We start from the raw sequence: 144,179 nt of genomic DNA, 5'->3' as shown, positions 1-144,179 counted from the left end.
CTAAATCTGATAAAAATCAAAAAAAAATATTCTGATTTGTTTTATTTAGTTCTATATACAAATTAAAATAAACTTAAATTTATTTTTTTTTTTTACAAGGGGAATAGGATCTCATATGGCTATTAAGAGTAATCTTTAAAAAATAACTGAATTAGTTAATTTATTTTAAATGTTCGTTTAGTAACAGTTCAGAAAAAATAAATTGTATATAATCATTAAACTTACCAATCATCCGGTTTAGATGCATCAGGATCTGCAATTGTTTCTCTTTCATCCCAATCCTCAGGTTTCTTATCCTTAACATCAACTATTTCTTTATCAGGGTTAACTGGTGGACTAAAAATGCAAAAATTATTTTCAGAAGTTAAAATAAAAAGTGTTTTACAGCAATGTTTTAAAAAATAATTGTGTTGCAAAAGGAATAGAAATATTAATTAAAGTTAATTATGTTTAATTTAGCAGATAAATTTTAAAATTACTAATTTTCAAATATTAAAACATTGTTTACCTAAAATCAGTTAGTAAACTTCCAGAATTGACTAAAATTTGATCTATAAAAATTTTAAAAGAATTATCGGGCTCTACAACCAAAGTGTATAGGTGTGTTGACTTGTCGGAAAAATATTTTTTGATATCAATCGAATTATCTATTTTCTTTGCATGTTTTTCTTCAAATTCTCCAGTAATTGGGTTTTTATGGCGGAAAATAAAGTGAACCTAAACAGAATTTTGTTGTTGTATAAGTTTATAACTAAATGAAATTGTTAATATTTTGTAGTTTGGATAGTTTTTTCTTTTTATGATATATAGCAAACTGTTGAATTTATTTATAAATTGTACCCTGTAATATATTAGGAATTATGACAAAAAAACAAGTCTTTGGTACCCATTTAACAAAGGGTACATTTTTACCTACAACATTTAAGCAGATTTAGGTTCAACTTAAAGTAATAGCCAAAAGTCATTTTAAAAAGTCTTTACAACAGTACTACATGCATTTAAAAAAGTTATAAACGCTATGAACTGTATTTTACATTTGTTAAATTATGAGTTTTTACTTAGATTGACAAAAAACTAGCACACTAAAGGTCACAAAATGTTTCAATTTAAAGTTTTAAAATGGGAAGAAATCACATTCAATTAAATATGATAAATCTTTTAAAAACAGATTCAGTTCAACTAAATTTTGGGTTTATGCCATTCATTAGCATTAGTAAATACTAAATACCAGTCAATAGCTCACTCTATGGTTTGGAATTTTTAATTCACATGATATGGTTGCAACTCTTAACAACATTCGCCCAAAATAATTCACCCACCACAACAGTTTTTTTTTTGTTTTTTTCATAGCTTTAAATTGAACATCATTTGATAAACAATAAACCTTTCACTAAATTTTATATTTTTTTAATTTACCTTATAATCTTCGCCACATTTATCAGGTCCAAACATTATTGTGTAAGGGGTTTTGTCATGAAATAATTTCTAAAAATTAAAAAATATTAAATAAAAAAATATTTAAAACTGGTTGAAACCAATTTATTGCCAATGCATTTATAATTAAAATATAATCACCAATTTTAAATCATCAGTTTGAGATAATAACTTGATGTAAGCACCACCACATTCTATTCCAGTCTGAAAATTAACTTCATATTGTAATACAAATGTTTTTCCATCAAATTTGTAAGGACGGTCCAGTGGAGCTGATATTGCATGGTGCCTAAAACACACAAAGTTTATAGTTTTCTATAAATATATTTAAAATCTTAAACAGTTGTAAGAAATATTTAAATAAAAACAAATTGTGCATTCTGTGAAGCATTATTTTACAGAATAGCCCTACAGTAAGACTTTTAAAAAGAAATTGAAAGTTAAAAATTAAAAAGATAGTTAGTTTGTAAAATGAAAGTTTAAGGCCATTTAACAGAGACTTTTCATATAAAAATATTAAAAATAGCATTTGTATTATAATGTACCCAACTGCTCTAGGAATTAAAAAGCATGATCTTAAATTTATAATAACACTAACTTAAAATAATGTATAGTCAATGGAGGTAATTATTGGACGATTTTGACAAACTTGGCAATAATTTTTTTATTTTAAACTTTAAATCAAATATTTTTGTTCCTAAGATAGTGTTATCATTCATTATTAAAAAGAAATACTATTTAAATCTCTATCTACACATGTTTGCCTAAATATCTAGATTAAAAATGTCTAATAATTACCTACACAAATGGGGTGATTACTGAACACCCTGGGGGTTACTATCGGACAGTGTTAACAATTGCCACATTTGAAATCATTTTTGCGATAAAGGGGATCTTTTGGATAATTTTAGGCTTCAGGCAGTCTAGACGCAAACTTTTTAAAGGACCATCAGAATCTTTAAGAAACTGCTTAGTTACTTTATCCTAGCAAAGATTTTCCTTTTTTAAAGAATTGTCTACATAGAGCTTAGTCTTTTTTTGGCGTCTTTTATTTCATTGTAGGCTATATACTTGCAAACTAAACTTCTAATATCCTTTAAATTTAAAGTAAATTTAGCGGACGCACAATCTTATATACACTCTTTTAATTGTTTGCAATCAATGGTGTTAAATACAGGCTTTACACCTAGGATCTGTACCTTCATTACTAAGATAATATTGAACTGTTGGTTTTGGTATGTTATATTCTTTGGGTAAGTTTCAAACACTTGTGCCTACAGCTTTGTATTCTTTTAATATTTTCTGCATTTTACCATTTTCTAAGCCTTTTGAGGGGGGTATGTATTTTCTTGGCATTTTTATTTTAAATTTATTTCTACTTTAAATTATGAATACACTTTATTGCAAAAAAGAAATTAAAATGTTTTTATAATAACTGTGACTAAATTGACTACAAGTTCTTTTTTCGGGCTTGGGCGCATTTTGTATAGACTGTGATAAAGATAAAGGTTTAAATTAGGGCCTTATAGAAAGATCAGTGTATTTTTAGTTAGTGTTGCCAATCTGAAAATTTAGTAATTTAAAAATTATGTCAATTTTAACCACTTACTCTTTGCCTTTATTTTCGAAAAAATCAATAATTTTTTTGGAAATTTTAAAAGCGCATATTTTTTTTAGGCAATTTAGATTTAAAAAAAGACATTTATTTAAACCTCATGATATAGACAATGTTAAGGCAAATTATAGCTAAAAAGAAGAAACCCTTAAAAATTTTAAAATGGTGTCCACTAATTACCTCCAAATTTTAACTGTCCAATAATTACCTCCATTGACTATATATAAATTTAATTTCTTTTCTTAAGTTGTAAACTTTTTTTGCTTTCATTTTCAACTTTTGAAGTGAAGTTTTAAGACAAGTTAATTTTTGACTTCAAAACTCTTTCCATAAAAGAATAAATTAACAATTATAGAATTAGGGTACAAATTGCTAACTTAGCCTAATGGACATGCATGTAAATTAAATTTTGTCGGTTGTAAGGTGTAGTGGTAGGAACAATGGGCTTCACAACATGGGAATATAGTTCGATTTCCACTGCCTTTATGTTGTTGAAACCTTAAGTAAGGTGTTATTAATGATCTTAACTCCTGCCAAGAAGTTTAAATTTGAATATATGTAACAAAATTTTTCAATACCTTCAAAAACCGCCAAAGTCTATAAAAAATATTACCTGGCCTTTTCTTCCAAAACAAGACCAGTATCACCATCGAGTGAGTTTTCTGCCAAAGCTTTTATGTTCCATTTTCCATCATATTTTGCTATCTCAGAATCAACACCTTCCTTCGTTGCTTTTGAATGTATCCAACTAAAATGATTAAGTATAATTAGCTTTGTGCACAAACAATATGTTAACTAGAACAAATAGAAATAAGGCAAATCCACATTTTTAGATTTATTACATCCAATTTGTCCGAATTCGATCAGCTTGAACTGTTTTTAAGTTTTTTAAACCATTAAAACATAGTTATACAGTGTATTTTGTATTTGTTTAGTCCGCAAAATAGCCTACAGACTATGTACTGTCTAAATTAATGCTGTTATTCGGGACAAGCATAAGTTCTTTAGTTGATGATTGCTTGATGTACCTATCAGTGCAAAACATTAAACTGTGCAATGTTTAAACTTCACTTTAACTGACAAGGTGTTATCACTGGTCATTTTAAAAAGTTATGCACAAATATTTTTAAAGTTAGCACGAGATCAAGCATAAAAATATGCCTTATCCCAAATCTATAAAAACATGAATCTGAATCCAAATCCCAACACGAATTTGTTCAATCCCCAATGTAATCAAGAAGGTTTTACATTCTACCTTGGTATTTTTAAGGATGCAATCTACTTTCAAAATAAATATGCTTATTTGAAATTAGGGATGGGCTGAAATTCAAATTACTCGGTTTCGACGAGCCCGAGTATTTTGTCGCGATACTCGGCCGAGTATTTTGTCACGATACTCGGCCGAGTATTTTGTCACGATACTCAGCCGAGTATTTTGTCGCGATACTCAGCCGAGTATTTTGTCGCGATACTCGACCGAGTCCGAGTACTCGGTTATGACGTCATTTAAACGTATATAACTGGTTACGAGAATCAAGTGTTTAACGTTGGCAAAACTACTTACCGCTGATAGCAATATCAATTTAAGTCCAAACGAAAATGTAAAAGTCTCAAATTTATTATGCGTAAAATTTTACTAAGTAAAAAGTGTATTTGTTGCGCAATCGTTGCTTAAATAACGTGATATAATTGAAAGTAGATTATAAATTATTAGAAAAAGGTAAACCTCATGATTTTTTATGTTTAGTAAATCGTATACGATCTTGAATGACAAATTATTACTCGACGTCCGAGTACTAAAAAATGCTCAACAAACACAAGTATTTTAATACTCGGGCCGAGTATTAGGACTCGATAGGCCTATCCCTAATTGAAATACCAATTTTATTTTTAATATATACTAGGGATGGGCCAATCGAATCCGAGTCCGAGTACTCGGCCCGAGTATTAGGAATATTTTAATACTCGTGCTCGTCGAGCATTTTTTAGTACTCGGACGCCGAGTAATAATTTGTTATTTAAGATCGTATACGATTTACTAAACATAAAAAATACGAGGTTTGCCTTTTTCTAATAAATTACGATCTACTCTCAATTATATCACCTTATTTAAGCAACGATTGCGCAACAAATACACTTTTTACTCAGTAAAATTTTACGCATAAGGAATTTAAGATTTTTTCATTTTTGTTTGGACTTAAAATGATATTGCTATCAGCGATAAGTAGTTTTGTCAACGTTAAACACTTTATAATCTATAAATACATGTTTTTTGGCAAATTTTGCAATTTTAAAATTATGCGGGAAAGATTCTCGTAACCAGTTATATACGTTTAAATGACGTCATAACCGAGTACTCGGACTCGGCCGAGTATCGCGACAAAGTACTCGGACTCGTCGAATCCGAGTAATTTGGATTTCAGCCCATCCCTAATATATACCTTCTTAAGCAAAAAAAAAATATATAAATAGCTGTTTTATCCCAATTTTTATAATTTTAACTCCTGCTAACAACCTTGTAAGCTTTCTATTTTGTCTTTGGTATTTAATGTCTATTGATTTGACTAACTCAGGGAAAATAGACAAAATTGATACTAAGAAAAAATGAATACTAAGACTATAGTTTTACTAACCTCTCTATTGCATCATCAGAGTCAAAAGGCTCAGCTAAATAAACATCCCCTTTAGGTAAAGGTGTAGAATATGCTGGTCCCTAAAACACATTTAAAAATAATTTTATGTAAATTTAAGGGATAAAGTTTTTTGTTTGATTATATTTATAAAAACAATTTAAACAAAAAAAAAACAAGCAGAATTTACCTTAGCAACTTCTTCCTGACAATAACATGTGATAAATAAAAATAGTAGAATAAAATAACTTTTCATATTTCTCTAGAGACAGACCACTAATTAAATGTTTAATAAGTCTAAAATAAACCTAAAAAATGTAAAACATAATTATTTATAGACTCTTTATATATGTATATACACATTAAATATAAAAGATCTTTATATAAATAAATTTAATTTTAAACACAAACTTTTAAAATGTGGCATATATGGATATTAATATATATATATAATATAAATTTAAATAACTTGTTGTTGATTTTATTTTCTGGTGCGAAGGAAATTCAAAAAAAGTTCGAGCATACTAGGGAATACCAATAAACGATGATTACCACCATTTTTGTAAGCACAATTTAATACAATTAAATTCATTAACTTATATTTTGTAATGTACTTTTTCGTATTATATCATCATTATTTCGCTACACTTACCACAACTTTAGTTTAACGGCTATATCTTGTATGAGTTATATATATAAGTTCTTGCATAAGATAAGATGTTCGAATGGTTTTTATATTGATTATTATATTATACTTGTTCGATTTTGTAAATAACGATTGTATTCAAATAAGGTTAACTGTAATTAAAAGTGATTATTAAAATTTAGCAGATCGAATTTTATAATACACTTCATCTGTTTATAATACTTTGTAGTAAATATTAAATTGCAAGTTTAGGAATCCAAAAAATTTTGAATCTTATTTTACTGACATAATGTCAAATTCCCCATAGTGCAATAAGTAAATTTTATTTACAATTTGTCTGATATACACATTAATAAAAAAAATACGCAAGCAATAAAGCAGACAAGGCATTCGGTATGTACACGCGAGTAGTACTAAAATACGGGAAGTTGAGGTTGCGGGGTGCGAAAAATACGAAGACTAAACAGCTAAATGTAAATGTTAACAAAAATTGCTTAATGTGAAAAAGGGCAGAATTATTATACCCTTTATTAATCTTCCCTTGGCTTTATAGTCGATTTCGCATCATCCCTTGGCTTTTAAAGTCTATTCGCATCATCCATCAGCCATTTAGGTAAATTTTGCATTAATCTGTTAATCCTGCAGTAAAGCACAGAAATGCCTTCCGTCCCTTATTCCGCGAATTTTTGTTAACATTTATTTTCGGTCCCGCACTACCCTGCATTTTAGGATTGTTCTTATCAACAAACTGCCAAAATCACCAAACTGTCAAATCGAAATCGGCCCAGCTTTTTTTAAGCGCTGTAAAACGCCTAAATAACAAAACGACATACTTGCTGTACTGACCTGCTGACTGACTACTAACTGACCATTTTGTAAAACGATAACAAATTTTACTTAAAATAAAATTTAGAATAACGCGTTTTCCGGTTAGCCTATATTAACAGATTAACATACTTTAGCTGTGTCAGTTTTTACCAGTTTTTCAATTCAGCGTGGTTCACTATGAATGGCTAATTACTGACTGATCATGCGTAACATTAGATTATTCCAGACTTTGTTGCCGTCGCCCATTTTACCGAAAACCATTTTACCGAATTGACAATTTTTAAAAAACTCAAATTTAGAAAACAAGTTTATACGAAAGTTTGGGTGATTTTTTTCACAAATGAAAAAACATTCTTCTACGACTGTTAACGCATAGTTTTTTTTTATTTTGAGTATATTGTATGTTTTACTTTTTTCAAAAGTGTATTGTATTCTTTACCTGTTTCAAAAAATATATATTTTGTTGTCTATTTTCCTTATTATTAAATTAAATTTTTTTTTTATTATGTAAAAGCAAATAATTAACATTTCAACTGAATAACGTTAAATAAGTTTTTGTATTGTGTTACGTACCTTCCCACAAAGTTACTGTTTCGGTCAACTTTGTCAAGCCATGCGCAAGGCCTTTTGGAAATTAATTACATAAACTAAACCATATATATCAAAAAAATATCTTATTGTTGGTTTTTGGTTATTTTGTAATATGAAAACATATCGACTGACAACCAACTTTTCACTTTTAAATATGTTTTCCAGTAGCCTAGGCACAATTGTTTCCACACCTAGCTCTTTATAAATTCACTTTTTCTCTATGAACAATAGATATCATCAGTTTTGTTTATAATTAAGATATAATAAATTAAATATGCCAGCACATATCCATCAGTAAATATTGTTTACAAAAAAAAATTGAGAAATGTTTTAAAATATTTATAAAATTAATACTTGAACAGTACATAAATAAAATCTTAACAATTAGTAAATAGGAAAAAGCAGGAATAGAAATTGATTTGTTATATTTATTACTTTATTATACAGGTACAAATACTTTAAAATTTGGGTTGAATATAGATGCAGGTGTTAGTGTTGATTGCTTTTAGTTGACTGAAATAAAATTTTAACAAAAAAAAGGAAAATAAAGACAAGCCAATGGAAATAAAATGTACAGGGTAGTTAATTATCCAAAACTAAAATATTCTTCCGTTGAAAACTATTTACAACTTTGCCATGTATACATATTAGCAGTAAGGAAAAAAATATCTTCAATATTCGAAAACTACAAATTAAAATACTTAAAAAAAAGTAAATTTAAATGCACAGCATAGCAGGACAAAGTTATTCGTATATTGCTAAAAACTAAAAAGGAATTAATATTGCTTTGGTACTATTAAAAAATAGGTAATTCATTTTTTTTAACAACTGATTTTGTAAAAGTGTGTGTGCAACATAAAATAATACCTGCATTTTATATTAGTAATACTACAAAGTCAATCTATATAAGCAAAACAATATTGTCTTAAAGTTCAACATTGGCAATGCAAAAACACTTTTTTATAAACATTTTTTTCTTTAGAATTAACAATTAGGCCCTTTTTCAATATTAAAACGAATAGCTTTTAAATTAAAATGCTATTGATTACAAAACATATTTACAACCACCTTTGTGCATGAATCGATTGCACTTACAAAAAAAGAAACAAATTTTGAATTAAAATTAAAGCTTATAATTTCTAAAAAAAAAATAAATAAAAATTTGACGAATTCACAAAATAAAATTATTGCCTTAGATAAAAATGGTGTTATAATTGGCTTAAATGTTATATTTGGCTTAAATACAATTAACTTTTCTTGTAACACTTTTTGTTTCAAAACTTTTTTTCAACTTCCCATTTAAGTTTCCAAATTTGGATTTGAACTTTGTTCCAAATTTTGTTTGTTCGAGGTTTTTTGTGCTGGGTTTTTCTTTCGCTTGCTAAACATTTTTTTCACCTTGTTCTTTTTTTTCTTTTTTATGTGTTCTGATTCATTCGGAACACTCCTGTTAAGTTTTTTCATCAAATCGTACGCTTGATCTTCTTCCTCTTCTCTGTAAACAAAAAAAATAAATACTTTAAAAAAACTAATAAATAACTTAACAAGAAATTATGAATTTTTGAAGAAAATTGTATTAAAAATGTATCAAATAAAATTTATGGTATTGAATTATTGAAAAACACAACAAATTAATTTTTTAACTACCTAAATTAAGATATGCTTTTTTTTAAACATTTGACAGCCATATGTAGTAGAATGTCCTAGTTTATTTTGAGATAATACACCCTTTAAAAACTTATTGTTTTATTTTATATTAAAATTATATTTACTTGACTCTTTCTTCTTCAATTGAGTTTATTATTGTGTTTCTTCTTTCAACAATTTTCACCAATTCCTCCAACAATTTACTTTCCTCCTCTTTCTCATCCGAACTCTTTTCTGCATCTTTTTAAAAATCAATCTTTATCATCCTATTTTACTTTCCTTTACACTTATATTAATGTTAATGCATATACTAAATTTTAAAGTTAAATTTTATTTAAATTAAATCATTTTTTTGTTACATTTTTTTAAACTTTTTTAACGAAAATTTCATGAACTTTAACTTTTAGTTTAATTTACCAGGTTTATTAAGAAGTTTTCTTATTTTAAATTCAACATCAGCATGTTTTTGTTCCAATTTTTGTTGTTGCATTCTACAAAATAAACACTTTTAAAAATTCGTTATATTAAAGACCTAATTTTATAAAAACATTGTACACAAAAATAAAATTGATGATAAAGTGATAACCCTGCAGCATGGTGTAGTAGTCAGGACATCTGCTACACTACACAAGGTCTTTGGTCCGATCACCACTTCTCTTATGTTGTAAGGCGCCCTTGAGTAAGGCGCTTCAAATGGTATAAACTCCTGCTGAGTCAGCACTTAAATCAGCAGTGTAATTATCAGGCAATTATATTCTATATTGTCCCAAACTGGCAAAGGCGACTCGAGATTGGATTGGGATAACTGATGTTACTCTATGTTTAGGCCGTGAAGTCGACCTTCCAAGATCGAGAATAAATATAAAAAAAATTCAACAAAATAATATTTGAAAGATTACTAACAAAAACACAAGTCCAGTTTCACGTCGAACAAGGATATTCTTGTCATGAACAAGCTCAAACCAATCTGCCAAAAGTTTGTCACTTTCATTCTTCCATTCTTTATCTTCCATGAAAAAATTAGAGATTAAATATTGACAAAAAAAACTTTTTTAAATTTTTATTAGAAGTTAAATATTGTTTAGCCCCCAAAAAACTTATTGTAGCCAACGAAATAAAAATCATACAAACGCAAAAAAAAAAAAAACTAATAATCTGTAACAAAATTTTTTTTAAATTTAATAGATTTCTGTAAAAAAATCCATAAATAAAAAGGTAATTAAGATTTATTTATAAAATGAAAAATTAAAATTATATATATTTCTGCATACAGATTGTCCACAAATTTTTATTAGGATAATTCACACTCTCATTTAAAACTTACCTGGCTGCATCTCTATCCTTAAAACTTCTTCTAATTTTACTCCTTTGTCCTCCAAATCTTTTAACTGGATGTCCACAATGGTCATCTCACTTTCAATTTCTTCTTCTGTCATTTCATATTTAATCTTAATATAGAACAAAAAAAATTATTAAAAAAGATTTTAATAAAATCGGTAGGCTGATACTTTGTACAGTAATTTTAGTATTTATTATCAGCTTGATTTACAGTTGCTGATCATTCTGAAAGAAATAATATCAGCTCATGTTTAGGACAACCATTTTACCGATTTGGGCATTTTCGAAAAAAAACATTTTTAAAAATGACATTTTATTGAATTTAGGTCAACAGTTTTTTGGGAAATTAAAGAGAACTTTCCAAAGAAGGCTTTGGGAAGCTTGGGGTAATAAAGACTGTAAGTAATTGCCAGTAAAATATATTTTTCGGGCAACTTGTTTCAATTGAATTGTTTGGTGATAAGACAATTCTCCAACAGAATTAACAGTTTTAAAAAGATTGCTAAAAACTAATATTAGTAAAAAAACAAATTATTTACCCTTCTTTTCACAAGTGGAAACCCAAAACTTGGAGCTAGACGCGAAGGTTTTGGTTTAGTATTAGCAATTGCAGGACTTGTTAAATCTTAAAAACAAATTTTTATTATTTAAAGTGAGGGTTTTTAATATCTTATTACATACAGTACCGACAAACATGCTTTAAAAAAAATAGTTGACTTTTCTGAACAGTTTTTTTTTTAATTTGAAGTTTAAATCTTATTCTAAAATATGTTGCTGCCCTTTTTTTATATATACAATAAAAGTAAAGCAAAGTTTGCACTTTGGGCTAAAAAAATGTGGAAACAGAAAATTGTTTAAAATCTGAAAATGATTATGTTTTGTATTAAGGTTTGATAACTGGTATTTAACGAATACAAATCAAAAATTCTATATTCTACTTATGTCAAGTATTTATTTAAGATTATTGAATAGCCTACTTACTTTTAGTATTCGAAGATTTGTTCTCTCTTGAATTTTCTATTGATTTTAATTTGGATTTGTCTATATACCTAACATAAAATACCTTTTTTTAATAACAAAAAAAATTTAACTGCACAAGTGAAGTTGGTATTTTTGAAAAAAATGGGAAACTTTGAAGAACTTTTTTTTGTATTTTTTTACCCTTGATGTCCAAAAGCTGACTTTACTGCCTGTACATTACCAACAGTGTGGTATAGTGGTCAAAACACTTGGCTTAACCATATGGGGTCCGGAGTTCGATCCCCGCTACTCTCATGATGTAGCGCTCTTGAGTAAGGCGCTATAAATGATATAAACTCCTGTTGAGCCAACACTTAATCAGCAGCGTAATTATAATGTAATTATATTCTATACAATCCCAAACTGCCAAAAGCAACTCGAGACTGGGTCAAGGTAATTGATGTTACTTTATGTTTAGGTCGTGAAATCAACCTTTTTCAACAGAATGTTGATTGATACTTTTAAAGGTGTGATAGACAGTAAAAAAATGTGCAATTAGTATTGACAATGCACTTACTTGGTATCAGCTTCATTGTTCGTATTCAAAACTTTCATTTTTAATTCTACGTCAGATTTCCAGTCTGGTGCTTTTTTGCGTGGCGAGACAATTTTATTATCATTTTCAGGGGGCACCAACGCTTTGAGGGGTTGTTTTTTCTTTTGGGGTGACATTTTTTCGGATAAATTTTCCTTATTTACAGGGGGTAGCGGTGCAGGTCCCTTGACCCGCCTTACAGGAGGTTTTGGGGCTTTTTCTTTTTTATCCTCATACTCGTCACTGAATGGATTGAGTCTGTCGTTGTTAACATTTACTTTTTCTGTTGCATCTTTTTGTTTTACAGAATTTTCAACAGTCCGTGTTTGTTTTATTTCATCGTTGTTCAATTCTTCCAAACTGTCAGACTCAGACCCAAATGGATTTAAACTGTCGTCATATTGTGTTGACCTACAACAAAACAAACAAAACAAAATTAAATTGAAATTCCTTTTTCAAATCATTGACAAATTTATGATGCTTAAACAAAATCAAACAAAAAAAAAATTATTTAAAAAAGGCTTTAATTCTAAATGTTACAAAACTAGGGTTTTGATAAAAATATAAATCCGCTTTTAACAAATTTTTTTAGGGTTTAGCCATATTTAAAAAAAGTCAAACCCCTTTTTAATTTCAGGAATCTCTTCTCCAAACGGGTTTAAAGATTTTTCATTTCTGTCATCTTCAATTACAATAGAATCAGTCGTCATATCAAGATCACAATCAAATGGATTTAAAGATTTGTTCAGGTCCTTTTCCTCTGTCAAGTCTTTATTAACTATAGATGGAAAATGTCTTGGGCTAAACAATAAAATAATAAAATCATGAAAAACAAAAAAAGGATTTAATTAAATAAAAAATAACTACTTTTTACTCTAAAAAAAGTGTTAATTATTTTAAATAAAAAAAAAATTGTTTTTTTTTTTAAATTTTTGTTTCTTTACTTGGTTTTAAGATAGCCTATTAGGTTATAATATTTATTTCTAATAAAGGCCTATAAAATATTAAAAAAATTGTCATGATATAGTTAATACTGGTAGAATGGACTTTGAATACAAACTGTAAGTTAGTTTGCAAATTTTGGTTAATATCATAATGTTAATTTTTTTGGAAATTGCAAATCGTAAAATTGAACAGGGCAGAATAATAAGGCACAATTTCACTTACACATAATTTTTTTTCTTAATTTGTTTTTATTAACATACTTTATATACTTTCTAAAAAGATCATAAATTTTGTGATGTAATACAACCAGTTTAAATTTAATCTATTACTTATTTTATTTAATTTGTTTTTTTTTGTATTAATTTGTAACATTTTAAAGGAACTGTTTAAATTGCATAGCCAATAAAAAACACTTAAAATAAATGCCATTTTCTAGACCCAGTTTTTCTTATGTTTGGTAAATAAATATCACTTCTGTAAATGTCAATTTTAAAATCCTTTTAGGTTACAAAAATAAAATGTCAAATATGCCTAATATTTTAAGGAAGTCTTTTTAATTTATATTAGTCATTTAGGTCAAAACTCATGTATCCATTTTGCATATTGTGTTAATTATAAATTACATTATACAATTATCAACTGATTGTAGTTGTCTTAATATTAAAAAACAGTCCAAAATTATTTGTTAGTCAAGAATAATTTTTAATTTTAATTTTTTTTTAGGTAAATATTTTTTTTTAATTTGCAATTGATTTTTAATTTTTTAAAACCGATTTTATTATAAAATCTAAAAATAATTTAAATGTGTTGTAATAAAACTTAAAAAAATATTAAAATTTTAATCAAATACCATACCTTGGCACTGGTTTTGGTGTTTGTTGTGTTTTTGGAAGTTCACTGATCAAGGGAGCAGTAGAAAGAGGAGAAAGTCCATTTTCGGAAGAAGGAAAACTAATTTCACTCTGTTGTTTGTCTTGCTTAGCTGCAGCAAGTGAATGGAGAAGAGATGGTAACATTTTTCGAGTGTCGTTATCAGATTCAGAGCTTGAAGAAAGGCCCTTGTTGGAAGCAATGTTCTTTAAAAATAAATGCTAATATTAATTTCAACAGGCAATAATAAGCCTGCAGCGTGGTGTAGTAGTCAGAACACTTGCTACACAACATGAGGTCGATGATTTAATCTCCACTGCTTTAATGCTGTAGCGTCCTTGAGTAAGGTGATACAAACGGTATAAACTTCTGCTGAGCCAGCACTTAATCAGCAGTGTAAGTATCAGGCAATTATATTCTATAATATCCCAAACTGATTGGGTCGGGGTAACTGATGTTACTCCATATTTAGGTCGTGAAGTCGACCTGCCCACATCAGAAATAAAGATATATAATATAAAAAAATCTAATGGCACCAATTAAATAGAAAATTAAACAATTTAACCTATAATACACATATATAATTTATAGATTAAGACTTTTATTTACCTCGGTAATGTTAGATTTTAAACTATTGTCTTCCATGTTTAAGGAATCATTGTTTTTCAAATCTGATTCTGTTTTACTTGCATCTTTGTGAAAATTACTGTCATCTAGTAATTCTTTGTTTTCGTTGGGTTCATCTTTGTCTTCATCAATTTGATTAGGTTGCACAACTTTGGTGTTTTCCAATTTTTTTGATGGTGATTTATCATTAGGTAAGCTTTGATTATTTTCATTTAAGTTATTTAATTTATTGTTAGTTGGTTTTACTGGCGAATCTTTTTTAATATTTTCACCCGATTCATTAGGTGTTTCAATCTTTTCTTTGTCACTCGGTAATATTTTTTTGGGTTTTTGATCACTTTTTGACACTTTTGAAACAGAATCAGTTTCAAAATCGTCCATTTTTTCAAGTGTTTTTTCAACTAAATTAGAAGATTTAATTTCAAATTTATTCACAGCTTTCGATCCACCCCTTCTGTACATTCCGCCTAAGGATTTTTGTCTATAAAAATACATAGAAAAGTAAGTTTGTTTTTTAGACAAAAATAAATTTAATGGGTGAAAATAATGCTATTTTAGTATGTTACGTGCACTATAAACTATTATGTTTATCACAATTAGTAAATTTTTTTATCACAATTAGTAAATTTGGTATTGGATAAGTTAAACATGAAGTTAGTAAAAACTGAATTTTCAAACTATTGTTAACATCATATTTCTATTTTGCATGTTGTGATACCCCTACCAATATGTTGTTAATTTCAAGTTTTTTTGTTTTATTAAAATTTTTTCGTGTTTTAATCTTTACATAATGGACCATAGTGGATATTATATATAAAATATGTATATATCTCCAATTTATAAATAGGCCTTTATAATAAAAAAAATGCTCATTGTGGTGTACAGGTAACTGACACATAATTTGACAATCAAAATGCAGCCTGTAGGGCAAACAATTGACTAGTGATACAAAACCTCATGATTTTTTAAGTAATTACCTGTGACATTGCCGATGGTAAATCTTACCATCATCAATATATCTTTCAACCAAATGAACTCTTTTTCCACATATCTCACATAAAATAAAAGCTGACGTCTTCTCGGACAACATACCTCTTGGTTTGGGTGTCACAATTTTCTAAAAAAACAAAAAAGTTAAAGTGTATATTAGAGTTTGGTCCACTTCATATATTAAGGTTGGCTAAAGCAATTAAAAAATTGGCCAGGTACTGGATCATTTTATTTTGTAACAAAAAACAATATAGCATGCCCAAATTACTAACAAAAATACGAAGCTTTTTGCATTAAGCTATTTATATTTAATGCTGATAACACCATGTGCATAAAAATATATTTTATTTGATTTTTTAATTTATGCTTTTTTTATAGATTAATTGAATTAATATTATTTTTAAAAGTTTCATAAACTGTTAACTTTTATGATTTGCCAAAAAAAATTTTTTACCATTTTTTCGTTGTTAACTTCAGTCTTCTGAATTTTGAAAACGTTTTTAGATTTATCCGGGACTGCCGGGCGCTTAACTGTTGTACTTTCTGCAAAATATTGTATATATCAAAAGTCAATAAATGTCCACAAAACACTACTATACCTATTACACAATATTTTTAAAGAATCTATAAAACTTACTTAAAATATTTTACAGGAAAAAATATTCAAATACTAAAAGTAAAAGAGTAAGCGTTAAATTGAACACCAAATTTTAAGTGGTAAAGCATATAATACTACCATAATCCCTGCGTTAAGCCTACTATACAATTAAAAAACATTTTTAAAATCCATTTTAAATTTAAGTAATAGAATTTTAGAGTTGAGAATTTAGATGCATATATTGTTATTTTTTTTAAATATTTTTATCTTCGATGTGGAAAGGTCGACTTCACGATATATAAAGTAACATTTGTTACCCCGACCAAATCTCCAGTTGCCTTTGGCAGTTTGGTAGATTATTAATTGCAATTGCCCAATAATTAAGCTGCTGATTAAGTGCTGGCTCAGTAGGAGTTCATATCAGTTATAACGCCTTACTTGAGGGCGCTACAGCATAAGAGCAGAGGAAACCAACCCATGACCTCACATATGGTAGCAAGTGTTCTGACTACTACACCACGCTGCCCCAAATTAAAATTACTTAACCTTACAAATGTAAGTATAATATATTATACCTGAAGGTTTAAGTTTATGAAGAGTGTTGTAATATTGAGAAACATAAGTCATTATACTAAGTTTATCTGGAACTTTCATGGCTACCATGTCTTCTGCATCAAGCAGAGCAGCAATTGATAACTCCTTTTCAGCAATGGAAAAAGCAAGTTGATTGTTATGGAGAATATCCTCTTTCGACAATGCATCAAAATCACTGAAAAGTTTATAAGTTTTTTTAAACACATTTTAATTTTTTTAATAAAATTATATTTAGGGTCATGATTTTATTAACAAGGTCAAGTTTACAATTGTCCTATGCTTACAAATAAATCAGTAATTCTAACAGTAGGTGTTCAAGATTAGGTATTATATAAAATTTATATATACTGTATACAATCTGATTTTTAAAAAATGATCAAAAACGTTACAGCAATAGCTGTAAGTTGTAAAGTGCGCCTAAACAAACTCGATGTTAAAACTTTAGCACTTGACCTATTCAAAAACTTAAGTTAAAAATGACATAAACATTTAAATTTTGCTTTAAATAAAAAATAATACATTTAAAAAATAATTACATAAGATCAGGACGAAATCTATGTAAAAGAGCACAAAATGCTAAACCATCTTTCCAAGAAGTTGTCATATTCGTTATGTTAACATCCTTGTATCCATCTGTATTTTGTTTACACCAAAGTTGTAACCCTTTCATACCCTTTGCAGCCATTTTAAAACAATGATAATTTCCTTTTTTATCTTCTATATTATGCTATTTAGCAGCCAAGTCTGTAAACGTTACCAAATTAAATACTACAAACACCAAGATTAACAATTTAAAAATGTAACTACCCAAGCTAACTAGTCTGTTTATGTAGCTATGCAGCTGTTTGTATAATAATGCTCTGACGGTTGTCAGAAGTTTTGGGCGTAATATAATAAACAAACAAACAAACTTGTCTATTTAGCAAATCCGCCAACGAATAATTAATCACTGTTAAGTGCTTACGTGAAAATAATAGAAATAATGCCATAATTTTTAAATGCAGTTATTTAACTGTATCTAATGTTACAAGTAACAAATATAAATTTTACAGACAAAACTATTTTCAACGTCTCTGTTTACTACGGCTATGTCTAGATGTAAAGGATGTCTAAAAACTGTCACCTTGCGACATACACATAAGTTTTATTATGTAGGTTTTTCACGCATCATCGATAATAAAAGAAAAACTTGTGCATGTAATAATATAAAAATCAGAAAATATTCTCCTAAGAATACCTCACAAAAAAATTTAAAAGATTACTATTAAAATAATGTGAACAAACCTAACCTAATGATTTTTTTAATGAAACAGGAAAAATGACAAAAATAAAAAACACTTTGAAAACGTGTTTTGCGTTACAATTTTTTAATAAAATTTAATCTTTAAAAGTTTAGCTAAATGAAATCTAAAAAAAGGTGCTGTTTGTGTCAAAAAACGTAATCATGTGGTAAATACTTAATGCTTGATGCAAATCAAGGGTGGTAGCACAAATAAAAATGCGAGAACAACTAAAAAGCAAATTGCAATTTTCGAAACAAAATTCAAAACGACCTTTTAACCATTCTACGTAAAACTTGCAACGGGTTGAAGCCGTTACCTAATGCTGTCGTAAAAATAAAAACATTTTTTGTTTAAAGTTGAAAAACTATAGTACGTTGCAGGATTAAAAACACGACGTATTTGTGTTTATGTTGTAACTTCGTAAAAAGACACCAGAGAGTAGAAAAACTTACGTACGACAACTATTTGGAAAAGATCTTTTAAACAATTGTATTTATTTACTTAATGGCAGACTTTTGTATACAGTTTAAAGTTTATATGATTGAAACTTGAAAAACGCGCAAAAAAACGTCGTATGACATGATACGGCGAATAGCCTTTTTTATGGTGCTTAAACGTTTTATTAAAATGTAAACAGTGTTTTTTTTAAAAAACAATAAATGCAGTATTCCTTTATAATATATAACGGTTTTAAAACATACATAAGCCTAGAATTTATAATAAATCATTATTAAGACAAATATAATTTATTAATTTTTTTTTACAAATTCTATTGGACCCCACGCTTTAAAACTAAAATAATTACAAAGAGGTATAATAGATCGAAGGCCGGTCCCTGGCACATTTCACCAATTTCCCAAAAAAGGGGCCCCCACTTTAGAGGGCCCTGCAGCCAGAAGCTGAAGTTTTTTTTTACCATATTATTAAGAGGAGGTTTTTTTAGTCTAACACCTGTATTATACACTCGTTTTACTATAGCGGGACCTCGGATAACGTGCGTATTTCACGCATGGCAAGTTTATAAATACGCAAAAATAATATTAAGCGTGTCAAATACGCGTCAAATTAATTGGGTAAGCAAAGTAATTTATTAAGTATTAAAAGTAAATGTATTTCAACGATGTCCATAAAATAATACAGCTTTAAAAAACTATCCATTGAAATCTAAAACATGCTACAAACATTTTATTACCTAAAGTTCCAGATCTACTCCAAGTTCCAGATCTACTCCAGGATCTTTTCTGTGTGGCCTACTGAAGCTTCTTAAATTGGGCGCCGCATTTTCTAGGGCCCGCCCTGAATAGAAAACATTTTAAATTAGGTGAAATGATTTTCTTGTCAATTAGTTTTAAACACAAATTTTAATGTATACTACGATAAGTAAATAGGATAATATTTTTTCTTACTTAGCACAAAAGCATTGTTCTCCAAATCTGTATTTTTACCAACCTATTGTTATATAAATTTAAATGTATTCTTTTTGTTTTGTTAAGTACTTTTTTAAAAATTAAAATAAACTTAAGAAACGCGCAACAAACAAACCAAATCTTTATTTTTAATTTTATTAACTTTGATTAAATAAATTTAGTTTTATATGTCGACTACGTTACAAAATCCAAATTAAAATTATTTTGGCCACAAACTTTTAAATTTATTCAAATTTGTATAAATAGTTGCAAAGTCCTGTATAGCTTAAAATTTATATTGTTATTGTCAGCATTTTTTTTATTATGGTTTGAAATCTTAGATTTCTAAACATATTGTTATTGTCAGTATTTTTATTATTATTTTCATTTTTATCATAGTTCGAAATCTTAGATTTCGTTATTGTCAAATTTTTTATTCTTACTCATCGGAATTTTGAAATAGAATTACTTTTGACCTTGTGTATATAAAGTTCTGAAGTTTTAGTATGTTGTTTATAATTTAATTGTGTTCCAATTCTCCTATTCTTAAAATTTAATTATCACTATTTACTAATTGCTTGTTTATTTATTAAAGTTTAAAGATCGTTATTAGGTTTTCAAACTTCGATCAGTTTTATATTATAATATTAATAACTCAAAAATAGCTTAAAAATTTAATTTTTGTTTGTTTATTATATTTAAATTTTTGTTTGTTCTATAAAGTTCGATATTAAGCATTCAATTTTAATAATATATTTTATAATACAAGTAATTAAAAAACATATATAAAAAATGATTTTTGTTTGTTTATTATATTTAAATGCTTGTTTATTTATTAAAAATCAAAAATCAATTTTAGAAATTCAAAATTTAGTTTATGTATAGCCTAATGTTGACAACTTAAAACTGTGTTAAAAATTAATTTTTATTTGTTTAATATAATTAAATGTTTGTTTGTTTATTAAAAAGTAAAGAATAATTTTAGTTATCAAAATGTTGGTCTAATGTATATGAATACTAATATTTTTTTTTAAAAACGTTTTTTTTTGTTTATTGCAATTAAATTCTTAATTGTTCACTTAAATTTAAAGAATAATATTTTAAATCTTTTAAATCAATTTTGTTTTGAAATTTTTAGTCTAATAAATAAAAAAAGTTCTAGTCTAAAAATTAAATACGTAGCATTCAATTAATTAGTTTAGTTAATATTTTTAATTAAGTAATGTTATTGCATAAATTTAATCACAATATAAAAATAATCAAATAACTTCAAACCATATTTTATTTATCAAATAAATCTAGTTTATCTTAAAATTTGAAAACTAATCTTTTTATTTACATGGAATCTGATTAATTTAAATAATAGATATAAGAAAAAAACATCGTTAAAATTATGGTGTTATTCCTTATTAAGAAATTCGTATCTTTAATATTTTAAAACAAGTAAGCTTTCGTTAAATCAAACTGTATAAAGTTATCAATTATTTTGTTGTTTTAAGTTAAGAACAGCTAATTTTATTTTTGAATAGTCATTGTAATAATAACACTAATCCAGAAAAGCTTAGTAATAGCAGGGTAAGGCCGTTAACACTTACAATAATAATTATTTTTTATTAGGCAATTAAATTTAGGTGATTTAATCTAATAGTTCGATATAATTTGCAAAGATATTGAAATTACAAGTATTTAGTTAACAGCGATAGAATTTGTTATGAATTAATAATAACTTACTGAATAATTTTGGTACCAGCGTTATAGTAGATAAAGAGATTAAACCCAAGAAAGACGTCAGTATACGTAAAAGTTATAAATTACCCTTAAATACCATTTGAAGACTGTAATTTTACCAATATTAGTGAAGAGCATCCTGTAAATTAAAAGTATCATGAAACTATTAAACTTAATTTATAATTGAACATAAACATATTTTAACTTGTCGTAAGAGATTATTAAGTTTCGTTTGTTATAGTTTCAGAAGAGTGTTAGCTAGCCTTTGCTTGTGTGTAGTAAGTAGTATGAAGTAAAGTTCTTTTAGTTTTAGACTACTTTGATTACAAAATATTTCAATTTTAAAAATAGTAAACAAATACGTTTTGTTACTAGTTAATGTTTTAAACTTTATTGTTGATATTTTTGGTAGGATATTTTAAATATTGCATACCATAATACCCAAGAATAGGCTTATTTTAAAATCAGCTACAACATAGTTAACTGGAAGCAAACTTTTTTATTATAAATTAATAGACTATTGATAAAGATTTTTTTTGTTCGTATATATCTATGTTTCATTTTTAATGCAGAAAAAATATCGTAAAATTTGAGCAGGTAATTTAAATGGAAATGGATTTGTTAACAACCGCGGCACCACAGCCCGTTCAAATTTCATTAGTTCGAGTACGGACACTCGGTTTTGTCACGGTGCTGTCTACTCTTATAGCTGCATACATATCCGTTTCACTTGTTATTTATGAGTGCAGACTTCATCGAAAAAGGGTTGGTGCTAGATCTCAAGTCGAAGAGAAATACGCTATACCAATGCGTATAAGCACAATAGCTTGCGCAGTGTTTGGCATGTTCACATTTTTATCCCAGTTCCTTGAAATATTTTTGGATTTGATTTCGGATATTTATTTTTGTGACGAATTGGTGAAAGTTGATTTCACGCTAACGAATTTTATTTTCATTTCGGTGTACACTGTTTTGTGGCTGAGACAAAGAACATTTTATGTCAGCCCAAATACAAGACATTTAACATCACAATGTACTAGAGTATTAAGTAGTGCGACCATAGTTATCATGGTCCTAATAGGATTAATTAACCCAGCAATACACGACTCAACACAGTGGTTTCACCGAACAAATTACGGATGTAAATTATACACCAGTGCTTTTCCAGCCGAGTATCATTGGGCTGCTCTTGGTATAGTAACTCTGAGTTTTCATATCGTTCTTTTGCTACTGTTTGTTTATCCATTGCTGAAACACAGAGCATCGTTGCGAGCAAACCGAGAAGGAACAAACAACGAAACTGCTATCAAATTAGTCCACGTTATTCGACGAGCATTTTACTTGGCGTTGGTTTGTGTTATTAGTGATTTATTGGTCGTGGTCATTAACGTTGCTGTCGTAAGTGAAATAAATATTGTTCCAAAAGTGATAACAAACATTAATCTTCTTCTGAACATTGTCTGTGTCGTTGTGGTTTTTCCTGATTGGCGGGATCGACTTTTTCCTTGTTACTCATCGAGAAATGCGGAGTGCGTTGCAACGGAAGAATCAAATTCCAACTAAAACAAATTTGTGCAAATCTTACGATTTTGTTTAACAGTGTCTTGTAATATTTATTTAAAACTGATCTTTTTTTTATTTAATAACATTTTTAGTTAATTACAGCTTACCAAGTATAATAATAGTTGTTACATTATGAAAATAAAACTAATAATTGCCTAAAGTTGAAGCTTAAAATTTACATACTTTAAATGTATCTTAAAAATAAAAATATGACTTGGTTGACAATATTTTAAACTTTTAAAATCTGTTTATATAAATATATATTTTTTTTTGTATATATATTTATCCTTGATGTGGAAAGGTCTTATGTGCGACCTAAACAAAGAGTAGCAATTGTTACCCCGACTCAGTCTCGAGCTGCCTGTCAAAAGATATTATAAAATATATTTGCTTGATAATTACGCTGCTGATTAAGAACTGGCTCAGCAGAAGTTCACATCGTTTATAGCGCCTTACTAAAGGTCGCATGAACGGCATGATAGCCCTAACTAACCGGGGTTAAATTGGACTGATATTAACAACCATTAAATAACAGTTCATACCAATGCAACTATAGCCTACAAACAGTTTTAAAATTTAATAATCAATATCGAAAAAAAAACAAAAAAGAAACAACTTTATTTTAGCCTGTCATAATTTGTAATAGATTTTTTAATAAAACATGTAATTTAAATATAAAGTAATAATAATGAATAATGATATAGCCAAACACTTCAGACAAATATAAGACGTTCAATTATATATTATCGATTTTATTAAAAAAATTCCGTTATTTTTTTCTTTTGTTTGTTTTATATTAATATTTATAAAATAGTTTATAAATATTTGGCACATTGTTTATGTTTAAGCTTTATAAAAAAATTTTTTTAATTAATATATTAAACACGACATTTAAAAATTAGAAATTTTAATTTATATTTTTCTGATTAAAGCTGAATTAGACAAGCCCCTCCACAATACTATTATTAAAAAAATCTATACAATAGATTAACGTAATTATTTTTTTCTTTTGTTAGAAATGCAATTTCAGGTAAAATATGCGCAAAAGAGATTTTTAAAGGAGTGGTGTTATAAAAATAAAAAAAAAAATAATAAATTTATTTAGTTTAAAACATTTTAAAACATGTTTTAAAATATAAAAGTAATAGCCTTTTCAGTTTTATATTTTTGATATATTATTTGAATTTTAAACAGTCAGAGAAATAAAACAATTGGAATGAAAAAATTAAATTTAACAATTCAAGTCGATGATTCTTTTCAAACTACTAAGTTTGGCATGGTTGTATTCTCTGGGATAGTTTGTAGTATTGAAATAATGTTACTTTAGTTTTAGTAATCTATCATTCAAAGCACGAGAACAACAATCCATCAACGTTTATTGGCTCAGTTCAACGAATTCCACCACTACAAAAGGTAAAATAAACTTAACAACATAATTTTAAAATGGTTTTATTGTATTAGTATTTATGTTACAAGTCATTTGGTATATGCTATTTTTATTTAAAATAAAATTAACGAAACTAGATTTGGCAGCCAAATAAAACTAATCTAAAATTATTTTAAATAATAATATTATATTATTTTAAATAATAATATTATTACAACTAAAACCATTTAAGCATAATAACAAATTTAGTAAATTGCAAACCTATTTTTTCTTGTTTTATATATCTTTAATTTACGCATAATTTAATTCAACTATTGCGTTATATTTTAAAATCAAAAATTTTAAGGTTTTGTTATTATAGTTTTGTTTTAAAATGTTTGTATGATAAAAATTATAAAAATAACTTTCTAAGTTGAAATAAGATAAAAAATATTCAAAAGAAATTTCTTACGTGAAAATTTTTTTTGTTATATTGTAATAAAAAAGCAAATTACATAAATAATGTTTTTATTCTCTTCTTTAAATAATTTGCATTTTAGTTTTATTTGGCTGCCAATGCAATCGCAATTATCGATTCTTTGGTGTTATTTGTTCGTGTTGTTCTTCCGCACTGGTCATCAGTGCACATATATTTATGGGCCCGACAGTACTACATTCATTCATCGCCAGTGCTGAGGGTAATGCCTTTTATTTTTTTAATTTTACAATTTTCTAACACTTTCAAATATTACACAAAATTTGTGTCAAAAATCCAGTTTAAATATATATATATATATATATATATATATATATATACTTTTAATATTAATTTATATTTTTGCAATTGCTTTTTAGACTTTCTGCCCAACATGGTTGATAACGTTAAGCAAAATAAGTTTGGGATTTGCTATAGTTGCATTTTTAACTCCGATTTTTACAACGTGGATGCCAATTAGTTCTTCAATGAAGATTGCAGCTGAGATTAAAAACGGAAATTGTTATCATAAAGGTAATATGAAGGATTTAAAAAATAACAGTTCTTTAGATTTTGTACCATTTTTATATTTCTTTACTCTTGATGAGGAAAAGTCGACTTCACGACCTAAACATAGAATAACGTTAGTTACCCCGACCCAATCTCAGCTTAAACATTAAGTAACGTTAGTTACCCCGACTCAGTCTTAATACTGTTTTTCTGTTTTATCCTAACTACAATTTATAAATAAATAATCGTTTTTTACTTTGAATGTTTAACAAAACTTTTGATTTTTAGACTCTTCACTTAATGTACAATCGGCAATATGTGCAGTCTTTACGATCACAGCTGAACTTTTATATGTTTCGGTATTTACTTTTACTTTAAATATATATAACTCAGAGGAAATCCGTGTAGTATCGGGTCAAAAGGGACACACAAAGTAAGTTAAAAATAAGTAAAAACAAAAATGCATAAGACGGATTTTAATAACTAAATCATAGTAACGGGTAATAAAATAAATTTTTTCAACAGTGGTTTTTAAGTAAGTGGGTTTTAAAATTTTTTTTTTTAAATAAACCATTTCTGTAAATCGTTTTAATTGGGTAGTAAAATATGTCGTAAGGTAATAGAGGTGTTGAATAATCAGTCTGAACGATTTATTAAATTCCCAAATAAGTCCATATTAAAAAAGAATGATGGCAATCTGGGTGTAAGGCTACCTGCAAAGTTAAGTAAATTAATAATCAGTGAAAAAGTCGAAATATAGCGAACTGTTTAATATTAACAACGTACACAAAAAATAATAAAACAATACAATGGTTTAAGATTAGAAAAAATGAATTTAAAGTGCTTTTTACACATCTGTTTCTTTATTAAGTTGATTTTTAAGAATATGTTAAGAAACTAAAATCGATTTCATTTTGGGCACCTGCATTTGTATATTTTTTCTTCAGATATTATATTTTTGGCTGTGCTTGACGTCACTTGTTTGAATTCATGTTTATTTATTTAAATAAAAAAGAAATTACCTACACTCTTTAAGCAACATCCAAAAATAATCATTAATTCAATCAAAATTGTTCTTAATTAATCAAAAACTTTGATATTTTTAGTATTCATGCCCTAGTTAAACGATGTTTCTTGGTGGCTATTGTCTGCATGGTTACGGATACCATGACAATGATTGGCATATATTTCATAGGCAAGCATGTCCCTGAGATATATATACACATATTACCAAAGATGAATGTACCTATTAATTTGATTTGTATGTTGATCGTCTTCAATCAAGTCCCTAAGTAAGTACGGCTATAACTAATACCACACTATTATCTCTAACGTATTTAGTAACAAAATATTCCATTTTAGGCTTTTGAAGAGAACGTTGTTGGCGTTTGGTCTCGGAAAATTAATTGGTGATGGATTGGACAGTACAATTATTTAGATTTTTTTGCTGTTAAAAGCATACATAGGCATATTTGTCATTTATTGAAAATATTCAAATCAATCAATGCTACACGACTCAGTTTACCGTAGAGAATCGAACTACTAACAGTAACAGTAACACCTTTAACATTGGCAATCCCCTTTTGACTTTCGGTCGTAGACAAAACTTGAACACAATTTTAAAATGCTTTAATTTAGGAATGACATTTATTTATATGGTGTTAAAAATGTAATATACATACGTTAAGTAAAAGATTTTGTATACAATGTAAAAATGCAAAAAGAAAGTATTTATTACTCCTAAATAATCAATCGAGTACGTAAAAAGTTAATCAAATAACCGAAACGTTGTTTATTGTTATTAATAATTACTCTATATTTAGCATTTAAAGAAACATACTGTCGGCGTAATAAATTAATTAGAACAATTTGCTTCACTACAAGAGGTAATACGATTTCTACTGCAAAAATTCGTCAGACTGAATATCAGTAAAATAATACCCTAACTAATTTAAAGAGATGGTTCGGTCGAAGAATTTCTTTTTTAATTATGTTAGAATCTATCCAATTTGCACGAGGATACGATTATTTTAAAAATTGGTCTAGTAGTTTTTGAGATATCGTAATTTAAAGGTAAATATTGTAAATAGGGAAAATCGCTCGCGAGTCACGTGATAGGAAAATAACCTTATTTTGCCCTCTCTGAGCCGTTTGTTGTACTTTTTTTTAAACTTTTTTGCAAAAAACAAACTTGGCATGAAAAGCAAAATTTATCCATATTATATAAGACAGTTGTTACTTTTTAAGTATTTTTTGTTGGGTGGGCCGTATTTAAAAAAATTTAACAAATTATGGCTATGCTGTTAATTTTAAAAATTTACCAGCCAAAAACGCTTACAAACTCTTGCAGGAAAAAGACAGGTAAACTAAGTCTTATTAAAGCAAAGTTTACCGTTAACACAGTCTTAGTTTTGTTTAAAATAAAATCACTTCATTGTTATCTTGTCATTGTTATATTGTCAAATTGTTCAAATTAGCGTTTTTAGCCTATACAGACGATATATACTTTTATTTTGGTTATACTATAACAATTACTTTAGTTATATTTTTACATATGAAAAGCACAAACTAAAGTTAAAAAAGGCAGCAAACACTGATATTTGTTGCCAGGGGTACAAGTACCTACGTATATTGTACGTTATATTAAAAATTGTTTGGAATTATTAATTAAAAAAATACATAAAAGATGTTAACCAGAATATTTAGTTTATAGTTTATTGATGTATTATATACTTTATGTGGTTAACCCATTTGACGTTTAGTGATTAGAACTATTTTTATATGATACCCAACAAAATTGTCGGATATATAAAGGATATATAAAGTAACAGGTTAACTTTGCTTCAGTAACACTTAGTTAACCTGTCTGTTTCTTGTAAGTGTTTGTCAGCCAATATCAACCGTTTCTGGCTTGTAAATTTCCAAAATTAACAACATAACCTTAACTTGTTAGAATTTTTCAAATACAGCCTACCTAATTAAAAATACTTTAAAAGTAAAAAATGTCTTATATAATATAGCTAAATATTGCTTTTTATGTTAAGTTTGCTTTCTGCAAAAAAAATTAAAAAAAGTACAACAAACGGCTCAGAGAGGACAAAATAAGGTCATTTTCCTATGTCTGCCAGCATATGATCTTACGACGATGACGTCATGCGTCACGTGACTCGCAAGCGTTGGGACTTTCCCTATTTACAATATTTACCTTCAAATCCCGATATCTCAAAAACTACTAAACCAATTTTTAAATAATGGTATTCTCGTGCAAGTTGGAAAAAATACAACATAATTAAAAAAGAAACTCTGCGACCGAACCATCTCTTTAAACATGTTTAGGCAGTCAAGGCCTTCTTTTACGGAGGATAAATAATATAAAAATAAAAACCTTTTATGTCATAAAAACACAGTCGTTGCAAAATCAAAAAAAATGTTAGACGCGTAGAAAGAAGTGTTGTCATATTGTATTAGCCTATAAGATAATAGCCTAGGTAACCAGTCGGTTAAACCAAAGTATATATATAAACACAAGTAGTTTAACACGTGACCGTAAATAAAATTAGAAGATCAAAATAGGTCTTAGAAATGCATTACAGGTATAGGAAAAAACACGAACATCCTGTTTTACAAGAATTCCTTACGTAGAAATCTAAAAATTTTACCGGAATTCCATTTTACTAATATTTTAACATTTTTCGCGCAGTTTTATTCGTGTAGTGTTGTTATTAAATAGAGATATAATTAAAATAAAAGTAAAAAAGAAATAAAATAATAAAAAAACGTCTAAAATGTTGTTTACTAAACATTATTACGTCATAAAACACATTGTTGTATGAATGGAAATTGGGGACAAACTTTAATAATACTCAAGGGATGCGACAAATTTTTTGAGAAAATACAATTTTGTATTTTTAATAAAATTTTTGCGTATAAAAGTGTCAAAATATTAGTATAATAGAATTCTGGTTAAATTTTTAGATTTTTACATTAAGAATTTTTGTAAATCAAAATATTCAGGTTTTTTCCTACCCATTTTGGGTTAAACCAAAGTATATATATAAACATAAGTAGTACAACTGATTCAACCGGATTGTTACGTCATTTTTCCAATTCATGAAGGCCAAAATGGGTCTTAGAAATGCATTACAGGTATAGGAAAAAACACGAATATTTTGATTTACAAAAATTTCTAAAATGGGCACCTAAAAATTTAATAAAAATTTAGCGTAAAAATGTTAAAATATTAGTATAATGAAATTTCGGTGAAATTTTTAGATTTCTACGTAAGTAATTCTTGTAAAACGGGATATTCGTGATTTTTCCTATACCTGTAATGTATTTCTAAGACCCATTCTGATCTTCTAATTTTATTTCCGGTCACGTGTTAAACTACTTTTGTTTATATATATACTTTGGGTTAAACCAATGACAAATTGATCCAATGCCATTTCAACTCTTAAACAATTAAAATATTTTTGGATGTGTTTACAATTACGAGTCACACTATTTGCCCTTGAGCCTGGCGTTTATAGATTAAAATCGGCCTAATAGCACAGCCTTTAGCCAAAAAATACAAATTCCAATAACTTAAGGTAATACAAAAAAGGAAATATTTGATATAAAACGATTTTGATTATTGGGGTGAAATAACTGCTGGCGCAAGTGTTAGTTGTTGTATTCTAACGTCAAGGCTACCTTTGTTTATCTGACCCCAGAAAGTTGTTTCGTTAATTGTCATAACAAGTAGACATGTTTTGCACCTTATTTTTAAATATACTTTTAAATCTAACTCTAATAACAACCAAACAGCTTAAAAATCACTTATTTTTCAATATATTACAAATTAAAAACAAATAAAAAGTAAGGCTTTTTAAATAATGAAAATTTTTTATATTTATTTATTAGTTTTTACATAATAAGGGAACATTGTTAAATAAACTATATTAATTTTGCAGCAAAGGGGTTAAAATAAATATTTTTTATAGTGAACGCTTTTTAAAATTTAAATAACACAAGAAAATGACAGCATCAGGCATTTAGTGATATATAATATAATGCATTTTTTTTATAACCAACTACACACTACTTGTTATTGCAAAATAAATAAACCCAACACCACCCAAAATAATGTTGTTTCAAAAAAAAAAAAAAAATTAAGTAAGGCATAAATATACAGGTTATTACAGAATAAAATTATGATTTTGCTTATACTAAATAAAGTGGTACAATATTATAGGTACCTATAAAAAGTAATACACAAAACTAAAGCAACATTTAATATTGGCACCTTGTTTAAACTTTGTTTTTTTTGCACTTGGTAGTTTTTATCAATTGCCTTTGAGAAAAAACTTTTTTAATTAGGTAACTTTATAAAAGTTACATGACTAAACAAGCTATGAGAACAAACAAACATTTATATGCGTAAATAATATCTAAGAATAGGAAAAATTTACTACTCTTACTCAACTAAAGCATCTATAGATACATGAAATAAAATTTTAATTTTCATTACAACAAGTTATTATATTTTTTTAATAAGTTTAAATAGCACCTTACATAGCAACTATTTTTAAACATAAAAACTAAATTAAGCATTTATCTATAGAAGTATGAAAGGTTTAAATTTTAAAAGATATTTATTTAAGTCTTTTTTATGACTATTTTTCCTTTGTTGTTTTTGTCAGCTAATCATATCTAGAAATTTTAGAAATTAGCAAGAAAGTAACCTTAATTACATCTTGTTAACTTAGCACATATTTGTTATTTGTTCTGGACTTTAAAAAACAAAAATACCAATTTAAAAAAAATGTTTGATCATGACCTTGGCCTAAGAATTTGTTTTTATTTATATTTTTCTAGGACTTTAAACATCTGTGGGTTGATCTTTTGGTTTGTTTTTTGGAGGAAATCCTTTGTTAGAATTGTGTCTAAAATTTGGTTTATTTGAAGAATAGGGCGGCCTGTTATCAAAGTTATTTACGTTGTTACTCCTACCCTGTCCCCCATAATTTTGATAATCCCCTTTCTGGTAGTTTCCTTGGTTGCGGCTAAAGCTTTTAGATGAATCCACTGAGTCCCTAACATAATCTTTTCTTGGGTAATTTCTAGGCCTGTTCCCAAAATTCGAATTTTGATCATGATAGTTGAAGTTCTGCCTGGGGTGTTGAAAGTTATTTTGTTGTTTGTCTGCGATCTTTGTCCCCTAATTATACAAAACAGATTAGGTTTAAAACTTAGGCAGCATAGAGTAACAGTAAAAACATTCCGCTTTACTAAAAAGGTCCTAAGATCTCTTCCACTACTTTCATTCTGCAGTGTCAGAACATTGAATTACCTGGAAAACTACATTCAAATTAAAAAATAGTAAAAAAATACAAATTGAACTTAATAAATGCCCAAAAAATCTGGATAACAAAAGTTTCATAATAAATATATAATGCATATATCTGGCATAAACTTTTTTTTACATGTTAATTTTACATGTTACTTATTTTTTTTTTTTTTTTTACATGTTAATTTTACATGTTACTTATTTTTTTTCGTTATAGTGCTGCATCAATTAAAAGCTTATAAGGAATTTTAAGTCTAACAAATATTGTCATCTATATTTTTGAGTTGATGCAACCTAAATGCCTGGTGTTTATCGTTTAATGATAAATGCCTAAATATTCAAATTAATTAAATGCCATAAATATATATTCTTATGTAAATAAAAATTTATTTTACCTGTTGATGTTGATTTGATGTTTTTTCTTTTGGTTTTTCTCTGTTATCTCCATACCGCCTTTGTTGCCTATAAAATATATTGTTGAATTGCATCAATAAATTGCACCAATTATAAAACAAAATATAAATATGTATGTACCTGTTTTCATTTTGCTTATTTGTAAATTTTTTAAAGTTTTTTTTTGGTTCAAAATTGTTCGTTTTTTCAGTTTCGTTTGCCCAAGAAGAAGGACTTAGCTGTAAAAAATTCAACTTTTTTTAACTATTTTTTCTGTAAGTGAGGTCCAAATTTATGGTCTAGGTCTAACAATTATCTTCAGCAGATCATTTTTATTATAATAGTATTATAACTGTCAATTGTTTTTTTTCGCTTGGCAAAAGAAAAAATTTCTTTACAGAATATAATTTAAAGGTGGGAGTATATAGACGCAATGGGAGTTACACCAAGGACTTTATGTGGTAAAGAAAATGTTTTATATACTATACCATGCTGGTGGTTTTAAACTTTAGTTTATAATTGCTACACAATTTAAAATTAAATTAAGTACTTAACCATTTTAAACAACTAATCAACTTTAAAAATGCACAATTAATTGTCTTACAGGAACTAAATGGTTCGATTCATCTGCCCAGTTTGATGCTACAGCCTCATTAGTGGTACTACTTTTACCTAAAAAAATTATTTTAATTAAAAGAATACTATATATTTATAGGAAATGTGTTTTTTAACTGTTCGTAAATAAACCAAGAGTTAATAAAGAGCAAATTACATCTAGAACTGTTATGGTATTAATAAAATAAACAGAAAAATATTTAGTACATTAATATTATATGGAAAGTAGAAAAAATTTAATGTCAAAAATAAAATGCAAAACCTAATAAGTGTTTTACTTCTTAACATACATGACAGTAGAAAAAAGTTTCTTCTACTGCTTAAAACAATGCAACAAAAAAACTTGCCAATTGGTTTCTTTAGATCGCCTTGAACATCTTTAACCTCTATTTTTTCCACTTTGTTGACTTTCGTTGTCACTTTTCTGTTTTTCTCTGGCCTCTGTTGCTTTGGCGGCTCCTTTTCTACAACAACAGGAACAGCAGGAGAGGATTCGGCAGCAAAAGAAGATGCTGATTCTGTTCGAATTCGACTTATCAAGGATGGTTGGTTCTTGACGTCACAAACTTAAATTTTTTTGTTCAAATTTTGAATAGAATTTTAACTATAGTTTGTACTTTAACACAATGGGCATAAAATGAATAATTTATTAATATTTATTTGTAAATATTAGCTCTATTTTATTGGAGATAAAATAACTTTTGTTTTGGGTTAACAACTACACTCCAAACATTTTGAAGATTTTACACAATTTAAATAAATATATAATACAAAAAATAATTTTAACTTACTTTTTCCAAAATCTGGAATAAGTTTTAAATGGAATTCTTTGTCGTACACAAAACGAGTTGTTCTTCCGATTTCTTCATCAAATTTTCTTTCAGCAACAAAGTGTTTTATATCGTTTCGAAGATCAGCTAACTGCTGGGGGTTCATATTTCCAACTTTTTCAGTTTGTTGCTTGAGCTGAGCAGCGCGAGCTTCTCTTTTCGAAAGCAGCAAAACTACAATAAGTAAAAGAGATCGTTATATCTAAAGTTGTGTTTACAGTAATGGGCTATTATTGTTAGTAGCAAGAATTTGCTTAGTTTATATAAATTAAGCAGGAAGTTAAGATGGTCTGTCTATAAAGACTGGTTCAAAATAACTTTAAATAATTTTTTAACAGCAAAAAACATCACTTATTAATTTAAATATAACAAAAAACAACACAGAAAAAATGTAAAAATCATACATGCTTCTTCTTTAATTTCGTCAAGATTTCTTAACAAAACAACCTCCCTGTCCATTATTGCATTAGACAATTCTTCAAAGGCCTAAATAAAAAAACAAAATATATTTATACATATGTTGCCTAAATTTAGAACAATTTAAAAAATTTAAAAAAAAGAAGTTACATAACAGGTCACAATATGAACAATATTAGTCACAACACCTCTTAAAAATGGTAACATATTTTATTAATCAATTTTCTAGGCCTATTACATTTTAACCTTTTTCACTCATCATTTATGATAGTTAAAAAATTAAAACCTATTTATGTTATTATGTATATCAATAAATGTTCTAAAATATCAATATGTATCAACACATTTAACACACTTATAATGCAAAAATATATTCAAGTATATATAAAAAGATAATTTTAATGTTTAGGACCAAAAAATAATAAAGTCATTTAACTTAACTGCTAAATTAAAAATTATAATTTACCTGTTTAATTCTTTTATAACTTTCAGTGATTTCATCATTAAGAAGGTTTCTATATCGGCCAAATGATACTGAGCATCTTTGTAAATCCTTCGCAGCCTTCTCAATAGCTGAAAAAAAACAAATCAGGATTATTGTTTGCAATGTTTAATTTCTACTACTTTTGAATAAAGTAACTTTCCGTGAAATACCAAGTAGAACAAAATGTTATCATTTTAAAGCAAAAAATAAATGGCCTTTTAAATTGTATTATTAAAAGTTTAAATTAAAAAGACTAACCATGTCAAAAATAATAAAACTAACATCACTTACATTTTTTGTTGTTATTACGATTCTGGAATAATATCTGTTGTTCATTTAAAATTAAAAAAAAGTTTATATTTTATGTTACAACTGATAACAAATATAACAAAGTTTAAATAACATAGCAATATTTATAAATAAAACAACATTGAGTGAATAGTTTCAATTGTTAAACTAAGGATATATTAAACATATACAATCAAACCATACTACAAAAAGAATAAGAAAAACATAACAGAATTTAATTAAATTTTCCAACATTGAAAAAACTTTATTTAATAAATAGTATCGAAAATAATATAAACCCTACCTGAGTGTGTGCTTGTTGGTTATGGCTATTATTCCCATCTAAAAATAATATTTAAAAAATTTATTAGAAACAGGAAAAAGTTGATTTTTTGTTTACTATGGCTATTTTAATCCCACTTTTTTTATTAATACATTAAAACCTTAACTCTAGTCTACAAGTCTCAAAAACTTATAAATCTTATAAAAAAATGTAATTATAACTTATAAATCTTAATTAGTCGAAATTAAAAATGCCTAAAAGCTTAAACTAATTAGAATAAAACGCAAAATAGTTTTATTAAGGTAAACATTATTTTGTGCTTAGTTTAATTGCAACAATTGAACTAACCATTATGTTTATGATGAGTTTTGTGCTTGTTCCGATTATAAGAAACGTGATGCGAATGTGAGCTTGATTCTGAGGTTGTTCTCCGATGCTTTTCTCCTTCCAGCAGTTTAGCTGTTTGCGACATATCATTGCCAGATCTTTTTTCCACTGGTTTCGTTACATGGTTCACCGATTTTTGAATAGGTTCAGTGTGTTTTTCGGTTTCACCAATGACATGATTTTCCTTGGTATTAGTTGGATTTATTGCATTCTCAGCAATAGATACAGCAATAGATGATGTAAGTACTGGTTCTGCAGCTAGGATATCTGATTCATTTGTCAACTCTTTTTTTTGTTCATCTCCATTAACTAGATTGTTATTATCTATGGTTGAATCTTCCACACTCTAACAAAATAGGTTGATTTTTAATACAATAGCCTTCCACAACTATTAGGGATGTGCAAATACTTTAACATTAAAATGCTTTAACGCTTTTACAAAAACATGTCATTTAAAACTGACAACCGAAAATTAAAAAAATTTTTTTTTAAATAGTGGAAAGTAAAAAAAAATAGCGCGAAGTAAAAAATATAGCCTATGTATTTGTAATCTTATTAAAAAGTCGAGTTTATTAAAAAATTAACAATTTACAAAGTTTTTTTTTAAATTTTAAACTGAAAAAAAAAATGTAAAGTGTAGTAAACAACTCAATACCACAATTTCCTTCATTGCATCATTATTGGTGCTTAACTCTTGTTTTAGTTTTTTCGCCTTCTTTTTCTTCTTTTTTTTGGGTTTGGTTGGCCCAGTACTTTGCCATTCTGTTAAGATTGCCTTAATTTTTTCTATGAAAAAATATTAATAAAATTTAAAAACAAGTTATTTTTTACAAATATATTTTGGTGTATTGTTATTTATGTGGTAAGTATAAATGTGATTGTAAGCTGTAAAATAAATAAAAAAAATAAAGCCCAGTCTAAATTATATAAGCTACATTATCCCACAGTCGAGAATAAAGTTTTTATGTACTTTAGTTAATAACAATACCATTTTTATTTGCGCGAATAAAATATTGACAATGCTTTTACTGCTATGAAAAAATGTATTTTAAAGATTTTTAATAAGATAACTATATATTTTTAATGTTATTTATCTATCTTTAAAGGAACAACATTTACTCAGAATATAATTTTTAAAAACTAAAAATTGATGTAAAAAAATACTTAACTACAGGTATATGCTTAAATTTATTAAAATAAGTAAAAATACACTTTTTTTCTTACTTATTTTTCACTAATTACAAGCATAAACTTGTGTTTACCTGGAACCATAAAATCAGCAATTGCCAATTCCAAATCTTCGTCATAATGTTGAAGAACTAAAACAATTTCATGGTTGCTATACCCTTTAACAACACTTTGAATCGCATTTACCTATAAAATTAAATTTATTAAATTATTTAACAAGTAAATTATATTTCAGATAACATACAATTTATTTACATTCTGATTTAAAAGTCAAAATTTTAAAGTTTAAGCTTGTTTTTAATATTTTTTAGTTATTTTAAAATTTAGTCTGTCAAAAATCTATATATTTGCCAAGAAGTTTTTAACAAATAAAAAATATAGGCTATATAAAACTTTTAATTTCTTACCTTTTCTTTAACTGAGGTCATTTCTTTCACAAATTTAACCAAAATTTCTCTTAAAATTTAAAAATAGTTGGTAATACCTAACTCCCCCTTTTAAAGGTTTTAAAAATAATAAAATTATAAATTTTGTCATTGGACAAAAATTGTTAGTTCAGGAAAAATTATGGACACCCTAAAACAGGATGTAACAATTTGAAGTAGCAATTGAACAAGATTAATACTTCAGACAAAAGTACTTCTGCACTGCGCAATAGTTTAAATGTTTGTTTAAAATATTGTGCTCAATTTTAACTTCAAACAAATACAAAACTAATTTAAATTGTAATGTTCGGTGAACTATTCTAAATTATTTAAATCAAATTTATAAAATACATTTTAACAATTTAAATTTATTTTTAGACAACATTTTATTATTAAAAAAATTTCCTTTTTGATACATATACCAAGAATTTTCTTGGTTCATAAATTTTTATAGTGCAAGGTCAAAATAAAATAGTCCTTATACCCTAAAATAACAAAGTTAATGTCTACTTAACAAATTCATAATTCTAAGCTGATGTACCCTGAACCTGTTATAAAACGTCAATAAAAACTTCATTTTAGACTTTGCACTTAAAATGACAAACAATGTCTACACACAAACAGTAGTTAATAAATTATTATAGAATACCGTGACAAGCACAACTGATCTGAATTTAATACCTTACATAATATTCCGAAATGTTCCAAGTTAATTTTTTCGCCAAATAAAAAAAAATTTTTGATAAATTACAACTTATATATACAATAAATTTATTAAAATTATTTAAAAACACTTTTAAATAATAATGGCTAAAAATGACATTGTATTGCATAAACACATATTGACATTGTACATATGCGTACAATAGAAAAAGGTGGTATGTACTTAAATTTATTGAATAGAAATAATGTGAAATATTGACCTTTGAAAAACAATAGTTAAAGACCTGATGTATCCTACTTACTTAATAAAAATAATTTTATTAACAGTAAGACTACTTAACAGGTAAATTAATAAAAAGTCCTTTCCACTGCCAGCCTAAACATAATGCATTTAAATCAATTTTTGCACAAAAATGCAAAGTTTATTTAAATTACTTTAGCACTGGGAGCACCAGCAAAAGTTTAAAATTACTGTCTTCATGTATATCTTAAATAAATATATTTTAGAATTTTGCCTTTATTTAAATTCTTTACACTTCTGCTAAAATAAGTCTAACCTGGCATTAATATGATTTGGAAAACACTGTATTAATCTAACAAAAAATGTAAAAATCACAAATTTAAGATACAAAACACATATACCTTCCACTATAAAAAGTAAGGCAGTGCACACACAAAATTTTTGTCATTTTAAAAAATGCACACCTAAAATTAGTAATTTGCACACCTGGTGTTTAAAAAACTCCCATAAATATGCAAATCACATTCACAGATAAAATCACATTCATGGATACGCTTGTAGCATGAGATCTGGTTGAAAACTGCGCAACTTTTTTTTAGGCAGGAGAAATGCCTTTTTTTTAAAGTGGGTGTAAAATTGGGTTTAATGACAGTTCATGCTGCAAAGAGATTGCAGGTTTAATACAAGTATTAAATGCAGAATAGTGTGAGACTGTATGTAAACGTTAAAATTTGCAGAATGTGGGACATGATGGAGTTTTGGTACCTTGCTACATGAAAAAAGGGGATACTTGGGGAATAATGGGAGATTGACTTTAAAGACTGAGAGATGATGTTGAATCAAATTTAAAAGAAAAGAAATGATTTAATTGAAATATAAAAATTGCGACTGTTTTCATCTTTTGCAAACTTCTGTTAACGTTTACATGTAGTCCCACTATTTTCCGCACCAGCCAAACTTCTTTTATCTCATGTGGCCCCCAACACCCAAAGGGTTAAATAAAAAACGAACAAAAGAATATTTATTTGTTTAATTTTTTATTTCCTTACTAATTTTTTAGCTTGAGAATAATTTTAAAGATTAACCAGTCTGCCAGTTAAAAGACATTCGTAACAAAAAACAACGGCAACAAAAACAATGCTAAAAATATAAATCCTCCCCAAGCACACCAACTTTCTCTGAACGAGCTGGCAGCAACATAAGACCACCACCTTTCTGTCAGAGAGCTGGCAGAGAGTAGCAGAGAATTTTGCTTGGGCGGATAATTATAAAAATAGTGATTCCAAATATTTTATAATCGTACAATACAAAAAAGAACGGGGTAAAATAGCCCCTTTAAAGGGAACAAATTCAAATCAAACCTTATATAGAATAAGTTGGCAAGGATCTTAACACTTTAAAATTAAAATAAAATTAAACAAAACATTGAAAAATTGTTAAAAGCAGGAGTAAACTTTTGTACTGCACTAAAATACGTATTATTACTGACGTTACAAATCGGGGGTTTTGACAACTTACCTATCATGTCGCTCCAATTTATTTTTGATATTTTGTAAAAAACAACGTACCCAACCACGACATATCTTCAAAAAAGTGAACAAAATATTAGAAAGTGGTTAAATGCAGGTGTAAACTTTGTATTTTCGTTATATACGCTATATAAGTGACGTCACAAATCGGGGGTTTTGACAACTTACCTATCATGTCGCTCCAATTTATTTTTGATATTTTGTGGAGGACAACGTACCCAACCACGACATATTTTCAAAAAAGTGAACAAAATATTATAAAGTGGTCAAGAACAGGTGTAAACTTTGTATTTTCGTAATATACGCTATATAAGTGACGTCACAAATTGGGGGTTTTGACAACTTACCTATCATGTCGCTCCAATTTATTTTTGATATTTTGTGGAGGACAACGTACCCAACCACGACATATCTTCAAAAAAGTGAACAAAATATTAGAAAGTGGTCAAATGCAGGTGTAAACTTTGTATTTTCGTAATATACGCTATATAAGTGACGTCACAAATTGGGGGTTTTGACAACTTACCTATCATGTCGCTCCAATTTATTTTTGATATTTTGTAAAGAACAACGTACCCAACCACGACATATCTTCAAAAAAGTGAACAAAATATTAGAAAGTGGTCAAATGCAGGTGTAAACTTTGCATTTTCGTAATACACGCTATATAAGTGACGTCACAAATCGGGGGTTTTGACAACTTACCTAGCATGTCGCTCTAATTCTTTTTTTATATTTGGTGGAGGACAACGTACCCAACCAGGACATATTTTAAAAAAAGTGAACAAAATATTAGAAAGTGGTCAAATACAGGTGTAAACTTTGTATTTTTGTAATATACGCTATATAAGTGACGTCACAAATTGGGGGTTTTGACAACTTACCTAGCATGTCGCTCCAATTTATTTTTGATATTTTGTGGAGGACAACGTACCCAACTACGACATATCTTTAAAAAAGTGAACAAAATATTAGAAAGTGGTCAAATGCAGGTGTAAACTTTGTATTTTCGTAATATACGCTATATAAGTGACGTCACGAATCGGGGGTTTTGACAACTTAACTAGCATGTCGCTCCAATTCTTTTTTTATATTTGGTGGAGGACACGTACCCAACCACGAAATATTTTTAAAAAAGTGAACAAAATATTAGAAAGTGGTCAAATACAGGTGTAAACTTTGTATTTTCGTAATATACGCTATATAAATGACGTCACAAATTGGGGGTTTTGACAACTTACCTATCATGTCGCTCCAATTTATTTTTGATATTTTGTGGAGGACAACGTACCCAACTACGACATCATTTTAAAAAAGTGAACAAAATATTAGAAAGTGGTCAAATGCAGGTGTAAACTTTGTATTTTCGTAATATACGCTATATAAGTGACGTCACAAATCGGGGGTTTTGACAACTTACCTAGCATGTCGCTCCAATTCTTTTTTTATATTTGGTGAAGGACAACGTACACAACCACGACATATTTTTAAAAAAATGAACAAAATATTAGAAAGTGGTCAAATACAGGTGTAAACTTTGTATTTTCGTAATATACGCTATAGAAGTGACGTCACAAATTGGGGTTTTGACAACTTAACTATCATGTCGCTCCAATTTATTTTTGATATTTTGTGGAGGACAACGTACACAACTACGACATATTTTTAAAAAAGTGAACAAAATATTAGAAAGTGGTCAAATGCAGGTGTAAACTTTGTATTTTCGTAATATACGCTATATAAGTGACGTCACAAATCGGGGGTTTTGACAACTTACCTAGCATGTCGCTCTAATTCTTTTTTTATATTTGGTGGAGGACAACGTACCCAACCACGACATATCTTTAAAAAAGTGAACAAAATATTAGAAAGTGGTAAAATACAGGTGTAAACTTTGTATTTTCGTAATATACGCTATATAAGTGACGTCAGAAATTGGGGGTTTTGATAACTTACCTATCATGTCGCTCCAATTTATTTTTGATATTTTGTGGAAGGCAACGTACCCAACTACAACATATCTTCAAAAAAGTGAACAAAATATTAGAAAGTGGTCAAATACAGGTGTAAACTTTGTATTTTCGTAATATACGCTATATAAGTGACGTCACAAATCGGGGGTTTTGACAACTTACCTATCATGTTGCTCCAATTTATTTTTGATATTTTGTAGAGGACAACGTACCCAACTACGACATATCTTTAGAAAAGTGAACAAAATATTAGAAAGTGGTCAAATGCAGGTGTAAACTTTGTATTTTCGTAATATACGCTATGTAAGTGACGTCACAAATCGGGGGTTTTGACAACTTACCTAGCATGTCGCTCCAATTCTTTTTTTATATTTGGTGAAGGACAACGTACTCAACCACGACATATCTTCAAAAAAGTGAACAAAATATTAGAAAGTGGTCAAATACAAATGTAAACTTTGTATTTTCGTAATATACGCTATATAAGTGACGTCACAAATTGGGGGTTTTGACAACTTACCTATCATGTCGCTCCAATTTATTTTTGATATTTTGTGGAGGACAGCGTACCCAACCACGACTTATTTTCAAAAAAGTGAACAAAATATTAGAAAGTGGTCAAGAACAGGTGTAAACTTTGTATTTTCGTAATATACGCTATATAAGTGACGTCACAAATTGGGGGTTTTGACAACTTACCTATCATGTCGCTCCAATTTATTTTTGATATTTTGTGGAGGACAACGTACCCAACCACGACATATCTTCAAAAAAGTGAACAAAATATTAGAAAGTGGTCAAATGCAGGTGTAAACTTTGTATTTTCGTAATATACGCTATATAAGTGACGTCACAAATTGGGGGTTTTGACAACTTACCTATCATGTCGCTCCAATTTATTTTTGATATTTTGTAAAGAACAACGTACCCAACCACGACATATCTTCAAAAAAGTGAACAAAATATTAGAAAGTGGTCAAATACAGGTGTAAACTTTGTATTTTTGTAATATACGCTATATAAGTGACGTCACAAATCGGGGGTTTTGACAACTTACCTAGCATGTCGCTCTAATTCTTTTTTTTTATTTGGTGGAGGACAACGTACCCAACCACGACATATTTTTAAAAAAGTGAACAAAATATTAGAAAGTGGTAAAATACAGGTGTAAACTTTGTATTTTTGTAATATACGCTATATAAGTGACGTCAGAAATTGGGGGTTTTGACAACTTACCTATCATGTCGCTCCAATTTATTTTTGATATTTTGTGGAGGACAACGTACCCAACTACAACATATCTTCAAAAAAGTAAACAAAATATTAGAAAGTGGTCAAATACAGGTGTAAACTTTGTATTTTCGTAATATACGCTATATAAGTGACGTCACAAATCGGGGGTTTTGACAACTTACCTAGCATGTCGCTCCAATTCTTTTTTATATTTTGTGGAGTACAACGTACCCAACCACAACATATCTTCAAAAAAGTGAACAAAATATTAGAAAGTGGTCAAATACAGGTGTAAACTTTGTATTTTTGTAATATACGCTATATAAGTGACGTCACAAATCGGGGGTTTTGACAAATTACCTGTCATGTCGCTCCAATTTATTTTTGATATTTTGTAAAAAACAACGCACTTAATTACGACATATTTTCAAAAAAGTGAACAAAATATTAGAAAGTGGTTAAATACAGGTGTAAACTTTGTATTTTCGTAATATACGCTATATAAGTGACGTCACAATTCGGGGGTTTTGACAACTTACCTATCATGTCGCTCCAATATATTTTTGATATTTTGTTAAGAACAACGCACTTAATTACGACATATCTTCAAAAAAATGAACAAAATATTAGAAAGTGGTCAAATACGGGTGTAAACTTTGTATTTTCGTAATATACGCTATATAAGTGACGTCACAAATCGGGGGTTTTGACAACTTTCCTATCATGTCGCTCCAATTTTGATAATCACACTTGTTAAAAGTGTGCTGGACTGTTCTTTACAATCGGTTTTAACCAACAACCTTACGCTAAGTATAATAGAACAAGATTTTAGGAAACTTAAATAAACATATCTTTATTGTAAACGTAGCTCCGGTTTGGACCATTTCGTAAAGCAATATCTTAAAGAAATTATTGAAACCGAAAACAGTTTTCAAGCGAATGCATTAATTTAAAAATGAGTAGGAAATTTGTTAAGGAAGATAAAACATTAGCAAAAACACAACCTTTAAAGCAAAAAAAAAAGGCGCCATTTAAAATGACGTCGTTGGTGGTTTCTTCATTTAAAAAGCAAAATCGCAGAAACAAGGGATTTTACACAAATCAGCGAAAAGGCTTAAATTTGAAAATACGTCATCAAATTCACCGCCTTTACCATTGGTAGATTAACAAAATTTATTACAAAAACACTCCATAAACTAACTAAAAATTAAAACAATTGATATGATAAATTCTGACATTTGGAATATTACGAATCTAATTGGTCTATACGAAAGTTACCAATTTTTGTGATATCGCTTTTAAAAATATTGATAACCATAGTATACGTTGGCTTGACTTGGCAACAATATTTTGTTATCACTCCAATGATATGCATAATAAAATAATGCAATATTACATTAATTACAACATATGTTGTTGGTTTTCAAAATACGTCGTCGATGCCTATTTAACTTCTTTAGTGCATGTGGTTAATTTTTCTTAAAATAATTTTTTTTTGGTATTTTGGAATGTGACTGTACCTTAACTATTTTAAATAGAACTAAATTAATCAAACACCCTTTAAAAATTGGGAAAATTATATTAGGATGACACTTTACAAAATTACAATTTAGGGTGACACTTTACAAAATTACAAATTTTTTTCCAAAATTGTGGAATAAACATTTTATGTTAATATATTTTGGAATGTCGTTGTTGGGTACGTTGTCCTCCACAAAATATTAAAAATAAATTGGAGCGACATGATAGTGAAGTTGTCAAAACCCCCGATTTGTGACGTCACTTATATAGCGTATATTACGAAAATACAAAGTTTACAACTGCATTTGACAACTTTCTAATATTTTGTTCACTTTTTTAAAGATATGTCGTAGTTGGGTACGTTGTCCTCCACAAAATATCAAAAATAAATTGGAGCGACATGATAGGTAAGTTGTCCAAACCCCCAATTTGTGACGTCACTTATATAGCGTATATTACAAAAATACAAAGTTTACACCTGTATTTGACCACTTTCTAATATTTTGTTCCCTTTTTTAAAAATATGTCGTTGTTGGGTACGTTGTTCTCCACCAAATATAAAAAAAGAATTAGAGCGACATGCTAGGTAAGTTGTCAAAACCCCCGATTTGTGACGTCATTTATATAGCGTATATTACGAAAATACAAAGTTTACACCTGCATTTGACCACTTTCTAATATTTTGTTCACTTTTTTGAAGATATGTCGTGGTTGGGTACGTTGTTCTTTACAAAATATCAAAAATAAATTGGAGCGACATGATAGGTAAGTTGTCAAAACCCCCAATTTGTGACGTCACTTATATAGCGTATATTACTAAAATACAAAGTTTACACTTGTATTTGACCACTTTCTAATATTTTGTTCACTTTTTTAAAAATATGTCGTGGTTGGGTACATTGTCCTTCACCAAATATAAAAAAAGAATTGCAGCGACATGCTAGGTAAGTTGTCAAAACCCCCGATTTGTGACGTCACTTATATAGCGTATATTACGAAAATACAAAGTTTACACCTGCATTTGACCACTTTTTAATGTTTTGTTCACTTTTTTAAAGATATGTCGTGGTTGGGTACGTTGTTCTCCACCAAATATAAAAAATAAATTGGAGCGACATGATAGGTTAGTTGTAAAAACCCCAAATTGTGACGTCACTTATATAGCGTATATTACGAAAATACAAAGTTTACACCTGTATTTGACCACTTTCTAATATTTTGTTCACTTTTTTAAAAATATGTCGTGGTTGGGTACGTTGTCCTTCACCAAATATAAAAAAAGAATTGGAGCGACATGCTAGGTAAGTTGTCAAAACCCCCGATTTGTGACGTCACTTATATAGCGTATATTACGAAAATACAAAGTTTACACCTGTATTTAACCCCTTTCTAATATTTTGTTCACTTTTTTGAAAATATGTCGTATAATTAAGTGCGTTGTTCTTTACAAAATATCAAAAATAAATTGGAGCGACATGATAGGTAAGTTGTCAAAACCCCCGATTTGTGACGTCACTTATATAGCGTATGTTACGAAAATACAAAGTTTACACCTGTATTTGACCACTTTCTAATATTTTGTTCACTTTTTTAAAGATATGTCGTGGTTGGGTACGTTTTCCTCCACAAAATATAAAAAAAGAATTGGAGCGACATGCTAGGTAATTTGTCAAAACCCCCGATTTGTGACGTCACTTATATAGCGTATATTACGAAAATACAAAGTTTACACCTGTATTTGACCACTTTCTAATATTTTGTTCACTTTTTTAAAGGTATGTCATGGTTGGGTACGTTGTCCTCCACAAAATATCAAAAATAAATTGGAGCGACATGATAGGTAAGTTGTCAAAACCCCCGATTTGTGACGTCACTTATATAGCGTATATTACGAAAATACAAAGTTTACACCTGTATTTGACCACTTTCTAATATTTTGTTTACTTTTTTGAAGATATGTCGTAATTAAGTGCGTTGTTATTTACAAAATATCAAAAATAAATTGGAGCGACATGATAGGTAAGTTGTCAAAACCCCCGATTTGTGACGTCACTTATATAGCGTATATTACGAAAATACAAAGTTTACACCTGCATTTGACCACTTTCTAATATTTTGTTCACTTTTTTAAAGATATGTCGTAGTTGGGTACGTTGTCCTCCACAAAATATCAAAAATAAATTGGAGCGACATGATAGGTAAGTTGTCAAAACCCCTAATTTGTGACGTCACTTATATAGTGTATATTACGAAAATACAAAGTTTACACCTGTATTTGACCACTTTCTAATATTTTGTTCACTTTTTTAAAGATATGCCGTAATTAAGTGCGTTGTTTTTTACAAAATATCAAAAATAAATTGGAGCGACATGCTAGGTAAGTTGTCAAAACCCCCGATTTGTGACGTCACTTATATAGCGTATTTTACGAAAATACAAAGTTTACACCTGTATTTAACCACTTTCTAATATTTTGTTCACTTTTTTGAAAATATGTCGTATAATTAAGTGCGTTGTTCTTTACAAAATATCAAAAATAAATTGGAGCGACATGATAGGTAAGTTGTCAAAACCCCCGATTTGTGACGTCACTTATATGGCGTATATTACTAAAATACAAAGTTTACACCTGTATTTGACCACTTTCTAATATTTTGTTTACTTTTTTAAAGATATGTCGTGGTTGGGTACGTTTTCCTCCACAAAATATAAAAAAAGAATTGGAGCAACATGATAGGTAAGTTGTCAAAACCCCCAATTTGTGACGTCACTTATATAGCGTATATTACGAAAATACAAAGTTTACACCTGTATTTGACCACTTTCTAATATTTTGTTCACTTTTTTAAAGGTATGTCATGGTTGGGTACGTTGTCCTCCACAAAATATCAAAAATAAATTGGAGCGACATGATAGGTAAGTTGTCAAAACCCCCGATTTGTGACGTCACTTATATAGCGTATATTACGAAAATACAAAGTTTACACCTGTATTTGACCACTTTCTAATATTTTGTTTACTTTTTTGAAGATATGTCGTAATTAAGTGCGTTGTTATTTACAAAATATCAAAAATAAATTGGAGCGACATGATAGGTAAGTTGTCAAAACCCCCGATTTGTGACGTCACTTATATAGCGTATATTACGAAAATACAAAGTTTACACCTGCATTTGACCACTTTCTAATATTTTGTTCACTTTTTTAAAGATATGTCGTAGTTGGGTACGTTGTCCTCCACAAAATATCAAAAATAAATTGGAGCGACATGATAGGTAAGTTGTCAAAACCCCTAATTTGTGACGTCACTTATATAGTGTATATTACAAAAATACAAAGTTTACACCTGTATTTGACCACTTTCTAATATTTTGTTCACTTTTTTAAAGATATGTCGTAATTAAGTGCGTTGTTCTTTACAAAATATCAAAAATAAATTGGAGCGACATGCTAGGTAAGTTGTCAAAACCCCCGATTTGTGACGTCACTTATATAGCGTATTTTACGAAAATACAAAGTTTACACCTGTATTTAACCACTTTCTAATATTTTGTTCACTTTTTTGAAAATATGTCGTATAATTAAGTGCGTTGTTCTTTACAAAATATCAAAAATAAATTGGAGCGACATGATAGGTAAGTTGTCAAAACCCCCGATTTGTGACGTCACTTATATGGCGTATATTACTAAAATACAAAGTTTACACCTGTATTTGACCATTTTCTAATATTTTGTTTACTTTTTTAAAGATATGTCGTGGTTGGGTACGTTTTCCTCCACAAAATATAAAAAAAGAATTGGAGCAACATGATAGGTAAGTTGTCAAAACCCCCAATTTGTGACGTCACTTATATAGCGTATATTACGAAAATACAAAGTTTACACCTGTATTTGACCACTTTCTAATATTTTGTTCACTTTTTTAAAAGTATATCATGGTTGGGTACGTTGTCCTCCACAAAATATCAAAAATAAATTGGAGCGACATGATAGGTAAGTTGTCAAAACCCCCAATTTGTGACGTCACTTATATAGCGTATATTACGAAAATACAAAGTTTACACCTGTATTTGACCACTTTCTAATGTTTTGTTCACTTTTTTGAAGATATGTTGTAGTTGGGTACGTTGTCCTCCACAAAATATCAAAAATAAATTGGAGCGACATGATAGGTAAGTTGTCAAAACCCTCAATTTCTGACGTCACTTAAATAGCGTATATTACAAAAATACAAAGTTTACACCTGTATTTTACCACTTTCTAATATTTTGTTCACTTTTTTAAAGATATGTCGTGGTTGGGTACGTTGTCCTCCACCAAATATAAAAAAAGAATTAGAGCGACATGCTAGGTAAGTTGTCAAACCCCCGATTTGTGACGTCACTTATATAGCGTATATTACGAAAATACAAAGTTTACACCTGCATTTGACCACTTTCTAATATTTTGTTCACTTTTTTGAAGATATGTCGTAGTTGGGTACGTTGTCCTCCACAAAATATCAAAAATAAATTGGAGCGACATGATAGGTAAGTTGTCAAAACCCCCAATTTGTGACGTCACTTATATAGCGTATATTACGAAAATACAAAGTTTACACTTGTATTTGACCACTTTCTAATATTTTGTTCACTTTTTTAAAAATATGTCGTGGTTGGGTACGTTGTCCTTCACCAAATATAAAAAAAGAATTGGAGCGACATGCTAGGTAAGTTGTCAAAACCCCCGATTTGTGACGTCACTTATATAGCGTATATTACGAAAATACAAAGTTTACACCTGCATTTGACCACTTTTTAATGTTTTGTTCACTTTTTTAAAGATATGTCGTGGTTGGGTACGTTGTTCTCCACCAAATATAAAAAATAAATTGGAGCGACATGATAGGTTAGTTGTAAAAACCCCAATTTGTGACGTCACTTATATAGCGTATATTACGAAAATACAAAGTTTACACCTGTATTTGACCACTTTCTAATATTTTGTTCACTTTTTTAAAAATATGTCGTGGTTGGGTACGTTGTCCTTCACCAAATATAAAAAAAGAATTGGAGCGACATGCTAGGTAAGTTGTCAAAACCCCCGATTTGTGACGTCACTTATATAGCGTATATTACGAAAATACAAAGTTTACACCTGTATTTAACCCCTTTCTAATATTTTGTTCACTTTTTTGAAAATATGTCGTATAATTAAGTGCGTTGTTCTTTACAAAATATCAAAAATAAATTGGAGCGACATGATAGGTAAGTTGTCAAAACCCCCGATTTGTGACGTCACTTATATAGCGTATGTTACGAAAATACAAAGTTTACACCTGTATTTGACCACTTTCTAATATTTTGTTCACTTTTTTAAAGATATGTCGTGGTTGGGTACGTTTTCCTCCACCAAATATAAAAAAAGAATTGGAGCGACATGCTAGGTAAGTTGTCAAAACCCCCGATTTGTGACGTCACTTATATAGTGTATATTACGAAAATACAAAGTTTACACCTGTATTTGACCACTTTCTAATATTTTGTTCACTTTTTTAAAGGTATGTCATGGTTGGGTACGTTGTCCTCCACAAAATATCAAAAATAAATTGGAGCGACATGATAGGTAAGTTGTCAAAACCCCCGATTTGTGACGTCACTTATATAGCGTATATTACGAAAATACAAAGTTTACACCTGTATTTGACCATTTTCTAATATTTTGTTTACTTTTTTGAAGATATGTCGTAATTAAGTGCGTTGTTATTTACAAAATATCAAAAATAAATTGGAGCGACATGATAGGTAAGTTGTCAAAACCCCCGATTTGTGACGTCACTTATATAGCGTATATTACGAAAATACAAAGTTTACACCTGCATTTGACCACTTTCTAATATTTTGTTCACTTTTTTAAAAATATGTCGTAGTTGGGTACGTTGTCCTCCACAAAATATCAAAAATAAATTGGAGCGACATGATAGGTAAGTTGTCAAAACCCCTAATTTGTGACGTCACTTATATAGTGTATATTACGAAAATACAAAGTTTACACCTGTATTTGACCACTTTTTAATATTTTGTTCACTTTTTTAAAGATATGTCGTAATTAAGTGCGTTGTTCTTTACAAAATATCAAAAATAAATTGGAGCGACATGCTAGGTAAGTTGTCAAAACCCCCGATTTGTGACGTCACTTATATAGCGTATTTTACGAAAATACAAAGTTTACACCTGTATTTAACCACTTTCTAATATTTTGTTCACTTTTTTGAAAATATGTCGTATAATTAAGTGCGTTGTTCTTTACAAAATATCAAAAATAAATTGGAGCGACATGATAGGTAAGTTGTCAAAACCCCCGATTTGTGACGTCACTTATATGGCGTATATTACGAAAATACAAAGTTTACACCTGTATTTGACCACTTTCTAATATTTTGTTTACTTTTTTAAAGATATGTCGTGGTTGGGTACGTTTTCCTCCACAAAATATAAAAAAAGAATTGGAGCAACATGATAGGTAAGTTGTCAAAACCCCCAATTTGTGACGTCACTTATATAGCGTATATTACGAAAATACAAAGTTTACACCTGTATTTGACCACTTTCTAATATTTTGTTCACTTTTTTAAAAGTATATCATGGTTGGGTACGTTGTCCTCCACAAAATATCAAAAATAAATTGGAGCGACATGATAGGTAAGTTGTCAAAACCCCCAATTTGTGACGTCACTTATATAGCGTATATTACGAAAATACAAAGTTTACACCTGTATTTGACCACTTTTTAATATTTTGTTCACTTTTTTGAAGATATGTTGTAGTTGGGTACGTTGTCCTCCACAAAATATCAAAAATGAATTGGAGCGACATGATAGGTAAGTTGTCAAAACCCCCAATTTCTGACGTCACTTAAATAGCGTATATTACAAAAATACAAAGTTTACACCTGTATTTTACCACTTTCTAATATTTTGTTCACTTTTTTAAAGATATGTCGTGGTTGGGTACGTTGTCCTCCACCAAATATAAAAAAAGAATTAGAGCGACATGCTAGGTAAGTTGTCAAAACCCACGATTTGTGACGTCACTTATATAGCGTATATTACGAAAATACAAAGTTTACACCTGCATTTGACCACTTTCTAATATTTTGTTCACTTTTTTGAAGATATGTCGTAGTTGGGTACGTTGTCCTCCACAAAATATCAAAAATAAATTGGAGCGACATGATAGGTAAGTTGTCAAAACCCCCAATTTGTGACGTCACTTATATAGCGTATATTACGAAAATACAAAGTTTACACTTGTATTTGACCACTTTCTAATATTTTGTTCACTTTTTTAAAAATATGTCGTGGTTGGGTACGTTGTCCTTCACCAAATATAAAAAAAGAATTGGAGCGACATGCTAGGTAAGTTGTCAAAACCCCCGATTTGTGACGTCACTTATATAGCGTATATTACGAAAATACAAAGTTTACACCTGCATTTGACCACTTTTTAATGTTTTGTTCACTTTTTTAAAGATATGTCGTGGTTGGGTACGTTGTTCTCCACCAAATATAAAAAATAAATTGGAGCGACATGATAGGTTAGTTGTAAAAACCCCAATTTGTGACGTCACTTATATAGCGTATATTACGAAAATACAAAGTTTACACCTGTATTTGACCACTTTCTAATATTTTGTTCACTTTTTTAAAAATATGTCGTGGTTGGGTACGTTGTCCTTCACCAAATATAAAAAAAGAATTGGAGCGACATGCTAGGTAAGTTGTCAAAACCCCCGATTTGTGACGTCACTTATATAGCGTATATTACGAAAATACAAAGTTTACACCTGTATTTAACCCCTTTCTAATATTTTGTTCACTTTTTTGAAAATATGTCGTATAATTAAGTGCGTTGTTCTTTACAAAATATCAAAAATAAATTGGAGCGACATGATAGGTAAGTTGTCAAAACCCCCGATTTGTGACGTCACTTATATAGCGTATGTTACGAAAATACAAAGTTTACACCTGTATTTGACCACTTTCTAATATTTTGTTCACTTTTTTAAAGATATGTCGTGGTTGGGTACGTTTTCCTCCACAAAATATAAAAAAAGAATTGGAGCGACATGCTAGGTAAGTTGTCAAAACCCCCGATTTGTGACGTCACTTATATAGCGTATATTACGAAAATACAAAGTTTACACCTGTATTTGACCACTTTCTAATATTTTGTTCACTTTTTTAAAGGTATGTCATGGTTGGGTACGTTGTCCTCCACAAAATATCAAAAATAAATTGGAGCGACATGATAGGTAAGTTGTCAAAACCCCCGATTTGTGACGTCACTTATATAGCGTATATTACGAAAATACAAAGTTTACACCTGTATTTGACCATTTTCTAATATTTTGTTTACTTTTTTGAAGATATGTCGTAATTAAGTGCGTTGTTATTTACAAAATATCAAAAATAAATTGGAGCGACATGATAGGTAAGTTGTCAAAACCCCCGATTTGTGACGTCACTTATATAGCGTATATTACGAAAATACAAAGTTTACACCTGCATTTGACCACTTTCTAATATTTTGTTCACTTTTTTAAAAATATGTCGTAGTTGGGTACGTTGTCCTCCACAAAATATCAAAAATAAATTGGAGCGACATGATAGGTAAGTTGTCAAAACCCCTAATTTGTGACGTCACTTATATAGTGTATATTACGAAAATACAAAGTTTACACCTGTATTTGACCACTTTTTAATATTTTGTTCACTTTTTTAAAGATATGTCGTAATTAAGTGCGTTGTTCTTTACAAAATATCAAAAATAAATTGGAGCGACATGCTAGGTAAGTTGTCAAAACCCCCGATTTGTGACGTCACTTATATAGCGTATTTTACGAAAATACAAAGTTTACACCTGTATTTAACCACTTTCTAATATTTTGTTCACTTTTTTGAAAATATGTCGTATAATTAAGTGCGTTGTTCTTTACAAAATATCAAAAATAAATTGGAGCGACATGATAGGTAAGTTGTCAAAACCCCCGATTTGTGACGTCACTTATATGGCGTATATTACGAAAATACAAAGTTTACACCTGTATTTGACCACTTTCTAATATTTTGTTTACTTTTTTAAAGATATGTCGTGGTTGGGTACGTTTTCCTCCACAAAATATAAAAAAAGAATTGGAGCAACATGATAGGTAAGTTGTCAAAACCCCCAATTTGTGACGTCACTTATATAGCGTATATTACGAAAATACAAAGTTTACACCTGTATTTGACCACTTTCTAATATTTTGTTCACTTTTTTAAAAGTATATCATGGTTGGGTACGTTGTCCTCCACAAAATATCAAAAATAAATTGGAGCGACATGATAGGTAAGTTGTCAAAACCCCCAATTTGTGACGTCACTTATATAGCGTATATTACGAAAATACAAAGTTTACACCTGTATTTGACCACTTTTTAATATTTTGTTCACTTTTTTGAAGATATGTTGTAGTTGGGTACGTTGTCCTCCACAAAATATCAAAAATGAATTGGAGCGACATGATAGGTAAGTTGTCAAAACCCCCAATTTGTGACGTCACTTATATAGCGTATATTACGAAAATACAAAGTTTACACTTGTATTTGACCACTTTCTAATATTTTGTTCCCTTTTTTAAAAATATGTCGTGGTTGGGTACGTTGTCCTTCACCAAATATAAAAAAAGAATTGGAGCGACATGCTAGGTAAGTTGTCAAAACTCCCGATTTGTGACGTCACTTACATAGCGTATATTACGAAAATACAAAGTTTACACCTGCATTTGACCACTTTCTAATATTTTGTTCACTTTTTTAAAGATATGTCGTAGTTGGGTACGTTGTCCTCCAAAAAATATCAAAAATAAATTGGAGCGACATGATAGGTAAGTTGTCAAAACCCCCAATTTGTGACGTCACTTATATAGCGTATATTACGAAAATACAAAGTTTACACCTGTATTTGACCACTTTCTAATATTTTGTTCACTTTTTTGAAAATATGTTGAAGTTGAGTACGTTGTCCTCCACAAAATATCAAAAATAAATTGGACCGACATGATAGGTAAGTTGTCAAAACCCTCAATTTCTGACGTCACTTAAATAGCGTATATTACAAAAATACAAAGTTTACACCTGTATTTTACCACTTTCTATTATTTTGTTCACTTTTTTAAAGATATGTCGTGGTTGGGTACGTTGTCCTCCACCAAATATAAAAAAAGAATTAGAGCGACATGCTAGGTAAGTTGTCAAAACCCCCGATTTGTGACGTCACTTATATAGCGTATATTACGAAAATACAAAGTTTACACCTGCATTTGACCACTTTCTAATATTTTGTTCACTTTTTTAAAGATATGTCGTAGTTGGGTACGTTGTCCTCCACAAAATATCAAAAATAAATTGGAACGACATGATAGGTAAGTTGTCAAAACCCCCAATTTGTGACGTCACTTATATAGCGTATATTACGAAAATACAAAGTTTACACTTGTATTTGACCACTTTCTAATATTTTGTTCACTTTTTTAAAAATATGTCGTGGTTGGGTACGTTGTCCTTCACCAAATATAAAAAAAGAATTGGAGCGACATGCTAGGTAAGTTGTCAAAACCCCCGATTTGTGACGTCACTTATATAGCGTATATTACGAAAATACAAAGTTTACACCTGCATTTGACCACTTTTTAATGTTTTGTTCACTTTTTTTAAGATATGTCGTGGTTGGGTACGTTGTTCTCCACCAAATATAAAAAATAAATTGGAGCGACATGATAGGTTAGTTGTAAAAACCCCAATTTGTGACGTCACTTATATAGCGTATATTACGAAAATACAAAGTTTACACCTGTATTTGACCACTTTCTAATATTTTGTTCACTTTTTTAAAAATATGTCGTGGTTGGGTACGTTGTCCTTCACCAAATATAAAAAAAGAATTGGAGCGACATGCTAGGTAAGTTGTCAAAACCCCCGATTTGTGACGTCACTTATATAGCGTATATTACGAAAATACAAAGTTTACACCTGCATTTGACCACTTTCTAATATTTTGTTCACTTTTTTAAAGATATGTCGTAGTTGGGTACGTTGTCCTCCACAAAATATCAAAAATAAATTGGAGCGACATGATAGGTAAGTTGTCAAAACCCCTAATTTGTGACGTCACTTATATAGTGTATATTACGAAAATACAAAGTTTACACCTGTATTTGACCACTTTTTAATATTTTGTTCACTTTTTTAAAAATATGTCGTAATTAAGTGCTTTGTTCTTTACAAAATATCAAAAATAAATTGGAGCGACATGCTAGGTAAGTTGTCAAAACCCCCGATTTTTGACGTCACTTATATGGCGTATATTACGAAAATACAAAGTTTACACCTGTATTTAACCACTTTCTAATATTTTGTTCACTTTTTTGAAAATATGTCGTATAATTAAGTGCGTTGTTCTTTACAAAATATCAAAAATAAATTGGAGCGACATGATAGGTAAGTTGTCAAAACCCCCGATTTGTGACGTCACTTATATAGCGTATATTACGAAAATACAAAGTTTACACCTGTATTTGACCACTTTCTAATATTTTGTTCACTTTTTTAAAAATATGTCGTGGTCGGGTACGTTTTCCTCCACAAAATATAAAAAAAGAATTGGAGCGACATGCTAGGTAAGTTGTCAAAACCCCCGATTTGTGACGTCACTTATATAGCGTATATTACGAAAATACAAAGTTTACACCTGTATTTGACCACTTTCTAATATTTAGTTCACTTTTTTAAAGGTATGTCATGGTTGGGTACGTTTTCCTCCACAAAATATCAAAAATAAATTGGAGCGACATGATAGGTAAGTTGTCAAAACCCCCGATTTGTGACGTCACTTATATAGCGTATATTACGAAAATACAAAGTTTACACCGGTATTTGACCACTTTCTAATATTTTGTTTACTATTTTGAAGATATGTCGTAATTAAGTGCGTTGTTATTTACAAAATATCAAAAATAAATTGGAGCGACATGATAGGTAAGTTGTCAAAATCCCCGATTTGTGACGTCACTTCTATAGCGTATATTACAAAAATACAAAGTTTACACCTGTATTTGACCACTTTTTAATATTTTGTTCACTTTTTTGAAGATATGTTGTAGTTGGGTACGTTGTCCTCCACAAAATATCAAAAATAAATTGGAGCGACATGATAGGTAAGTTGTCAAAACCCACGATTTGTGACGTCACTTCTATAGCGTATATTACAAAAATACAAAGTTTACACCTGTATTTGACCACTTTCTAATATTTTGTTCACTTTTTTGAAGATATCTTGTGGTTGGGTACGTTGTTCCTTACAAAATATCAAAATTAAATTGGAGCGACATGATAGGTAAGTTGTCAAAACCCCCGATTTGTGACGTCACTTATATAGCGTATATTACGAAAATACAAAGTTTACACCTGTATTTGACCCCTTTCTAATATTTTGTTCACTTTTTTGAAGATATGTCGTGGTTGGGTACGTTGTCCTCCACAAAATATAAAAAAATAATTGGAGCGACATGCTAAGTAAGTTGTCAAAACCCCCGATTTGTGACGTCACTTCTATAGCGTATATTACAAGAATACAAAGTTTACACTTGTATTTGACCACTTTCTATTATTTTGTTCACTTTTTTAAATGTATGTTGTGGTTGGGTACGTTGTCCTTCACCAAATATAAAAAAGATTTGGAGCGACATAATAGGTAAGTTGTCAAAACCCCCGATTTGTGACGTCAGTAAAAACACGTATTTAAGTTTAGTACAAAAGTTTACTCCTGTTTTTAACAGTTTTTTAATGTTTTGTTTAATATTATTTTATGTTTAAACTGTTAAGTACCTTGTTAACTTATTATACATTAGGTTTAATTTCATTTTGTTTTATTTAAAGGGGCTATTTTACCCCGTTCTTTTTTGTATTGTACGATCAAAAAATATTTGGAATCATTATTTTTTATAATTATCCGCCCAAGCAAAATTCTCTGCTACTCTCTGCCAGCTCTCTGGCAGAAAGGTGGTGGTAACATAAGTTGCAGAGAATTTTACCTACTCACCTAAGCGAATAATTATTAAAACAGTGATTCCAAATATTTTTATTCTAAAAAATACCTAAAATAAAAAAAAATTCCAAATAAATAGTTTAAAGTCTAACACTATACTAATAATATTTAGGTTTTAAACACTTTGGCATAAAAAAAATCACAAAACTTTGTAAAGTCCTCAAACACAGGTGTCAAAATTGCAATTTCGTAAAATAATCGTCGTTGGTGATGTCATAAACTTGGAGGTTTAACAACTTTCCGAGTGTGATTCTTTGATTACTAACATTTTTACAATAATGTCAATAAAAAAAGAAGTGGGCAAAGTATTAAAATGTAACAGGTAGAAAAATATGAATAACGAAAAATTGGAGTCACAAATTTTAGCAGTTTACCGTTTTTGTGCACCTATTTATTTTACATATTTTATGAAAACAACACAGAATAAAGGCAAATTATACCAATTACATTAACAATTTCTTTATCTTTTTTTTTGGCATGTTAAAATATTATCCATTTATTAGTATTGGCAACTTTTGCTGTTTACTAAAAATAACTGCAAAAGGTTTTTCTTCAACCACTTTTCATTATTTCACGATATCTTACAGTTTAGTTAGTGTTGACTTGGGTAGCACAGTTTTTTAACCGACAAATTGTTTTAAATTAATGCCAAGCGTAGATTTTTTAAAAGTATGTAAATTAGTTTTGGCAAAGCGTTGGGTTAAAGTCAAACATTTGTTGGAATAATTTGCTTACTGTTTGAACTTGTTTGACTGTTCTGTTGGCTGTTCCAATTTACAGATTTAGCCCATGTGGTGTATGTTAATTTTACGTTGCTCATCACACGCGTCTATTTTGATTTGTCTCTGAAAAATTTTAATGAAAAAAAATATTTTGAAATCATTTAGCAGGTTAATTATTAGAGAATATCATTAGGCAGTGAGGGCCTTAGTATTATATATTTAAATTTTTTCCCATATCACATATTGACTTACCAGCTTGGTCATAGTGAAATCGGCAGCGTGAGGTCATGGGTTTAATCCCCACAGCTCTCATGCTGTGGCACCCTTGAGTAAGGCGCTATAAACAGTATGAACTCCTGCTGAACCAGCACTTGAATAGCAGCATAATTATCGGGCAATTATAATCTATAATATCCCAAACTGTCACAGGCAACTCGAGACTGGGTCGGGTAATTGATGTTGATCTATGTTTAAGTCGCGCATTCGACTTTTCCACATCGAGGATAAAAAAAAATATTGACCGTATGGATGATATTATTTTACTCCAGAGCTTTAGGGCTGCCTTAAATATAAAACTGAACTTATGACAAAGCAAGACTTCATTTTAGCTTTTTTAATCTGTTTTAAAATAAATTTAATTTTTATCTTGAAATTTTTTTAAAAGAATAAAGAAATTATGATGTTTATTTTAAAATTACTTATAAACAAGTTGTTGTAAATCAATCCAAAGTTCTCTGCAATTACATCATTTCCAAAAAAAACAAGAAAGTATGAGTAGTAGTGAAGATATTTCGCCAACCAGAAATCGGATTTCGAAAATGCAGCGAGATCGTTCTAGATCAAGCTCAAGATTAAAGTGGAACAATGTTTCTCAAGACAATGGCCCTGTGTAAGTTTGTTTCCTTTTTGGCTGTAGATCAATTTTGTTTGTTATATGCTGTAATTTAAACACTAAAACTTAACACTTTAGTGGATCACCTATAAGTTCGGTGATAGTTTTGTCATAGTAAATATTTTTAAAATATTCAAATGGCCAACATATTGTTTAATTGCACATATTTTGTCAATTTCAAAAAACAATTACAATGTGACAATTTAAAATCCAAGCAAGGTTGTTTAACTAATTAGAATAAAAACGGTCGTTTCGCATAAGTACCTTTATATATATCTTATTCAAAGATGTGAAAAATTTCTTATTAGACAAACTCCAAGTCTAAAGGTGAGAGATTATGATCCCGGCTATGCACTGAGAAAAATTGCATTGTTGTACGAGAAAAACCAAAACGAAGAAGTTGCAAATTTAATCAACGAAGTTTCAAATTCAACTCTTAACAAAATTTATTCAGATTTTCCAATTGACATATTTATTGATGGCATTCCTCACACATTGTGCATTGTCAACTCACTGTATTCTAGAATATTTTTGGAGGTAAAAGTAAACCAAAACTTTATAAAATTGAAATTAAAACTATTCTTTAGTATTGTTAAGTTAATACCAAAAAAATATTTTTAGCGCCCAAAAAACTTTCCAATTGCTACTCTACCTTTTGGAGGGCTAGCAATGCAAATAGTAAAATTATATGCCCGAAGTTTATCTACGGATTTACCAAAAATTAAGGATTGGGATATACAAAAAGGCCAATGTAAAAACATTTTGAAGGTACTTTTCATTTTTGCAATTTTGTCTTTTTTCGTTAAATATATAAGTAACTGTTAATAACAACATTAATTTAAAATAAAATATGTTTATGTATAACAAATTTTTGGTGTGTAAACTGGGTTTTATACTTACTTGAAGTATTAAATGATAGTTAAATTTGAAATATTCTTATTAACTGTTATACACACAATAACCCATATTTCAAAACTGCAGAAATAGAAAGTTAAATTATTATGAAATTTTGTAGAAAACTTATAAGACTTTTTATACAATAACATCAATTAAAATTAAATTGTTTTTTTTTCTTCAGATAATAGGGTATGTTGATGGAATTGGTATTCTAAAGATGCTTCGACATCGACGAAGATGTTTAAACCGTGCACTAGAGGGCTTAGGAGAACATGGAATCATTGAAGTGGAAACATCCCCAATTGGAGAAGAAATTGTTAAGACCGAACTGATGTCTCTTCCTATTTCTCTTCGTATCGAATTAGAGCGCATGATTACAAACTGTAAGCTTTCGATTCAAAAACTACATCGCACTGCAAGAGCGTTGTCAGATTGTGATTTTGAAACTTCCCCGTCTTCCCCAGTCAGTCGACTATTTTCTTTGGACTCAAATAAAAGCCCGGATAAAAACGGTCTTGTAATGGAACAGCACTCACAATGTAACCACCAGAGAGTCATGCAATACACCTCATCAGATATCCAGGTTTTAAATATTTCTATATATACAATCTATCAAAGAATTTTAACTTTTTTTTTTTTTTTATCAAAAAGAATTTTAAATTTTTTATATAAATTTATTTTCACCACTGTAAAACTATCTTGTGAGCATTAAAATAAAACATTAAAACTTCCCCAACGATTGTAATATGACAGTTGGTCAATAATGTAGGTATACAATTTTTACAAAGGTTATGTTTTAGGATCGGTTATATAAGAATAAAGCGATTTTAAACATAATTGAACCTACAATGAATTATGCCCAACTACCAAGACTGGTTTCAATTTTACAAGTGAGTAGAGTTAAAAAAGTTGAAGTAAAAAACTTTTTTTTTTTAGAAATATAAATTTATATTCTTAGATTTAAATTTTAAAAAATTACAAAAAAATGTTTTCGTTTTTATTTTTAACCTATTGTTAGTTGACTTTGGCGGTTTAAAATTTTATTAAGTATATATATACAACTGTTTTATAGTTAATTGCTTTTTAATATGCTGATCAGTTTTTGACTTGACAAATGTTTAACCTGTTGGCCTACTTAAGGCCACTACAGCATGTAAGCAGTGAGAATCGAAATCAGAACCTCATGTAGTAAAGCCAAGTTCTAACCACTATTCCACCATTTGGATGTATGATGAAAACTTATCATTTTAATCTTACCTTTAGGATCGAATCGAGCGGGACAAGGATCTTTTATTAACATTTTCCCAACTTCGAAAGGAGATTATTTCAGTTCCTGTTGATGCAAAATTGGCCCCTTCTCTAAATCACTATTCTGTAGCATTTGATTCCGTAATTAATATCTTAAGGGTAAATATTGTATTTAAAAGAAATTTTTAAATAAATATTAGAAATGTGTACTTTTAGCTTTTAAATATTTCATGTATTATGGAGCTTATTTAATAATAAATTTCAAATTTAAAGGCCTTCATGATACAAAAAAACTGCTGCTTGTACTGCAAATTTGGACAAACTTTTGTTGCAGCATATTACTAGAAGCAATTTTATTAACTGACTAATTAAGTGAAAATGCAGCCTGAAAATTGGGCATTTAACAAGCAATATTAATTATATAACACATATAATTTACCCATAAAAATGTTTTAAATATTAGGAGTTTGTTGCTGATGATACTGGCACACCGGAAACTTTTTCTACTGGAGATTTGAGAAGTGATTCTGAGTCAAATATAAGTCCGAACAAATCAAAAAATTCCTCCCAGGCTTCCCCAAGCCACAATGGTTTGTTATTTATTTTTAATTTATGGTATTAATCTTGTTGAATTACAGAAGTCATTTTTTTATTGTTGTAGACGGGGCAATTTTTTTTTAACTATTATACTATACAAAATGTAGGAAATTATAAATGTGATGTTGTAATTTTTAAGATCGAAATTTTTAGTTTGGCAAAACCAATTGATGTTAATGTCTTGTTCTAGTTTTTTGTGTCACTATGTAACTTAGTTGCAATAAAGTTACTTTTTTATAAGTCAAGGTTGATAAAGTTAAACTGTATTAAAAAGGCAAACAATTTTATATTGGTATGGTGTTATAGATAAAGTAGAACAGTTTATTTTAGTAAGTTTTGCTTAAAATGCCACATAAAAAATTAAATTAAACTTAAAACCGCTCGTAACGGCAAAAATTCCTTAAAATTTTATGGAGTTTTTTGCACAAAAGAAGTGGTTTTGTTTTCCATCTGATAAAGGCAATTAAGTGAGTAATTCTTCGATCGAGTCATTAAGTCAACAGCTAAACATACACTTTTAATATGATTCAAGTGGAATTGACGTCACTTGAAAATATTCTAATAAACCATTTTTCATTTTTTAGAAATGAATTAAATTTTTAATTATGTTTTTAAGTGATTTTTTTAATAGGGCTAACTATATATTACACTTAGAAGTTATTACAAATTTTCTACAGTAATTCAGTATTTTGTATTGTAGGTATATATATAAATTACATTTTTAAAGATTTTTTGTCATAAAATATTAAGTTTTAAAAAATATTTATAAAAAATTAATAAATTTAAATGTTAAATTTTTTGTTTTTGCTTTATTTAAGTTTGTATATCAATAATAATCTTTTGTTTATTTTTTTATTAATCAGTTAATTAAAATTAATTAAATTCCAATTAAAATTCCTAATAGCGCGGCTTTTTTAAAACAGTTATTGTTATACTTTTGTTGAAAGGTCAAATAAAACTATTCATTTCAATTGTTGGTTATAGTAATAAGATTACATCTACTTTTTTACAAGATATTCCATAACAAAAAGAAATTGTTAAAATAGTTGAAATTTAATCTAAAGGCTTTTGTATTTTGTTGTTTTAATGGAGTTAAATTGGTTGCCTGAAATGTGGTTTCGGTTATTACGACGCTAGTTTTTGTAAAGGCAATCTGTTGTTTAATTTAATTGTGTTATAAATATAATAAGTGTTTTGTTTTTTTTCTACATTTAAACTTTAATAATTAAGATTGCGTAAATTGTTTTGTTAAAATACAAAACAAACTTGAATAAATAAAAAGCTATATAAACCAAAAATTAACTTTAAGAAAAAAAAAAACTATTAACTTTAATTTTCATAAATTTATTTATACGCCTAACCATTAAACATTAAGAAAAAAGCTTTTAAAAATATTCCTATATTTTAATAAATAAAATTTAACCCAGGTTTGAATTTCGCATTAAGTTATTGTTGTCTTTTAGATACTACTAATACAACATTTCATCTGTTAATCAAAACAAATCCAGATTGTAACTATTTACTTAAATCTTAATGGGCCTATCATAAGATAGGAATTTTTGTCTATTGTTGTTAAATATAACTTTGATGTTTTTTATGTGATTTTAGAGTTTGTTATTATAACAGCCCTAGTAATAATTTTTCTCAAATTGTTATTCTCATCTCATATGACGTGATGGGATTATTAGAAATTAACTTTATTATTACAGTTAATAAACAAAGTTATTTGTTAAATCACCAATAGATTTGTTTAACTGTTTGCTTTAAGGAATATGGTATAAAGAAACTTTTGTTTTTTGGAACTGACTACGTCATTTAGTGTGCAAATAAAATTTGATGTGTCTTGGCATGATAGAGACTACAATAAACTATGGTTAATACATTTAAACTCAGAATCATTTTTGTGGCATTAATTATATATATTTTTCCAATGTTACTTGCTATAACCACTGTTACCATCACATTCTGACAGATATTATTGCTATTTCTGTTTAATAGAAGTAATGTCATAATAGAAGCAGTGGTAATAGTGGATCATGCATTTTGGATGTGTTTTTTTAGTTTTCCTTTCCATTATCACATATAAGTAAAAAGAAATATTACGTTTTTGTTGCTATACAGTAATAAACTTTTATTATGTGTTTATTACACTACCATTGTTGAATTTGTAAAGAATTGCGTGATATACATGGGTATAATTATGAAGTTTATATTTTTATAGAACATGTTATTATATCTTATTCACAAAAAAGTGTGTTTTACATGTATTCATTCTTAATAACATATATTTTAAAGTATTGTTATATTGAATACATGTTTTATTTTCTAATGTTTTTTAAATAAAAAGTAAATTGTACAAGATTTTTTAATGTTTTTTTAGGATCTTCTGATGGTTTGGATCACAGTTTAAACTCAAGCTTTGAATTATCATTGGGTAACTATGTTTATTTTTTTTAATACTTATTTTGACACATATATACTAATTACCAACCTTTTTTTGAGAAAATAAATTGTTGTGTTATTTATTATATACTCCAATTTTTTTACAAGCTTATTCATATTCTATAGGATCAGCCCTAGTTATTAATTACACTATTCGATTGCCTGCTCTTTGGGCTGCATTTTAGTTTTTGTAATATAGTAACAACACTTGCAAATAATATATATGCTTGTAATAATTATACAAAAAACATATGTATACATAAGTATGTATAAACTATAATTATATATATATATTATTCCACACAAAATATATTATACATTGCATACTAAATTAAATGTATATGCATTAAGTTGTATATAACACATAATAAAAAAAATTACTGAGTTGGTTAAATTTTGTAATTGTGTTAATATATAATATTGTGAAATGTTTGTCTGTTAACGCATAACCTATTAAACTTTGTTGTGTTAAATTGCTTGGGTAATAAATCTTGAACTCTATTTTTACGATAACCAAATGTTAATTTTATGTTAAGCTAATAGAACAATCTTTGTTTAAAATATCATTGCCTTAATTTTTTTTTAGTTGCATTTATTAATACTAAAATCTTGAAAATAAATTAACGAATTTAGTATTATTGGTTGAATTTCATCAAAATCTTTTAAATTTGTAGAATCACCGACAAAATCGCTTAAACCATTAAAAAGTAATAATTTATCCTCACTGGGTGAAGTTGCTGGTTTACGAAAAGAGAGTGATCGACTAAGACATGAACTTCACAAAACTCAAAAGCTTGTTGAAAAATTAAAAACAAGAGAAAAGGAGTTAGTTGGAAGGTCAGTATTTTCAAATAATTTAAAAAAATTTTTGTAGTTAGTTATTTTTGATGTGGAAAGTGCAATTTACAACCTAAACTTGGAGTAACATACAAAATAACCCCGTCTCAAGTTGACTTGCAGTTTAGGATGTTATCATTTAGAATTGCTTTATAATTAGCCTTCTGATTAAATCTTGTCAGTGTAGGAGTTTATAACATTTTAAAGCACCTTAATCAAGAGCACTACAGCATAAAAGCAGTGGAAATTTGATACCTCCTGCATTATTATTAGCTTTTTTTTTGTTGGTTAAAAATAATCCAAAATTTATAATTTTTGCTAGGCAAAATTTTTTTTTCATAGGTTGTGGTAATTACTGTTATTCCTTATTGCAATTTTTTTCACAAAAACTGTTCTATTTTCTGTGTTTATGACAGGCTATCAAGACAAGCACAACGCTCATTTGATGGAGGAAGTGGGGCATTTGAAGACCTGAGCACTGGACAAATAAGGCCGAGTGAATTAGCGAAAAACTTTCAAAATTTGTACAGTGATGGAAGGTTGCAAGCACTCGATGCATTAAAAGACACCTGGGGTGGCCCAGAACACGAGATTGTTAAAGCTAAATTACTCTTTACTGTAACAGTGGTAAGTCTTGTAAGGTTTTCCCTGTAAATTTTATTAACCAGAAGCATCATGACTTGCTTATTCCATTTTTCTTGGTTAAAGAATAAAAAAATAAAAATAGTTATGTAAAATATCAGTATCCCCGACCCCATCTTGCTTCATTTTATTTGCTCTTTTTTAATGCCTGTATCAACTACATGTTATAGCTTTTTTTTTACATTTATTTATCTTCGATGTGGGAAAGTCGACTGCACAGTCTGCACATAGAGCAACATCAATAACACAGACTTAGTCTCAAGTTGCCATTGGCAGTTTGAAATATTATAAAATGCTCGAACTTATTAGCTGCTGATTAAGTGTTGGCTTAGCAAGAGTTTATACTGTTTATAGCCCCTAACTCGATGGGGTCCCGGGTTTAATTCCACTGCTCTTATGCACTACAACATACAGTGGGGATTGAACCCAGGACCTTATGTAGTGAAGCCAAATGTTCTGACCACTACACCCTGCTGCTGGTCAGCCTTATTAATAGTAATAAAACAATTGTGCAACATCCAATTATTTACAATATAACAAATTTTAAAATTTCAGCTTAGTTTTCGGTCTGCAACCGACACCTTGGATTCAATACAACACCAACTTCATGATCTTATGTGTGCATCTTGCATTGCTATACAATCCAACCAAGAGAATGTTGTACATGAGATGAAGAGAACTTTTGATGCTTACTTAAGGCGAACTGCAAGTAGTTATGATCTGAGCCAAAATATTAAGGTAATTACCATGGCTTTATTTTAATTGGTGTTTTTAGAAAAATCATTTTAATATTATTTTTAATGTTTAAAGGCTGACTTTACAGTCCAATCTTAAATTAACATTTGTTATTCCTACCCTAATAATATTTCTATTGCCTAAGACGAAAGTCATTGGTTGGTATTTGGCTTCACAGGAGTACTGCTTAAAGCATGCTTTCCAAGAAAGCTGTGATTGTGACATGGAACTAGTGGGAATCAAACTCCGGACCTCATGTTGTAAAGTCAAATGTTTTAACTACTTCACCATCTTCCTATTTACTAATAATTTACAGTTAACTTTTATACCATCTGTTTAACTGTAAAAATCATTATAAATGTAATATTTTTTTAAAACTTGATTACGATTTTATAACTTACAATTATTGCTGACATTTTAGGATGTGTTTTATCAAGTATGCCAAGCGCTGGATAATCAACCCAAACTAGCACAGTCTCAAGCCCTCCAAATGTACATCAAGGAATGTGTAAGTCTTTCATGGGCCATTGCTGTCCAAACCCCAGCTTTATTTTTGGAATACGATGCTAGCATATTTGATTCTGACAAACACGAACGTTTTCATACATCGGACAGGGCTTCTAACCAAATTGTGTCATATTTATGGCCATCTTTGTTAGAAAAACAGTCAGGAAAATGTGTTGCAAAAGGAATTGTGATTACAGGGGTATAAGTTCTTTGTTTACCCTGTTTTTTTATTCTATAACATATCATGTTCATTTTTAAATAATAAATTTTATAAATCTTATTCTCACAATACAGTATTGTAAAAACGCTTTTATTGTATTTTTGAATTGACACTTATTTATTTTAAATTTAAATGTTTTTAAAGCTTGATTTATGATTAATGTTATAACCCTTTATTGGTAATTTAGTAATGGTACTATTATTTAATGCTATTTTTAACAATAATACATTTAACTTAGTATATTTGTAACAAATTGACTTATTTTTGCTGACAAAAAAAAACTAAATAAAGATTTTTTTAAAATATTATATATTAATTTTAAAAGTACCGTTTAATGACAAAGTTTCTTAATTTTGCATTGCCAAATCTTAGTTCCTTAAATATTTTCATATAGCCTTGTACATTTCATCAAAAAAAAAATTGTTAATATATTTGTTTTCTCATGTAATATATAACTGTTCGAATCTTACTGTTACATTTTTGATCAAAACATTATATTTTTTTATCTAAAATTTAATATTATTTTTTTTTACTTGTTAATTAATCACTGTTAATTACAATTTGGTAAAATTACTGTTGTTTTTAAAATATTCACTGTGTTTTTTGTTAAACGATCTAATTTTAACTTCTTACTTTTTTAAACGTTCAAATTTTGTATTGTAATATTTTTTTATTATGGGTACTGACATCCTCGAAAACCATTTTACCTTATGGGTGTTTAACTGATAACAATTTGTCCGAAACAACATTTAAGCGACAATAAGACATTTTTAATTAACCCCTATCCCCCTTATCGTAACTCCTAAAAAAATTTCATTCCAAATTATTAAAATTTGTTAGTTTAAAATTATTTTTTTACGTCCATTTAGTAAAATGATTTTTGAAAACAAAAGTTGAATACCCTTAATTATAGTTCAAAATATTATTATCTAATTGTAGTAACTTTAATACCCATAACTATTTTAACAATTTTATTTTTCTAATGAAAGTAATCTTATCACTGTTAATTAAATAGATCACTGTATTTTTTGTATTTTTGCACTGCTTTAGAATGTAGCTTTAATAATTTCCATACGACTTTACTTATTAAAAACATTTTTTAGAAAAAAAATTGGTGTTGTTTTTTGGGGTCATCTAAGAAAAACAGAAGAATTTTTGTGGTTGCAGTTACTGGTAATTTATTCTAGTCCGATTTAAATTTGTTGTTAACTTTGTTTATTATCAGACAGAATTTTTTTTTAAATGTGGATTACTTGTTTAATTATTTATCGGTTGCACGTTTTCTCAATCAGAAGTTTAGTTCTACCGTTTTGTCCTCGTTAAATCAGTTGTTAAAAACATACTACTTCTATGACCTTTTGCTCCCTTTATGTACTAGAAAAAGTATTTTATCTTAAAGTGATGTTATCGTTGGATGACATTGCACGAAAGGTTTTCACATTTCTAAAACTAATTTTTATTTTTGTATATATCTTTATCCTCGATTTGGGAAAGTCGAATGCGCGACTTAAACATAAAGTAACATAAGTTACTCCGACCCAATCTCGAATTGCCTGTGGCAGTTTTGGATATTATAGATTATAATTGCTTGATAATTATACTGCTGATTAAGTGTTGGCTCAGCAGGAGTTCGTACCGTTTATAGCGCCTTACTCAAGGGCGCTACAGCATGAGATCAGTGGGGATTGAACCCACGACCTCATGTGTGGTGTAGCAAGTGTTCTTACCACTACACCACGCTGCCGGTGAAAAAAAAATAATTGGCCACTCTTCACGAATGAGAGAGTTTTTAAAGTTACATTTTTTTATATAGTTGTTTTATTGATTACAAATAATACATTCCAATGCATATATTTCAAAATAATTACACAAAAAATATATAAGATAGGAGCTTGTTCATTAAATACCATTTAACAAAATATAAGTATTTTACATATTTTTTAAAATAAACCGAATTATGCTTAATATTACAAAATTTTATTTTCTCGCACTTCCTTTTTGAACAACTTCCAACCCAAGAATATAATGCTTGTCAATCCCAACACAGACCCAAACACACAAATCAAAATTAGTTTTGTCACTTCAACATAAGAATAAGTGTCTACAAAATAAAGATAACTGTAAAACATTTATTTTAGATAGGAAAATTATGAATCAAAAGATATATGTAATATGGAAAAATAAAAAAAGAAGCTTAGGTAAAAAAAGTCATTTAAAATAAAATGCAAAGATTTATAGGCTATATTTAAAATGGTTAAGTTTAATTGTTGGCTAACAAACCTTTACAAGATTGTGAATCAAAATCAAATGTTTTTCCCTCATAACAAAAACAAACAACTTCTTTGTTGATCATTGAACATATCTCATCACAGCCACCATTATTCTAAACAAAATACTCCTTAAAACCTATGATGTTTATTCAATTCTTGCAATATTTGGGCAAATTATCAGTCAATTTCTCTTGTATAAAAGAGTTCTTGTTTATCAAATACATATTGTTATTTGAAAAAAAAAAACATTTAATTAACATTACTTGTAAACAGAGGTCTTCTAAATTTTCTTTAACTTGGATTGGACCAATATCAATCACATGACCTGCTTCCACTTCTCTACGTTGCCTTTGTTGTTGTTGTGAATTAGGACAACTCTACAAGTGTATATTGTTTATCTGTTAAATTTAACATATATGTAAAATATTTTTCAGTTTAATTTTGTAACTGCTTACAAGCTCTTTGCAGTCAGATTGTACATTCAAATCACAAATAGTAATAAGGCAATACACATAAATCTTTTGCTCCACCAAACTGACATTAGGCCAAAGAAACGATCGAAATTGAAATTCAACTTTGGTATCGTAATTACGAAAAACCTGAACCCCATTTTCGAAAGCATATGAATTTTGAGCCGAACAACTAAAAAGTAAAATCTTTGATTCTTATTAATAATTAACGAATTTATGAATATTACCTTTACTTTAAGTTTAAATTTTTATGAAACAGTTTGAAAAACTATTACATAAACAGAGTTTAATTAAAATGCTAATATTAAGAAAGAAATAATTTTACCTATTATCAATTATAGGATATACATTTCTTAAAACACCTGATGGAACATTTTTATAGTTAGTTTCTCTTGGTGTAGCCCAACATTTTGTTGCCTATATGTATTGAAAATAGAAATTACTATTTTTAGAATAACACAACAAATGCGGTTCTATAAAAATCCTGTGTTTTCATGTATGTGTATAAAAAAAGGCTCGAAATATTTTTGATTTTAATTATACGAAGATGAAGTCAGTTTTAGATTCAAACTAGTTAAGGATATGAATCTCAAGATTTTTGAATTATTATATATTTTTTAACCCTAGATTGTAAAGAAGTAAAGGCACAATTTAAATAATACGGTCACATTAAAAAACAAATTTACTTGTAAAATGATATTGGTATCATTAGTGTCAGAAGTTATTTGCCCTGCAATCACATCAGGGACTTCAACTTCTGGAAAAGCCCCTATAAATGGCTCAGAAAAGCTGCTGGAGCGAAAAAGTCCAAAGTTGATTATATATTTTCCCTCTTTATTAAATTCCCCTGCAGGTCCAGATATGGCAAAAGCCCTAAAGAGTAAAAATTTAAAGTTTTTTTTAAATTTATTTTTAATAAATGTAACATTACAAACAATATCATTTAAAATTTAGGTTTTATTTTGAGGGTAAACAATTCAGTTTCATTAAAACAAAAGCAAAACTTATACTTTAAATCTTTATAACCTAATAATAAGATAATAGTAATACCTAACTAAGGGAACCTGTTTTGCATTTACAATAACATTTGTATCCCAAGCACAAGTGACGGTTATATAATTAAATTTTAAGCTGGAGATTGGTTGAACTGAAATAGTTGATTTTAATGCCCAAACCGTGTAAGTATAAGTATTTTGTGACACTCTATCCTAAAATAATAAAAAAAAGGTTTAAACTCAAATTTTATTTATGGAGACTATTCTAAAACATTATACATTAAGGTGTGTATCCATGTAAAACATATACACAAAATAACCTCTTAAAAAACTGTTAAAATAATGTATTTGTCAACTTACAGGTAAGTCACTATATTTTTGCAAGAAAGTACCATTAGGGTAATTTCCTTTGAGAGTGACATAATCAATTCGAATTCTTCCATTACCCCCATCTCCCCCACATGCTGCATATGCCCCATATCCACCTGTTCCACCATTTGCTGATATTTTTTTATCTCCTAAAAAATAAATATATTGAAATATTTATAAAAAAATTTGACAAAATTATAATAATATTGTATATTATTTAATAAAACAGTTTATATTAACACAGACACATCTTTTTTTATTAAACAACTATAACTTAAAATACCAATTTTAACATTAGTTCCTCTTAAATAAAGTGAACCACCACTACCACCCCCACCAGTACCAGATACATCGTAACAAGCTGTTGTTGAAACACCACTACATGAAACTCCAGAACCTTGATTAGAACAAGCTTTCGGGCATACCACACAACTAATATAAAAATACAATAACTAAAAAAATACAATTGAATATATTTTATATATTTTTAATATATTCTGACTTGAATTATACCTGTCACTGATGTCACCTACTCCATTTTCACCGTTAACTAAAACTAAACCCGAAATTTCAAGATTATTTGAGGCAAATAATCGAAGACCACCACCACCATTTCCCCCTCTTAAAAATATTTTTAAATTTATGACAAAGAAAAGTTACACTGCAGCTTCGTGTTTGTAATTGTGATAAAAATTTCGACAACAAAAATTTTTTTTTGGCAAAAATAAAAATATACCTTGCTCCAGATGGGGAGTTTATTGTACGAGAAGTTTTTCCTCCGCTTCCACCGCCAGATCCCAGATGTAAAGTTGAGAGTTCTTTGTCTCCATAAATTAAACCTGAAGATCCACATTGAAGAAATTGTTGTTCACTAAGTATTCCAGCTGATCTTAACTTGCATCGAGTTCTGTTTCAACAACATACGTTTAAAACAATAAAACCAAAATATAGAAATTAATCTTTAAAATAAGAGATATTTCATAAGGTAAACATTTATGTGTGGTGTCATAAATAAAAAAGTTTAACAAACCCATTTGTTCCATAACTTCCTCCACCTCCGGGCAATCTTACTTCTGTATCATAATTAGCTCCTCCACCTCCACCCCCAAGGTTTGGAGCTAAACTTCTAAGCAGGTTAACTCTTTTAATAGATTCCCCTTGCTGTCCTATTTCTCCATGATTATTACTTTGATTTCCACCTCTATACCCCTTACCTATGGCTGTTAGAGTTCCATATATGTAAATGTTCTAAAAGAGAAAAAATTAATTTACCCAAATAAATAAAAATCTTTTGATAATAAGATTAAGCACACTTATAAAATGTCATAGGGATATTAAATTGTAATAAAATTGTGTTTAATTGATTTTTTTATATTTTAAAATGTAAGATGAAAAAACAAATCAAACATGAGCAAATATTTCTAATGTTCCACCACCAGTCCCATTCCAAGAAGCAATTTCAACAGTTGAGCTATTTTTAACTACAAAAGCGTTAATGTTGTAGTGAATTCCACTGATAACAGTTCTGTTTGTAAGAATCCAATTCTTTCCTTTGTGATCAGTTCCATTTTTTACCAGGACTGGTTTATTTCCCTACATAAAATTTTTATTAAAACATATTTCACTTACTATCTATTCGCATAATGCCAACATATTTATTGCACTACTATAGTAATTTGATTGTTATCTCACTTGGCATACATATAATTTAAACAAAAAGTTTAATTTTTATTAAAACAATTGACAAATAAAAAAAAATAATAAAGCCATATTTACCACTTTTCTGCGATCAGGAAAGCATCTATTAAACGCAAAAGAAAAAGATGCAGAAGAGTTTGTTATTTTGCTGGGCAAACAATCAACACTTGATATTTCTGAGACATGATTGACAACAACTTGATGATCCTTGAAACTGGCCAGATTAAAATCAGCTGGTTTGACTCTACATACAAATATTTTGTTTATTGAAAGCAATAACAATTTTTAAGGCAGAAGTTGCCAAGAAAGTATAGTAGAACACCTTGGTTTTTCAATTATGATAAACAGCCATGCAGTTAAATTCACAACAACTTAATACTATATACACATATTTATATTCTTAAAAACTACCTTTAATCATCATTTTTTTATATTTATCTTTATCCTCGATGTGGGAAGGTCGAATGCACGACCTAAACATAGAGTAACATCAGTTACCCCAACCCAGTCTCAAGTGGCCTGTGGCATTTTGGAATATTTAAAATTTATAATTGCCCTTTAATTAAGCTGCTGATTAAGTCCTGACTCAGCAGGAGTTCGTATCGTTCATAATGCCTTACCCAAAGGCGCTACAGCATGAGATCTCTGGGGATCAAACCCAGGGCCTCGTGTATGGTAGGAGAGTGTTCTGACCAGTACAGCACGCTGCCGCTGCATTTCAGCCCTTATCTTATTTAACTACATATACAAACATTGAAACAGATATAATTAATTGAAAAATAAAAAGAAAGAGTCCTTTACTAGAACAGGGGTTTCAACCTTTTTTTGCCCATGGCCCACTAAATTAGTGAGAAATGGCGTTGGCTTATTAACGTTTTATGAAAAACACCAAGTTTGAACAAATTAATCAGCTGAACATTCACACAAATTTAATGAGAAGGTTGTTGCTGTATTTTTTGCACAAGACTTTGTATTTTGGATGCAGTCAAAAGGACTGCGCAGTGTATGGCAGCTGCAACATAAAGTCTTTTGCGCATCTTGAATCAAAATATACGCAAGATTTTGTAAGCGGTATACTTTTTATAAAAATTTTTAAAAAAATCCCTAGAACTCGTGAAGTTACGTAATGCAACGCACCCCGTCATGTGAACTGGTCTTAACTGTCTTATGTGTCTATAATGACATGATTTATGATATTGCTTTCATGCCAAATTCTGTGGCCCACTGAAAACAGCGTCATGGCCCATAGGTTGAAAATCTCCGTACTAGAAGGTAAGATTAAAACAGGCAAGTAAAGGATTTATATTAAATTTAAATTTACACTGTCAATTTATTTTAACAATTTGTTATTTAACAAATAGTAAATAAAGTTAACCTAAAAGAGACTTTTCTTGAGCATTGAATGTTCTCAATTGCACCTAAACATACAAACATTAACAATTAAAAGTTTTCTTAATTTAATTTGTTATTAACGATATTGATAAAATATTTACTTTTATAAATAATTTGTTAACAGTAGTTTTTTTGAACTGCCCTTGGTAATGGGGTACATACCTTAAGCCATGTTTGTTTAAAAATGACATCCCATTGCCCCATACATAATTATTTAAATGGTTAAATTTTTATTGTCATAGATTTCTATTGTTAAGGTTTTTAAGTTTTAGAATGTGTTGATCATAAATTCGTTTTATCAATTTCTATTTGACCAGAAAAAACTTATGTAATTAATTTAGTTTCTTTAATTGTTAACCAGCATTCGCGTTGCTTCAATGTGACATATTGGGTCTGTTTATTTCATATTTGTTTCACATAAGCTTAGTATAATCAGCAAAATTAAAGTAAATATTTAACAGTAAAAATATAACGTGGCGTTAAGAATTTTTAAATGGCTTTATCGCAGTGTAGTGTGCCTGTAAATCGTTATAAAAGGTTTTGTTTGTGTGAATCAACAACAACACTTATTTTTTTAATATAACTTTACCAGTTATTGATATACAAAAATGTGAGAACAACTTACCAACAGCTTTAAATCCTAAAAAAATATAAAATTGTTAAAAAAGTAACTTTTTCAGGGAATTTCCCTGTTTTGATATAATTATAATATTTATATTTAAAAAAATGCAAACATTAATGTTTTTATTAAATTCCATATTAAATCTTTTATTTTTGTAATAAATAATTATTAAATAGTAATTCATACCTAAAAAAACTGCCAAAACAACATTTAAAAACATTTTGCGGAACTATGAAAAATAAGTGCTGAAGGTAATTTCTGTTGCCGCGAGTAAAGCCTTTTTTGATACGTGACAAACAAATGCAACACCGAGTTTAAGAAACCTATTTTTTTTAGTCTGATAAATAAATTGTTAAATAAAACGCCTGGGTTATTGTGAATTAGCCTTCAAAATGCATTTGAAAAAAATAAAAACTTTGAATAGCCAACAAAAAACATATACTTATTATTATCATTTCACATTAAGCTTGTAAATTTTTAAATAGTTATCCAAATTACAATAAAACCGTAATAATATTGAAAAGTAATGTAAGGGTTTTTTCAAAATATAAGAAATTAGGCTTTTGTTGTGTAACCGTCAGTTAGTCTAAGGTAAAATAATTAACAGCAATTTAAAAAGTTTTTACATTTACACACAACGTTTTTTCAATTGTTTTTGCTCTACAATATACATTTAGTCAACCTTAAATAATAAACCCTGGGTACCATTATTGGTTAAACATTATAAAACCGTAAGAATTACAACAAAATTTATTGATTTGTATAAAATGTTGCATCTTAATTAAATATTGCCTGTTCATATAGTTTTTTTTGCCTTAAACTAGATATATTATAATCTTAGGCCCTTATAACTATTTTACTTAACTGCAAGAATAAAAACGTTATTTATCGCCACATTTGTAAAATTGATATGCAGTCTTATGTACACTTGTCATAGTTTATAATAAGGTACATCAGAATGCCTACAACCAATTTACAACGGGAAATTTGCCCACTTATTCCGTTTCCAGGTATTAATGAGAATGCTCACTTATCCCGCTTCCATCCTTCCTAAAACGTACAGTTAGATCGAGTTTCTTGATTTCTTACCTCAGTAACTTGTACACGGCTTTTATCACAATAAAAAGTTTTACATGTTATGAACTAAACATTTAAAATGATGTGGTTATTTTTTAAACATCGTTCTATATAGGTATGTTTTGTTAAAAAACATGTAATATTAATGTTATTATCTAAGCCGTATCGTGTGCATTCAACGCACGCCACCTGCATTAATTAATGTATGGTTTCGCCTTAATATATCTTAATTAGTTCTACAAACCTAAATTCTTTTTTTTAAATATTTCTTTATCCGCGATGTCGGAAGATCGACTTTTTTGTTCAAACATAGAGTAACATCAGTCACTTCGCCCTATTTTCAAGGTTGCATTTGGCAGTTCAGGATATTATAAATTATAATTGCCCGATAGAAAAGCTGCTGTTTAAGTGTTGGCTTAGAATAAGTTTATACCGTTTATAGCAACTTACTCCAAGGCGACAGCACAAAAGCCATGGAGATTGAACCAAAAGCTTAAGTCTCATGTAGTAACCCCAAGTGTTCTGGCCACTACACCACGCCGTCCGTTTTCATGCAATTAATGCAAATTGTACTTAGCGCGGAGAGGTATAATTGTGTAATTTATCCAAAGTGTTAACACTATGGAAAGACTACAAAAAAATTTTTGTTAATTATTTTTATATTTATTAAACCTAAATTAAATTTTTGAAATTTTTTTTGTTAGCTTTCTTGCAAATAAGAGTTGGGCATAACGAATATAAAAATTGGGGATAAAGATTAAATTAACACACTTAAGGCAATGACGTCAACTTAACCAGAACGTTACAAGTCCTGTTACAAAGGAGGTCGTTTACGCAATTCTGGCTTGGCATTTTTAATGAATAATCTCTTGCTTGTTTTAGTGCCTGGTACGGTGTTTGTTTGTCTAATGTAAGCCGATTTTTATATGCTATTAAAAATAACGTAGCCATTTATAATTTTAATTAGTTTTTATGTTTTTATACAAAAAAATTCTACAGTTTTAAGGCATAAATCAGTTTAACAAAGACTAAAAAACAGCTAAAAAGCTTTACAATGTCTAAATGTAATAAAACGCCAGAACGAGATATGGGTCTAAGTTTAAACACGAACGTCTAAACGTCGGACTGTTTAACTCTTTAGCCATGTAGAGTTAAAATTAATTGTTTTAAACAAATAGACACTAATTATGCCTAAATAGTAAATATTATCAAAATATTATGCTTTTTTTTGCTTTTATACAGTTAGACTGTCTGTTTACAAGAGTATTAATAGTGTTTTGCGGTCATTTTTACTAAGCACCAATAATTGTTGTTGCAAAGTCTGAATAAGGTAGGGCACAATTTTTGCTGTGTACTAAAAATAAATACAAAAGAATTTAAAGCTCTATTAGCGTTGTCCACCAAGTTTTTGAATGCGGGGAAGAATTTTTATTACCTTACCCTAATCTTCTTTTGTGAATTTCGCCTTTTTGCATTAACTTTAGTACCACTCTTTTAAACTGGCAGATGACGCTAATAGAGCTTCAAGAATTTTTTGCTGCCTTTCTTTCCTTTAGCGCTTCCCAGTTACCTTTGGCCTTCACACAAAAGCTTACATGCGCTATACTTTATAAAAGGTGTTTTCCAGCTAATTTACCAAAATAATCTTCTAAAAAACGAAATAAACAACAAATCATAGTTTAGGACTAGACTAGATGGTTAGGTTTTCGTTCTGGTAATTTTGTTATTAAAAAAACTAAAAGTGGGTACTGTAACTTATTTACCTTATTTTATATTGTACAGCAATGTAAAGTAGGTGCATATTAGTTTAAAATATATGTAGCTTCTGGTAATGTTGTAGAGTTATACTTTTAAAATTTATGCTATTCATAATCAATGAAAGAAGCAATTTTTATTATTAAATAATTTTAGCATACTTTTTGTATAAATTGTCAATATTTAATCAACTTTTAAAAACCATGGATGCTATATTTGGAGATGATATTGTTCCTCAAACAGAACAAACTGAGCAAACGGAAGTCGATCCTGCAGCAGAATTTTTGGCGCAGCAACAAGATGAAATTGCTGGTAAAATATCACTTTTTACGCGTGGCTAGTCTGTTTAAATAAGTTCTTTAAATTTGCCCTGTATGTATATAGCCTATAAAAAAAATGTATACCCTTAATTTCATTGGGATTGGTTAACTGACAAAATTATTCATATTTATAAGTTAAAATCCGGGATTTTATAGATTTGAAGTTTGACATATTTATATAAATGCATTCATGTGAACTCATTAGTACATGAGTCAATATTGATTACATATTAAAAACAATAGCAATAATATCATGTTGTTTAGAATAGGCTAATTTGAGAAAGGGGTGCACTTTTAGAATATAGACAAATTGGACGAATCTTGTTTAAAAGATTTCGAATTTGGTTTTTGGTCAAATGCCTATTTATAAAAATAATTGTCAACGACTGTTATCCAATTTTATAAGTCTTTTTAGATCTTATCTTTAGGGTTAAAAAATTAATGTAATAGGATTGTTTTGCTATTGCAGTTAAAAAGATAAATATAATTAAAAGAGTTGCATATTAAATTTATTCAGGTCTTGAGAGTGATGTTTTGGGAAATTTTGAACCCCAACCAACAGAACCAGTCACTAACGGATATGGAAATGATGTTTTAGATATAGGAGAATCAACTTCAAATGGTTAGTCATTTGTCATTACAAGTTAATTGCCCATTCATAACCCGGAATTTTATTGTCATAAATTGGTCACAACTTGCAACTTATATGTACTCGTCAAGTGTAATTATTAAAACATGCGCTACAAAAATTAAAACAAGCCCCCTTTTTTTAAAAAAGGCTTTTAATTTGGACAAATACAGAAATTATTTATGTATATGTATTGTACACTAAGCATTATTTTATATTTATAAACGATACAGCTCTATTTTAATACAGTTCTATTTGGGTTAATACAGCTCTATTTTGATTTTAAAAAGATTTTAACATACTTTGATTTAAATTTAATTTATTGACAAAACTACAAAAAAAATTATGCTTCAAAAAGTATAGTTGCGATCTACGATGATAAAAAAGCATACTTAATTGTCTTAATTTAAATCAGTTTTTACAGTCTGGTTGATATTTTTAAACTTGTTTGAATTTTTTTTAAACCATTTTTAAAAAATATTTTTAAACCTCTGGTTGATATTTTAAAAACTGAAAATTATAGTTTTTTTTTACTATTGATTGATTTTTTTTTGTTTTCCTTTTAAGCGATTTTAATAAAAAATTTAAGATTTAGGTAGTTTTAAAGTTTTATAATATCAAATCTATTTAGATGATTATTTTAACCCTTCTTCTGGTGGTGAGCCTCTAACTAATGGTGGAGGAAACTACAACGGATTTGAGGAAGAGGCAGACGAGGATCGTTTGGATCCATCTCAAGCTTATGCAGCGATAGCAGCAGCTGATGCAAGGTTGGAGCAACTTCGTGCCGAGCCTGAAAAAATTCGTATTTGGAGAGAGGAAAATACAAAACTTTTAGCTGAAAAAGGTTAAAAAATATTTGATAAAAAACTAAAAATATTTGGTTGTACAAGTTTTAATTGATTTTGTTTTATATATTTCCGCGATTCAAAATTTTGCTAAGATGAATAGCTTATGCTTTTGTTAATGTTTTTTTTTTTTTTGTATGTTTGAAGTAGTTGTTCAAATATGTAAGGCGAAAGGGGTTTTCTTTTTGCTTAAGTACAAAACTTCTACTAACCTTAAAGTTAAATATTTATATTCTTGTTGTAAGGAGAAAATATGAGAATTTTTAAATCAATCTTTGACACCGAACCGGTTGTTTTTTTGTTAAAATTTTAAAAGTTTGTTTATTTTATTTTTTTTATGTTTAATAATTATAGATCGGGAATCGGAACGCAAACAGCAAGAATGGTTGGCACAAGCTCGAAAAGAAATGGAAGATTGGCAACGTAATCGACAAGAACAACTCGAAAAAACTAAAGTCAGCAATCGGTAAGTGAAATTATTTAGGATTTATTTTTTATACTTGCTTGTGAGTGGACAACACTAAATGCAGAATAAAGGATAACAGAAAAAAGGGGGTAAAAAAATCAAAAAAATACAAGAAAATGTGCATAACCACTAATTATACCCCACCCAAACTATTTTAGAGGGGTTTGGCTAAAGGGTTTATAATTAAATCCTTTTTGGTTTTGTGTTGTACGCCCGTTTTTCGGTTTTCCTTTTCTGGGTTTAGTACCCTCTTGAAGTGGGTATTTTAATCTTTTTTAAAGATTTAAATATCCATGTTTAAAATGTTTTAATTTTGATAATGTTGTTTTTTTTCTACGGTGCCCCAATATTACAAAACTCACTTTTAATTTCTCTTACCTCAAAAAAGTAATTTTGTAAAAAAATACTAGCATTTGTACTATTATTTATTTTTGATTCAAAAATGAGATTCTAAAAAAATTAATTTTAATTGATTTATTTGCCCTAAATATATACAGATTATTTTAAGCAAAAAAATGTATAATTTTTCATTTTGCATGTTTCTTCATTTTTTCTTTTTCTCAGATTGGCAAATGAAGCTTTCATCAAGGAAAGGTATATTTTGAGTAATTTTGTTTTTGGTGGTATGTAGTTTGTAGTAAAATATTTCTTGTTCAAAAAATAGCAAAGTCAAAAAATAATTTTATCATCCTTGTTAAACTACCTGAAAAAAATTTAAACTAAATTGTTATAAGCATGTTTTTTTTTTATTTATACCTTTTTAAAAAAGTTAAACAACCTTTTCTGTTATTCGAGTACGGATCACTCATACTTTACCATTTTTGCTAACTTTCTTCTAATTTCACGCCCCCCCCACTTGTTTTTCTCTTATACGGTTCTGGCTGTTTCTATCTCATACTATCTGTTACTCCTAATTTACTATTGTACATTAAAACTTTCACTAATTTTTCTTGTACTTTGTGTTTTTTTTTATTCTTTGTCATACTTTACGGCTTTCACTGATTATTTTCTTCTTTTTAGTCCTTATTATTTTAAAAAATGTAAGGTACAAGTAATTCAAAGTTACAAATTTTTTTTGCATGTTTGAATGAAATAAATTGGTGGTTTTTGTTTTCATGTGCATGGAATTAATTTTCAATTTAATTTTATTTTTATTATATACATTAAAACAAATTTGTAGAATAGCTTAAAAATTGTTTTTAAAAAATAGATATTTTGTATAAAAAAATAGAAATCGATATCTATCAGGATTAAGTATATTTTAATAAAAGTTTTTTATATTAGCAATCATTTAGTTTTAAATTTTGTTTTTTTCTTTTGTACCACCATTCTTTTTTATTGGTTTTAGTAAAAACTTGTAAGTAATAGTTGATGTTTTATTATTGCCAAGGGATTATTAGTAAATTAGTAAATTTTTGCTAAAATAGATATTGATTTTTTTAATCAATAAATCAAAACAGTTTATTGCATTTGACTTAATTAAAATAGATTTTTTGTAGAAACAAATCTGACATCTTTTTAAATAATTTTTGTTTTTATAATTTCGAAATTAATTTATTGCATGAATTGGGGTGAACATAATTAGTAACAGTGTTAAAATTTTAATTTAATTTTTTTTTAATAGATTTGTTTAATTTTTTGCACTTGGTCAATATCCAATTTAAATAATTTATACATCTTGTAAATAACATGTTAGTGAGTTTTTTGGATTGATTTTTTATTGTAAAATGACCAAAATTACAATAGTTTTTTGGTTAAATTTCTTTTTTTGTTTTTTATTAGGGAAGCTGAAGAGCAGTTTGTAAAAGAGCGCGATCAATCTAATCCTGGATCGGAGTGGGAGCGAGTCTCAAAGTTGTGTGATTTTAATCCAAAGGTTGCGAAAGGAAACAGGGATGTCTCGCGAATGCGATCAACTCTTCTTCATCTTAAGCAAAATCCTCGCCCTGTTCAGGTTCAGCTTGGAGCCGAATAGATTTAAAAAACTGCTCTTTTAGATATTTGGATTTTTTAAAACTAATCTAATTTCCTATTTTTAGTAATTACAATTGATAAAAGTTGTAATTTAATGTTGATATTTCTACCAACAAAACTTTTTAATCATATATGATCATTCTTTTTTGATTTAAACGGTCACAACTACATATTCCATAAATAAGAGAATCCCAATTTTCTTAAACATTTATCACTGTATTGGTTAATTATATTTAAAACCTTTACCATTTAAAAAATATCTTAACCTCATGTTATTATAGTGATTTTAATGGCCAAAAAATTTTCTCTTGAAATACTACATAACATGAACCAAATTAAATATTTTTTAATGCTGTCAGCCATATAAATACATTACCCTACTTGTAAGGATTATATTGGCAAAAACCATTTTATCAAATAAACGTTTCACTGAAAAGCATTATATAAAATTTATATTACCTTTACCCAAATTCTGGTGAAATGTTGTTTTTGAAATTTTTTTGGGGGGGAAAATGTTCATTTGTTTAAATGGTTTTTGGTAATATTGGCACATTTAAAACATGTCATCTTGTACTACACTGGACTCCTTACTAATTATTGCAGTTTGCATTAATATTGTGGTGATATTTAAATCAGTTTTGTTAAATTAACTTTTGCAAAATTAGGTAAATGTTTTTAGCCTGTCGTGCAATTTCTTATAAATGTAAAGAAGAAACTTTGTTAAGTAAAATATATATCACATTCTAATATTACTTTTTGTAAAAGGTAATTTAAAAAACTTTACCTTATTGGATTTAAAAGTTGGTTAAGATGACCCTCAAAATTTTGATTTTTTTTGTTCAAAATCTTGATTGTAAATGTTTAGAAGACATTAATAATAATAATTTTACTTATTAACGGGATCGTGTACTACTTAGTATTTATTTACCCCTGGTTATGTAGTTTTATTGTTACTAATAAAGTTATATAATTGTTAGTTAGCAATCCTAATTATACTATCTGTTAAATTAACAAATTTTGGCTAGTTAAATATAGAAAATGTATTAGATTTGAAGTGCAAAAACAGATTTTTATTTTGTATTTCATTTTATTTTCATTAATTCGTATGATAATGTTAAAATTGGTTTTAAATTTTGATTTGTTTGTGTAAATGTAATAGTTGTGTAGTGTAACAATACATATATAAATATAGCATTTCCAAAAGAAGAGTATTCTTATCTAGGGTTAACTGCCCTATGTTACCGAAAACTATAATGAAGTCAACATTTGGTTGAAAACTATTTCGGAATTATTTTTTATTTTTTGTAAATATCTTTATTCCCGATGGGAAGGGGTCAAATGCCCGACCTAAATATAGAGTAACAGCAGTTACTCCGACCCAGTCTCGAGTTGCCTGTGGCAATTTGGGATACTATAGAATATTATTGCCTAATAATTAAGCTGTTGATTAGGTGCTGGCTCAGCAGGAGTTTATACCATTTATAGCGCCTTACTCAAGGGTGCTACAGCATGAGATCACTGGGGATCGAACCCAGGACGTCATGTTGTGTAGAAAGTGTTCTGACCACTACACCACGCTGCCGGTTAACAATTTACCTAAATTTTGTTTAAGAATAAGGGATTTTTAAAGTGTAGCGAAGTGTTAATAGCAATTTAAAATTGATTAAATAGTTTTTAATTTTTTGTGATTAAAATTTTTTTAAATTACAAAATAGTAAAATAACAACACAGTTTGAACCACGCGACGTGTGACGTCACTGTCATATGCCTATTTTGTACATAGAAAGATAATTTTATTTTGCATTTTCTAAACTGTTTGTCGTATTTTGTAAATTTAATTAAAAATTTTTACTGCATCGATTTAGGATATTATTATTTATTTTTAATAAATATTTAATATGCTGATTTGTTTTGCGGCGGATTTACATAATGCCAATGCAACATAAAGGCGGTAGAGATCTAACCCAGGCACTTATGTGGTAAAGCTAATTATTCTAATCGCTTTACTATGTCGATTATTACTCTTTTGTTAAATTGCCAGAATATTGTGGCAAATTAAAACAACGTAGTTTTAAATTTAACGTGTTTTCGTTGATGTTTAAGCTAACAAGAATATCTTTAAATTAAAGCTAGTATTAAGTTAGGTTGATCTTACATGGTCTAAGCTGTAAAGTTGTAAAAGTATTAGTAACATTACTTCAACTTTTATTCTATTTTTTTAAATTTGACATTTTAGCCTTTTTTATTATTAATTTGTTAAGGTTTTAACTTTTACATGCTATATTTATTCAATATTTATACAGAGTTTTAAAATATATAATGATATTGTCTTTCAACTTTTAACTTTAATATTGGCTTTGGTTTTTTCGTTTTAATATTGGCATAACGGAATGTTTAAAAATGCATCATCAACATTTAAAAGTCCCTTTGCAGTGCCAGTTTGCGAAATCTCTTGTACTATAACAACAACGCGTGCCCAGTCTCGTCTTATATTAATCGAATTCCACCAGGAAGATGTAGAAATAGTAATCACGTTATTTCTTGTTGTTTTCAAAAGACCATCCTAAATTTATAACTAAAAGAGTTAAGACTGTAAAGTGACACATACGTCAAGAACCTACATAAAAGAGTTAAATCCACTAACTAATTACCTGATATAAGTTACCAATCCAATATGTTTTGGCTCCAAATTTTTCTAAATAAGTGTACAGCCGATCATACATTGCCTGACTTGTAACTTCAGCCAGACTACCACCATCTTTTTTGCAAAAACTTTTTGCATCTTCATACGTTAACCAATTAAAGGAAGTGATTTTGATGCAGTATCCGTTAGAGAAAAATTCATTACAAACTATGAGTTAAACAAAATAAAAATAGTCAATTATAGTTTAATAAGTGTCACCGACTGTCCCTTATGGTGGTTAGCACTCACAAAATTGTTTTATATTTTGCCTGTAAAGTCATTCTTCTCACATCAAAGATAAATAAATACGAAAAAAATCAATTAGTTACGATGAGGCTAGATCGAAAAAAACGCTACCTATTTTATAATTTAGTCGAGAAATCGTTTTTACCTTTTTTGCGTTGAGAAGAAGAAACTGTTGTTCTTGTTGAGTTGCAGTATTCTGTTACACAAATATACCTTTAAAGTTTGTCAATTTATTTTAAATCATAATTCCGTTATTTTTTACATTTTTTTACCAAAATTACATTTTAAGACGGGTATAACTAGCTGTTTTAGCTATCCGTAAACGCTGCAGTCACGGGCAAATATTGTGGATTTGGCGTAGATGGAACCGAAACCTCTTTGTTTGTCATCCGGTGTCAGTACACATATAAAAAGACTACCGTTTTCTTATTTGTGTTTGTGGCTCAGCGCTGTCAGGTGTTACTCCAATTATTTTTTTCTGTTTAAACTTGTGACAATAGTTCTTACCTTTTAACTTTTCAAATTCTTTGCGAAGTTCCATAAAACTTTCAACCCATAAATTATCACCGCCCGGTTCCCCTTTAACACCTTTCATTCCAGGCAATCCTTTAAATCCTACAATAATTATATGTAACAATATTATAGCGTTAACATTTTCATTAAATTACTTCGTTATATTTTTTATTTAAAAAACAGTGGTTTGGTTCTTTAAACAAACTCTGCCGACTTTAATTACCTCTTGGCCCAAATTCACCTTTCAACCCCCGCGGCCCCATTACACCTCGAGACCCTTTTGGACCCCGGGGTACGATGTTTTGTGTCGTCTGAGCGGGTCTAGGTTGATTTACTGAATTTAAATTGGGCGACGTGCCGCATTGTAAAGTTATTTTTTGCCGTGCACCAACTAAACAGTACGCCATAAGAATGTTTATTAACAACATGCGAATAAACATTATAACTGTTTTGTATATCTTCTGTTTATTCACCTAAATCTAAAAACATGACAAAAATTACATTTTTATTATCACGAATGCGATTTAACTTAATTGAAATACCTAAAAAACTTTTTATTTTACTTAAGCCATCTCTGTCGAAAAGCAGAAGTTGATTAAGAAATGTATCCTGTGATTTTTACGTAATAAACCTCTTTTACATTAAATTTTTACTGCCCTGGGCTACTATAATACCTTTATGCAAATACAAATTAAAATAGATAAACAAAAAATAATTCAATTTTTAAACGTTTGTATATAATTTAGTGAAAACGGTTATTTTTAATTTTTTTGAAACCTGTTTTTTTTGAGATATATCTTAATCCTCGATGTTGGATTTTTGACTTCACTATACCCAAACAGTAACATAAGTTACCCCGACCTAGTCTCGAGTTGCCTTTGGCAGCTTGGGAAATTATTGATTATAAATGCCGAATAATCAAGCTGCTGATTAAGTTTCAGCTTATTAATTTAATTTTTTGTTCTTTCAGCTATTATTATATTTTTATTTCATTTAAGACGAAAAGCTTAAATAAATGTGTTCTAAAATATTTTCAAGCAGTGGGCTTGATTGCGAAAAAGATATTATTTGCGAGGTATAAACTCAAAACCTTTGGGGTCTTACTTAGATGTTATGACCACACTGCCAGATTACTTTGCTAATTAGTTTTTCTTTTTGTGGCATTGGTGCGGCTTGAACCCGAAACCTTTCCGATCGTAGTCCGGCTAAAAAAAATTAAATTTATTAGTGATAAATTTATTAGTAAATTAAAATATAATTTATTGGCAATTATTTAAAACGAAAGTAAGATATATTTTTTTGAGTTGTCTTTGGCAGTTTGGGATATAATAGAATATAATTGTCCGATAATTATGCTGCTGATTCAGTACTGGCTCAGCAGAAGTTTATAGCGCATTACTTCAAGGCGCTACAGCATGAAAGCAGTGTGGTTCAAACCCACAACATTATGTAGTGTAGCAAGTGTTCTGACCAGTTACAAAATCCACAATTTGAATTTTTTTCTCAAATTTTTGTATACAAATGTAGTTTAATTCGATCTTAATATGTTAAAAAATTAGCATCCATTTTGTGCTAAACAAAATTAAATCATTTTACTGCTTAACTTATCCTGCACATTATGTTTTAAACATCTGAAGTGTATGATGAAATTGAAAACAAACCATACATTTTTTAAATTAGTTTACCCATCTTGGTTTAAATAATTATGATTGATTTAAAAAAACGTAAAAACTAGAAAAAATTATCATTTTTATAATCGGTGCTGTTTTATTTTTACAGATATTATATCAGAATCTAGTACATATTTTAATGTGCTGCAGTGATGTCAATTAGGCTTAGCTGTTTTAAATATAGCTCAAATAAAAGATAACGTCAAGATATAAAAAAATTACGTTGCTATCATTGTGTTATATTAGTCAAAAAAAACGCGGAGAATTCGACGTCAGCCTTAAATTATTAATCAGATCTCAGTAAAAAAGTTGATCCTTTTTCAGCGGTGCTATCGATTGTAATTGAGTTTTAGCACTACCACGAAATTAGATGCAATGAATTTTGAGCTGTGATTATTGATTTTGGGCGTTTTAGAGCTTTATAAATTCAATTAAAACTCCCACGTAAAAGGCCGGAAAAGATCCCTAACAAAATGGTGTATTGTGTTCGATTACGCAAAGTTTTGTTTCATGTAAATGCAAAAAAATATCTGCATATTTTTAAAACATAAAGTCACATATTTGGTAAAAATATATCCATTTTTTTAAATTAAAAAAAAGTTAAATACATAAATGTTTTACTTAAGCAATTCAAAATAATATAAAAAATTCCCAAAAACTTTGAAAAAAATGGTTTAGCAAAAACGTAATTAAAATGTGTTCAACTATTTCAGTTCAACCATTCATTTAAAGTTTTTATTTTCCATGTTTTTCAATTAATGTACAGCATTGATTTTTTTAACACGATAATCAGCTGGCCTTAGTTTGTATTGTTTTAGGATTAAATTAAATATACGGTGACACTTAAATTAATTAATCTGTCTTGTCCGTTTTAACTAAATAATCAAACGTATGGGGCAGTATTGAATTTTCTCGCCCTCTGGGGTATGTTACATGTGTACGCACGTCGCTAAGTACATTAAATGAACTTTCAATGTCAATGCGCTACATGGAATGAGATTTTTTCGTGGTGCATCGCGATTTTCAATCAAATTATGACAGTAATGCAAAAATCCTGTATACTAATCAAAGCCAGATGGTCGACTAAGCGCCGTCAATATCTTAACTATTTTTTGTTTAGATTTAGATCATCCAGAATAATATGAAACAGAATCTCCTTAATTTTGACAAATATATTAATATATTTGAAAGGTGTATTTATTTTTTAAATCAACTTTGCATTCTGTGTTAAAGTTTTCTTTTAATAAAAACTACATTTTTGATATATATAGTTTACCAGTTTTTAGTGTTTTTTTAATATATATAGTATACCTTAATATATATAGTTTTTTTAGTGTGCGGCAAATACAAAATATAAAATTAATATAAGCACTATAGGGTTAGTGTTTTGCTTTATTTTATACTAAATTACGTAAACGTGTCTGCAGTAATTAGCCATATAGATACTGAAAAGTGAGCTATCAATTAGAAGCAATCCGTCTGTCTCAAAAACAATCAATATCATTCTCAACGGGCCAACTTTTTGCGCTACTGAATCGGTAATAAAGAAAATCATGTTCAGATTCATTTAATAGAAAGTGACTCTCTAAGGTAAAACTAACTTTGTTTCGTTAACCGGTTATGGGCACAGTCTAATTAATTAAATTAGTTGTTTTAAAAATTTTAAATGCATTCGTAACGGACTATTTATTCAACATTCTACTTATCTTAATTAAACACATCAGACCTACAAAAATATGCTTAAAAACTAAAATAATTTTAATTAAAGCTTAATATATTTTTCTTTTCATATTTAATTATAAAAAAAAGCATTTTGTTGTTAGATGAAATATTTGATGGATATGATTTCGTCATGCAATTCACTAAGCCTTAATTTAATTTATTAACGTTATATTTGTGATTTTATTAATAATTTATAATCGTGTTCAATCTTAAACCGAAATTAGTAAATGTCGTTACAATGTCTTTTCGCTTAGTAAATAGTGAATAAACATAACAATAATCCTAGTGTTTTTTTTTATTATTTTTTAATCCATCGTTGATTTACTTTTTTTGTTACAATTTTATTAAAATTTATGTTAAATTATAAAAAAAATACTATACCGAATAGTAGTTACGAAATATTTTTTTTTGTAGCGGTCAATATATAATTAAATTAGATTAAAAAAGTAAGATTCGAAACTCTCTTTTCATCTAAAAAGGAAAAAGGCAACTTGAGCAGGTTTTGTATATAAATCGTACAAGTAACTTCCAGCATAAATACGCACATTTTGCATTATTAGATGTAATTAAAAACTACAACGAGTTATAAAATTATAGCAGTTAATAAAATTGTATAAATATGTAATATTGTATTACAAAACGGGGTAACGAAAAGATAAAAAATATCAGTTGGAATATAATTCTGAAAAACTAGTATATACGTAAACAAATTAATTACAAAATTTATTTTTTAACGATAACTTCTGTTATCAAAAGGGAACTGCAAAATATTAAAAAATTAAATTACCCTTATTTATAATAAGGGTTAAAAAAATTTATTTAAATTACTTCAATAATTAAAGGTAAATTTATTTTAAAGATAACACAATAAAAGAATATTTTTTAGCATGGTATAACTTTTTTAGGAAAATAAAAAATATAGATTTTTTGTTTCATTGACTGATAAGGTTATAGTTATCAGTTCTCACTTAACCAAGAAAAGAAGCATCTGTGAGGATATTGATTTTTAACAACATAAAAGTAAGTAAAGTACGCCCTAAAATAATATATAGTTACCCATGTATTTTAGAGTCTGTATTTAGCCATCATAGTGTTGTGGGTCCATTTTTTTGTATATAAATATAGCCTTAATTAATATTAATTTATTTTATTAATGTTTCAAAAAACATACGCAAGCGAACGGCGAGAAATTGTAAAAAAAAACTTAAAATTAATTAAAGTTAGGTTCCAAACCTCAGTAAAATATTGCATATATTCGCATTTTCGGTTTCTTGTTTTTGGTACAAAAAGTTTTAATTTAATTTGTAGAAAATAAATAACATGGACAGTTAGTGTGTAGATTTTATTTTTTTACGATAACAATTACCAGTATAAAATAAATACGTAAAGCTTATTTTAAGTTGTTTAAACAAATGGTTATCTGCAAAAGGCACAAACACAAATCTAACATTTAAAAAATATAATTTTTTAAAATTTTGTTTAAGCTTTTTCAAGCCGTTTCTAAGTTTGTGTTTTGCCTTTTGCAGGTCTCCATCAAGACTTTAAGTGCGAAGTGAAATTAGAAAATAATTAAAATTAAATAACCACAAACAAAATGGAAGCACTTCGATTGTACGGAAGCATTGGAATAAATCTTGTTCGAAATTTGATGTACGCCATGCGTTCATGTACTGCTCCAGTTCGAGATAAAATCAGCGATTCCAAATCTCAAAAACGACTAATTCTAGTTATCGTTTGCATTGCCTTGTTGTTGGATAACATGCTGTACATGGTTATTGTTCCTATCATAACTGAGTATTTTAAAACATCAAACGCTACCATTCCACACCTTTCTGGGTCGACTTTAGATTCCGGGATCACATCAGGCCACGGAAATTTAAAACTTAGTTCTTTGAATGTTTCAACAGTTAAATTTTTACCAACTGTTAAGCATCAAAAAGCATATCCTCTAACAATAGCTCCCCCGCACGAAGAGGCAAACGAAGACGCTTTGATTGGTATTCTATTTGCTTCAAAAGCTATCGTTCAACTCATGGCTAACCCTTTTACCGGTACTTTCATTGACAGAGTGGGTTATGTAACTCCCCTAACCTTGGGCCTTATTGTGATGTTTATGTCAACAACCCTATTTGCTCTTGCAGAAACATACTCGGTTTTATTTATAGCAAGAAGTTTACAGGGACTAGGTTCCGCATTGGCTGATACTGCTTCCTTAGGCTTGATTGCTGATCGTTTTCAAGACGAAGCAGAACGATCAAAAGCACTTGGCATTGCTCTTGCATTTATTTCATTTGGAAGTCTTGTTGCCCCGCCATTTGGAGGGGTTCTTTGTGAGTTTGCGGGAAGGGAATGGCCATTTCTTATTTTGGCATTTGTATGTTTAGTGGATGCGTTACTTCTTTTACTTGTACAAATTCCAGCCTCTGATGAAAACAAAGCCAAAGATGGAAATATTCCAGTTGGAACTCCAATTTACAAACTTTTTATCGACCCATACATAGCAATAATTGCCGTGTCGCTAACTGTGGCTAACTTTCCATTAGCTTTTCTGGAACCCACTATAGCCAAATGGATGGAAGACACTATGAATTCCACCAAATGGCAAATAGGTTTGGTTTGGTTACCGGCTTTTATACCGCACGTACTTGGTGTTTATATGACCGTCAAAGCTTCAGTAAAATACTTTAGATATCAATGGTTGTTGGGAGCAATTGGTTTGGTGATGATAGGCATATCTACCGCAACAGTTTCAATGTGCCATAGTTATGGAATTTTAATGATTCCGTTAGCTTTTTTGTGTTTTGGAATTGCACTTATAGACACAGCTCTTTTACCCACTCTTGCTTTTCTGGTAGATGTTCGACATACAAGTGTTTATGGAAGTGTTTATGCGATTGCTGATATATCATATTCGGTTGCTTACTCGCTTGGTCCAATATTAGCTGGGCAGGCAGTTCATGCTGTTGGTTACCTTAAAATGAATGTTGGCATAGGGCTGGCTAACATTTTATTTTCGCCTTTATTGTTTCTGCTAAAAGAAGTATACGATTGGAAAACGGATAAGAGTGAACGAACATGTTTAATGGATCAGACAACTCCCATTGGGCCTGGTTCGAACGTTTCAAACAACGTCAACAAAATAAAACGAAATGATTCTACCGATTCAAATTCAAGTGATAACAGTGAAAATTTTTCAAACCACGTTGAAAACACCAATACGAATCATAGTTCTTACACTGTGGAAACTAGCATTAATCCGATACCCAGACCAAGACCCAGAGTCAGCAGCCAAGTTACAAATGGTTCAACAAATGTCAAAGATCAAAAATTCAACACAACTACATTTTTGGGAGACGGCTCACAAACCAAAAAAATAAAGAGTCGAACCGTTTCAGAAAATTCGATTTCTAAAATTGAGTTTGAAGAAATGATGAGCGATGGAGTGGAATTACGAAATCCAATTTTTGAAAATGAGAATGAAACTATATTTGGTTATGATTAGAGATAAAAATAGTTATTATCCCTTACTGTTAAAAAAGTAGTCAAAACGTTTGTTATTATTGTTCTATAAAAATTGTTATGAAAAAACAATAACAATTTAACGCACTAAATTTCCTTTTAACCAAATACATTTTATTTAATCTAATATCTATTTATTGTAATAAGTGTTAATAAAATAAAAATAAAAATTAAATATTAAGATTTTTTTTTATATTTATTAATTGACATTATAAAAGTAGAATCAAAATTAAATATATCTAAACATACATGCATTACTATAAATAATTGATTTTTATGTAAAATATTTTTTAAGAGTGATATGCCTAATAGAAAAGTGGTGCACAAATCCATTTGCATACAAAGTGACAGCGTAAAATATTTTAAACAATTTTACTACTTTAGCCTTGGATTACTAACCTAATCAACTTTTTGTGTTTTTTATTTAAATAAAATAAACCCTTGAAATGATCACCGGGTTAAATTAAGGCTTAAATCAACTAAATAAATATATTTTATTACTTTAATAAGATGTTTTGTTTAATTTTATGTTAGTAAGTTTTTTTTTCTAAAATTGATATTTAAATTATTGCTAAGACATGTATAACAATTTTTTTGTAATATTTAAATTTAAATAATGGTTAACACTAACTTTAAGTTAAAAAATCTCTTATAAACTTTTTTTTAAATGATTGTTATTTCAATTTACGCAAAATATGTAATTAAATACTTTTTATTAATTTTAAAAGGATAAAAGGGGTTAAAGTTTTAAATCTTTGGATCAAATTCAACGGTCGCAATTTCATTGTTCACTTAGTAGAATTTATTTAATTTATACTCACAAAATATCCACTTACTCATTTGCTCGCAAAATTTGATGTCGGAATAAAATGACGATGTTAGTATTTTTAAAAGATAAAAAAATTTTATGTCTCGTGTCGCTTTAACTATACAATGAATAATTTATTTTACAATAAAAATTAATCTGATTCGATTTCAGTTTTTAGCTTTATTTTAATATTTATATATGCATGGAGGTGGACGCTTCACCAAATTATGCGTCCGAAATAAAATAAAGCTACAAAACAATATTCGTAACACGTAATTATAATATTAATAACCTTATAAAAAATAAAAGACGGATTATGTATAAGCATCGCCTGATCTGCGTAACACAAAAAAACAATATTCAGACTGACGTTAACTTTATCGACTTTTAATCGATTTGCCAAAATCAGTATCGGGTCGAAACGATATAAGTTAGAGCGAAAATTCACCTTTTTTTATTACGAATTTAAAAAAAAAATTAATTATTATGGTAAAATTTACATTTCAAAATTGTAAATTTCATTATTTTGATTTGAATTAATAGAATGCCAACCAGCTCGGAGAAAGAATCAAAGTTTTACTTAAGAGATAAAAAACATAGCAAATCAACTACAAGTCAACACCTGGATAAAACAGTTAAGTAACAATAAATATAAACAAATATTTCTTTACAATTTTTTTGGTCAGAGTTATTGTTTACTTTTACAAATACACTCCATAAACAATAAAATAGCATGTTCTTTACGTCATTTTCGTAAAGGTTATTAAGTCGTGAGGCCTAATTTTTTAATCACCGTTTGGAAAATTTACAATTTTAAATTTTGATATTTATTTTTTTAATTTTTAAAACACTTCGTAAGTCTCAGTTTAAACTTTGTTAGTTAAGTATATGTTTTAATTGCTTTAAAAAAATGTAAATATTTAGGCTGTGCATTCGAGTCAACAATTACCCACACTACCTGTGCCCGATTTACAAATTACGTTGGACAAGTATCTGCTATGTGTCAAACCGTTAGTTTCAGATACCCAGTTTGAAATCACTAAAAAAGTCGTTGAGGAATTTGGAAAACGTGATGGAATTGGGGAAAAGTTACAATGCCAGCTGCTGAAACGTGCAAAAACAAAAGAAAACTGGGTAGCCTTATTGTTTTTTTTAAATATTTTTGTTTTAAATGTGAGAAATAAAGTAACTACTGTCACCCCGACCCCTCGAGTTGCCTTTGGAAGTTTGGAATATTATTGATCATAAATGCCCAGTGGTTGAGCTGCTGATTAAGTGCTGGCTCAGCAGGGGTTTTTGCTGTTTATAGCACCTTACTTAAGAGCGCTAGAGCATGAGAGCAGTAAGGATCGAACCCACGGCCTTATTTGGTGTTTTGGTATTATAAGCCTGTTTGATGTTTAGAATCAAAAATACTTGAAAAAGTTTTTTGGTCTATGAGTTAGCGATTGAAATAACTCCAGACGTTACAGATGCCTTTAACAGTTTTTGATATCACTTGTGTTTTTAATTTTATCAAACGTTTTTTACAAACATTTTTAGGCCTATGATTGGTGGCTTAAGGATATGTATTTGTATAATAAAGCTGCACTACCTGTAAACTCAAATCCTGGAATGGTTTTACCGAAGCAACATTTTCCATGCGAAAATAGCTTTTTGCGGTAATATATTTTTTTTTGTTTGGTCATTCTGCGTTTTTCTTGTATTTAATTTTAAAATTTAATTAACTGACTACAGCAACTAATGTAGCATTTTTACAGTTTTGCAGCGAAACTGACAGCTGGAATTTTGGACTTTAAAGTAATTTTAGATGCGTAAGTTTTTTTGTATTTGTTGTTATAATATATGCATATCGACCAAAAATGAAAAAAGAACGTGTACACTGTGCGGTCAAGACCATAAATATGTTGGTTGTAAGCGTATACGAATATAAGATAATGTAACTATTCAGAGCTTAATCCCATACGCGTAAAGTAATATTTTAAATGGGATTAAAATGAAAGACAAGCTCAAACTTAGAAACATAAAATTTCCATTCAAGCGTTAAGAAAAGCCGCTCAACGAGCTTTGCTAAAATTAATTGCTTACATTGCCTTAAGAAACTATAAGTTACCAGTTGTACACAAGGCCAACTAATTACATAAGACCAACGGCAGAAACTGTTCCAAGGACAGACAATTTTAATCCATATAAGGATTCTTAACAAATGACCACGGTAAGTTAAAAGAAAATGTACTTGTTTGTTGTTATAGGCGAGCACTACCAGTTGATATAGCAAGAGGACAACTAGCCGGCCAGTCATTGTGCATGGAGCAGTATTACCGACTTTTAAACTCTTATAGGCTACCTGGCTACAATGAGGACGAATTAGTTTCTTTAAAATCTATTCCCAATGATGAATCTGAACATATCCTAGTATCATGTAATGATCAGGTATTATTATTTATAGTTATATAGTTATGTAATACTAGACCAAGTTGGGTTTTATTTAATATATTAAAATGTGGATTAACTATTTTGCGTTCGAATGTCAGCAATTTTTTAAGCATTTCAGTGACAAAAAATTTAAACAAAACACTAGCTTACTATGTGGGGTTTAAATGTAGAGGTTTCAATAAAAAGGGGTTAAAGTGTTAGAAGTTCAAATGTAGGGGGTTCAGATAAAGAGGTTCGAATGTAGGAGTTCAAAGTAGGGGTTCAAAAAATGAAAGAGGTTCAAATATAAGGGGTTCAAGTGAAAGGGGTCCAAATGTCTGGCTATCATTTTTTTTGAATTGTGGCTTAACCACAGGTCGTCGTTTTAATACGTGGCTTATTTTTGGGCGATTTTTTTGTGTTTACTGCAAAACCCCCCAATCTGTACGTTGCAGTGGATAAATTTGGCAAGATACAACACTAGGTTATTCTCGCTGGTGACAATCACTTTTTTTTTTACTTATGTTGTTTTTCACTAAAATATGCAACTTTATTGATTGGTAAATAATGCGTCACAAGACAAACGATTTGTTGACAAGAAAATTTTTAATGTAACCATGCACGAGCGTATTACGAAAAAAAATACCATGTCGGGCCATGGTTATTGGCCGAACTTTGCTACTAATATCAAATCCTTACAAATTTATTTGGGAATAGCTCGCTCTTTGGTTAGCGGTTTTCGAATCATCTTAATATGGTCGCAACTCTTAACTGATATTTTGTTGCGACAGTTTACCTGTGCACCACAAATGGCAGGTGTTTGTTTTTCAGGGCTTTAAATCATAACACTGGACATACATGTATATACTTAACTTCATGTTAACTAAATGTGTCAAAATATAATTTATAATATTTAATTTTATAATGTTTTGCTTAGTTTTTCACAGTCAACGTGAGCGTCGGGGATTATCGACTTACAGAAGCAGATTTTTGTGTTCAATTTGAAAGAATTATGGAAATGTCAAAAGATAAAAAATATGATGGAGTCGGGATACTGACGTCAATGGAACGTAACGAATGGGCAGAAGCTCGTGATCTCTTATTATTGGGTTTTCTAATTTGTTTATTTTATATTATTAGTAATTTAAAAATTCTTAAAAAAAATTTTTTTAAATAAATTTGGGTGTATCATTTTCTTTTATTAAATAGTCATTATTTTATTATCTCACAGCGACTTACCGAGTCCATTTTAACATTTTTTTAATAATGTCTTTGAATTGTAGATCCAGTGAACCGTGTTTCATTAGATGCAGTTGAACGATGTTCATTTGTTTTATGCTTGGACAAACCAAAAGTATCCGAATGTGAAGAAATGATGGCTCGACAAATGCTATACGGGAATAATCCCGAATTGAACAGTGGCAATAGGTAATATTACATTTTATAAATCCATAACTATTACTCAATTGTAAACACTTGGCTTAATTAACTCGGGTCTGCATTCATGCTTTACCGCTTATCAGTTGGGCTCTTAACGTTACAAACTATACTGCCAAACCAAAAACCAATTTGCTGATTTATTTTGGGCAATATAAACTATCCATTCTAAATTGCTAAATGCAATTTTAGACTAAGTTAATTTGTTTATATATCTTAATCCTCCATGTGAAGAGGTCGAATGCACAAAGATTGAGTAACATCGGTTAATTTAACTGCTGATTGATTATTGGCTCAGTAGGGGTTCATACCGTTTATGGCGCTTTTTCAACAAATTTTACCATTACTTCATTATTATAAAGAAAGATATTTGCATTTTTTTTAAATAATTCGTTTTGTAGGTGGTATGATAAAACTATACAGTTAATAGTTGGACTGGGAGGTGTAATAGGTTTATCTTATGAACACTCTGCTTCTGAGGGAATTGCTGTTACGGCTTTGATAGAACATTTACTAAAATACATGTATGTATTTTTCGATCTAAAAATTTAACTTAAAAACATGTACCATCTGATAAAGATTGTTATAAAATAAAAAAAAATTTTATTTTATATTTACATAGATATTTTAGGCTTTAAAATAGGTTTAATTAAATTTTAAATATTTTTGTTGAATAATGTTATCATTTTACTAATCAGTTCTACTTGACTTTTAAAATGCTTTTTATTTCATTTAAAGTTATGATTTCTTATTTCGTATGTCAATCTGTTTAATTTTGTAGATCCCTGCAAGAAAAAAAAGGTTTATATCAACTAAATTCTACCTTGAAGTTGTCTGCTCCACGACGCCTCGAGTGGAAGTTAAATGAAAAAGTTTTAAGGTCAGTCAAATCTTAACTTGTTATGTCGATTACATACCTTGTCTTTCCATTCTACTATAAGCCACTTGGTGTAATCGACAATAAACATTTTTTCGAAAAACAAAATTTAAAAAACATATTTTACTAAAATAAGCCAAAAAGCAAGCAAAAAATATTTTATTGGTTATAAAATGGCGTTTTGGGCCAAATGCTTAGATTAAATAATGATATCTTAATAATATACATTACATACACATAGGAATCTTACGAAGTTGCTATTTTTTGCCTTTTATTAATGCCTTAAAATATTTTGTTGTTTAAATATTTAATATATTGAAATCATTAATTTTTGTCTCATGTATATAATTGTATTATTTGAGCACAGTTTTATTGAGCGAGCGGAGTCAAATATCAGAGAATTAGACAAAACTTTGGATTTGGAAATTTTCCGATTTTCTGATCACGGAAAAGATTTCATTAAACGACAAAATATAAGTCCTGATGCTTACGTGCAAGTAGCTCTTCAGTTAACATACTATAAGTAAGTTTATGTTCAATTTTTGAATAAAGTTAAACAATTAAAAAAGTAGTTTGGTAAAAATATTAAAACAATTTGTTTTGACGTTATTGCAAACGATTGTGGTGTCACCATTCTGTTACAAAGGAAAACAAAAATGTTTATTTAAAATTTATAAAATGTAGTTTAGGTAAAAATTGATTTGTATAAACACTATGCTGTTTCATTTAATTTATCTGACCTTACAAAAAAAAATTAAATTTATTTAATGGAGCTAGGTTGTTAATATGTGTATGTCTATTTTATACGCCCACAAAATAATTAAAAACTGCCGTTTGTGGTGCGCGGGTAAAAGTATTTAACAATGCAGAATTAACACACGCTCTCTTTATTGTATTATTATATAAAACATTTAATCCAAGGTTGTACAAACGATTAGTAGCAACATACGAAAGCGGTTCGACCCGAAGATTTCGAGAAGGCCGAGTTGAAAATATAAGAGCAGCTTCTGTTGAGGCGTTGGATCTAGCTAAAAACTTAATGGATTCTGACTCTGAAGACTGCATTAGAACGGTAATAAAATTTAAAAAAGCCTACGTTTGAGAAAAATAAATATAAGTCATGAATAAAAATGTTTATTGATTAAAAATGTTCTTGTGAAAATTAAAGCTAAAAATTTGCTGACTAATTAAGTAATATCACTTAAACTTTAACACAATTAAATAAATAAAAAACACAATTAAATAAAATCAAAACAAACGAATAACTTAAAATAATGTAATCAAACAACAATCATAACCAATTTTAATTTGCATGCATTTAATTAATTAATATATTTTTAATGTATATTAGGATGCCAAAAATATGCTGCTTTTAAGACGCGCCATTAAAATGCAAACCGATACAGCTATTGCTGCCATAACCGGACAAGGGATCGATTGTCACTTGCTTGGACTAAAAAAGGTTACTAGCTCTTTCAATCAACATTTCTTTTAATTATTTTAAATTTTTTGTTGTATAGCAGCTTATATACAACTTAACAATAGTTATTACAACTAACAATGTAACCGGCAGTGTGTTGTAGTGGTAAGAACACTTGCTACACCACTTGCTACACCACACATGAGTACCTCGTGCTATGGCGCCCTTCAGTAAGGCGCCCTTCAGTAAGGCGCTATAAACGGTATGAACTCCTGCTGAGCCAGCACTTAATCAGCAGCATAATTATCGGGCAATTATAATATATATAAAATTCCAAATTGCCTCAGGCAACTCGAGACTGGGTCGGAATAACTGATGGGGCTCTATGTTTAAGTCGCGCATTCGACTTTCCCATATCGAGGATAAAGATATATACAAAAAAATATATATATATAAATTTCGACTAACAATATAATAAAAAAGGGCCTAAAATGTAACTTATAAACATTTTTGGTGCAAATTTAGATTACGAATAACTTAAAAGTATATTAAAGATAGTTTTTTAAATAATTTTGTTAGTTTATCTTGACACATATTTATTAACATGGTCATTTAAAATTTGTAAGATTGCCGAAGAAATGGGATTCCAAACTCCAGAAATATTTCAAGATTCAATTTTTGCAATTTCAAATTACTTTCAACTTTCAACAAGCCAGGTTTTTTATTGTTATTTGAAAATATAACTTTTATTAAAATAACAAAAAAATTAATAATTTAAGCGTTGTGCATTAGACCTTAAAGCAGTTAGGCTATAGGCAATGTATTTTGCTAACATTTTTTGTACACACTTATTTTGATGTGGGAAGGGTAACTTTACAACCTCAAAAATTTAACTGAAAATTAACCGACTCAGTTAATTTTGGCAGGTTGGAGTATTTTTGATTATAATTGCCCGATATTTGATTACCGAATAATTCCAACTCAGGAGGATTTTTACAATTTATGGCACTTTAATAAAGTTCGCTAAGCTTAAGGCTGTGGAAATCGAACCACATGCCCATGCTGGACCGGTAGTGTGGTGAACCGGTTTTGGCGTCAGACTACGAGATGTAAGGTTTCGGGTTCAAGTCGCACCAATGCCATGCCATTCACCCTTGAGCCCGGTGTTCACCGATAGCTCGAACACGTCCCAAACCGCATACCCTTACCCGATAAAAATATTAAAAATCTCTTCCTTAAAGGGGGTTATCGAAAAAAAGAGCCCTCTGTGGAAAAGCCAAATGTTTTTACCCTTTCAAATCTGCATTTTGACATTGAATCACAGTCAATTTTTCACAAATTATAGTGGAATTATTTGCTCACACACTTCTAAGTGAAAAATAATTGTTTCATTTTTTACAACAAAAATTATTTCCATTGTTATACCTTTGTTCAATATATCTTCTAAAAAGAGTTGTTGTCACGTTGTGTAATTGCTTTTAAATCCAATATTTCAGATACCGACCAGTACGGACTCGTTTATGTGTTACGGTGCAGTTGTACCTGATGGATACGGCGTTTCATATAACCCTCACAGCGATGAAATTATTTTTTGCGTCTCTTCATTTTCTTCTTGTTCGACCACGAATTCCGCCAAGTTCGTAAACGCGCTCCGCGAATCGCTAACAACCATGAAAAATATTTGTGGAAAATGGAATAAGAGAAGGTCGTCGAGTTTAGGTATTGAGTTTTTTTGGAAAAAATTGTCACAAATCTTCGTATGTGATGTTAATTTGGGTGGTAAAAAATGCTTAAATTATGTCGTAAAATCTAAATAAATGAAGGATACCATCTTTTAAAGTGGTAAAAGCAACTAAAAATCTGCTTGTGCTTTAAAAAACTCTTGTCGGGTTAATTTAATAACTAATTAACTTAAAAAGGGCGGTTTTTATTTTATTGCATTATTGATTATTTAACATTTATTTTTTTAACCGAAAACAACAATTATTTTTTTAATTAATCTAGACTATTTTTTAAAAGAACTTTTAGCGGCACCCAAAAAGTTTTCTATGCATCGTAGTTTTAATGTTAGTGCCTCGTCAATCGATGAAAGTCTAAGAGAAGAAGACGAAGTGATAGGCACAAACAAAAGTGTTCACCCTCACAAACAACTAAAAAAACAGAAAAGTCTCATTCTATTTTCTTGCAATTCGAAATCAAAAAGTAAGTTTTTTATTTATTTTGAATAATATATTGTAAAAAGGAAATCACGGATTTAATGACCCTTTTAATCATTTCGACTAAATACTTAAATACATGTGAAAGATTGTGCACATGTTGTTAAATAACAGCTTTCGTATCATTGAAAATCATTTCAATTAATAGACGTTAGACTAAAAACGCTTTTTTACCGACAATTAAATTTTTTTGTTATTTCTTAGTTACCTTAACTCTTCTTTTAAAAACTCCCCAATTCAAAAAATATATATTTCGACTTTAAAGTCGGTTAAATGGGGGTTTCTAAATTTTGATTTTTGGGAAAATGGCTTTTTGGTCAATTGGTTTTCCGAGAACGTCCCTTATATTCAAAAATTCTAACCCTATTGTCGTACTTGCAGATCCACATGTTCGACAATCTTCTGCTAGAGGTAGACGTGCGACCAAATTGGATCGAAGATCTAGTGACATATCAATCAACAGACCTTACGGTGACTTACACCCACCCTTGGGTGATATATCCCGTGTACCTCATGACTTGGTTGACTTACTGAGACAGCAAAGTATAGTTCAGTAAAATGCGACTGAACCCAATCGCTGTAATTTTTTTTCCTGTAAAGCGCCACGTGTTTAATATTTATTTCTTTTATTTGTGTGCATATATTACTATATATTTTTTTATGTGTTAACTTATAAATTAGAATTATTTAAATGATTGTATTATAAAGTGTATTATTATGTATTATTATGTATTATTACCGTATTGTTTGAATGCATTTTTCTGTAAATTTGTTGAAGAAGTGGTTTCATATAATTGAAATAACATTTATCTTAAAAAAACATGTATTATAATTCATTGTAAAAAGCTTGGTGATTTGGTAATTTTTAGATTTTTAATTTAATTCTATCGTATTAGAAATAAAATATATTTTTCAAATATTTTACAAAAAAAATACAAAACTACCTATAAAATTAGTATGTCTGTGTAAAAGACTAAATAAATGTTTATTAGTTGTTAAATTTAATACAAGATTGAAGTTTTTGCTTTAATAGAAATAAAACCTATTAAATTATACTCACATTCTTTCGTTTTTTTTTCTATCCCGTTTAGACTAATAATTTTGACTTTTTTACACCCTCTTTTTTAATTATCCAATTACATGGGGACGCCGAATCTATTGGAAAGAAATTGTTGGAACGGATATAAATGGAAAGGAAATAAATGGAAAGGAAACAAATGGAAACAAAACAAATGGAAACGAAACAAATGGAAACGAAACAAATGGAAACGAAACAATTGGAAAGGAAACAAATAAAAAGGAAACAAATGGAACGGAAACAATTGGAACGGAAACAGTTGGAACGGATTTCAAAAAAACGGATTTTGACGGATCAATTTTTAAGGCGGATTTTTAAAAAGTGGAAACAAATGAAACGGATTTTAAAAAACGGGTTTTGACGGATCAATTTTAAGGCGGATTTTTAGAAAGTGGAAACAAATAGAACGGATTTTAACGGATCAATTTTTAAGGCGGATTTTTAAAAGTGGAAACAAATGGAAAGAATTTTATAAAAGCGGATTTTAAACACAGTTAAGTTGTTTGGCAGACTAGTACGATAATAGAACAAGTTTATTTTAAAATTAGGGTAAGCAGGGTATAACTTAAATTAATAAAAATAATAGCTTAAATTATAATTGTTTTGGTTAATCCGTTCCATTAGCTTTTTACCATTTGCTTTCTTTTTTTTCCGTTAAACTATTATTCGTCGAAAAAATCTGCTTAATTAAGATCCGTTCCATTTGTTTCCGGTTCGTTGGTTTTTTTCATTTGTTTCCGTTAATTTTTTTCCGCCAAAAAGTTATCCGTTAAAAAGTTCCGCTTAATTATAATCCGTTCCATTTGTTTCCGGTTCGTTAGTTTTTTTCATTTGTTTTCGTTAATTTTTTTTTTCCGCCAAAAAGTTATCCGTCAAAGAAATCCGCTTCATTAAAATCCGTTCCATTTGTTTCCTTTCCATTTAATTCGGTTCCATTTGTTTCCTTTCCATTTGTTTCGTTTCCATTTATTTTGTTTCCATTTGTTTCCGCTCAAAAAAAAAAAATAAATTGGAACGACATGATAGGTAAGTTGTCAAAACCCCCGATTTGTGACGTCACTTATATGGCATATATTACGAAAATACAAAGTTTACACCTGTATTTTACAACTTTCTAATATTTTGTTCACTTTTTTAAAGATATGTCGTAAATGAGTGGGTTGTTCTTTACGAAATATCAAAAATTATTTTATTTTTTTTGTATATTGTTGCCCCTTTAAACTCATTTGCATATAAAATGCCAAGTTTTAAATAAAATAATTACAGGGTATTGCTTGGAATTGCCCGTAGTTGGTCTGTGGACGTGTAGTCGGATATTAATTTCTTTTGTCGACTTTCTGTTATATTGTTATTGTTTTAGATAAAATTTTAAGATCACATGACTGACTAACAGTCTTGACAGTAACACCCCTGGCAGCCTAATAATAAAATGGATTCTAAACTGAACTTAGGCTTAAATTTCTATTGGAATTATTGTATATTTTTAATTTCCTTACCTAATTAATATTATGTTAATTGGTTTTTAGCTTGGCATGCCATACTTACAGGCGGAAATAAATAAATAATTCGTGTTATAAATTTTACAATTAAAATGGAAAACCATAATCATGGATGTCAACCAACTGACTATATTATTGCTGATTCTGAGCCCGATACAGAAGTAAGTGACTGTTAGACAATTTTTACATAATAATTTTAAATATAATGAAGTTAAAAAATTTAATCTACCAAAAAATAAAATTCACTGTAAGCTAGTTGTATTGAGCTTATTGATATAGTATTTGCTTTATAAAAGTAAATAATTTTGCTATTCTGCTATAGAATTAATGAGTATTAGCAAAACTATGTAAATATACAGTTAGTCTATAGCCTGGGTATTTATATGCTTTCTTTATTTTGTTAAATATAATCTTAATTTTTATACAAATTTAATTGTTCTTGTAACAAACACCTAAAAAGACAAATAAAACGTTCTTATAGACCTATAATAACTAATAATTGTATAACGTTATTTAATTGCTCACACTACGGTTGGCATTTTATTTGCGTAAATCTGATTGCAACACAACTTTACCCACAAACAGCAGTTTTATTTAAATATATAATAATGCATTATTACTATAGGCCTAATATGGATGCTTAACAGGTATTTTATTCAAAGGTTAAATAAACATATTTTTTAACTTCTGTAGAGTTTATATGAACCAGATTGTTTTGAATTTGATTCAACCACCCCTAGTCAACCGAAAAGGAGGCCAACCCAACATGATAGTGGTACCCCAAACCCAGTTCAAGAGGTATACCTTCCTCCATATTGTACGGAGCCAAATGGATACAGTCAATCTAATTTAAATTATCAGAAATCAAATGATCCACCACAAAGTACCAAGAGTTCCTTTGTTTATAAAAAGTATGACTCTGCTGAGTTTGGAGAAAGGCACTTGAGTGGAAACAGAGTGCCCTCAAGATATCCCGGTAAACAATGTTTATTATTTATTCAAGTTAATTATGGTGTTTAAAAACGAGTTGTTTATTTGTATATTTTCTTTTTGGTTTATTTTAATTTTTTGAGAGGGCAATGTCAGCATTCTCAAAAATAACCCAAACTACCTAAGGGTACTTGAGACCGGGTAAAGGTTCCAGTGTAACTCTATGGTTAGGGCGCCTAGGTAATAAACTCAGTCTTTTACATTGAGAATAAATACATACATACAAAAAAAAGTTAATGGTATAATATTTATTTAGAAAAAAATTAAATAGAGTTGATTTTTTTATTGTTTAAAATAAGAACACATACATTCTAGGGCAAAGTGACCTTGGGCATCAAAATACATATTCTCATGAACAAATGTATACTACTTCTTATTCTTCTTCATCCCTTAATGGAATAACTCAACAGAATTACAATTCACAAGGGTAAGTTTTTAATTAAACAACAATAATAAGATAGAAAAATTAAACTTGTCAATATTTTATTGCTTTAGACATAAGCTTGACAACACGACAACAACTAACTAGCTATAATAATAATAATTTTTTTTGCACGTAATACATAAGCAAAAATGAAAGAGATTTTTTATATATTTTTAATGTGTAAAGGTTGACTTAACAACCTAAAGATAGAGGGATATCAGTTATTTCGACCCAGTCTCAAGTTGCCCTTGGCAGTTTGGAATATTATTATTTATATTTTTCTTATAATTAGGCTGCTGATAAAGTGTTAGCTCAGCAGAAGCTTATACCAATTTACAGCATGAGAGCAATCGGGATCAAACCAAGGACCTCATGTAGTGTAGCAAGTTTTCTGAACACTACACCACACTGCCGGTTCAGATTGTGATAAAACATTAGGCAAATTTTTATTTCAAAATGATTGTGAAAAAAATGTCACATCCATGTTATATTACAAAATAATAATGTATAAGATGCTCACTCAAATTTTTACAAAGATGCCAACAATATATATGCACTTTGAAAACAAAGCTCATTTTCCTTATTAATATACTTTTACAACTTTCAGGTGGATAAAATAAAAAATAGTCATTTTATTTAATTTAGTGTTAATACTGACAATGAATCACAAAACTCATCACCTAATATTAAAATTCCCCCAATTGAAAATTCAAGTCAATATGGATCAAAACAGTCACTTGGAAGCCAAGAATCAAGGTATAGTTGAGTTTTTAAAAAAGAATAGAACTTAAGTTTTAAACAATTATCACTTATAAATGCCCTAATTATTCGAATCTGCCCCTATTCCCTAGTCTGTCCCCCCTATTAGGGTAAGAGGACCTCAAAAAAGCATTTTATTGTCAGTTAAATGGCATTTTTGGGAATACATTTTTTGTTTAACTGTCTATTAAGTAAAAAAAATTACTAAAACTGAATTAAAATTTTGTTTTAATAATTTTAGTTTAAGCTTCCACACAGTTCATGCTTCATTTGGCTCACACAAGGATGAATACCAGCAACAATATGTCCCGGTATGATATTTTATGTGACAACTTGCTAGTTGCATTTAAAGATTAAATTTATGTAAAAAAAAATATATAAAAAAAATGTTTTAACCTGTATTGTGTAGGTATACACAAAAATAAAAAAATTTTGCGGTAATTCAAATGCGAAATCCCTGCTGTTTAAAAAAAAACTTTGGCCGAAGTGTCTTAGCTGGGGTGTCCGGGGCCGAAGTGTCTGGTTACCTATTGATTAATACTTGCGACAGTTATTAATAATTTCAAACTATGTACAGCTCTGTTGTTGTATTTAAATCTACGTAATTCATGCACATTATTAAGTGCAAAATTTTTAAAGAACCATAAGCAAAGGTAGTTACCTCTGCCGAGACCAAAAAACAGTGGCAAAATAAGCAAGGTGAATTCCTAAATTGGCAAAGGCTTCTCTAAACTTGCTGTGACAAAAGTTACCAAACAATTATACTATGAAGTTGGTGTTTTTACATGAATGTTTAATTAAAATAACATTTTAGACCTATGGTCTTATTTGAAAAAGTATATACCAAAATATGGGATCTAATTATTTGTAAACGTTAACAAAAAAATCGCTAAATGCAAAAGTGGCGAAATTTTTCTACCTTGTCCTAATTTCCTTCTAAGCTTTTCAGTCTATTTGCATTCTCTCTTGACCTTTAAAGTCAATCCCACATTCTTCCTCAGTCCTTTTAAGTAAATACCACATTCATCCAAGAGCAAAGTACACAAAAGCCGTTTTGTCCCGCATTTTCTGAGGTTTTGTTAACCTTTAGTATTGCTTTTTATTTGTTTTTAGTCATTTTTGTTGTCATATTTAAATTTTTTCTGATACAACATCTTTTTTTTTCAAGGCAACTTCTCCGCATTCCTCTATCCGCATGTCAAACCAAAGCGGTTCTACTCAGCCTTATACCAGACAACCATCTAAATCCAACTCATATGTAACTTCAGGTAACTATCAAACAGTGTAAATGGTCAAATCGACCCTTTTGAGTTTGGTTTATTGATTTAAACTAAAAAAGAAGTCTCCAGGGTCAAGTAGTTAAACATAAAACAACTTAAACTTAATATTTTTTTGTTCTTGTTTTTGAAGTATATAGGCCTATTTAAATAAGTAAGCTATAATAAACAACGGATAAAGTATATGTGATGTCTAGACTGCATTGCATGTGTTAGGCAACATACAAACAATAGGTAATAAACTTTTATTAATCCTTTTCGTATTCTAATTGCTAATGCACCAAAAACAAATTAGAAAAAAACAAAAAATTTATCAGTAATTTCGTAAGCTTAGTACCCTATTATTAAATTTTAGTAAATAATTTCCACTATTAATGTCAAATCGTAGTATGTTTAAAAGCATGTGCAAGCCCTACAATATGTTTATTTTTTGTATATCTTGTTGTATTCATTTGTAACCCAGACCCAGTCTCAAGTTTTTATAGACAGTTAGGAATATTATTAAGATTGTTGACCATTAATTAATCAACTGATTGGTTTTTGCTCTGCAGTAGTTTAAATAGTAAAGTATCCACTATACCACAAGTCTTGTAACTAGTCACTTCACCCTTTGAAAAATTTATATCATGAAAGAATTTCTGAGTACATTTTTTTTGTATATATGTATATAGCTTTCTCCTCAATATGGAAGGTAGAATGCGCGACCTAGAAATAGAAAAACAGCTGTTACCATGACCCAGTCTTAAGTTGCCTGTGGCAGTTAGGGATATTATACATTATAATTGCCCGAAAATTATTCGGCTGATTAAGCTTAAAAGCACTACATCATGAGAGCAGTAGGGATTGAACCCTGGACCTCATGTGGTGTAGCAAGTGTTTTCTACACCACACTGCCGGTACTTATACCTTTAGGCTAAAATAAAGGGAAGTTAATTTAATTTAAAACATTTTTTGTTGTTAGTGTTTATAACTTACGCACCAGAAGATGAAGCTCATTTAAGAAATGTTGTTCAATTGTCACAAACTTTGTACCAAAATTCTATTGCTGTGCAGGTTGACATATTAGACAAAAAGGGTCAATCTGAAAGTATATCTAAATGGCTAGATGACAACTTTACTAACGTATGTAAAAATTTGTTACTATTTTGTTTGAAGTGCTAAAAAGTAGATTATTTTCCCTAAACCAACTTGTCTTTATTATTATATATATATGGAAAGGTTAACTTCCCGATCTTAACATAGAGTTACAACTGTTACCCTGACCTAGTCTCAAGTTGTTTTTGGCATTTTGGAAATTATAGAAAATATTTGCTTAAAAAAGGGGTTTATACAGTTCATAGTGCTTAACTTCAAGGCGCTACAGCATAAGAGCAGTGGGGATCGAACCCACAACCTCATATAGTGTATCAAGTGTTCTGACTACTACACTATGCTGCCGGTAATATTATATTATGGTGATTGGTCAGTTTAATCTAAAGACAACTTAGCTTTTGACAACTCATTCTAACAATAACACAATCTTCAAGGGTTTATTTATTTATTTATATTTTTTATTATTGCTCACTTATAAAATAATACCAAACAAGATTGTGTTATAAAGTTGTTTTTTTTTAAACTAAGTTGTCATAGTGTTGAGTTGCCTTCAGGTTAAATTGCCCCAGAGTAAAAAGGATATGGAATCTCATTTAAAATAAAAACTACTTCAGGACCAGACTGTTCATACAAAATTTAAAAAAAAAATAACATTTGATGTTAATCTATATTAACCTTTATGATTTATATTTGTTTTAGAGTGACTTTATAATTATCTGTATAAGTCCAAAATACAATGAAAAGGTTAAAAGTGAAACTTCAGTGGAGAACAACATTGGGGGTCTGAAATACATTTATCGCCAACTCCATCGAGAGTATATAAACAACGGAGCAAAAAACTATCGCTTCATTCCTGTGCTTATAAGTGGTGGCCAAATGGTTAGTAGAAATTTTTTAATATTTTGTTAGTAAACGAAGCATAATATTTGTTACACCACTGAGTTTTATGTTAAATATAGCAGTTTTATTATTATTAAACTGAATGCCTATTTATTACTATTCTGATTGGTATTTTCTGTAGGAATTTGTACAGTCTACAGCACCATATCCATTTGCTTTACTAGGCTGAATATTTTTTAGTATATGTTTTATACAATCTACACTATCTTTTTTGTTATATTAGTAATTTGTAAAGCATTTTCCAAAACAAATTTACCCTAAATATCAGTAAAATGAGTTTTTTTTGCCAATATGGACTTTAAGTAAATCGAATATTGTAAACAACATTTATTACTTGCTTTAATTCTAATTTAGAACCACATTCCATCTTGGTTAAGAGATACAACAGTTTTTCGTTGGCCAAATGACTTTGAAGACATAATATATCGTCTACTATGTAAAGAGAAATATGTAAAACCCTCAAGAGGCCCGCCACCAGAGATAACTGTTGTACGATATGGATCAGTATCTAACAAGTAACCTTGATTTTTTTAAGCGAGTAAAATAAAATACATGATCGGAAAATTAAGTCTTATTATTGCAACTATCTTTTGTACTTAAATGAAATATTTTGCCTTCAAGTTTTACTTGCATTGTTTAATAATTTAAGAACCAACATACTGATGTATATAATATATGTATATTGTTCTCAAAAAAACATTATTTTTTTTGTTTGAAAGCAGAAAAATTACAACTAGTCATTTTAAATACATGTTCATTTTTATTTTGTAAATAAAATATGCACATTATATACCTAAAATTTTAAAATACTGTTTAAAGAACCAGGATTTAAACACAATACACTATTTATACATAAAACCATGATCCAAAGTTTAGAAGAATTTTAAATTCAAGATCAATTATTGACAAAAAGCACTAAAACTATTACTACATCGACAAAAATATACATAAAGACATAATTAAATAAAAGTGTTAGGTTTGAGGCCTTTCCTCGCTAGGAAAAAAATGGCAAAGTAAATTTTTGTTAAATTGGCTTGTAAAGCAAAGTTGTTACAAATTTTTTCTTGTATCGGTGAGTAGCACTTAACGCCATAACACCTTCCTTTATGGACAATGCATACATATGATTAAGCATTACATGCTGTGGCTCAGGAAGCAAGGAAGGCTCGAACTGCAAAAAATATTTGCAAATTATTTTTTTTTTTAAGCAAGGTATTTAAAAATTTTCATTTCAGGTAACATTATATTATATTTCTACAATATTTTAACAACAATATGAAATTATAATTAGGTCTCCTGCATAATATTTTAATACTTTTGTAAACTATTGTATTTAAGCAACAATTGTGGGTAATAAAATATAAAGCATACTGATAGGTCAATATCTTGATTCAGAAGAACTTTATTTAAAAGATGAGGGGGCAGGCCAGGGGGAAAGAGGTTGGGATCTTCAAAAAGAGCTTTCGGTATTTCCTGATTATATTCCTCATCGGGGGGAGTTGTAAAATCTAGTTTTTAAAAATAAAGAAAAATAGTTAATATGTATGACCATTTTCAATTAAATGAAAAATTTTTACCCTTTACTAAATGGCTTGATTGGCTAGGGGGTGCAAGGTCATAAGCTAAAGCCTCAAATACTTCAAAGTCGGATAATTTAACATCCAAAACGTTATTTAGAGTTCCCAATTCACTCTCTTTTGTTGGCTATAAAAAAACAAATTGTGTTTAAATAATTTAAATACACTTGAAACTGTCTCTAAAAGTGGTTTAATGTTTTTTTTTTATATTTAGCATCTATTTAACAAAATGCTATCTTAAATGTTTGTTTAGTATTAAAAAACACAAATACCTCTTATCTTATACCTGCAGTAAAACTATTTAAAATAAAGGGCTAGTTATGCGTCAATATAATGTTAGTACCTACTATTACGATTACCTAATTAGAGTGTGAAAAAAATATATTAACGCAATTAAATCAATTTAATTAACTAAACTGTGCCCAACATGGAACGAAAAAGCTTGTTGCTTGTATTATAAGTTATTTAAGATGTAAAAGAGAAATAATTCAAAAAATAAACAACAGTGTTTTGTAAGTGGCAATTTAACTTGATATTTTACTTAATTTTATATTTTTAAATTAACCAATTTTTTTTTGCCTTTAAGGAAACAAACATGTTTAGAATGTTTATTTAAGTTTAACCTTTGTTATGCATGTCATAAAATAATTATCTGATACCTCGCTTTGGTCGATTTTCCATTCCCCATCAATAAGAAACTTGTACTGATGCTCTCCTGGTGGTAACTCAACAATTGCTACAAAATCATCATGACTTCTGTTTAATCTAAGTTTGTTTTTCCAATTGTCATAAGATCCCGAAATATATACCTTTAATATGAAAAAGAATTTTATTTAAAAGTCTAAAGTGGGGCTACAAACAATTTTTTACTACCTTTGTTGTATTAATAAAACATAAGTTGGGTAAAAAAGTTTGTTGTAAAAAAAATAATTTTTTGTAAATAACTAAATTTTTACCTCCTTGCCACCTCCTTTCCATCGAATAACTGCAGGGACCTTTTTTTCCTTTTTTCTCGCTTCATTTGAGCCATGCAAATCTTCCTGTAAAATTCACAACATGTCACAAAATTTTTTTTAGCAAAAAGTATAAAAGACTTCAATAAACAACAGAAACATTTAACAGTAGTAAGTGAGGAAAAAATGAATCAATTTTGAGTCATTTGTAATAAATAGTCAGCGATAAAAATAATAAAATCAACATTACATGTAACAATTCCCCATGTCCTGGAAACACAAAACCCTCTTCCATGGGTGATTCAACAATAATGTCGTGGCCATCCCCCTGACTGTTTGCATCTTCCAACGTGTTTGGCCGCTTCGATACTACATTATTGTTTCCCATGATTTACTCTTGGTCAAAACTAAAGTTAATTAAACCCCAGAATTTTATTTACATCAATTTTACCTTGAGATAAAATGAATTTAACAGATGGTTAAGTTAACTTTAAAAACTTTTATCTCGTAAACGATTTAACAATGACTCACAAATTTACGTGAACGATATATTAACAGATAAACTAACAGGCAGACAGGTGAAAATCAATAAAATTAATATTATTTAACTATTTTTTATTAAAGTCTCATAAATCTATTCTTACCAAACTAACCCTTTTTACGTTAGTGCGATTTATGCAAACCAAATATTAATATTAGCGCAATTCGTGGTTTTGGAAAGGCTTTTGTCAGATTGCAGCTTAGAAAATTAACCTGGCAGCCTGGTGGGTAAATAGAAAAAGTGGACGAGTATTTGTTTCTTTATGACGTATGTTTTGTCACGCATGATCAGCAGTTTACATTCTCTTTTGTACAAAAGAGAAAGGGTTTTGTGATCGCTTTTTTACAAAAAAAGAAGTAAAACGTAAACAACTGACGTCACTTGTGCTGCTATTGCTGTTTAATCTGGTTTAACTTACTGTTTAACTTACCGCAAAAGGTAAAACAAATATGTTAAATGTGTGTTATATTAGTAAATATGTTAAATGTGTGTTATATTAGTAAATATGTTAAATGTGTGTTATATTAATTTTTAATTAATTTTTTATTGTATTTTTTATTATTTTTATTTATGAACTATAGGGGAAACAATATGGTTTTATTTAAAATTTCGAGATTTGGTGCTTTTGTACAATTGAATTAATTTGTCGCCATTGTAATATTATATATATTACAACAATTTGTCTTGTATCTTTTGAATAAGAAGCCGTACTATTTATTTAAGCGTTCACAAACTTACATCCCGAATACCAACGCAACAAACAATTTATTTAAACACAGGTAAACCAACAAATCACGTGTTTCAGAACACGTGATAGAAATATGCAGTGGCGGCTCGTGTATGGAGCTAATGGGGCTAAAACCCCCAACTTTTTTTAATGGTTTTATGTTTTAATTTATATATATTTTTTTTAATTAATATTTATTTTTTTAAATAATATTTATTTTTTTGCACTGTTTTTCGCTAAAATTATTTAAAATATTAAAAAATAGCGCCTATTTTGGCCACAAAATACGCAAAAATTTTCGAAAAACGTAGCGTAAACATGTGAGGGCTAAACCAAAATTGGCCCCACGGGCTGCCAAATACAAAATATCATAATGCCGTTTTTGCTGTCAGAATTCCGAAATTTGGAAAAATGTTGAGAACTTTGATCGAAATGTGGGGCTAAGACCACCATAAAGTTGCCAAATATTTTGGCAATTTCAAACGTTGTATATTAACAAATTTTATCGTTTTTGTTTAACTATTAAACAAAAATAAAATAAAATAGGTGTAAACTGGGTATTTTATTCTTGTTTAAGGTAGTTTTAAGGCCTTAAATAATATTTTTAAGTTAAAAAAATAGAAATACTAATCGTTCGATCGAGTATATTCTTACATTATATTTATGATAAAAAGGTCGCTCTTAAGCCTCGCTAAAGCTAAAACAGCAAGTTTAAATCAGTTTTTGCAATCTTTTTAAAAATTTGTATGTTAATTAATGCTTTTAATTTTGATTAAGGCAAGTTTTTAAAAATAATCATAATGGATTTACTGCCTAACAAGAAGACTCATGAGCAGCTTGCCTGTTTGCCTGCCTGTCAAAAGAGCATAAATAAAGTTTGCCAATGAAAAAAAAACATGCAATGTACATAGTTTACTAGTGACTGTAAATATTGAGTCATAGATTAGGATAACAGATAACTGTTGAAACTCACAATAAAAAAGTTGAAAGAAAAAGGGCACATTCTAAGTAACTTTATCAAACCGCTGACATTTTGTAATGTGCATATTTTGATATGTAAGAAGTTAATTAAACAGCAAACTTTTGTAATCAAGAAATATTTTGGTTATTTGCAGCTAAAAGCTTAGTTCGACATCATTTTACAGGAGCATTTTGTAAGTGCAACAGTCATTAAGTGCACTTCTCTGTCTGTCGGTTTACTATTAAAACTGTGTTGGTGGAATACACTAACAAAAGTAAGGTTGATTTTATTGCAGCTCAACCAGATAAATCGTCTAATATTAATACAATTTGCAATTCCTTTTAGATTTATCGTAAATGGTTATTCTGTTAAACAGTTTTTGTTATATCACAAGGCCAATGATCTTACATGATAAAACATGTGCAATGGGTGGAAAAATTGCTTTCAAAATTAAAGTAAGTTATGTAAAAATAAATACTTTTTGAATAGCACATTAGATAAATAGCCTTTTTTATTGCAAACATAGGCTATTTATGAATAGTTATGTACATTACACAAACACTTAAACAATAAGAGTAGGACAACAACATATACATAGGGTGATGTTGTAATTGTACAGAAAAGAAAATGAAAAGAGAAAGAATGACTAGGAAAAAAAGGAAGGAGAGGGGGTGGTGGAGATTTAAGTATGTGGAGAAGATAGGAGAGATTTGTGATATATGATATTATTTATGGTTTTATTAATACTATTTAAAAAAACTCTATAATTTTTTAATTTTAACTATAAGACTTACTTTCTAGGTAATTATTTAGCATACAGCTAAGTCTGATATACTTTTAAAATATATTTATTCAAAAGAAAAGAAAAAAATTAAATAGATTATTAACAAAAACTTAATTTGTTGTGTCTTTATTTCAATACTTAATAATATATCATGTTATTTTATAGAAGAGCTAACAAGATGAACAAGAAGTTCAATAAATTGTTTTTAATATTTTTTTTGAATGGATTGTCAGTTGTTACATAACTTGCACCATTATTTTTCCCACGTTTTTAGTTTTAAACTTAAAAAACGCTTTTAATAAAAGAAATCTGTTATGCTACTTTGCTTTTTATTGTGTCATCTCAAGCTCTATTAAAATCGAAATTTAAAAATATACAAAATACGTTTTATATTATAAAAAAAATAGACAATAATAAATTAAGATTAAAACATTGCTAACTCAATATTTATTAGAAATTTTTTTAATTGTTTTCAACACTGGGTAAGGGAAAATTTTTAACCTAACGCATGTTCACACGACAGGTAACGCTGCGTTGCGCTGCGTTAACTTTACAATTTTTAGGGATTTTTTTTTTAATTTTAATAAACAATATCTACTAAAAGTATACCGCTTACGAAATCTTGTGTAAATTTTGCTCCTAACACAAAACTTGCGTAACTTTCGTACGTGTGAACGACGTTACGAAGCGTACGCCGTGTAAAAGGGCCTATACTTTAAATAATTAACTAATAAATGTAAGAATAGCGTGTTTACAGCGAATAATTTACAATATTTCTGAGGGATCCAGACCCCCCTAGCGGTGTTGTGATTTTCTAAAATTAGCCCCCCTATTTATTTAACCCACGAGCCGCCACTGATTAAACCATGCTGACAATAATAATAAAAAATTTTGTAAACTCGTTTCCGGAGCCTTTTTTATCTTCTCCAACAGGCCGAAAGATTAATAAATTTTTTCAACAGGTCGAAAGATTAATAAGTTTTTGTTGTATTGGCATTGTATAATGGTGTAATTCACATATTTGGAGTATATATTCTTTTTGGTAAGGGGTGTATTGTAACAATTATAAACCGTTGTTATTCCTTATGGTCCCACCTTCTCATCTGAAATCTTTATTCTTAATTGTTATATATATATATGTGTTATGTCAATATATTTTTGTGTTTTTTTGATTCTATTCAAATAAGATTGCCGTTGTTAATAAATAATCATTAATCTTGAAATTATATATGTTACACTTATATAGATCGAGGCTTGTGCATTTCGGTACTATAGTAGACGACACAATAAGATTCTTTAAATATTTAAATTAAATAGTATTAAATAGTATTTGCAATTTTAACTATGTTAATCATTTGTTTAAGACAAAGGATTTTTAAATGTTTTTGTCAACTTGAAGAAGCAAATAACTTTTATTTATTACAACAATCAATTTTTATTTATTATTTACGCTACACACATTGCTAATGTTTTTATTTACATATTAAAACAAATTTAACAATGATGTTTTAATACAATGTAATTTTTTTTTAAATTTACATCGCATATTGGGCAAACACAACTAGTAGTGTCATAAACAGAATGTTGAGGCCATATTGAGTTGAGCCATTTTTATTTAAGTCATTTTTTGTCCCAACGTTGCAGTTGTCTAAATAAAAGTATACAAACTAAATAAAATACAAGTGCAAAAATAAGCCTCAAGTAAGGAAACCCGGGTTTGCTTACTCCAAAATAAAAAAAGGCGATCATTTTCTATTTTCCAGTTTGACGATTGGCATTATATCAAACTGGCTCAGTTAACTTAATATTGAAATACTTTTGTATCTGATAAAGGATCTGTATGCTTTATATGTATATAGTAGTCTATAGTTTATTTCGACACACTAATTATACGAACCTATGCTGCAGGCAGTTGTGCAAGTTGTCCCCAGCGAGCCATAATTAAAGCAATCTTCTTCGTTTGTTGAAGAACAGCCTCGAGTCACAGATGTAGAAGAATAACCTTTTTTTAAAAATAAATTTTCTTATAACCATTTTAAATATGTTACGCTAAACAGGTAATGCAGAATTTGATGACCATGCCGTACCACACATTTTATCTTTATGTAAACATTAATACTTGATTTGAATTATATAATTAACTTTGTTATTTTCATTTTTTTCATTAAAATTAACCTTTATTAGTGCGCGAAAAACCTAAATAAATAAAAAAAAACATACGCAACCTAGTATGGTTGCCGTGCTGATCGAAACGGTGCAGTATTTTTCACCGCTATCGCATGTAACAACATGTTCAGCTCCTACCACTGGCCCTTGACAAGTAGGAGAACTAGTAGCTGTGCTAGAACCCGGGGCATACTTGCATTTATAACAAGTCAATGCGGAGCCTGCAAAATATAAAAATATACTAAATTAAGTTAAATTTGGTTTTAGCAAGGATTTATTTGTTTAACTTAAGACTCTAAAAAGAGCGTAAATCTAAGGCTATTTATATATTTAGACTAAAATAATTACTCAGTTTAAAAAAATTTTAAAATAATTACTCAAACATTATAAATTTCTGGGCAATATTTAATTCCTCACTTAGTTAATTAACACCACAAAAATGCCTCACTGTCTCAGCACTGTTGAAAAAAATTATTTTCGACAATTTACACATAATTGGTTTACCTTTTGAAATGCAGACAATCATCAAAAACGCAAAGATGTACATCATGTTCATTTTGTTTCAAATTTTAAACAAGGAATTAAATGTTATTAAAAGGTTTTTTTAATAAAACTTTAAATAAGATTTCAGTAATAGCAAGGTTTTATAAATATGGAAAAATGTTAATTTCTACTACAAAACAAAACGCTTATGCTATATTTTACTTTTTTGCCAGTTCCAGGCGCTTTGCCGGCATGTAAAGTAGGCTTTCTAGTAGTATACCCGTCCAGTAGTGAAGTTTACTGGTTATGGCATCGGACTGCTACTCAAATTAAGGTTTCAGATTCGAATCATTGCCACACTATTCGCACTTAAGCCTGGCGTTTACAGATAACTTAAACACGTTACAATGTCACACCCCCTCCAATAAAATACAAAAAATTGTCTTCTTCAGGTAATATGAAAAAAGGCATCTGACTCTATCTAGTCTTCGGAAGTTATGTAAAAAATTTTAAGTTAAGAAACATTAATGTTACATGTTTTTTATAATTCTGTGTAAATAACTTCTGTTTATGTTATATGAACACTTCTTATAGTATTATTTTAGTAAAAAGAGGTTGTAATCTTATCTTCCAAATTAAATAAGCTTACAATACCACGCCACTCGTTTTATATCTTTATTTTGTATCAAAGAAAAATTTGAATAGCTTTAGAGCCAATTTTTTTGTTTGCTATTCATGACACAAATACGTTAATTATGTTCTGCAATTTTGTTATTCTTCAATTTTTAAACATCCTGCTATTTTATTTTCGAGGCATTATATTAAAATGTTTCCATTTTCCATTCCTTTTAACGATTATCCAGAATTTTTTTTGGCCTACTGTTAAACTAATCATTTGTGTTTATTGTTCTTGTTTGTTCAGAAGGTTTACCATATTAGGGTATGCTGGTAGAATCTTTAGCCTCTCCTGTTTCCGTGTTTTTCATAGCATCTATCTGCTTTGTGCTGTAGGACATTTAAATGCAGCTTACCCATCTTTAAGCAAGTTGGTTTTAAACAAAGATATGGTTATTAAACGTTACATTTATTACTACATTTCAACCAAAAAACGTTAAAAATAAACCTTAGTAATTACGTTATGATTTTTATTTGCATTTTTTATTATTTTAGCAATTAAATAAACCCAATTTTATTATTAAGCAATTAAATAAACCATGTTCAATGTGTTGCTAGGATGATGCTGTAACCAATCTAAACTTTTCTTTCAGTGCCTTATCTTATTAGCAATGTCGTAGATTTTGGGAAATTACGTTTAAGGACACATTTCTTAATATTCGTATCTCTTATTAGTCTTGGCACCTTAGCTTGTTTGTATTTTATGTAATTCTTTAGCGTTTAATAAAGATGTTTGTTTAAGGGTGTTTTATTATATTAGCTGCTGTCAGTAAATATCCTATATTTAAAGCTGTACTTTGTAAATAACTTGCATTTAACTTCTGATGCTATTTTTAAAAAAAAATGTTTCTGTTTGAATTATTTGTTTGTGCTCACAGTTCTAATACCTGCGAAAAATTAAAATAAAAAATAGGAAACTTTAAATATTTACTGACTTATCGGAAGTGTTTTAATCGTGTTATTAAAACAATATAACAAAAATGTATGTGTTTAAATATTTTTATTGTTCTGTTTGCAATTATCTATGGTCCAGGACATCCAATAAATTTTAACGCTAAACAAAATAGGTTTGCTAATTTTTGAAACAAAAAAATAATTTGTGGTTATTACAATAAATGCAATAAATTGCCAATTTAATACGCAAATGATAATATATATAGGCGTAAATTCCAATTGATATATAAAACCCAAAGCACTATTTTTTTTTTGTATACATATATTTATCCTCGATGTGGGAAAGTCGAATGCGCGACCTAAACATAGAGTGTCATCAGTTACTCCGACCCATGCAGTATCGAGTTGCCTATGGCAGTTTGGGATATTATAGATAATAATTGGCCAATAATTTTGCTGCTAATTAATTGCTGGCTTAGCAGGATTTCGTATTGTTTATATCGCCTTACTCAAGGGCCCTACAGCATAAGGGCAATGGGAATTGAACCCACAATCTCATCTGGTGTAGCAAGTGTTCTTAACCCCTACATCACGCTACCAGTACTACACCACGCTGCCGGTCTGTCCAACTGCGGGAAGTTTTCTTGATTTAAAACGAGGAAATGAGTCATGCTGTGTATGCAAAATTAAGCTCACTGTTAATTTCTTTAAATAACTTCCGAGAATTATATAAAAATAAATTACAACATTTTAAACAGTAACGAAGTTACAACTTAAAGCAGCATATCGTAGTAATTGTTGTTGGTTTAATAAAATAAAAATAATTTATCGCGTTAACAATTTGTCCTTAAAACATTATTCAGTAAAATATAGCCCACTTGGGTGCGACTTTTAACGTATAGGACCAAATAAGGCATTTTGAAACAAGAAATGGTGGAAATCATTGAACTGTGTTTCGGGAAAAAGGGCAATTGCCTTGTTTTATAAATCAAATAAACATCTTTAAGTTACGTTTTTTATTATAATATTTTTATTTGAATTGTACTATATGTCGCCTCAACGCCCTAAAAATCATTTTTTTATTAAAATATAGTAAAAAATGTTGATTTTTATTGCATATTTTTGCCATAGTATATCGCCACAGCTATTTGTGTATATGCAATTAAGCATTGGTTTTCAAACTCGCTTAATAGCTTAACACGTAACTTGTTAGGCTGGTAAACGCAAAGCTGAAGTTTATTCAAAAAACTTATTTTTTTGTACTCATTTAAGCAGAACTGATTGATTGGTCGCGTGGCCTACAAACTTTTAATTAAACAAATAAAACGTAATCAATATAAATGTTATTAACGTTTTGGTCACGCGAATAATTAGTTTTTTAGTCACGCGAATAATTACTTTCGCTCGAATGAACACGAAAGCAAAACTTGTCGAAATGTTAGATTTTTTCAAAGTATCGACTGGCCAGTTTTTTTTTTATATATCTGTATTCTCGATGTGGGAAGGTCGAAGGTTAATGCGCAACCTAAACGTAGAGTAACAACTTTTACCCCAGCCGCCCTTGGCAGTTTGGTATATTATTGACTAATTGCCCAATAAAAAAACTGCTGATTTGTTGCTGGCTCAGAAAAGTTCGTACCGTTCATATTGCTTTACTCAAGGGCGCCACAGTATAAGAGTAGTAGGAATTGAACATACGATATCATCAGTGGCGGCTCGTGGGTTAAATAAATAGGGGGGCTAATTTTAGAAAATCACAACACCGCTAGGGGGGTCAGGATCCCTCAGAAATATTGTAAATTATTCGCTGTAAACACGCTATTCTTACATTTATTAATTAATTATTTAAAGTATAGGCCCTTTTACACGGCGTACGCTTCGTAACGTCGTTCACACGTACGAAAGTTACGCAAGTTTTGTGTTAGGAGCAAAATTTACACAAGATTTCGTAAGCGGTATACTTTTAGTAGATATTGTTTATTAAAATTAAAAAAAAAATCCCTAAAAATTGTAAAGTTAACGCAGCGCAACGCAGCGTTACCTGTCGTGTGAACATGCGTTAGGTTAAAAATTTTCCCTTACCCAGTGTTGAAAACAATTAAAAAAATTTCTAATAAATATTGAGTTAGCAATGTTTTAATCTTAATTTATTATTGTCTATTTTTTTTATAATATAAAACGTATTTTGTATATTTTTTAATTTCGATTTTAATAGAGCTTGAGATGACACAATAAAAAGCAAAGTAGCATAACAGATTTCTTTTATTAAAAGCGTTTTTTAAGTTTAAAACTAAAAACGTGGGAAAAATAATGGTGCAAGTTATGTAACAACTGACAATCCATTCAAAAAAAATATTAAAAACAATTTATTGAACTTCTTGTTCATCTTGTTAGCTCTTCTATAAAATAACATGATATATTATTAAGTATTGAAATAAAGACACAACAAATTAAGTTTTTGTTAATAATCTATTTAATTTTTTTCTTTTCTTTTGAATAAATATATTTTAAAAGTATATCAGACTTAGCTGTATGCTAAATAATTACCTAGAAAGTAAGTCTTATAGTTAAAATTAAAAAATTATAGAGTTTTTTTAAATAGTATTAATAAAACCATAAATAATATCATATATCACAAATCTCTCCTATCTTCTCCACATACTTAAATCTCCACCACCCCCTCTCCTTCCTTTTTTTCCTAGTCATTCTTTCTCTTTTCATTTTCTTTTCTGTACAATTACAACATCACCCTATGTATATGTTGTTGTCCTACTCTTATTGTTTAAGTGTTTGTGTAATGTACATAACTATTCATAAATAGCCTATGTTTGCAATAAAAAAGGCTATTTATCTAATGTGCTATTCAAAAAGTATTTATTTTTACATAACTTACTTTAATTTTGAAAGCAATTTTTCCACCCATTGCACATGTTTTATCATGTAAGATCATTGGCCTTGTGATATAACAAAAACTGTTTAACAGAATAACCATTTACGATAAATCTAAAAGGAATTGCAAATTGTATTAATATTAGACGATTTATCTGGTTGAGCTGCAATAAAATCAACCTTACTTTTGTTAGTGTATTCCACCAACACAGTTTTAATAGTAAACCGACAGACAGAGAAGTGCACTTAATGACTGTTGCACTTACAAAATGCTCCTGTAAAATGATGTCGAACTAAGCTTTTAGCTGCAAATAACCAAAATATTTCTTGATTACAGAAGTTTGCTGTTTAATTAACTTCTTACATATCAAAATATGCACATTACAAAATGTCAGCGGTTTGATAAAGTTACTTAGAATGTGCCCTTTTTCTTTCAACTTTTTTATTGTGAGTTTCAACAGTTATCTGTTATCCTAATCTATGACTCAATATTTACAGTCACTAGTAAACTATGTACATTGCATGTTTTTTTTTCATTGGCAAACTTTATTTATGCTCTTTTGACAGGCAGGCAAACAGGCAAGCTGCTCATGAGTCTTCTTGTTAGGCAGTAAATCCATTATGATTATTTTTAAAAACTTGCCTTAATCAAAATTAAAAGCATTAATTAACATACAAATTTTTAAAAAGATTGCAAAAACTGATTTAAACTTGCTGTTTTAGCTTTAGCGAGGCTTAAGAGCGACCTTTTTATCATAAATATAATGTAAGAATATACTCGATCGAACGATTAGTATTTCTATTTTTTTAACTTAAAAATATTATTTAAGGCCTTAAAACTACCTTAAACAAGAATAAAATACCCAGTTTACACCTATTTTATTTTATTTTTGTTTAATAGTTAAACAAAAACGATAAAATTTGTTAATATACAACGTTTGAAATTGCCAAAATATTTGGCAACTTTATGGTGGTCTTAGCCCCACATTTCGATCAAAGTTCTCAACATTTTTCCAAATTTCGGAATTCTGACAGCAAAAACGGCATTATGATATTTTGTATTTGGCAGCCCGTGGGGCTAATTTTGGTTTAGCCCTCACATGTTTACGCTACGTTTTTCGAAAATTTTTGCGTATTTTGTGGCCAAAATAGGCGCTATTTTTTAATATTTTAAATAATTTTAGCGAAAAACAGTGCAAAAAAATAAATATTATTTAAAAAAATAAATATTAATTAAAAAAAATATATATAAATTAAAACATAAAACCATTAAAAAAAGTTGGGGGTTTTAGCCCCATTAGCTCCATACACGAGCCGCCACTGGGTTTAATATACTACAAGGGTCGTTTACATAGTTTAAATTCCACTCCATTTTACCATTGTATGACCACAGTTGATTTGTATTCACAGTAATTGGTTTATGATGTGGCAATAACCAAATGTGATATATTAAACCTTTAAGGCAATTTATGACGGAACAAGGACCACCATGACGAAGTTAATTTTGGAGAAATGTCCCTTTTGCACGTAGTGCAATGTAACCATACTTTACCTCTATCTTTAAGAGTTTTTTTTTTAATGTTGTTCTATTATAACTGATTCTTGTTTAAATGCCTTTAACTCGGAAATATGATGCATTTTCCCGGTCTTTCAAAAAAATTCAGTTGGCAAATTCAATTCTCGACCGAACTATAATATTGGAAGCATCAGTTCTTTTATTTACAGCCGTTATGCATGCCATTACAATACACGGCAAATAAAAAACAAATCGCGTTGCGATTTTCTTTGTACATAGCCAATTGTGCTTGTAGGGTGCGATTGAATTGTTTTAGCATGCCATCATTCTGTGGCCAAAAAGGTGTAGTTCACGTTTTAATAATGTTTAGTATTTTTAGCATTTCTTTGAATTGATTAATTTTAAAAATTTGGGTCATGTTTTGTAAAAATTCTCGATTTGCCAGTGGCAGTTTAAGATATTATTGGTTATAATTGCCTGATAACTAAGCTGCTGGCTAAACAGGAGTTTATACCGTTTATAGCGCATTGCTCAAGAGCGCTGCCTATAGGTAGGTTAGAGGCTTTTTTTGAAGAAGGCTATGTATATTCAATGCCATCCTTTAAAGTGAATAACCAACCAAATGTAATTTCATTGCACACTTCGTCTTTTTCATTTGGCCTTTGTCTAAAGAATTACAATAATTTGCCAGGTCTAAATAGCAACTTAACTAAAAAAATATCTTATAAATCGGGCACATGACGTTTTCCTTTTTGTAAGATAAAATCTATTTTATTTTAGGTTCTTTGAGTTGGGCATCTCTTATATCATTATCGTGGACTCCCAAAAAAATCGATAACAACTTTGCATTTATTACGTTGACTGATTCTTGCCTTTTCTTAACTCGACTACAGTGGTAACACTTTAAATCACACGGGCGACAAGACAGCGCATCAGCATTATTATGCTTAAAACCAGGACGGTAGCATCTCTATTCGACATTGCTTAGCCGTTTTAGAAAAGGCTTACATTGCAAAGGCTATATATAGCCTTAAGCAATCATATATATAAATACTTTCTATCTAAATAAAACTTAAGGTTTAGTAGAATTTTGGATTTAATAATAAAAAAACGATTTGGTTTTTTCCTCACCTTACTTCCGGCGGTCCTTTTAACTAATCAAGGTTGGAATAACATGTAAACAGCTGTAGAATATTTGTTTTGTTAACTTTTAATTACTTAATATATAAAATAAAGAAAAGTGTCTATAGTTACTAGCATTAAAAATTACCAAATAAACCGGCAGCGTGGTGTAGTGTTAAGAACACTTGCTACACCACCATGAGGGCGTGGGTTTAATTCACACTGCTCTCATGCTGTAGCGCCCTCGACTAAGGCGATATAAACGGTAAACTCCTGCTGGGCCAGCACTTAATTGGCAGCATAATTATCGGTCAACTATAATTTATATAATATCCCAAACTGTTAAAGGCAACTCGAGACTGGTAATTAATGTTACTCTATGTTTAAGTTGCGCATTCGACCTTCCCACATCGAGGATAAAGATCTATGTAAAAAAAAAACTCGAGTACACAATCTTACAAAATGAAAAAGAAAATTTAGACTAAAGCAGCTGCAAAAGTTTAAATAATTCAAAAATATAACACTAAGTTTTAAAAAATATATTTTTTTGTATTTTAACGACTCTTTAACTTCAAAGTTTTAGATATATCAAGATGCAAAACTGCTGCGTAATTTGGTTCTCAAAACTTTTATATCAGTTTCTGAAACATATGACATATTTCTTCGGTTTGGAGATGCCAAACTCTAAAAAATAATTTATTCAAAATTTATTCCGATACATTTTAAATTAGGTTAGAGTTTGGACGTTTGGTTAAAAAAAAACATATAGACTATATCATATTATTCTTATTTTAATATAAACCATTATTATTATACTTTTTAAAGAACTAGTAAACAATATTTCATGCTGCAGCGCCCTTGAGTAAGGCGATGTAAACGGTATAAGCTCCTGCTGAACCAGCACTCAGCAGCATAATTATCGGGCAACTATTAAATTTTTTATTTTTTTTTTTTGTATATATCTTTATCCTCGATGTGGGAAAGTCGAATGCGCGACTTAAACATAGAGTAACATAAGTTACTCCGACCCAGTCTCGAGTTGCCTGTGGCAGTTTGGGATATTATAGAGACTATAATTGCCCGGTAATTATGCTGCTGATTAAGTGCTGGCTCAGCAGGAGTTTATACCGTTTATAGCTCCTTACTCAAGGGCGCTACAGCATGAGATCAGTGGGGATTGAACCCACGACCTCATGTGTGGTGTAGCAAGTGTTCTTACCACTACACCACGCTGCCAATTCCATTGGTATGCTATGGATTCTAAGTCTTGATAGTTGACCTGTTAATGGGTTAGGCTTAAGTCTTACAAAAGATGTTTCAACATTTACCCCTTTCTGTGTTTGGGTCATTGGCTGTGATTCAGGTATTTTTTGTAATGACAAAAACTTCATGTAAATAACAATGAGAACTAATCCCATAAGAAATGAAACAGTCAAGCGAATAATAGTTCCAGTTGGAAAAGGTAATGGTGGATTCGTTGCATAGGCCTAAAACACAAGAAAAAATTAATGTTTGCTAACTAAAGAAGTGACTAGTTTAAGGCATTTAAAGGATAATACATATTTAATTTAGATAAAAAAAAACATTTTTAAGAAAAAACAAATTTGATTTAAAAAGAATTTCTAAAATTGACCTTTTTTAATAGTTTTTGCTAATAAATTAAAACCTTTTTTATTCTACTATTTATTATTATTGTACTAGGCTGGCAGCTTTTATCTAATAATTGAATTTTAATATCTTTATTCTCGATGTGAGTAGATTGACTTTACATTAAGTAACACCCCCCCCCCCCCCCCGACCAAGTCTCAAATTGACTTGGGCAGTTTGGGATATTATAGATTATATTTACCCGATATTTAAAATGCTGATTAAGTATTGGCTTAGCAAGACTTTATTTATAGCGCCTTACTCAAGGGCACTACAGCATTAAAGCAGTGGGAATTTAACCCACGACCTCACAGGGACGTAGCAAGTGTTCTTACCACTACAAGTGTTCTTTTGCCGTTTTTTTTGTCTAATAGTTTAATTTTAATTGTTTTTGGTAAACTATAATAAAAATATTTACTTGAAATTCATCTTGAAGAACACAGAAAGTAAAACCCTGAACCATTGTAACTCGAAAATGAAATAATCCAGAACCCTTTAAATTTAAAGTAGATCAGAGTTAAGTAACTTAAAATCATGTTTCAAATTTTTTTTTTATGTATATTTATCCTTGATGCAAAAGGTCAATTTTACAGCCTAAACTTATGGCTATGTTACACCAACTATGTCTTAAATTTCTCTTTAAATATAGAAGTTATGTAAAATACGAATTTTACTAAAGTTATATTTTCAAAAGAAGAAATTAATCTATTAGTTAGTTTAGCTAAATAGTCAAGTTTTTTTTTTTTATAAACATGTTTGTTCTTAGTTAAATTAAAATCAACTGCAAACTGGTAAAAGTATATTGGTTTGCTTATCAAACAATATAATTATAGAGTAATACTTACCAAAAATTTAATTGATAGCATGCTAGCATTGTAAATATTCTTGCTTTTGCCTCTTGTTAAGAAATTAAGAATAGATGAATTAGTGTTACCAGAATTTTGGGATAAATATGCCTTGCAAACCAATAGATTGGGAAATTTTAAACCTTCAACACATTCAAATTCTTTTTATTAACAACTTCGAATATATTATATTTTTATCAAAACTAATAAATTATTTAACCTGCTTTTATGCTGTACGGCCCTTACAAACGGTATAAACTCCTGCTAAGTCAGCAATAAATCAGCAGCTTAATTAAATGTATATAGAATTATAATTAACAATATCCAAAACTGCCAAAGGCAAATTAAGACCAAGTCGGGGTAACAGTTGTTACTCTTTGTTTAGGTCGTGAAGTCGACCTTCCCATATCAAGGTATTCGTACCAGCATTTTAAAATTTTTAATTGAGAATTAGCTATATTTATGGCATGTATAAAATCCAAAAATTGATTTGTACATTTTTTTGGTTCCAAAATTTTTAAAAATATAAAATAAAAAAGAAAATCAGAAAAATTGGGAAAAAATTTTTTTAAAACTTACAAAAATCATCGTAACTTTCACCATTACTTGCTGTATAGACGGTTTCATCTCTGCCATTTACTTCTTCAAGATAAACAAAATAATCCCTCATGTCAACAACAGGTTTTTTATCAGTGTTTTGTTGCAATGTAATATAGTTGTCAATAATGGAAAGTTCAATGTTGTAAGCATGGTTGCAAACAACTTTATAAACCTAAAATTTAATGATTTTATTCTATTTTTAAAACACATGCAGTACGGTGTTTTTTTGTGTCCTTAATGTGGGAAGGTTAAATAAGCAACCTAAACGTTACTCCGACCTAGTCTGGAGTAGCCTTTAGCAGTTTGGGATTTTATAGAGATAATAATTGCCCAATAATTATGCCGCTGAATAAGTGGTGGCTCAGCAGGAGTTAATACCGTTTATAGCACCTTACTTAAGGGAGCTGCAGCATGAAGGCAGTGAGGATTGAATCCACGACCTCATGGTGGTGTATCAAGTGGTCTTAGCACTACACCACGCTGTCGGTTAAAGCAGAGACACATGGCTTTACAATATAAGGTCCTAAATTTAATCTCTACTGCTTTCATGCTGTAACTCCCCGAGTAAGGCGCTTTTAAAAGATGATTCCAGATAAGTTAAAAAACAACTAGTAATTAAAGTCGACTGGAGACTTGCTTGAAGTATTAAAGTTAATCTATGTTTGGGCTGTAAAGTCGCCAATCTTACATCATGAATATTAATATTTAAAAAAAATCATAGATTATTTAAAAAAATTAGATCTTTAATATTTTTTTTTTGATAAAAATTTGGTATACTAGCATAACATAAACAACTATTAAATTAGATTACCCTTTTTCTACAATCCGTATAAGTTTCGAGAGAGGAAAATTCCTGAGCAGAAGAACAACTACATTTCTCTCCTGGATTATCAACCTTACAAATCTCTTTCAAACTATTTTATTAATGAAAACATTTATCTAGTTTAAAATATTTAAACAAATTTAATTAAGGCCTAACTATTAATGTAAAATGAAGGTTAGTAAGCGATAAATTTGTATACGTTTATGCATGTATGTCTAATTGATATATGTATTTGCAATTTCCAAGCTTTTAGTAAAAAAAAACTGCTGTTTGTGGTGCCTAAGTAAATTACCACAGCCAAATACTAGCTGCAAGTTGCAATTAATTAAGATAATATTAATGCAGTACATAGAGCAAGCTGTGTAGTGTGTTGAATTCCCAATGATCTCATGCTGTAGCGCACTTGAGTAAGGCGATATAAACGGTACGAACTTCTGCCGAGCCAGCACTTAATCAGCAGCATAATTTTTAGGCAATTATAAGCTATAATACTATAACCCAATTTAAAAAAAAACTTTCATACTTGTACATTTCTGCAAAACTGTATTTGCGTGAGTTGTTTAAAAGATTTGGTTGAATATTATAAATGTTTGATGATTGTGGAATAGCAACTGCTATAGATGAGGGTGGCTGATAATTGACCTAAAATTTAATATAATTTTACGTTTTTAAATTTTGGGTAAGTTTTAGATGAAAAACTAAGAAGGAAATATTTAGATTTTAAGTACAAAATTATAAACTAAACTAACTGCTGCCAAATTAAAAAAAAATTTGCCATATTTCTTTAAGAATATTTTTAATAATATACAAAACTATCAAAGATAACTGAACTCTGAGACATAAAGAAACAATAAATGTTTAAGCTGAAAAGTTCATATCAAATGACTTAATCACCTTTAATCTAAAAACTTATAACTTCACTTATGCTATATTTTATAATAAAACATTTAGTGCACCGGTAATTCTTGGAGTAAGTTATTTGTAGCGTTAACATCATTAGACACATAATCAACAATATCAAGTTTGCTGTTTTTAAGAAGCAATGAACTATAATCAAATGTTAGTCGTTTCTGTTCTTGACCGACTATAATTAAAAGCTCATAAGTGATTGTTCCGCAAAATTTGCTGGTAAAACTAACAGTAATTGAACTTATTCCCTGCAAAAGTGCGAATATAATAAACTTTGATTTATTTTATTTAACAGTTTTTCCAATTAATTTACTAGGCTATTAACACACTAATTTATACACTAAAAAAAAGTAGAAAATAAAATTTATAATTTAAAAATGCCAAAATAATTAATTTTTTTTTTGTATATAACTTTATTCTCGATGTGGGAAAGTCGAATGCGAGACTTACTCCAAACCCAGTTTCGAGTTGGCTGTGGGAGTTTGAAATATTATAGATTATAATTGCCCGATAGTTATGCTGCTGATTAAGTGCTGGCTCAGCAGGGGTTCATACAGTTTATAGCGCCTTACTCAAGGGCGCTACAGGTCAGTGGGGAATAAACCCACGACCTCATGTGCGGTGTACCAAGTGTTTCTACCACTACACCACACTGCCGATAAACACAAAAGATGTTAGCATTTCGTGCTACATAGCAACAAAAACAAAGAAAATGTGAAAAATGCGTAGTTAGACCAAAAAAAGTAAGGTTAAATACATACCTGTAACATAAATTGACTTTCAATTTCAATAAAAACGGTTGGGTTTGATAATTGATTTAAATTTTTCACTCTTGCCTTTAACAAACTTGGATTTCCAAACGCAACAGAAAAAAAGAAATTTTTTTCTTTATATGTAAAAAAAAAATAAGCAGTAAAATAAAAGTTGAAAACATTTTTACATTAACGAAATCTAGTAAATTAAGTTTTATTAGTGAAAAATAAAACCTTAGTATACCTGCTAACATTTTATGAAGAAAAACACTGAAATTAAATATCGACTTTAGCTGCAAAAACTGAACTGCATGTGGTAGTTGAGGTTTCATAGCCAAACTAAGTTAAAAAATCATAAAAAGTAGTTATACCAGTAGTGCTAAAAACACTTGCTACACCACCATGGGGTCGTGGGTTCAATTTCCACTGCTCTCATGCTGTAGCACCCTTGAGTAAGGCGTTATAAACGATACAAACTCCTGCTGAGCCAGCACTTAATCAGCAGCATGATTACAGGGCAACTATAATCTATATAATATCCCAAACTACCACAGGCAACTCGAGACTGGGTCAAGGTAACAAATGTTACTCTATGTTTAGGTGTTACTCTATGTAAAATTTTAAATAACATTGATTTTTGGAAAACAAAATTAAAAGATATACCTGCAAATTTCAGCATAATTATGTTTATTAAACCCAATAGCACCACCCCCACTGCTTGCAAATAGATTTCCAATATGGTCATAAAACAGTACAACAACATCAGATAAAGTCTACAAATTAAAATAACAGTAAAATAAAAATAAGCCTAAAAACATTGACTATTAGTTGTAATATTTAAAGCTAACATAAATAACGTATTTGTTACAATAACAGTTTTTTAAATATATACTGTAACAGATTTTGACTCCAATATAAGTTAGTTTTTTAGTTTTTTAACTTGAAAGTCTTATTCACCTAGAATCCAGGTTAAACATATATATATAACATCAATTAGCTAATACAGTTAGATATTTTTAATCTAAAAATAAACATTTAAAACTACGTAACTTAATATGATTAACCGAAGCTTACTCTGAAACAGTACCAACACCTAACAAATAGATAAGAAAAAGTACAAATAGATAAGAAAAAGTACAAACAGATAAGAAAAGTAAGTTTAACACTCTTGTTTTTAAGCTAAAATTACATTTTAACAACTTCATCAACTAACATTAAATATTTTGGGGACTTTAATAAGCCTGTCTTGTTAGTACATTACTTAAAGTCATAAAAATATAATAGAGGCAAAAATCAAGCATATGACCTAATGTAAGGTGATGTATAGCACTTTATGCCATGCTTAATTTAAGGTCCATGATGCAAACCATCTTTTTAATATAAAAACATTTTTCGTTTTACCAAGTTTATGTTTTTTCTCTCCTTGATAGCTTAATGTTATTACCTGTTTGGGTTGAAGTTCCACCATGTTTTTTGAGTTCTGATTATAAATCCAAACTTTATCGTTGGATGTCAAGCAAGCAACTGATTTAGTTGGTTCATACCCAGTTAGTTGCATCACATTTTCATTCGCAGAAAAAGTATAAATTCTTAATACCCATTTATCAGAAAAGAGTTAAATAAAAAAAAATGGTTTTAAATTTGAATAAACCATACAAAATATTGTTAAGCTAATAATAACAAGTTAATTATTAGGCAATATGAACAATAATATTTCAAACTGCTAACTTAAAAAAAAGCAACATAAGTCACTTTAAATTTAGGCAGTGTAAATAGGTATATATATATAAAAAGTTAGAATTAAAAAGTATAAAAAAGGTTTCTAAGTTTTGTTATACTTTAAAATCACCTGTTTAACAATGAAATTTAACCGGTAGCGTGGTGTAGTGGTCAGAACACTTCCTACACTACATGAGGTCCTGGGTTCGATTCCCAGTGATCTCATGTTGTAGCGCCTTAAGTAAGATGCTATAATCTCCTGCCAAGCCAGCACTTAATTAGCAGCGTAATTATTAAGCAAATATATTCTATTATATTTAAACTGCCACAGGCAACCCGAGTCTAGGTTGGGGTAACTGTTGTTACTCTATGTTTAGCATTCCATCTTCCCACATCGAGGATAAAAAGATATTTACCAAAAATTTAGTTTCTCATACATATCACGAAATATTTAAATTGAAACTAAAAGTTACCTCACAAATGTATTTCCACCATCAATAGATAACCAAATATCAGATAAAATTGCAACAAAGAAATAATGATTCGATAATAAAATTTGATGTACAGTGACATTTTCTTGAAAAATGGTTGAAAATAAAAATGAAGGATATTTAAGGGAACTTTTCCAAGAAGCGCTTATTGTTGATAGAAAATCATTTTTTGCTTTAAATTGACCCTGAAAAAAAAATTGAAAGCACACATTTTTTCATAAATATTAAAAAAAAATAATAATAATCAATAAGCTATAATATTTGTTGTTTAAGACAGATAAAAACTTTTTTTTTAAACTTAGTTCTACTCTATTTATCTTACATTATTGCCATACATTGTGATCAAACTTAATGTTTGTCGATCAAATGTAGTTGAAATAATGTTGTTTTCTGTGACATTTGTACTTTTCAATGTTATTTTCCAATATAGGTAAGGTTCAAAAGATTTAAAAACTAACTAATATAAAAAAATTAGGTTTTTGATAAAGTTTGTTAATATTAAAAAGTTTGATTTTTATTTATTCTTAATTTTTCATGCAAAAAATTTTATTATAAATTAATGTCAAATTCATAAAATAAAATATTCTAAAGTTATTAAAAATTTAAACAAAATTTTGCAGTTTAATATAGCATGATATATTTATCAAACCCAACAGGGCATTACAACCACCCCAAAACTAAATAAAAAACACATAAATTCTTATTTTATTCAAATTAGGTTATTTACCTTGTGTCTTTGCGTGTTTTCAACATTTAGCAACACTACATCTCCTAATAAAAAAATAAAGAATAATTAATAACAGTTTGTTTTTATGTAATTAAAAAGAAAAATAATGCTTAAATACCATTAACATTAATTACAGTATTTTAACATGAGTTATAACTATTTTGAGGTCTTGAGGTCATAGGTGCAATCCCCACTAATCTCATGCTGTAGTGCCCTTGAGTAAGATGCTATAAACGGTATAAACTCCTACAGAGCCAGCACTTAATCAGCAGCATAATTATCGGGCAACTATATTCTATATAATATCCTAAAATGCAACTCAAGGGTTGAAATAACAACTCGAGGGTTGAAATAACTCATGTTACTCTACGTTTAGTCGTGCATTTGACCTTCCCACATCGAAGATAAGAATATATCCGAAAAAATTACAAAAATAATAAGCACAGCAAACAAAAATATATAAAATATTTTTAGGTAAAAACAAGAATTAATATATTAACAAACATGGTATATCTACTTTATGTAGGAAACTTACAATATTTAATAAATTTAAAAGCAGATTTATAATTTAAATTTATAAAACAATTTTATATTTCAGTTTTAATTTTTATGCCAATAAAAAAAATTTACATAAAATTTTAAAACCATTGTTAACATTGTTTTTAACATAACATTGATAAAAAAACTAACAGTTTAAATAACAAAACACAAATATACTTTCAAAAAATTACACATTTTTATGTTATAAAATTTAATCATATCTAAAAGAAGCATAATATTCCAAAACATTCAACCAATAATACCTTTGTTTAGAATGTAATCTAACTTGGCACATATTGGTGAAAAAGAAAAACTTGCAGTCTTCCAATTTAAATCATGGTAAGTTATGTTAATTGAATAAAAATAAACCTGAAATAAAAAAAACTAATTTTAACAAGAGCAATACTTAAATTTTTTTAGTAAATGAAAAATAGTTTAATAATTTTTTTTTAATAAGAAATAAATATTATATTTACCAATGTTTATAGGTTTTACAATTTACAGAGAAAACAAATCTAGTTGGTTTTTAAATTTTGTGGTATTAAGTTTAGTAACAAAATCTTTAAAAAAATACTCTCTATATATATATATATATGCAAATTTGTAGTTTTAAAACTAGGTAACACCTGATCCTATTTAAACTTAATAGCAAATAATAAACTAAAAATTGATTATTTATATATATAAATGAATTTATTATATAACTAAATAAATTAGTAAAAGGTTAAACAGAATTATAAATACAGCCTTAACAAACTAAGTTTATTAACAAATTAAAATAACTTAAAATAAAAAAAAATAAAAACGAACCATGCATTTATGTTCAAAGCAGGGCAAACTAATTTGTTTTGAGCTCAGTAATCCTTTTGATGTCGCCAACAATAATTTTCTTCCAGTTAGAACAGCATCATATATCACCAAATTTACACACGAAGGAAGGTTGGTAAGGGAACAGTCAAATTTAAACCAAGTTTTAAACTGCGGAGCGTTCCAGAAAGCTAAAAAATCTTCGAAAGAAAATATGAATCAGTTATAGTTTATGGTCCTGTATATGATAGGTTAGTAATATTTTTTAACCGCAATAATTAATGAATATTGTCTTGTTGCCTTTATAGGGTCCTACATTTTTTTAGAGACCAAGAACTGTAGGTGATTCAAAAATAATTATCCAAATTGTAAAAAAAAATATAAAATTATACAACATTTGTTATTACATATAAATTACAAGATTACACATTCATCGCAAACATTAAATAATACAATACATATCAATTATTTTCTGATTTAATTATAATTAATATTTAGTTTAAACTTGCTGTATTTTGAAACATTTACGTTAAAATATATATTCTACTTGCTATGTTGGTTATCAATTTATATCTATTTATTAATTACGTTAACTTAAAGTGTATATACTGGAGGTCGTGGGTTCAACCCCCACTTCTCTCATGCTGTGGCGCCCTTGAGTAAGGCGCTATAAATGGTATGAACTCCTGCTGAGTCAGCACTTACTCAGCAGCAAAATTACCTGGCAATTGTAAACTATATAATATCCCAAACTGCTAAAGGCAACTCGAGACTGGGTCGTAATAACAGTTGTTACTCTATGTTTAGGTCGCGCATTCAACCTTTCCACATCAAGGATAAAAAAATATATATACTTAAAATTTTTTATGCAATTTGTAATTTATATTTTAAAGCAAGATTAATCAAAAATCTTGACTTACATATTTCATCATTGGGTTTAGAGTATATAGTAAGCATGCTACCAGGTTGACATGGTTGGTGAGTTGATATAATATTGGTTGATGATAATTGAAGATTTTTGACTTCCAGTTGTGACAAAATGGTTTGATTTCCCCATTTCGTGTTAAACAATATATCTGTAAAATTGTTGTAAAACCATAGACGATCTTTGCAAGTTAAACTACTAACCATAAATGTGTTAAGTAGCAGTTAGAACACTTACCTTAACCCAATGAAGTCCTAGATTCGATTGTTACTGCTTTTATGTCAAAGCATATTTGGGAAACATGCAATACCGGTAGCATGGTGTAGTGGTAAGAATACCATAAGGTTGTGGGTTTCAATTTCCACTGCTCTCATGCTGTAGCACCCTTGAGTAATATATCGGTATGAACTCTTGCTGAGCTATATCGGTATGAACTCTTGCTGATCCAGCGCTTAATCAGCAGCATAATTACCGGGCAATTTTAATCTTTAATATACCAAACTGCTAAAGGCAACTCGAGACTGGGTCAGAGTAACTGAAGTTACTCTATGTTTAGGTTGCGCATTTGACCTTCCCACATCAAGAATAAAGATATATATACAAAAAAAAATTAAAATAATCAAATACAGCCTATAGGCTGCAAGCCTTCACAAAAAATAGGTAATATATATTATGTTAAATAAAAAGTTTTGAAAATGTTTTTAACCTGTATTTTTGTGAACAAGGATCATTTTTTGATAAAGACATCTTGACAATAAGGGATGGCAAAATTCGACTTTTAAAAACCATTTTAAATTAATATCAGTGTAAAAGATAGAAGGCTTGGGAAATAGGTCAAAATCACTGACTTCTTTAAAAAAATCGCTTTCTAAAAGTAATACAGTCCAAGTGGTCTAAAAAAACAAAAAAATATTTGTTAGTGTTATTTTTAACTAAATCATAAGATAACTTAAATAAAAAATATAAAAAACTTTTTAACTTACAGCATCCTGAGAAGACATGAATGTGTATTTTTTCTCCCATGTTGAATTGTAGGCTGTCAATTTCAAAATTTTAGGAAATTTGTTTGTGAGAGTTTGACTTGAAACAATGTTCTTTTCGTTGTATAATGAACAAGTAAAATTCTAAAATAATATAAAAAAAAATGTTTATCAATACCAGTACAGACATAATATTTCTAAAATTTAAAAAAGATAAATAAGGCAATTTTTGTTTTTTTTTAAAACTAATAAAATTATAAATAATTTTTATTTTGTTTAAAGTCAAGTGCAAAGACCGACTTTATGCCCTACATAGAGTAACATATGTTACTAAGGCCAAGCCTAGATATGACTTTGGTAGTTTGGGATATTATTAATTATAATTGCCTAATTACTAATCTGCCAATTGTTCTGCATGAAAGAAGGTAAAATCAAACCCAATACATTATGTAGTTATGCCACATCAACAGATACAAAAAAGTTTAAGTGGGTGAAACCAAGAAAAGGTTAAACCATTTTTAGAAAACTATGCTTTTATATAAATCTGTTAATATTTTCCTGTTAGAAGCTAAGCCTTTAAACCTTTGCAAGAAACCCCCATCTTTGTATTAAGGCTGTACATTATATAAAACCAAAGATTTTAAATAACAAACCGGTTAATTTTTGTATATGTTCCAGTTAACTATGCTATCTAACCTAATGTAGAAAAAAGTTCTTACAGCAACATTTTGGAAAAGTTTAACTTCGATTTTATTCGTTTGACCGAATTCTTGACAGTGAATACTTGTATTTGTATAAATATAATCTGAATGAACGCCAGGGATAACGAAGAATAAAAATGCTATTGAAATCAACTTTATTTTTTCTGAAAAACTTGACATTTTAATCATTGGATAACAAAAACGTTTAAACGCATTTTAGATTTTTAAATTAACGATAAAACAATGCATTTAAAATGATGTCATAATATGACCTTATAATTACTATTTAATCATAACTTTGTTTTTTTAAGAAAATAAATCAATTATACAACGGTTTTACTTATTAAAATAAAAAGCAACGGTGTTCAATAAGGGATTCGTTCGCCTTAAGTGTAACCAACGCTATTCGTGACTTGATTCCACAACGTTCTAGATATGCTTTAGGCACAAAAAGCAATAAAGTTACCAAATATGAACATAAACTAATTACCTTAAATCCATGATAAAAATGCACGCATACTAAAAAAAAGTACAAAAACGTCATGCGTTATACATGGCCTATTCGTTATTACGCCAAAGGCTGCCTTAAAAAAGAACATTAAAACAATTAAGACCGTAAGGTAACAAGATTGTTCGCGGACTCTGTACATTTGATCTGAAAATTTTAACTTGTTTGTACTTTTTAAAGCCCCGTGATTTTTGTTAATTATGGTCCAGTATTTTGACAGCTAGACTGTGTGCAGAAATTGATCCACATTGTTTTCTGAATATCTTGTTGGAAAAAAACACACTTAATGATTGTTTAAAAAATGTATTATGCTGAAGACAATATAAAATATAAAAAATAATATACTGAATAGTAGAGGCAGTGGTAAAACAATAAATATTCACAATAAAAAAAAATTAAGGTATCAAAAAAAGAAAAACTTAGTTACTAAATAACAAATGTTATTATTTCACAATTTTTTAATAAACACAACATTTAAAATAAAATAATTGATTCTAAAAATTGACCTGAGAGTTCGTAACAGTTTAAAAAGTTAATTTAAAGTTTACGCACAATAAACAAACTATAAATGCTGAATACTTTTATAAAGCTTGCAACAATACAAATAGATCAATTTGAATGATATAGACCTACAAATAAAAATTTAAAAATAATTCAATGGGATTTATTAACAAATTGAAAAAAATTGTAGCTATTATTTGACTCCATAGTTATCTCCCCCAAAAAATGCCTAAAGAGTAACTACACAGAAACTTTACTAAGAATCACCTTATGATAAATTCAAATAACAAAAATACAGCATTTTCTATAACTTAGTATGTCAACAATTGCAAGATTTTACTTTTTCTTGATTTAGCGTTGGCGGATACAAGGTAATGATGACTGTCAGCGACAAAGTGTTCCCAATCTGCGCAAGGATGAGTTGATATTGAATGAACCGGTACAAAGTTTTCTAGTCCTTGCCACCTACAAAATAAGGCTATTGTTACTGAATTTCATTCTTATTTTGACAAAATAAAATATTATGAAAAGAACAACTTGGATAGCATCTTACTTAAGGATGCTATGGCATGGAAGCAATGGGAATTAAACCTATGACATGATGTGAAATTATGTTTTAAGCACTACAAAACGCTGCCAACTTTTTGCTGCCGAACACAAATAATATACTTATAGTTAATGTATTTGTTCGTTTTACCTGTAAATGGTACTGAATAATTTTTCATTTCCATCTGATGAGCTAGCAGCTAGAAGGTAGGAGTCGCGACCGATTGTAAAAAATTCAAAATCCAAAGCCCTACATATCAAATTTTAAATAGTAAAATAGGTTTAACAAATTATACAAGCCTAAAAATGTTCTTGTAAAAAAATATTAAGTTATTAAGTAAATAAAATTTAAAACTTTAGTAATATTCTAACATAGCCTACCCGTGAGTTTCTAAACTTTGAATTTTAACAAATTGATGAATCTTTGGTTTAAATTCAAATATAAAAGAATCAACGAGGTAGGTATTTCTTTCAGGATCGATGTCGTAATAGTTTGTTACAGCGAGAAAGTTACGATCGGATATTACAAAATGTTCCCAATCCGTAGCCCCGAAAGTCTAATAAACAAAAATAAACTTTAAGTTTGTCCAAGTCCTTTTAATAATTTTGTTAAAACATAAATTTTGTAATTCTATGAACTATTGCAAGTTTAACAGAAATTGGATTAATATCATATTACTGAAAACCATTTTACAAATTGACATTAGCCCAAAAACCCAATTTTATTGACATTGAGACATACTTAATAAACTCTTCTTGCCCCAACCCTTTATTGGAAAAATGCCTTTTTATTTCTATAAAAATCGTTGACTCAAATTTAAGTAACCTGTCGTTTCGAAATTTTTGTTTTTGGTGAAATGTCCGTTTGGTCAAATGGTTTTTCGGTAATGAGAACGGATGCCAGTAAAATTGTGATTGTATACCCAATATTTTTAAAATAAAGCTTAAATTTTTAAATAAAAGCTTTTTACATATTTATAAAAATGATTTTTTGCATTTTAAAACGAATTTTTTAGTCTAAAACGAATATTAGCAATTTTATAATAAGTTCCCTATTTCAGATTGCTCAGTTAAATTGGGTTCGAAAATAAATTTACGTTTCACGTATTTAAAATACCTCAACATATTGCAGTGGGACAAAACTTGATTGTCTCCATTGATAAATAACACTATCTAATTTGGTTTTTACTCCGTCAAATGAATTCGCTACAGCAAGAAAATGTTCATCTTCTGCTTTAAAATACTCAAAGTCGTAAGCACCAATTGTTTCTATAGCCTAAACTCAGTGTTAATGTTATAACATTAGTCTAAAAGTCTTACTAAATTTTATTTAGTATTTTTTAGCGTTAAAAATATATATAACGGAAATAGATAAAGAAATAGATAAAAAAAATTACGCCTTTTTTTAAAAAAATTTACGTTTTTTCTTTTTACATCAAAACTTCGAAATTTATGTTTTACACTTTGATCTTACTTGATATTTGACAAATGCCCTGTGATCTGCATCCCAAGAATATATCCAACTTTTTTCTTTATGACCTTTAGCTGTAATGGTTAAAATAAATAAATTATTTTACCGATTTAAATATAATTGTAATAAAATAAAACTTCTTTATCATTTTTTTTTACGGTCCACCCAAACAATTAGGACCGTGAAGTACAAAACAAAATAACGTTAGTTAAAATGTTTATAATTTTTATCTTGGGTAAATTTATTAGCTATTTAAAATCCTATTTGGTTATATGAATAAGCAAACTAATTATAAGGGTGAACAAACGTTTAAACCCTTTTAATTTAGGCGTTATTTATCTGAACCACAAACATTTAAACCCCTCACATTTAAACTGCTTTATCTAAACCCCTTTAATTTGAACTTCTTTATTTTAACACTTCACATTTAAACCTTTATCTAACTTCCTTATATTTTAACCCTTTAATTTAAACCCCTCACACTGAAACCCCATTATTCAAACCCATTTTAATTAAAACCTTTTATCGGAACCTATTATATTTTAGCTACTTAGTCAGGAAATTGTTTTTACTGCAAATATATTTTATTTACTATTTACTGCACTAATTATTTTTTGTAATAAAAATATACCTCCAGCGTAGTTAGAAACCGCTAAGTAATGTTTGCCATCAATTTTAAAACTTTCCCAGCTGCGAGCAGAAAAGGTTCGAATTAGTTGATGAAGTAAAAACTTTTTTCGGTTATGATTCCAACGGTAGATGGCGCTTTGAGCTGCCGGAGATCGTTCGTCAGATCCTTGATTTGCAACAGCAAGAAAATGCTAAATCAAAAAACAAATTGCATTTTTTACCTTTAAATAGAATAAAGCAGTAAAAGAATTAGTTGTAATTTGGCGGGGACCGTAAAGTAAAAGAGTTCGTTTTCGAACCGCAAAGTCCGAATAATCTTTAAATAACTTTTGTTAACTCTGCAAAAAACACATAAAACAAAATGCGACTTTAAAATTGTTTCAGCGTACTTCGCTGCCTATAGAAAAGTATTTCCAATTTCTAGCAGTATCAGTGCTTATATTTTGATACGATTCAAATTTCTTTTTTTCATCATTCCATTTGTAAATCGTCGAGTCCATGTTTCTATCTCGGCCCTGATTAGCTGCGGCTAAAAATAAACCCTCGCCAGGTATTCGAAAAATTTCGATATCCAGAGTTTTGCTTTTTGTCATTAAATCTCCAAAATCCACAACGTAGTCTAATCTAGGGAATGCTAAAAAAAAACCTTAATAGTTTTTTTATTGTGACAAAATTAATATATCTGCCTTTTAAAATTCGTTTAAGCAGCTAAATTTATTTTTTAATTTATATTTAAACAAAAATATGCTACCTATTTTAAACAACTGCAAATTCATTGCAAAATATTTTAGTTTTTGTTATTTTCAACAAAATTTCAAGTTGTTTAATTTGAATTAATAACAATTAATAAAGCCCTATAAATGTAGCAATAAAATTTATATACATTTAAAACTATTTTAATAAGAGGAAGATGCTATTTCAAAACAGCATAATTTAAATAACAACTCACAAGTTTTTAATTTCATCCAAGCATTACCGTCACACATCTCCAATTTTTTATCACTTTTTCGATACATAAGTTGTCCTGTTGTTTCGTCGTTGCAAGTTAACGTTTGGTCATCATCAACATTGTCAAAATGAACATTTTGGTTGCTTTCAGTTTCTAACAGTTTTCAAACATAAAAAATTGTAATGTTGCTAAAATGCATGTTAAGTGACTGCCTAAAACGCAAATGTAAACTTGGCTGTTACTGCTTTGTTACTGTAAGTGCCAAAAGAAAAAGTTCCCGATTTTATTACATCAATCAATTATATAAACAGCTAATATTTATTTCAACTGTGTAAAAAGTCTAGATAAATAGCACTAAATTCGAACATAAATAAGGACACGACTCTATTGACCAAACCGTCACATAGCCAAGCCTTAATAGCGCCACCTCGTGAAAACATTCGACCCTCATTGCTTTTATATTGCGGCGCGCTTGAGTGAAGCGCTCTAAACGGTATAAATTTCTGTCGAGTCAAAAACCAAAAGCAAAATAACCGATCATTATTTTAATTATCGGAAAAATGTAATATATAATATCCAAAACTGCCATTAGCAACTTTAGAATAGGTAGGCCGATCTTCTCACATCAAGAATAAACAAAGGCAAATAAAATGTTAAAGGACCTACAACGCGTAAGTCATCACGCGTTAGAACACATATGTTATATATTAAAAGTTGATGATACTTAATCACGATATTAAAATTCCTACTTTTTGTCATAAAAAGATTTGTTCCACGCCAGGAGGGAAATTTTGATGACGAATCACGACAAAGATGAATCGCTGCGTCTGCGCCAGGAATTAATTTTACTTGCCTTAGAAGTCCCTACACCAAATCATTTAAATAAATATATTACTAATCATTAACAACAACGTAGAAAAATTAAAAATTCTGTAAAAATACAACTTTTTTAAAAATATTCATTTATCATCGATGTGGGAAGGTCGACCTCGTGACCTGAACATAGAAAATCCAGTTGCCCCGACCCAGTTTTTAGTTGCCCTTGGCAGTTTTGAATATTATAGATTGGAATTGCTTAATAATTAAGCTGCTGATTTAGGGTTGACCTAGCAGGAGTTTAAACCGTTTTTATCACCTGTAGCATGAGAGCAGTGGTGATCGAACCAAAGGTCTCATGTTATTAAATGTTATGTCTACTACACCATGCTGCCGGTAACTCTGTTATCAATTTAAAGAGTAACAATATACTTACCATAAATCTATTTCTTTTTTTCCGACGACTTGCGATATAAAATTTTGATGATAAAATATTTAATTTTGAAGGCAGAAAATGTTGCAATTTACTGTAAAATATAATTTTGAAAATAAAAAAATATTACTAGTCAAAAGAAATATCAATGCGACAAATATTAAAAAGTAAAAATTGTAACTAAAATCTGCTTTGGAAAAAAAAATTTACATGGTAAAATTGAAAAAAAAAAAAAAAAATTTTACATGGTAAAAAAAAATTTTACATGGTAAAATTTTTTTGTTTGTATCAACGTTTTTTATTTAAACGTGAGTTTGGTAACCATGTTATAGCAATTATATTGAAAAAATCACGCGTAATTTTTTAATAATTTTAGCATGTTTTAAATCATGAAATTGATTTAGTTTTTTCTGCACCGAATCACTTTATTATAATTGTAATAATTATTACGCTAAAAAATTTTGGATTTCAATACGTCATTGGTGCGTGAAACCTAAATAAAAAATAATATGTCTTCAGTTTATTAAATTTCTCGCCAAAGTAATGGGAGATTATTTAGTCATATAAGAGATATACAAGATTACCTATCGTTAAATATTTTATATGACTAAAAATCAGCGTAACTAAATAATCACCATTACTAATTTTTGTTTGGGTACATCATTTACAAAATCATATGCTTTTAAGTAAAGCACTAATATGTTAACTTTGGATTTTAATACATATTAGCAACTTTATATTCAATTTTTTTTATGTGTAATTTAAATGAATGTAAAGAATGATCAAAGGGACCAAAGTAAATTTAGCCCAGCGGGAAAAACAATTTACGGCCCGTAAAAGTTAACTTGTCACAGCGGGAGATGAACGCCTAAAAATTCCGCGAAATTTATAAAATATTTCACGTAATGAAATCAAAAATTTGAAAACAGAATTTAATCACTTTTGATATGGTGCAAAAATTATCCACCAACAACTTCAATGTAATTTTTTTAATTAAGTAAACATTTTTATTAAATAACTTAACGATTATTATAGAATTTTAAAATATCATTTATTTTTAACATGTTGGCTTTAATTTTAGTAATTTTTGTTTTATATTTTAAAAATTAAAAATTAATTTGTTAATTGTGATTATGCACTTGTTTGTTTAATGAAATTAAAAGAATAAAATTTATATTCAAAGCATACAATTAGTTTTTTAAACAACTTTTAATTGGTCAAATAAAACTAAACATTAAATAACT

At 28.9% G+C, this 144,179-nt stretch overlaps 13 protein-coding genes and 2 long non-coding RNA genes across 17 annotated transcripts in view; 7 read left to right on the top strand and 8 right to left on the bottom strand.

Moving 5' to 3' along the window:
- LOC145743909 (calnexin-like) overlaps positions 1-7,010 on the bottom strand; it is an 11,811-nt gene extending 4,801 nt beyond the window's left edge. The window contains exons 1-8 of the mRNA XM_082561973.1: positions 6,332-7,010; positions 5,870-5,987; positions 5,683-5,762; positions 3,663-3,797; positions 1,576-1,723; positions 1,417-1,485; positions 509-717; positions 226-336 (exon numbers count right to left, since the gene is read on the bottom strand). Of these exons, the coding sequence (XP_082418099.1) occupies positions 226-336; positions 509-717; positions 1,417-1,485; positions 1,576-1,723; positions 3,663-3,797; positions 5,683-5,762; positions 5,870-5,935 (818 nt within the window). The 5' untranslated portion in view covers positions 5,936-5,987; positions 6,332-7,010. The remainder of the gene's footprint in view (positions 1-225; positions 337-508; positions 718-1,416; positions 1,486-1,575; positions 1,724-3,662; positions 3,798-5,682; positions 5,763-5,869; positions 5,988-6,331) is intronic.
- Positions 7,011-8,044: 1,034 nt separating this feature from the next.
- LOC145741907 (uncharacterized) lies at positions 8,045-17,648 on the bottom strand. The gene is made up of 15 exons (XM_082559589.1): positions 17,445-17,648; positions 16,890-17,083; positions 16,171-16,259; positions 15,704-15,843; positions 14,709-15,207; positions 14,085-14,305; positions 12,906-13,085; positions 12,267-12,695; positions 11,711-11,778; positions 11,269-11,354; positions 10,716-10,839; positions 10,295-10,397; positions 9,809-9,882; positions 9,517-9,631; positions 8,045-9,239 (listed from the first exon to the last, which is right to left on the bottom strand). The coding sequence occupies exons 1-15, from the start codon at positions 17,591-17,593 to the stop codon at positions 9,044-9,046; spliced, it is 2,667 nt and encodes an 888-aa protein (XP_082415715.1). The 5' UTR covers positions 17,594-17,648; the 3' UTR covers positions 8,045-9,043.
- A 4,289-nt stretch (positions 17,649-21,937) lies between these two features.
- Positions 21,938-22,888, top strand: LOC145742497 (uncharacterized). Its single transcript, XM_082560271.1, has one exon. The coding sequence runs from the start codon at positions 21,938-21,940 to the stop codon at positions 22,886-22,888; it is 951 nt and encodes a 316-aa protein (XP_082416397.1).
- Positions 22,889-30,135: 7,247 nt separating this feature from the next.
- Positions 30,136-37,001, bottom strand: LOC145742697 (spermatogenesis-associated serine-rich protein 2-like). Its single transcript, XM_082560476.1, has 14 exons — positions 36,860-37,001; positions 36,527-36,638; positions 35,920-36,050; positions 35,226-35,610; positions 34,899-34,936; positions 34,598-34,631; positions 34,289-34,395; positions 33,810-33,891; positions 33,367-33,579; positions 32,923-33,141; positions 32,565-32,632; positions 32,102-32,199; positions 31,963-32,029; positions 30,136-31,438 (listed from the first exon to the last, which is right to left on the bottom strand). Exons 1-14 carry the CDS (start codon positions 36,878-36,880, stop codon positions 31,100-31,102), a joined length of 1,914 nt encoding a protein of 637 aa, XP_082416602.1. The 5' UTR covers positions 36,881-37,001; the 3' UTR covers positions 30,136-31,099.
- Positions 37,002-58,557: 21,556 nt separating this feature from the next.
- On the top strand, positions 58,558-67,160 carry LOC145742694 (uncharacterized). Its single transcript, XM_082560472.1, has 12 exons — positions 58,558-58,770; positions 59,082-59,310; positions 59,395-59,541; positions 59,852-60,253; positions 60,471-60,560; positions 60,934-61,077; positions 61,382-61,508; positions 63,896-63,949; positions 64,632-64,794; positions 65,211-65,421; positions 65,992-66,174; positions 66,593-67,160. The coding sequence occupies exons 1-12, from the start codon at positions 58,652-58,654 to the stop codon at positions 66,881-66,883; spliced, it is 2,160 nt and encodes a 719-aa protein (XP_082416598.1). The 5' UTR covers positions 58,558-58,651; the 3' UTR covers positions 66,884-67,160.
- Positions 67,161-68,767: 1,607 nt separating this feature from the next.
- Positions 68,768-74,715, bottom strand: LOC145743164 (uncharacterized). 2 transcript variants are annotated; one of them, XM_082561071.1, is made up of 15 exons: positions 74,076-74,715; positions 72,779-72,944; positions 72,410-72,595; positions 72,033-72,250; positions 71,739-71,909; positions 71,516-71,623; positions 71,286-71,434; positions 70,994-71,151; positions 70,689-70,846; positions 70,325-70,511; positions 69,964-70,055; positions 69,624-69,810; positions 69,432-69,545; positions 69,179-69,281; positions 68,768-68,999 (listed from the first exon to the last, which is right to left on the bottom strand). In XM_082561071.1, exons 1-15 carry the CDS (start codon positions 74,132-74,134, stop codon positions 68,866-68,868), a joined length of 2,190 nt encoding a protein of 729 aa, XP_082417197.1. In that variant the 5' UTR covers positions 74,135-74,715; the 3' UTR covers positions 68,768-68,865. The 2 variants fall into 2 exon arrangements, with proteins under 2 accessions (XP_082417197.1, XP_082417198.1); XM_082561072.1 differs by lacking the exons at positions 68,768-68,999; positions 69,179-69,281; positions 69,624-69,810 and having other exon boundaries at positions 69,517-69,566.
- Positions 74,716-77,477: 2,762 nt separating this feature from the next.
- Positions 77,478-82,979, top strand: LOC145741545 (clathrin light chain B-like). 2 transcript variants are annotated; one of them, XM_082559143.1, is made up of 6 exons: positions 77,542-77,858; positions 78,384-78,488; positions 79,126-79,341; positions 79,697-79,808; positions 80,373-80,402; positions 81,591-82,978. In XM_082559143.1, exons 1-6 carry the CDS (start codon positions 77,750-77,752, stop codon positions 81,781-81,783), a joined length of 765 nt encoding a protein of 254 aa, XP_082415269.1. In that variant the 5' UTR covers positions 77,542-77,749; the 3' UTR covers positions 81,784-82,978. The 2 variants fall into 2 exon arrangements, with proteins under 2 accessions (XP_082415270.1, XP_082415269.1); XM_082559144.1 differs by lacking the exon at positions 80,373-80,402 and having other exon boundaries at positions 77,478-77,858; positions 81,591-82,979.
- A 7,231-nt stretch (positions 82,980-90,210) lies between these two features.
- On the top strand, positions 90,211-92,118 carry LOC145742496 (putative vesicular acetylcholine transporter-B). The gene has a single exon (XM_082560270.1). It carries the CDS (start codon positions 90,211-90,213, stop codon positions 92,116-92,118), a length of 1,908 nt encoding a protein of 635 aa, XP_082416396.1.
- A 1,369-nt stretch (positions 92,119-93,487) lies between these two features.
- Positions 93,488-101,865, top strand: LOC145742495 (choline O-acetyltransferase-like). The gene is made up of 16 exons (XM_082560269.1): positions 93,488-93,577; positions 93,868-94,077; positions 94,486-94,604; positions 94,704-94,757; positions 95,196-95,376; positions 96,296-96,467; positions 96,642-96,786; positions 97,197-97,319; positions 97,577-97,675; positions 98,040-98,195; positions 98,594-98,744; positions 99,024-99,134; positions 99,719-99,808; positions 100,589-100,811; positions 101,112-101,294; positions 101,690-101,865. The coding sequence occupies exons 1-16, from the start codon at positions 93,488-93,490 to the stop codon at positions 101,863-101,865; spliced, it is 2,283 nt and encodes a 760-aa protein (XP_082416395.1).
- Positions 101,866-103,291: 1,426 nt separating this feature from the next.
- Positions 103,292-110,117, top strand: LOC145744044 (uncharacterized). Its single transcript, XM_082562138.1, has 10 exons — positions 103,292-103,412; positions 103,913-104,046; positions 104,579-104,861; positions 105,191-105,302; positions 105,945-106,055; positions 106,300-106,369; positions 107,227-107,326; positions 108,297-108,457; positions 109,127-109,306; positions 109,682-110,117. The coding sequence occupies exons 2-10, from the start codon at positions 103,978-103,980 to the stop codon at positions 109,844-109,846; spliced, it is 1,251 nt and encodes a 416-aa protein (XP_082418264.1). The 5' UTR covers positions 103,292-103,412; positions 103,913-103,977; the 3' UTR covers positions 109,847-110,117.
- LOC145744045 (5'-AMP-activated protein kinase subunit beta-1-like) lies at positions 110,051-112,520 on the bottom strand. The gene is made up of 7 exons (XM_082562140.1): positions 112,502-112,520; positions 112,108-112,308; positions 111,861-111,944; positions 111,564-111,713; positions 110,905-111,031; positions 110,699-110,835; positions 110,051-110,498 (listed from the first exon to the last, which is right to left on the bottom strand). Exons 2-7 carry the CDS (start codon positions 112,243-112,245, stop codon positions 110,352-110,354), a joined length of 783 nt encoding a protein of 260 aa, XP_082418266.1. The 5' UTR covers positions 112,246-112,308; positions 112,502-112,520; the 3' UTR covers positions 110,051-110,351.
- Positions 112,521-114,431: 1,911 nt separating this feature from the next.
- Positions 114,432-115,623, top strand: LOC145743460 (uncharacterized). The gene is made up of 3 exons (XR_014281013.1): positions 114,432-114,541; positions 114,706-114,772; positions 115,036-115,623. It is a non-coding gene; the product is annotated as an uncharacterized LOC145743460 (long non-coding RNA).
- A 687-nt stretch (positions 115,624-116,310) lies between these two features.
- Positions 116,311-118,135, bottom strand: LOC145743466 (uncharacterized). The gene is made up of 4 exons (XM_082561430.1): positions 117,541-118,135; positions 117,096-117,257; positions 116,768-116,872; positions 116,311-116,518 (listed from the first exon to the last, which is right to left on the bottom strand). Exons 1-4 carry the CDS (start codon positions 117,590-117,592, stop codon positions 116,406-116,408), a joined length of 432 nt encoding a protein of 143 aa, XP_082417556.1. The 5' UTR covers positions 117,593-118,135; the 3' UTR covers positions 116,311-116,405.
- Positions 118,136-121,347: 3,212 nt separating this feature from the next.
- LOC145743614 (uncharacterized) lies at positions 121,348-122,091 on the bottom strand. Its single transcript, XR_014281029.1, has 3 exons — positions 121,982-122,091; positions 121,751-121,817; positions 121,348-121,487 (listed from the first exon to the last, which is right to left on the bottom strand). It is a non-coding gene; the product is annotated as an uncharacterized LOC145743614 (long non-coding RNA).
- A 15,860-nt stretch (positions 122,092-137,951) lies between these two features.
- The window catches only part of LOC145742416 (thrombospondin-type laminin G domain and EAR repeat-containing protein-like), a 12,852-nt gene continuing 6,624 nt past the window's right edge, over positions 137,952-144,179 (bottom strand). The window contains exons 5-14 of the mRNA XM_082560195.1: positions 142,939-143,029; positions 142,436-142,550; positions 141,687-141,839; positions 141,127-141,371; positions 140,739-140,928; positions 140,111-140,181; positions 139,754-139,912; positions 139,018-139,193; positions 138,788-138,886; positions 137,952-138,555 (exon numbers count right to left, since the gene is read on the bottom strand). Of these exons, the coding sequence (XP_082416321.1) occupies positions 138,402-138,555; positions 138,788-138,886; positions 139,018-139,193; positions 139,754-139,912; positions 140,111-140,181; positions 140,739-140,928; positions 141,127-141,371; positions 141,687-141,839; positions 142,436-142,550; positions 142,939-143,029 (1,453 nt within the window). The 3' untranslated portion in view covers positions 137,952-138,401. The remainder of the gene's footprint in view (positions 138,556-138,787; positions 138,887-139,017; positions 139,194-139,753; positions 139,913-140,110; positions 140,182-140,738; positions 140,929-141,126; positions 141,372-141,686; positions 141,840-142,435; positions 142,551-142,938; positions 143,030-144,179) is intronic.

This window comes from Corella eumyota, chromosome 2 (assembly GCF_963082875.1).
Source record: "Corella eumyota chromosome 2, kaCorEumy4.1, whole genome shotgun sequence".
Taxonomy (NCBI): domain Eukaryota; kingdom Metazoa; phylum Chordata; class Ascidiacea; order Phlebobranchia; family Corellidae; genus Corella; species Corella eumyota.
The sequence above is the reverse complement of the archived record's forward strand: the minus strand, read 5'-3'. Positions and strand labels throughout refer to the sequence as shown.

What these genes read in the sequence shown, in the direction of transcription:
- LOC145741907 (XM_082559589.1), bottom strand. Translation starts at nt 17,593, where the DNA reads ATGGCTGCAAAGGGTATGAAAGGGTTACAACTTTGGTGTAAACAAAAT. An exon ending in ACACCAAAACCAGTGCCAAG is followed by an intron (nt 13,086 to 14,084) that starts GTATGGTATTTG and finishes TTTATTGTTTAG; the next exon opens with CCCAAGACATTTTCCATCTA. An exon ending in GAAACTGGACTTGTGTTTTT is followed by an intron (nt 9,883 to 10,294) that starts GTTAGTAATCTT and finishes TTTATTTTGTAG; the next exon opens with AATGCAACAACAAAAATTGG.
- LOC145742497 (XM_082560271.1), top strand. Translation starts at nt 21,938, where the DNA reads ATGGATTTGTTAACAACCGCGGCACCACAGCCCGTTCAAATTTCATTA.
- LOC145742697 (XM_082560476.1), bottom strand. Translation starts at nt 36,880, where the DNA reads ATGACCTCAGTTAAAGAAAAG. An exon ending in ACCAACAAGCACACACTCAG is followed by an intron (nt 34,632 to 34,898) that starts GTAGGGTTTATA and finishes AATGAACAACAG; the next exon opens with ATATTATTCCAGAATCGTAA. An exon ending in CGAAATTAAAGAAGAAGCAT is followed by an intron (nt 33,580 to 33,809) that starts GTATGATTTTTA and finishes TACTTATTGTAG; the next exon opens with TTTTGCTGCTTTCGAAAAGA.
- LOC145742694 (XM_082560472.1), top strand. Translation starts at nt 58,652, where the DNA reads ATGAGTAGTAGTGAAGATATTTCGCCAACCAGAAATCGGATTTCGAAA. An exon ending in AATGTAAAAACATTTTGAAG is followed by an intron (nt 59,542 to 59,851) that starts GTACTTTTCATT and finishes TTTTTTCTTCAG; the next exon opens with ATAATAGGGTATGTTGATGG. An exon ending in ACACCTCATCAGATATCCAG is followed by an intron (nt 60,254 to 60,470) that starts GTTTTAAATATT and finishes GTTATGTTTTAG; the next exon opens with GATCGGTTATATAAGAATAA.
- LOC145743164 (XM_082561071.1), bottom strand. Translation starts at nt 74,134, where the DNA reads ATGTTTGTATGTTTAGGTGCAATTGAGAACATTCAATGCTCAAGAAAA. An exon ending in AATCTGACTGCAAAGAGCTT is followed by an intron (nt 69,546 to 69,623) that starts GTAAGCAGTTAC and finishes ATACACTTGTAG; the next exon opens with AGTTGTCCTAATTCACAACA. An exon ending in TAGAAGACCTCTGTTTACAA is followed by an intron (nt 69,282 to 69,431) that starts GTAATGTTAATT and finishes TATTTTGTTTAG; the next exon opens with AATAATGGTGGCTGTGATGA.
- LOC145741545 (XM_082559143.1), top strand. Translation starts at nt 77,750, where the DNA reads ATGGATGCTATATTTGGAGATGATATTGTTCCTCAAACAGAACAAACT. An exon ending in AAAACTTTTAGCTGAAAAAG is followed by an intron (nt 79,342 to 79,696) that starts GTTAAAAAATAT and finishes TAATAATTATAG; the next exon opens with ATCGGGAATCGGAACGCAAA. An exon ending in AAAACTAAAGTCAGCAATCG is followed by an intron (nt 79,809 to 80,372) that starts GTAAGTGAAATT and finishes TCTTTTTCTCAG; the next exon opens with ATTGGCAAATGAAGCTTTCA.
- LOC145742496 (XM_082560270.1), top strand. Translation starts at nt 90,211, where the DNA reads ATGGAAGCACTTCGATTGTACGGAAGCATTGGAATAAATCTTGTTCGA.
- LOC145742495 (XM_082560269.1), top strand. Translation starts at nt 93,488, where the DNA reads ATGCCAACCAGCTCGGAGAAAGAATCAAAGTTTTACTTAAGAGATAAA. An exon ending in TCGTGATCTCTTATTATTGG is followed by an intron (nt 96,468 to 96,641) that starts GTTTTCTAATTT and finishes TTTGAATTGTAG; the next exon opens with ATCCAGTGAACCGTGTTTCA. An exon ending in TTGCAATTCGAAATCAAAAA is followed by an intron (nt 101,295 to 101,689) that starts GTAAGTTTTTTA and finishes TCGTACTTGCAG; the next exon opens with ATCCACATGTTCGACAATCT.
- LOC145744044 (XM_082562138.1), top strand. Translation starts at nt 103,978, where the DNA reads ATGGAAAACCATAATCATGGATGTCAACCAACTGACTATATTATTGCT. An exon ending in CTTGGAAGCCAAGAATCAAG is followed by an intron (nt 106,056 to 106,299) that starts GTATAGTTGAGT and finishes TAATAATTTTAG; the next exon opens with TTTAAGCTTCCACACAGTTC. An exon ending in ACCAGCAACAATATGTCCCG is followed by an intron (nt 106,370 to 107,226) that starts GTATGATATTTT and finishes TTTTTTTTCAAG; the next exon opens with GCAACTTCTCCGCATTCCTC.
- LOC145744045 (XM_082562140.1), bottom strand. Translation starts at nt 112,245, where the DNA reads ATGGGAAACAATAATGTAGTATCGAAGCGGCCAAACACGTTGGAAGAT. An exon ending in GGAAAATCGACCAAAGCGAG is followed by an intron (nt 111,032 to 111,563) that starts GTATCAGATAAT and finishes GTTTTTTTATAG; the next exon opens with CCAACAAAAGAGAGTGAATT. An exon ending in ATCAAGCCATTTAGTAAAGG is followed by an intron (nt 110,836 to 110,904) that starts GTAAAAATTTTT and finishes TTTAAAAACTAG; the next exon opens with ATTTTACAACTCCCCCCGAT.
- LOC145743466 (XM_082561430.1), bottom strand. Translation starts at nt 117,592, where the DNA reads ATGAACATGATGTACATCTTTGCGTTTTTGATGATTGTCTGCATTTCA. An exon ending in CAGCACGGCAACCATACTAG is followed by an intron (nt 116,873 to 117,095) that starts GTTGCGTATGTT and finishes TTTTAAAAAAAG; the next exon opens with GTTATTCTTCTACATCTGTG. An exon ending in CACAACTGCCTGCAGCATAG is followed by an intron (nt 116,519 to 116,767) that starts GTTCGTATAATT and finishes ACTTTTATTTAG; the next exon opens with ACAACTGCAACGTTGGGACA.